Genomic DNA, 144,179 nt, shown 5'->3' on the forward strand with positions numbered 1-144,179 from the left:
GGTTAAAATTTTCTTCATTCATCCTTATATAATTTAAAAATGATGGTGTATAATTCGATTTAAGTTCTTTTGTCAAGAAAGTGAAGAATCCGATGCCAGATCTATATTTTCTTTCCATATTTTAATTCAATTCCTTTTTTTCCTTTGCTTGGAAATTTTGAAAGAATCCTCTTCCACCTGATGAAATGAGAACAACAAATGAAAGAGAAGTGTCAAAAATACGCAACCGAGAAACATCCGAGTGTAATGATGCGAGATTGACGGGATGAGTGTTCAAAAGAAAATATGCGAAACACACAGCATACAGAAAGTCTTAGTGTAATAACACACTTATGTGTGGCTTATGCGTTTGCTATATTAACAGCTGATATAGTTTCCGAAGTTTCATACCACGAAAGGTGATTATCACTTTTCTTTTAAGCATTATTCACATGAGCACGACCAACGAATGAACGAATATTCGTCGATTTTGACATTTCTTTCGCATGAGAGTTTTTAATTCGTCGCGAATAAAGTTTGACTTTGACCACCGAAACCAAAACAAGAATGATTTTTTTAGGTTAAGTACGTGCGATTATTTTATTCGTTGCGAGTGTGGATAATGTGGAACGCGAATAAAGTTTGACAGTTCGTATCAACTTCAATTTTTTTCGCGACGAATAAATTTGTTTTCTTAAATATATTAATATATTGCTATCGTTTTGTAAAGAATTTGTGTGGAAATATGTCTTCAAACGTATATAAACTCACATTTTATAAGTCATTCGTCGTTTGTTGGTCGCGCTCATGTGAATGCTGCTTTATAGCTTGTTGCTGACACCTACACCTAAAGGTGTCACTTTCATACATTTTCATAGTTTTTTGAGAAAGATATATTGTGTTTTTTTATTAATTGAAAATAAATAGAAAAAAACTGAAAAATTTAGCAAATTTAAAAGCAAATAAAAATGTATACCTTACTACACTTTCTTTTCGAACCAAACTCATAATTTGGAACTTCCTAACCGAATATATCTAACACTAGACTTTTTATGAATATTTATTACTTACTTACTTTCAACAAATGGCTTAAAGTGACTTTTAGACAACATTGATGGTGTTTATGTTATGAGGCCTTTTATTATCGTTACTTAAATGTAAAAATTAAGTATAGGTAGCTGGTTTCTCTATCTAGAGCTACTTAGGTTCTTTTAAGTTACAATGGCTTTAAAAATTCTTTATAGATAAGGAAAGAATAAGGAAAACTTGATTTTAAGTTATCAAACAGGTGTAAATGTCATTTCCATCAGCTGTTATCTTCTGAATAGTTTTCAAATGTTTTGATTTTACAAGAAAAATATACCATGAAAATTAAAAATTTGAAGTTTTTTAAGAATCTAAAATATATACTTTATTAATGAATTGTCATCTTTTTTATTATGTTTTTATACAAGTTTTATTTTAATAAGTAATGAAAATAACTAACATAATTATTCAATAATTATAATACATGAGGTAAAGAAGAATCTAAGCAAGAACTAGTATGTTAGGATGAGAATGCAAAATTATGGAATGTCCGTGATTTTATGTTCCCGCCAGAATCTGTCCCTTCCCAATGACCCTCTGCGTCCAGGGTTGGTACGTGAGGTCTTCTGTCATTCCTGAGGTCAGGGATGTCGTACCCTTAGGGTGGTAACACCTCCCCTTTTAGCTGGTGGTGAGGGAGGAGAATATCTCTTTGTTGCTCTACGCTTTCTATTCGATCGTCTCTGGATAGACGGTGGAGTGATGATTGCTTCTCGCTGATCCGAACCACTTGGATTGTTGTCCCCAAGCTCCCAATCAAGTCTTCTGCTATGTTGTGGACATTCCTCTGAGGCAACTGCTACAGGCTGTGAACTTTGGCTGGCGGCTATCTCCGGACTTTGGAGTTTTGGAATTGGTTTCATGTTGAAATCTTGCAAAAGTGTTGAAAGAGGTATTTGCGCTGTTGGGGTCGATGACGTCTGTGTGGATGATCTCGGTCTAATTTGATTTGTGTGAGACCGCACTAATATATCTCTTGTGTTGACGCGAACAATATAGTTGACTGCTCCAACTCTCTCCAGTATTTCACCTGGAATCCACCTGCTTTTGTTTGAACGATACAGCTTGACGAAAACTGCATCTCCTACAGCGAATGATCTGTGTTTTGCTCCATACTGTCGATTGAAACTCAGGTTTTGTTTTTCATTGATGACTGGCTGGTTCAACTTTGGTTGAATTAGAAGATCCAACGATGTTCTGATTTTTCTGTTATACATTGCTTCAGCTGGTGACGTATTGTTCGGCGTGTTGCGGTTTGGAGTTGTCCTGTACATGAATAAGAACTGTTGCAGAGCTTCCTGCATGGTTACCTCCCCTTTAAGTTTTTGAAGAGATCGTTTGAGCGTATCGACAAATCTTTCGGCTTGCCCGTTCGATTGGGGATGAAACGGTGCAGTTTTCATGTGAAGAATACCTGCTGACTCACAGAAATTTTTGAACTGGTGGCTGCAAAACTGAGTTCCATTATCCGATACCAAGGTTTTCGGATATCCATGTCTGGAAAAAATTTCTCGCAAGATGTTGATTGTAGCTGTAGAGGTTGTAGATGACGTTTCTATGATTTCAGGCCATTTGGAATGAGCGTCTATTACTACCAAGTAATATACATTCTGAATTGGGCCTGCGTAATCAATATGAATACGTTGCCAGGGCTCCGTTGCGAGAGGCCATGACTGAAGTGTTGTTTTTATTGGTGACTTTGCTGCTGATTGACAACTCGAGCATTCCTTCACAAAATTTTCGATATCTTTATCAATCTGTGGCCAGTAAATGTAGCCTCTAGCTATCGCCTTCATGTTTTGGATACCTGGATGACCTCTGTGTACTTGGCGAAGTATTTTGGTACGGTAACATTCGGGAATAACTAGTCTATCTCCAAACATGATGCAGTTATTAACGAGTGTCAATGCTTCGCGTCTATTAAAGTACTGAAGCTCGGTTGAAGATAGATTGTTTTTGTTTGGCCACTTTGATTTGATGAAGTTAGCTATTCGATTCAGTTCTGAATTGTTCAACGTAGCTTTTTGTACCATGTCGAATGTAAGTGGTAGTAGCTGAATGGTGTGTTTCAAATCAGCGCAAGCTTCTTCTTCCACAGTGGTAGTAGCTATGACGTACTCTTCAGAATTGGGCCTTGGATGTTGGCTTATCAACCGTGACAAAATGTCCGCGTTTCCGAAGTCACTAGTGGAAATGAATTGAATCGAAAAATCATACCTTAGCAAAGTAATCGCCCACCGCTGCAACCTGTTGGCAGTATACACTGGAACTCCCTTCTTTGAGCCAAAAATTGACAGAAGTGGTTTGTGGTCTGTCTGAAGGGTGAAGTGACGTCCAAGTAACATACGGTGAAACTTCTTTACTGCAAATGTAAGAGCGAGACCTTCTTTTTCTACCTGGCTGTAGTTCTGTTCTGTTGATGTGAGTGTCCGGGATGCATGATAAACAGGTTTGATGGTGCCATCTTCGAAACGGTGAGAAATACATGCTCCTATTCCCATGTTAGATGCGTCCGCTGCAACGATGATTGGTAGTTGTGGATCGTAATGCGCTAAACCCAGGTCTGACGAAAGGATGTTCTTGAAGTTTGTAAAAGCATCTTGACATGCTTTTGTCCATACCCATTTGCTGTCTTTTTTCAGTAGCGCGTGCAACGGCCCACTTAATTTACTGATGTCGGGTATAAACTTGCCATAATAGTTTATGGCCCCCAAGAAAGACCTCAACTGTGACAAATTTTGCGGTGGTGGCATCGAGACAATGGCGGCAGACTTATCTGGGTCCGGTTTGAGTCCGTTAGAGGTGATAACATGACCCAAATATTTGAGTGAGGTCTGGAAAAATGAACATTTTTCTATTTTTATATGAAACCCATACTCACGTAGTCTGGTAAGAACTGCCTTCAGTCTCTGAATGTGTTCTTCCACAGTTTTCCCGGATACCAGAAGATCATCAATAAACGCTGAGACTCCTTCAAGCTGACAAAGCATTGTATCCATGACTTGTTGGAAACTTCCTGGTGCTGCTTTGACACCAGGAGGAAGTCTGTTGAACTTGTACAGGCCTCTGTGGGTGTTGATTGTGAGGAACTGCTTGCTTTCTTCTTCGACTTCAACTTGAAGGTATGCGTCCGACAAGTCAATGTGTGTGAAAAACTTGCCATCAGCATGTTTTACGAAAATCTCTTCAGGAAGTGGAAGTGGATGTTGGTGGGGCTGAAGAGCATCATTCAAGCCTGTTGAGTAGTCGGGGCATATCCTTACATTGCCATTGGCTTTACGAACGGCAACTATGGGTGCTGCCCACTCCGAAAAATCTATCGGCGTTATAACACCCAATCGTTCCAGTCGGTTCAATTCTTCTTCGACTTGCTGAAGTGCTGCATACGGAACTGGTCGTTTCGCTCGATATATTGGTGTAGCATTCTCTCTCAGGTATAATTTTGGCCTGAATTTAGTGCAATGACCCAGGGCTTCAGTGAAAATGTCTGCAAATTCTTTTTTTATCTTCTGTATATGAACGTCTACAGAAATTGTTGATGTTGATGTTAAACGGATTATTTTGGATATGTTACTGAATGGCTGATCCCATAGACGAAATTCGTCTATCCAATTTATTCCAAAAAGATTTAAATTTGGAAGGTCAGCTACACGACAAGACAGTTTTGCTATTTTATCACCCAGTTTAACATCTGCAATGAAAGAACCAAGCATGGTAATTATTCTACCCTGAGCATCAATTACCGATTCTGAGTTGTTGTCCAAAAAGAGCTTAGGGCTCCCCAACTGCTCCCAATTATTCTTCGATAGAATTGTGACGTCAGCTCCAGTGTCTAATTGAAGATTGAGTGCTAATCCATTTATATGAACTTCTATAAATTTGCGATTTGCTTTTTGAAGTGTGTTGACTGCAACTACATTTGATTTTCGTTGTCTTTTGTTGGATTTGCCTTTGGGTCTTGATGATTGTTGATTGGTGTATGCTTTGGCAAAGCAAGAACAATAACCCTCTTTGTGACCAGTACGCTTGCATGATGAGCATTGGTGGTTCTTGAATGAGCAGTCTGCAGCAAAATGCATACCACCACATCCCCAGCATGGTGTACGCGGCAATGTCTTGGTAGATGTGGAACAGCCTGATGCGGGATGACTGATGGGTAGAGCATTGTTGTTCGGCTGTTTCTTTCTGCCATAAGAAACTGCATTTGCTTTGAGTGGTGCAGTTTCGAGCAATTGAGAATCTTGCTTTAGTGTTGCAATTCTCTGACATTCCAATAGCAAGTTCGAAAGCGTAATTTTTGTTTCGTCTCCTGATTGCAGCAATGCAAGTAATCTTGTTCTGACATCTGAGTCACATGAAGCATGCAACCCTTTGACAAAAATTAAGCACTTAAATTGCTCACTTGTCAGCTTCCCAAGTTGAAATTGCTCACAGCTCTTATTGACTCTACTAGTGTAAGCTGTGTAGTCTTCACAACTGCTTTTTGTGATTTGTAAGCAGTGGAAGCGCGTGTTAAAGATCGACTCCGATTGTCCAAATATTTTGCTAAGTTTTTCGATTGTAGTACTAAAATCGAAACTAGCAGGTGTATTGGGTAAAATTAAATTCACATATCGGGAGTACTCTGATGCACCCAACTTTCTTAAAAGTAGTCGAACTTTAGCATCCTCTGTTAACGCTCTTGCATCTTCTTCAAACGTGGTCGCGAAACGTTCGAACCACTGTGCAAATGTGACTCCGTTTTCTTCATCGTAATGAAAATCTTGGATGTTTTTTGCTAGCACCTCCATCGTATATTCTGCGGTCGATCTTTCCTTCTTCATATTAAATATATTCTCCGAGAGGCGCTCCATGAGGGCAGATTGATTAGTCATCATCACTTGGAAGAACGATATGAAATCTTGAGGAATCTGCGGCGGTGGTGGTGGCATTTGGAGGTTAGGTTGAAGTGGATTTTGTGGCGCAATTTGTTGTGGAGGTGGCTGCTGTTGCTGAAGACGTTGTTGCATAGGAGGCTGTTGCTGTAACTGCTGCTGTTGTTGTGGTGGAAGCTGGTTTGGAGGAGGCTGATGTGGCCGTTGATTTGATTCTGGCATGATGGTTCTTTAATTTTATTCAACGAATCCTCGTCGCCACTATTATGTTTTTATACAAGTTTTATTTTAATAAGTAATGAAAATAACTAACATAATTATTCAATAATTATAATACATGAGGTAAAGAAGAATCTAAGCAAGAACTAGTATGTTAGGATGAGAATGCAAAATTATGGAATGTCCGTGATTTTATGTTCCCGCCAGAATCTGTCCCTTCCCAATGACCCTCTGCGTCCAGGGTTGGTACGTGAGGTCTTCTGTCATTCCTGAGGTCAGGGATGTCGTACCCTTAGGGTGGTAACATTTTTAATTTTAAAGTTTGAGATCATGAAATTATTTTCTTTATGTAGTAATAAAATGAAAATGGAATTTAATTCGGTTTTATTTATAAACCACTTAAGTGTAGTCAATACATTACGCACCAATACAATAAGTTCACACAAATTTATACATATTATACAACATATCCTTTTTTTTAGATGCAAGATAAAAGGGCGGATGTGAATTTGTTTAGTCAATCTACTCTCTGTGCGATATACTTAGAGCCAAATTAATAATCGTGGAATAACTAAGGGCACAATACAAAAGAAAATCCTTGGTGTGTTTACAAATTATCGCAATTTGCTGTGAAAAGAATTACTCTTGGAGGAACTGTCAATTTTTCGCAAGAAGCAGTACACGTGGAAAAAACTTTAGATGGAACCGGCAGGGATTGAACCAAGACCTTTGGCATGACAGTCGAACGCCCTTACCTTTATGTCACGGGTACTACCCAAGCGGCTGTCAAAACCAAAACGCAAAAAATCAAGTCTTAAATCACAGCTTAACTCTTATTTCTTGATTAGTAAACTCAAGCAATATAATTAGAAAAGGCGTCTTTTATTAATTAAGCTGACCGAAATGACATTTATGCATGTTTAATAACTTCAAATATAGGACAAGCTTCCCAAACAAAACGGTCAACAAAATTTGACCGTCGATTTTATAACTCAAGAACGGTTGTACCGATTTGGCTGAAAATTGGTGTGTAGGTATCTTAGAGCCAGTAGACAGACATAGGATACTGTTTATGATGTTCCACAAAGTTTCGCATATTGACTAGATTGTGTAAGTATACCTACGCAATTCACTAGATATACCTGGAGTGCCACCACATAATCTTCGATTAAAGATTGGTTCACCTATTATAGTTTGAATTCACCTTAATTATGCAATGGTTCACGTTTGGTCATCAAAGAGATCACCGGAAATATTCTTGAAGTCAACCAGATTGATCATATTGCAATCGACGCTAGACACCCTTCCAGCATCACAGATGTCCGAACTTTCCGAGGAACTAACATCGACTTGGACTACTACCTCGTTGCTGCCAAATAAGCACTTCGGGTTTCCAGACCCAAGGCAAAAGAGGCAGATGCTGGGAGAAGGTACAACGTCGCACGGCTACAATCACAAGAGATCGCCGAATCGTTTTCCGACCAAGTTGAAAGTGGCCTCTTGACGTTCTCTGCCGCCAACACAATGTATCGAGAACGAGTGGCAACATTGCCAAGATGCAATCAGAGAAGCCGCCTCTGACATGCGGGGTTTCAACCACCAACAAGAAACCCCTGGTCTGATGAGGACGGCAGGCAAATGCAGTCAAACAACAGGCACGCAAAGCGGCGCTGCATAAAAGTTCGAGAGCTGCTCATGAGCTCTATGAACAGAAGGAAAAAGAGAGGGTGAGAGAGGTGAAACGAAATTCACAGGTACATAAACCTAGAACCGAAGTCTTCTAAGACGAAAAAGGAAACATCATAGTGGAAACGCAGTCAATGCTGAGGATATGGAAGGACTACTTCGGCAGACTGTATAATGGCGACGACGAACCGAGGCAGGATGATCCATTCAACAGAGACGACGAAAACCAACAATCTCCTCCTCCAATGGGCTTCTGTGAGTATTGAAGCAGAGGTGGCAAAAATGGGTTTAACGGTTAATGAGGGCAAAAGAAAGTGCATGCTGTCGTCAAAAAGAGACCTACAACGCCGACGTCTTGGTCAAAACGTCACCATCGACAGACGTTACTTTGAGCTAGTCAAGGACTCCCTCAACATCTGCTGTAAACGCAGAAAACAAAACCAGCGCTGAGATCAAACGATAAATAACTCTTGCTAACCGCTGTTTTTTGGGCTAGAGCCCCAACTATAACTATAGACTATAGACTTAACCGTAAGTAAGCTAATGTCAAAACCGAACGAAAAGTTATCGCCAAACAAAAAGTAACCATAATGTGTTCAAGTAACTTAAGGAAATGTCAAACGAAATGCGTTTCAATTTTGACATTTGCTTAAACTCGAGCCATTTAAATGGCTCTAGAGTAATTTCGCGAAAGTTAGCGAAATTTAACGAAACTGAGCAGAACGTCTATTATGGTTAGTGACATATAAGGCAGCGTATTGGTTGGTTCCCTTAAACTGGCTTAAGCTCGGTTAAGTCTATTATAGTTGGGCCTTAAGAAAGCAATTGAGTGGCAAAGTCCTCTTTGAAAGGACCAAAGTGTCGCTATATAAGACCCTTATCATCCCCGTCCTGCTATGCGGTGCAGAAGCATAAACCATGACAAAAGCACCTTGATTCGTTTCGAGAGAAAAGTTCTTCGTGTGATCTAAGTTTTATTTAATTTTAAATTTAATTCTTTTGTATTGATTTTTGATTGTACGAACCAAAGACACTCCATATAAAGACTGGAATCTTTCGTACGTTTCACCCTCCCACTCTCATTTGTTTACACTGTTGTTTTTGTAATTTTGAGGATTTTGGATTTTTTTAATTGAAGTGATGTCACAATTTAAGCAAAATACAACAAACTTTTCAGCCCACCCGATTTAATTTATTATCTCTATATTCTGCATTAGATTTAATATATTTTTCCTTATCAACCAATGTTACAACAAAATTGTGCATTTAAGGGTAGGTAAGCACTATACAATTTATTCTTCGTATTTTCTCATCAATTCTTGATGAATTTGACTTTCGCAGTGTAGAATTTACTATAGCAGTGGTGAATTCAGTCAATCAAGTCAAACCAATGTTATTGTGACTAGTCGAACAGTTAAATGAACCTTATTCCGACCAGAGACATATTTACAAACATTTCAAACTGCGATTCAGCACAACATAATTGAACTTATAAACAACCAACGGGAACGACACCGGCCGGCAGGGGCAGTGATGTTGATGTTGATGTCCGTACGCTGAGTGCTGACTTGGTTGTTATCCCCACCTCACATTCCTCTGCTGAATGCTGACACTGACTTGACAGGTGAAACTAGGCTGCAACCTACAACTCAACTGTTGCACATTTCATTCCAATAAAAGTTCTTCTGGTTTATGTTTTGTATTTTAACACTACATTTTTAAAATAATATTTATTCTGTGTGTTTAATATTCATTGATTATAATATTTATTTTACAAAACAATTGTGATTAAATAAAAAGTTACAAAGAGTAGAAAATTCGTTTACTATGCAAATATTTCGAAACCTTTTTACTGTCGTCAACTCGTTCTTAATTTGTAATTTAAATCCTGATTGAACGAATTTATAAGTGTTACAAAATCTCTACACTACTGTCTTTAAACTTCAATGTGCATTTATCAAAAACCTTGATACATTTCAAAAATAACTAGAACACTAAGACCAATTATAAGTCGGCAATTGTGATACTCAAAATGTATTTATGTGCAGGGAATGCATTTCCAATAACTTCATAATGATAATTTGTGTTGTAAATTACACTAATTGGAATTCTATGCCATGTCGCTCGTGATCGGCTTTATAAAATGGCAAGTTTGCAAGTTTTTTGTTAATACTTTGTGAACTCATCGGAATGCGACGACGAGACCCTCCCGATCCAGTATTTAATTAATCGGAAATTGAACACATTAAGTATGCTCAGGTGATAGCCACAAATATTAGAATATGAAGGTACTTTGAACATGAAACATAAAAGGTCTAATTTGTAAAGTTGGATAAATCCATACCAAGAAAAGTATTCATAAATATGCAACACTACGCGATTTATTTGCAAGCATTTAATTATACAATCCAAATTGTTGTACTCGTGGTGTGAAAGAAAAGAACACGTCTCCAATTGTATTTTTAAATGTTTGCTTTTATTTCGCAATGATGTTACCACGTTGGATGTCTAAGCCAGAAGAAGAATATTGCGTCATATTAAATAAGTACATCACTTTTATTGCTAAAGACAAGTGCTAACAAACAGATAACACATTTTAATAATCTTTAAGGCTATAACAATTTTCTCTCTTCAAGTGAAACAAATTCTTCGTTATACATCCAAATGGTATTATTTTAACTGAACATATTTCAAAATCATAATTCAACAAATTTAAAAATTTACTTACAAATCTAAATGAGATAATTTCAAATTTAAATACAAGTAACAGCAAAACTTAGTTCTAATTTATAAGTCTTTATGATTATCCTTAATTAAATTATTTCACGATTCATTTTGATTATTTCAAATCATCATAATATGTCAGCCTATCCACATGTTTCCGAATTCTATTACTTTTTCGTGGTATAAATGGTAGTTTGTTTTCGGAAACGTTTTTTTCTTTATCAATTTCTTGATTTACTGGTACCGGAAGTTGTTGTTGCTCCTCCGAACTTTCACTCGGGAACTGGGGATTACCATCAACGACCTGGCTGCCTGCATTTTTTATTTGATCGACGTGCCGGAACGCATCTTTACCGTTATCTAGTTTAATATTTTAATGCAATAAACCAGTTTTTTCATTAACTTCTCCAAAATTCCATTTTTCCTTGCCAATGTAATTTCTAATAGCCACTCTTTCTCCCTTTGAAAAACTTCTACTATTAATATCTTCATTGAATGGTTGAACATTATCTTTTTTCTCTGGCAATAATAACGAAAATTTATTTCGAACAGGATAATTAAATAATACTTCATTTTTGAAATTTATTTGGGATAACGACCCGCAAACCTCGCATTATACAACCACTTTGTATAGAAAATTCATTTTGGTCAACGCCAAATCGTACGTGAGCTTGAAGTTGAGTCCCCGTTTGAATCCCTTTCAATAATTTACTCAGTAACAAATCTCTAGAAGTTTCCTCTGCAATCTGTTTTGCCGTAATTGGTAATGTTTCTATCTGATTTATTTCAAATAAATCAGATTCTTCAAGCTTAAAAGAATCATTGGATGAAATCGGCAGTCTTGACATGGCGTCAGCATTACCATATTGATCTGAACGTTTGTACTTTATTGTATAATTAAATGCTTGCAAATAAATCGCGTAGTGTTGCATACGTGTAGCAGACATATGTGGCTTATGGTCTGTAAATAGAATAAAATGACGACCGAAAAGGAATTGATAAAATTTCTTAAGACCGTATATAATAGCGTAGGCCTCTTTGTCTATTTGAGACCATTTACGTTGCGAAATTGACAACGTTTGTGAAGCAAACTGGATGGGTCTATCAGTGCCATCTGGATATATGTGGGACAATACTGCCCCCACACCCACTGGCGAAGCATCTGTCGACAAACACAACGGCTTATCTTTTGCGTAATGCACCAACAAATTATCTGAAATTATTTCTTTTTTTATTGCTTTAAAAGCACTTTCACATTCTGATGTCCATTTAAATTTATTATTTTTCCTAATCAATACATGCAATGGCTCAAGAATCTATGACAGATTATGAAAAAATCGTCCATAATAATTTACTAAACCTAGCAAAGATCGTACCTCAGATACATTTGTTGCTCAAGGGGCTTTAACAATCGCTTCTGTTTTACTTGCGGTCTTATGAATTCCGTCTTTATCAATTTTAAAACCACAGTACTCAATCGAGTCTTGAAAATAATGTGATTTTTCAGAATTTACACGTAATCCAAATGAAAACAACCGCGAAAATACTGTTTCTAACCTTGCGAGATGTGTCTCATTATCCGTACCAGTGATACAAATGTCGTCAATAAAAACTCCCACACCCTCGATCCCAGCAAGTATTTCTTCCATTTTTTTCTGCCATTTTACAGGTGCACAACTAAGACCATACCACAATCGCGTACATGTAAACAGACCTAAAAACGTAGACAAAGTTAATTTTTCCTGATCCTCCTCCCTCACCTTCCACTGTAAATAAGCACGGCGAAGGTCAACCTTCGAAAATTTGTCACCGCCATTCATTGCATTAAAAAGCTCGTCTATTGTGGGGAGAGGATGTTCAGTCGCGATCATATATTTGTTTAAAGTAATTTTAAAATCTCCGCAGAGGCGTATTTTTCCATTTGCCTTTACTATCGGCACAATTGGAGTTGCCCAATCACTGTGGTCAACACGAATAAGAATACCCTGAGCAACTAAATTATTTATTTCTTCCGCGATAGAGTCCCTAAGCGCGAACGGTACCGGTCTATGCTTAACAAACACAGGTTTCGAATTTGGCGTTAATTCAATTGAAACCGGTTGTCCCTTAATTTCGCCTACATCTTCGCCAAATATCGCACTGTATTTTTGAATTAATATTGAAAGTTCCGGTGGTAAATATAAAACTTTGGAGTTGTTTTGAACATTAAAATTTTTTTCATTTACCTGGTAAACCATTAAATGCATACAGCCACTCTCTTCCAAATAGCGCGTTTTTATTTGAGTCAACAACATACAACTGCAAACTCTTTTCAATTTTCAAGTTCTGCGGAGCAACAACACCTAAAACATTAAGAGAATAATTATTATATGTATTTAACTTAGTGTTAGTACTTTTAATCGGAATATCACTAAAGTTCTTACTAAATTCATTATAACTAATAACCGTTACGTCGGCCCCACTATCAATTTCCATTTTAATTAATTTATTTTCAATATACACGTTAATCCACATTTTTTTTGTCCAATCATTACTCTCACATATTGTGTTAATTTAAACTATTGGTTCTTCACTGATCAATTCGCAATCATCTTCTAAGTGGTTAACTGTACTGTTTTTCTTATTCTTTTTTTGTTTTTTTAAAACACACTTTTGACAGATGTCCGCGAATCTTGCATAAGTTACAAATAGTATTTATGTGGTTTCAGGTACTGCTGGGGAGATTCCATCACAAAGTAAATCGAAAGTATTTGGCCCAATATAATGTAGCAAGTAATTGAGTCTCATCACAGAATCTTTGACATTGAAGATTGTAAACGCTCCTTCAAGACGTTGCAACCAGCGTTCAAATTTACTTTTAGTCTCGTCAAAGAATTCTATGGAGAAATTAGGCGGCACTCCGCCGACGTACGTAGGTGCAGCAACAGCAGAAAGACCACCCGCAGCAACATCAGCAGCACCCGCAGCAACACCACCACCAGCAACACCACCATTCATATTTATGATTATGTACTCAATCGATGAAATTAAAATTTGTATCAATTTTCTTTCAATTCGAATCCTCGTCGCCAAATTGTTGTACTCGTGGTGTGAAAGAAAAGAACACGTCTCCAATTGTATTTTTAAATGGTTGCTTTTATCTCGCAATGATGTTACCACGTTGGATTTCTAAGCCAGAAGAGGGATATTGCGTCATATTAAATAAGTACATCACTTTTATTGCTAAAGACAAGTGCTACCAAATAGCTAACACATTTTAATAATCCTTAAGGCTATAACAGTCCCACACAGCATACAAACAACTAAACCACCATGAAGTACATAAGTCCAGTGTGTAGTGGAATGTTCACACCGAATCAAATAACACAAAAACTAGCACAGTGTACAGGACATCAAACTTATGTAGCGAAAATAAAAGAATTGTGGTGGCTCTACGACAAAGTAACAACATTTTATAAAACAAATAAGAATATTACAAATAAAAGATAAAGACAAATAACTGAGAAATGTATCTTAAACATTTTTTAAATAATAATGGAGACTCCTTTCCTATACCTGTGTGAATTTAATCATCAAAATTCAAATTGATTGGAAAGTGTACAAAAAAAATCATTAAAAGACAAGGAATTGTGTAAATTAAGGTGAGTTTTGCACTTAAATGTATAGAAGAGTTATTTTTATTTGTATATTTCATCGTGTAGGTTTATCGGAGGAGTTAAGTGCACCGAACTTTCTGCCGTCTGCAAGCTTGCAACAATAAACTCGTATTAGGTGAAATAATGCGCTTGCATTAGCAGTATTCCTATTCAACATTCAAGACACGTCAAAAGAGAACTCTGAGAGAATCTTACAATAAAGGTAAATTTTCACAAAAATGTGTAGTCGAGCCTAAAGTCTGTTACTAAATTCCAAGACCTTGTTGCTCCAGACTTTTATTTAATATGAAATGGTTTATATAATTTTTCTAAATATTCAAATTAGTAAGCAATGAGTTAATTCTAATTTGGTTTCAGTTTTCTTATATATCCGACCATATACTATACAGTGGTGGACACGAATTTAGCACTTGTACTCTTACAAGTATTTTTCTACTTTCAATTGTTGTTACTATGACTATTTTATATGGTAATAAAAATGTGTAAATGATTGAAAAGTAAAATACCGTTTTGCGAAAAATGGAGATTGTTTGTGATTTGCATTGTTTTTAGCTGGACATAAATTTAGCCCGTTTTGCAAACAAAGAGTGTATTTTTAAATTTAATTTTTTTTTTTAAGAAAATAATAATTTTTGAGGTAATTAAATATTCCTTTAAGGATCTATATTAAAAAATAATTAGTCATGTCAAAAAAAAAAATGGCGCTCAAAGGAAAAAGAAGTCTGATCTTGAAAATGAAGTCAAAAGGGCGGACGGTAACAGACATTTCTAAGTTGTAAGAATGCTCCAGGAAGCTGAAATATAATGCCCTTCGTCATTTCATTTTGGAGTGATTAAAAACGTTAAAAAACCCCCGAGCCAGAAACACAACTACAAATGAAGATAGAATTATTTATAGGTTATCGACCAAGTGCCATTCGAAGTGAACTTTCAACGAACTATACAGTAAATGTTTCCTCAAGGACTATAAGACGCCGATTAAATGAAAACAATCTATGTGGGTGCGTTGTTCAGAGAAAACCGCTTGTATCTAAAAAAATCTGAAATCTAGAATACAGTTTGCCAAAGCTCAATTAGACTAACCAATTAGTTTTTGGAAAAACGTGTTCTGGGGCGATGAATCCAAATTCTGCCGGTTCGGAACGGATATGAACAAATATTTATGGCGTCCAAAAAACGGAATATGAAACAAGGTACACCATTAAGATGGTGAAACACGGTAGACGCAACGTTATGGTCTGGGTTGCTTTTTCATGGCACCGGCGTTGGTCCCATCGTAAAAATTGACACCAAAATGGACTAGAACGTGTACAGATATATCCTGTTGCATCATGTGATACCCTACGCACAAGACAATTCGCCATTATTATGGCTCTTTATGGACGACAACGACCCTTAACACACTTCAAAGTTAGTGAAATGTGCCTTAGAGGTGAATAAAATCGACGTTTTGAAGTGGCCAGCACAATCACCCGATCTTAACCCGATCGAGAATTTGTGGAATGATGTTGAACATCCCATTGAGCAAAAAAAAGCAACAAATTTAATACAATTGTGGAAGGAGATCCAAAATGCTTGGTATGCAATTCCAAAGTTACGATGTGAGGCTTTGGTTTAAAGTTTGCCAAGAAGAGTTGCTTCTGTACTGCAAAATAAAGGGTTTCCTACCAAATACTAAGAAAAACTAAGAATTGATAACGGTAATTAAAATTTTATCAAGAAACTGTTGAATGTGCTAAATTCATGTCCAGGCGAAAAATTGATGTTTCAACATTCCATACTTTTTTCTTCTTACAGATGTTAAACATACTTGATAAAGTACATAAAATATAACTAATTTCATAATAATAAAACAAATTGAAAATTAATGGTTTCTTTAACAATTGTACTAAATTCTTGTCCACCACTGTATGTATATTCGTCCGTGCGCTACCCATATTTGTATGCTTATGTGAATTACTTGTTCATACCTCGATTCTAAAAAGTTATTTTGAAAAAAAAGTCAAACGGGTCAGTGCCCAGTGGCGATTCCTGCTCATAATTTAAGAGTTAGCTACTTTCTGATAGAAGTTGAAGATAAGTTTTTAAGAATAATAATTAATTTTTTTCCAAATTTTCTGCAGTCCGCCTTGAGCTCACATCGTTAAATGCAGCAAATGTTTCATGATTTTTTTTTATTTATATTATTTAATTAATAACAATAGATATTTGGGACTTTATATAAATGTCAAGCAAAGCTTTAAACTCTGGCTGTCTGATTCTATTAGAAATGTGATCATCATTTTGGATAGTCATTAAATAACTTAAAAAACTGTTTCCGTTTCAAGGTGTTGCAATAAATTTGAATCATATTGTTTCATTGAGTAGTTCAATACAATCGACCTGCTTCCAAATGAACTTGATTCATTGTGGCCTCTAAACGACAACGCCTGCTTTCCAAGAAAGCATGTTACATTTAATAGACATTTTAACACCGCACGATTTTTTTTAATATTATGTTGAAAACCTAAAGCTAGTCTGAGCAATGATAGCTTATTATCTATTTATTTATTTATTTATTTATTTATGTCATGAATTGATCGAAGATCTGCTGATTACAAAATTACTACAAAATAATAAAGCTAATGAGATATATACTCGTACATATTTACAAGGAATTTTAGATTAAATTCAATTAATTAATCAGTTACATATTTCATATTTCGGTCCCTAGCTAGATGTCTCTAGTTTCTCGTTCCAAGTTGGGTGAGGTCACTTTCCACTTGATCCGCGGTCTTCCTCTACTGCGCTGTCCTGTGGGTGCGGATTCAAAGACTCCGCGCCGGAGCATTGGTTTCCATGCGCTCTACGTGACCCAGCCATCTTAGTCGTTGGACTTTTACCCTTTTGGATAAGTCAACGTCGCTGTACAGCCCGTACAGGTTGTCGTTCCTTCTTCTCCTCCACTCCCCTTCGATGCATACGGGACCGTAGATCACACGAAGAACTTTTCTCTCGAATCCACCCAAGGTGCTTTCATCCGCTTTTGTCATAGTCCATGCTTCCACAACGTATAGCAGGACGGGGGTCTTATATAGCAACACTTTGGTCCCTCAAAAGACAGCACTTTACCACTCAATTGCTTTCTTAGTCCAAAAAAACAGCGGTTAGCAAGAGTTATTCTGGTTTGATCTCAGCGCTGGTGTTGTTTTCTGCGTTTACAGCGGAGCCTAGGTAGACCAAGTCCTTGACTTCCTCAAAGTTACGTCTGTCGATGGTGACGTTTTGACCAAGACGTCGGTGTTGTATGTCCTTTCTTGGAGACAGTATATACTTTGTTTTGCCCTAATTAACCGTTAAACAAATTTTTGCCCCCTCTGCCTCAATACTCACAAAAGCCCCATTGACATTACTCTGAGTTCTTCCGGTAATGTCAATGTCATCACCATATGCTATTAATTGGACAGACTTTTGAAAGATAGTGCCTCCATGGTCATCCTGCACACGGACGAGTTTGGCAGGCATGCCAAAACTAGACATGGATCTATACAGCTCGTCCCTGTAGATACTGTCATATGCGGCCTTGAAATCGATGAAAAGATGGTGGGTGTCGATTTGGTGTTCTTGGGTTTTTTCCAGGATCTGCCGTAATATGAATATTTGATCGACTGTGGTCTTTCCTGGTCTAAAACCACACTGATAAGGATTTATCAGGTTATTGACGATTGAGTTTAGGCATTCACATATTACGGCAGAGAAGATTTTATAGGTGATGTTAATGTCTCCTTTTTTCAGGATACATTCATGGGGCATGCTTTCTTCCGACCATATCTTATAGATAAATTGGTGCATGCTCCTAACCAACTTATCTCCAGCTGCTTTAGAGAGCTCTGCATTCAAGCCATCCGCTCCAGCAGCTTTATTAGACTTCAGCTTAGATATAGCAATCCTTACTTCGTCTAAGTCGGGAGGACGGGATTGTTGGTTTTCGTCATCTATGTTGAATGGATGTATGTACTTGTGAATTTCGTTTCACCTGTTCATAAAACTTTCGAACTTCATTCTTGCTTTTAAACATCTCAACATCTTCGACCTTCTCATGCTCTCTTTTTTTCCTTCTGAGAAGTCGGTGTCGGTGTTCCTTTCGCCTCTTCTGCTCATAAAGCTCATGACCAGCTCTCGTCCTTTTATGCAGCGCCTTTTGCGTGCCTGTTTATTTGGGTGCATTTGCCTGCCGACATTCCTCACCAAACAAGGGGTTCTTTGTTGGTGGTTGCTTGAAACCTAGCACGTCAGAGGCGGCTTCTCTGATTGCATCTTCGCAATGTTGTCACTGGTTTTCGATACATTGTGTTGGCAGCAGAGAACGTCGAGAGAAATTACCTATTACTCGATCGGAGAAGGATTTGGCGATCCCTTGTGGATTGTAGCCGTTCGTCGTTGTATCTTTTCCCAGCATCTTCCTGTTTTGCCTTGGGTTTTGGAAACCCGAACCGTGGCTACAATGAGGTAGTGGGCCGAGTCGATGTTAGCACCTCGGAAAGTTCGGACATTCATGATGCTGGAACCGTGGTAGCGTCGATCGCAGTATGGTCAATCTGAATCTGGTTGACGGCTGATTAATCTGGATAACTTTAAGTTCCCTTGTGGATGTTGAGGTGTGGAAAACCCGTACTGGCTACCATGATGTTTCCCCCGCAGCAAAGCCGATGAACCTGAATCCGTTATCGGAAGTGTTGTCGTGCAAGCTGTTTTTCCCGATTATTCCACTAAAGATGTTTTCCCTTCCTGGCATTAAAATCGCCCAGGACAATTTTAATATCGTAGCTAGGACACTGTTCATATGTTTTGTTTAAATGCTCGAAGAAAGGAAAAGAAGAAAGGTGTTGTCATCCTTCTCTTGTGTAGGGGAGTGTGCGCATATCAGGCCAATGTTGACCTTGACGCGGATGGTCATTAAGCGCTCGTTGATGCACCCTTAGCTCAAGACGAAAAAGCCGCATCCAAGTCTTTGTTTTCTAAGTAGCAGTCACCATAGTAAATATCGCTCGTTTTTATCCTCTTTTCGCCCGGCCCGTCCCATTGTATTTCCTAGATGGCAGAGATGTTTGCTTTATAGCAGCCTAGGGCCTCTTCAGCACATTATCGGTAGCATATTATAAGCTCATAAATTCTGAACTTGACAGCGACATCCAATAAGGAATTCAAAATCGTGTAGAATTTAATGCTCCCAAACCTCAATGCTGTCTACTGCTGACTACCGAAATACCACTATCCATGGGTGGTACTTGCATCGAGAAAACTGAACAGCTTTCAGTTCTAGGGATGTGCATCACAAGCTACTTGTTGTGGAGTGATTATATATTTAACAACGCCAAAAATGATGCAAGTATTTAGCCTTTTTTCCGACGATGCAAAAAGTTTTTTACCGCTTCTGATTTGGCTATAATCTACACAGCTTTTATTCGTCCAAAACTCGAGTATAATTCTTATATGTGGGCTGGTACCCCAATAACGTACTTGAGTCTTTTGGATGGTATTGAAAAGAGAGTTCTTAAAATGATAGGAGATCGCTTCTTTGAACACTGCCGCAGCGTGTCATATTTATAAAAATCAATGACACTTTTCGTTGTAATGTTATAACTCAACAATGCCTTTACCGTTTTGGCTAATTTTGGTCTTGAATTATTCGTGGAAGTCCAGAGAAGGTTGTATCATTGATTTTAGCGACTATTCGATCGGAACAGAAAATTGCATTGGCACTTGCATCTGCGGGAATTGCTGCTACATTATTAGAAGTTGGTCGGACAGCACACTCTGCATTAAAATTGCCATTTTTTGAAACTCCAACTTGCAATATTTCGAGAAATTTTTCTATGGCAAAAATTCTGCGATTCACTTCAATTATTTTATGGGATGAATGCACAATGGCGAATAAAATATCAATAGAAGCATTTAATCGAACAATGCAAGATTTACGCGGTAAGCAACAGCTTTTTGATGGTGCCCTAATTTATCTGTCAGGGGACTTTCGTCATTGCCCGTCATTCCTCGATCAACTCCTGCTGATGAAATAAACGCCTGTTTGAAGTCATCAGTTCTTTGGAGATAAGTACAAAAATTGACACTGAACATTAATATGTGTATTCACCTACATAATGATGCAACTGCCCATGAGTTTTCAAAACAATTGTTAGGAATTGGTGATGGTAAAATACCAATCGCAGTACCAACTGATTGATCACTTTACCGAAAACTTTTTGTACAATTGGGCAATCTATAAATGAGTTGATTAAATGTTTTTTTTTTCTGAATATTCTTCAGAATTACAGAAATCATGATTGGTTGAGAGAACGCGCCATTTTAGCACCGAAGAATATTAATTTTAATGCCATTAGTTTTCAAATTCAAGCGAAACTGCCGGGTGTAGTCACGGCCTATAATTCTATTGTTATGAATCAAGATTACGCAATGAATTATTCAATTGAATTTTTAAATTCATTGGAACCGGCTGATATACCACCGCATTGCTTGAATCTGAAAATTTCTTCCTTGATTATATGTTTGATTTAAGAACAATTAAAGTGGTGATTCTCAGCGGCTTTGTTGATCTTTTTGATGATTAAATGAAAACAGTTTTCATCAGATTTTTCCCAACGTTTCGACGGTGATTGCCGTCTTCTTCAGGGGATGTCTTTATTCACAAAAATGATAAAAGTGATTATTTAATACATACGAATATTATGTAAAGCGTACAAGTATGACTTACATTGATTTAAATATTACAAAAACATTAAAAAAAAAAACAATTTAAACAATAAAAACAAATAAAATTTAAAGACTTGTCACTGTTAAATGTAAACTGTTGAATTGTTTGTGTCTGAAACTAAGGAACAGTAAACGGCGGATATGTTGTGAGTGTCTTGTTTGCGGTTCATATTATTTTTGTTATTTATTATGTGAAGTGTTTCTAATGTATAGCGTTTGGATGTATGTTTTTCCGTTGCAAGAATTTGGACTCCTTCAAAATCTGGTTGATGTCCTGTTTCGATGGTGTGGCATGCTAGTGTTGTCTTTTCCGGTTTTTTTTGGCGAATGTCTGATTTATGGTTAGCCATTCTTTGTTGAAGGAGTTGTTTAGTTGTGCCAATGTAACAGAGATTGCATGGTTCGTCCGGTTTTCCTTTGCAGTTTATTTTGTAAACTACGTCTGAGCGGCGATCCTTGTCCGTTTTCGTCTTTAGGCATGTAAATAAAGATGCAACTGTCTGGTTTGACTTATATGCTAAGTTCACTGCAGGGTTGTTTTTGGCGACAACTTCTTTGAAATTTTCTTTTATAAACACCTTTCTTCTCTTCCAACTTATTGTTGCAATTTATTTTCTTTTTAAAATTTAAAAAAAATAATGAAATTAACCTAAAATCAAACCCGCGCGAAATATTAAAGAACGAGAAATAAATTATGCCGAACTGTCAAACAACAGCGGCGAATAAGCGAAGAGGCAAAATTGCAACAAGCAGCAAATTAAGTGCTGCCACCACGACGAGCTCAGTGAGGGGTGGGTTCAGCAATTAACAATCAATCGATGAATCGATTGATAAAGTTGCGTGGAAATGTGATATCACTTTGATATCAAAATTATTACTTTTATTATAAATTGCCACAGGGGCGGTCTTACGTTTCGTAAGAAAAAGGGCGCCAGCAATTTTTTTTGTTCCTGAAATAAAAGAAAAGGAAATTGCAAACCTTTTTTTTTTTTTTTTTTAAACACACACCAAGAGAAAAGCACAGTACAACCAAGAAAAGAAAACAAAATGGGTATCTTTTAGGACACTTTATTTATACGATGTGCCTGAGAAACCTTGCAAAAGCAGGATAAAAACTCAGGATCTTTTCAAAAACAACAACAAGTTCTATGGACTATGGACCGTTAAGGTCTTAATTCCCACAAATAAAATTGGGATAAAAGAATTACAACAAGTTAAACGGAAATACACAAAATTTTACTTATCTTTTTTTTTCTCTGCAGAACCCCAAATAGATATTTCTCCTTTCCTTTCCTTCCTTTCTTTTTTTTCCTTTTTCACTTTTTCCCTTTTTTTTTTTTATTAAAACGACACTATTAATTTTTCTGGATTATTCTTAATTTTTTTTTTTTCTGTCTAAGTCCGAAAGTTATCTTCACGGTTTCAAAGCTCAAAAAGAATTGACGGCCAGATTCCAAGATCTGTCCTATCTCTTCCTTTCCATCTCCCAACATTGTAGCTTTCAGCCAATATGGAGTGGCGGATTTCAATCACTTCATCAACAGCCAATCGGAGATCGGCTTGTTGATCTCAACTTGTGATGAAATTCTCGCGATCCCGCTTACTCGCTCTTCTCTCACAGCTAAATGCAAGTCATCCTGGAATTCGCCGTCCGCTGGATTCACTTCCAGGTAACTTCGATTCCAGGAGCTGCATTCAGCCACCCCCACTTTCTTTTTCGATATCGGACAAAGACCGAGAAATTAAAAATCGAGAAAAACCTTTAAAGTAATCAACTAAACTTTAATTTTGACTTTAAGACCGCGCGAAAGGAAGGGAAAAATAACTATACTTTAAAATCTGTTACTCTACCCCCGAGTTAAGTTGCCCGCAACTTAACCGTCCATAAGTCCATAAAACTTGTCCCGTATTACATTATTTTCAAAATGATTACAATTTATCGAGAAACAAAAGAAATTAACTATATAAAGACAAGAATTTTACCAAAAAAATTACAAAATTTACAATTTTAAGAATTTATGTTGGGCCGTGGGCCATTCTCCAGTTGGAGTAACTTCTGATGAAACTTTACGTATCAACCAGACCGTCCATCTGGTTTGGTTTCACTTCCATGGAAACCATCCTTCTTTTGAAACCTGAAACGAGACTTGGTATTTTTTTCCTCACGAAAATGACAGAGAGAACCATGGTCAGAAGGACTATGGCCGTCCCGCTCTCTCTCATCCTCGTGTAGAAGGAATATGACAAGTGTCAAATCGAATATTGTAAACAAAACAAGTGGGAAAGTGGATGCAAAATGCATCATTTTTTTTTTAATTAAAATTAAATGTGGAAATAAATTGTTGCGTTCATTTATAACGCAACAAATCCCACCCTTTCTTCCTTGAAAAGGTGTTTGTTCATAACACAAACAAGATTACAAAAAAAACTCTTTCGTTTAAAAATCACGAGATGGAAAGACTACTTACAAAGGGACTTCCAATATTCATTCATTCTCCAACAACGACGTAAACGGCTTCAGATCTTTAATGTGCCAAGTGCCACGATCTTTACCGGTGTCATCTACCAGAACATAAGTCCAGGGAGATAACTTTCTAGATATTTTAAAAGGGCCGACAAATTTTGGTGCCAATTTAGCTGCGTAGTAATTTGCAGCATCGGACAACACAAAATTTCTTCGCCATACGAGGTCATTCGGGAGATATTGAGTATCTCTCCTCCTGAGATTGTATGTCTCGGCGGATTTCTTAACCGCTACTTTTAATTTTGCAGCTATCTCTTTTCTCAGTTTCTTGAACCGTTCTTCAATGGTTCCTCCTTCGACTCTCCTATTCCCTTCAATACTCTCACTCCTAATACCTTCGTAATTCCCACTCGTTGACATCTCTTTCCCAAAGTTCGCATAGTACGGACTAACACCTAGAACTTCATGTTGGGAAGTGCGTATAGCACAAGCTACCTTAGCTAACTGAGAATCCCAGACTCGGTGATTCTCTGAAACATACGCTCTTAATGTTGTTTTGATAATTTGGTTAATCCTTTCGGCAGGATTAGCCTGTGGATGGTAATGCGGAGTAAACCTAATTTTCGACGAGTAACCTTCACAAAGTGTCTTCAACTCCCTACTCTTGAACTGCGGACCATTGTCACAAATGACAATTTTGGGAACTCCAAATAACAGAAAAACATTATCTTCTAACTCTTTACATACCGCCTTTGCGGTGGCTGTCCTAAGTGGGAACAATAAGGGAAATTTGGTAAGATAATCTACTACTGTTAAAATATACATAAATCCTCTGTTGGACTTAGGTAAGGGCCCTACTAAATCTACGCTAATCATCTCCCAAGGAGATGATGCTCCTACTCTCTCAGTCATAAGACCGGCTGGCTTGTCATTGATCGGTTTCACTTGTTGGCATATACTACATTTCCTAACATATTTGGTGACGTCTACTCTCATCTTAGGCCAATAATATTTAGCTCCTACTCTCGCGAACGTTTTTCTAACCCCCATGTGCCCTGCTAGTGGACTATCGTGACACTCTTTCAACACTCCTAACCTATCTTTCTTTCCGACTACTAACTTCCACTCTTCGTTATTGTCGTGCACGATCACATGATTTGACTTTACAAATTTGTATAACCTGCCATTGTCTACTCTCCAATTCGGAAAAGCTAACGGATTAGACTCAACTGACGAAACCATCTTAGCCACCCAAGGGTCCTTATCCTCATCTGAAATCCCAGCTAACTCTGGAACTCCCCGAGATAACATGTCTGGTACTACATGTTCTTTCCCTTTCCTATGAATGATTTCAAAATCAAACTGTTGGAGCCGAACTGCCCAACGTGCAAGTCTACCTTGTGGATCTTTGAGATTGCTCAACCAAATCAAAGAATAGTGATCCGTTACGACCGTGAACCGAACTCCTTCGATATAAGGTCGTAACTTCTCGACCGCCCATAAAACTGCCAAACATTCCTTTTCCGTAGTGGAATAATTTCTTTCACTCCTATTGAGTGACCTACTTAAGTAACAAATTACTTTTTCCCCCTCTTCAAATGTTTGGGTGAGTACGGCCCCGATGCCGTAGTCGGATGCATCTGTCTGAACGACAAATGAAAGCTTGAAATCTGGACATGTCAAAATTGGAGCCGTGATTAAGCATTCCTTTGCTTTACGAAAACTATCTTCACATTCCTGTGACCAAACGAATTTCCTACTCTTTTTCAACAAATCTGTTAAAGGCCTAACTAGTGTTGCGAAATTCGGTACGAAGCGTCTGTACCATGAAACTGTCCCTATGAAACTCCTAACTTGTTTCACATTTTTAGGTGCTGGTATTTTGATCATACCATCAACTTTTTCGGGGTCTACGTGTAACCCGTTTTTGTCGACTACATAACCTAAGAATTTAAGAGAAGGTCTACAAAAATTACATTTGTCGCGGCCTACTTTCAGCCCCGCCTCTCGTAATCTCCTAAGAACCTCACCTAAAATCTCTAAATGTTTTTCAAATGTACCTGTGACGATAATGATATCATCCAGATACACGAAAACGAATGGCTCCAACTCAGGCCCTAACACACTATCGATAAAACGCTGCCATGTTGCAGGCGCATTGTGTAATCCAAAAGGCATTCTTTTGAATTGAAATAGACCCCTACCAGGTACCGTAAAGGCAGTGTATTTCCGCGATTCCATTGCCATTGGAATCTGCCAGTAAGCGGACTTAATGTCCAATGATGTTAAAAATTTGGCATTCCTAAGTTTATCTAAAATAGCCGAAATTATCGGCAACGGATACGCATCCCTTTCTGTCACCTGGTTAACCTTCCTAAAGTCGACACAAAACCTAAAACTATCATCCTTTTTCCTAATGAGAACAATTGGGGAAGCCCATGGACTATTTGATTTCTCAATGACGTCCTCTTCCAACATCTCCTGAAGTGATCTATCTATATGTTCCTGCATTGCCGGTGAAACCGGATAATACCTTTGTTTAATCGGCTCAGACGAAGTTTTAATGACATGTTCTACCATTGTTGTTACCCCTAATCCCTCTGGCATATTCTTGAAAGCATTCTCGACTAAATGTTTAAGTTTCCCTTTCTGATCCTCGTCTAATTCAGACTCCTCTGTGATAGACGTAGTATCTATCGAAGCCACTATCTCCTGGTTCGAAAAACTCCACATGTTTGAACGTAAATCCGGGACTATACCCGATAATGCCCAAAAATCGGCACCCAAAATCAAAGCATGCGGTAGGTTGGGAATGACTAAGCATTCAATCAAAATTGACCTACTCTCTACAACAATGGGTATTTTAACTATTCCTAAAACTCCTATACCTGCACCATCTGCTAAATGAACTTCCCTAATATTTGAACTATCTAATTGTAATCCTAAATCTTTTAAAACATGCCATGCGTCCCTACAAATAATCGTTCGCGATGCTCCAGAATCTAGTAATCCTAAAAACCTAAAACCATAAATATTAACTCCTAAAAACGGACGTCTATCTGTACCGCTTGAATCTAACGTGAAACCTAACCTAACTTTGTAAGCCAACTGGTCGCCAGCAGGCAACCTTCCTAACTCTGACGCCGGCACTCTTGTCCTGCTGGCCCAAGAGTCCGTTGCCCGTTTCCCGACGAGCAGCGTCTACAATTTTGTCTTGTGGTCCCTACAGTACCACAACCAAAGCAGCGCCTAGGAGCGGAACAGGAATTAGCGAAATGGCCTTCCCGGTTACACTTAAAACAACGATTATTTCTATTCGGAGGGGGATCAGGATTAACCGCAACTCGAGTATCCGATACCGAGGCGATATAAGCAACATCCGGCTCCAAAGCCGACCTGTTGCGATAAGAGGGTGGAGGAACGAACGACTCGACATTTGCCCTAATGGTTTCCAGCCTTCTGCCCAAGGCCACCAAATCGTTGACTGACTTAATGTCAGCTAAACCTAGCTGTGTCTGGTAAAATGGAGCGATATTCTTCATGAGAATAGCCAACTTCCTATTCTCACTCAGAGGCTCCGAAAAACGTTTGAAAAGAGTCTGCATGAGCGCAACGTACATGCCTATTGACTCTTCCTTACCCTGGGTTCGACGCCTGACCTCATCCAACAAGAGATCATCATAGTTGGAGGGCAAAAACTCCAACTTCAATTCCCTAACCAACTCTTTCCATGTTGAAGCCGTGTCCCTAATCGCCCTAAACCAGAGGAGCGCCTTCCCAGTAAACAAATCAACCGCTGACCTGTAAATTGCTTCTTCCGAAACACCGCGAGCCTCCCTCAATTCTTCGATTCTTTCGATAAACGAGTTCACTGATGAACCACACCGTTCACCAGAAAACTGCACGTTCCACTTGTATGGTCGCTCGGGGTTCCGGTCACGGGGTGTATCACCCTGTATTTGAAACCCACTAGAGCTCGTTCGTTGGCCGACTGACGCAGCTGGCGCTTCCAAATCTGCTGTCGACATTGTTGATTGATTATTATTATCGTTATTATTATTAAAATTTTTAGGAGGTTCCATCACCTCCTCTACCTCAGACAATTTCGCCATCAAAAGCAAAATTTCCCCCCTTAAATCAGCTACCTCGTTAACCTCATCCGAAGATTCGGCCTTAGACCTAGAAATCCTACCCAACGACCACTCAATTTTGGTCAACACTTTCTGATAATCCGACGACTTCGGATTTTTCGATACATTCGGAAGCAAATCCCTAATTTCCAAAACCTTCGCCCTAACCGCCTTTGAATCCTCTTCAAATGAATATGGATAGTGAGGACTATCCGAAGAAATTGAACCAGTCCGTTCCAGCATACGACTAGCCCTGAGAGTCATCCTCATCTCATCCACCTTAGACCCTTCCTTCAGGCCCCTAGCCCGCAACTCATAAACGAGTTCTTCTTTAGAAAGCCTATTAATGTCCATCCTGACCAAGAAAGTATAAAGAAAACTACAAAAACAATTTTTTAATTTAAGACCGTTGATAACAAAAAAAATCACGACGACTATTATGCCCAATCAAAATAATAAAACGATCGATGTTTAAAACCAAGAAAATCTCAACCTCAACTTGAACCAATAAAAAAAATAGCAGTAGAAAAAAAATATGGTAACACCAATAAATTAAATTCAAATAAATGTTCGGATATCCAACAAAAGTAATATGGTAACACCCAAAAAGGTAATGTTGAAATTAATTTTAAAGAATCAAAAAAAAATTAATATGGTCACACCACTAAAAGATCAACTAAATTTTAATAAAACCCAAAATGAAATCAATATGGTAACAATAGCAAAACCAATTCTTTTTTAAAATTAATTTAAAGAAACGAAATAAAACTCAATATGTTAACACCAAGAAAGATCAAATAAATTTAAAAAAACGTATGTAAAAAAAATTCAATATTATGGTAATAAAAGCAGAAGAAAAAAAAATTATATTAAAATTTATTTCAAGAAAATAAAAAAAGTTAGTATGGTAACACCAATAAAAATCCACTAAATTTTAAGAGGAACTATAAAAAATCAATATAGCAGCAAAGAAAAATTATTTTAAAATTAATTTCAAGAAAACGAAATAAATGTTAATGTGGTAACACCGATAGAAATCAAATAAATTTTACGAAAACCAAAAATAAGAATCCGTATGGCAAATAGCAACGAAAATGATTTTAAATTTAATTTTGAAGAAGACAAGTAAATTTGATATGGTAACACCAATATAAATTATATTAAAATTATATTAAAATTAAAACAAATTCAAAACCGCACTAAAAGAGAAGAACCGCCAAAAAAAATAAACTTGAAATTATTAACACGCAAAAAATTCTAATTGAATTGTACGACTATATGTATATATAGGTAGGTAGAAGGTCACCTTCAAAATGTACCCCCAAGTCTCGACTATCACGATTATAGAATATATATATATATACGTTTAGTATAATTAGTTTTTTAATTTTTATCAAAGAGAAAAAAAATAAAAAAACTCACTCATTAAAACACCGAAAACCTTTCCAACCAAATGAACAATTTCCACCGCTGCTTCCACTCCCAGTCAAACAAGTTTTTCCGTAATTTATCTTCACAAAAATCCTGTATAAAAAGGAAAAAAAATTAGCAGTACCAATTGCAAATAAAAGAACAAGGAAATCACAAACTTATCTAAAAAAAACAGACACCACGACACAGCACAAAATTTCCAACTCAAAGGGAACAATTTTCTTTTTACAAGCCCCACGTTGGGCGCCAATTTGTTGCAATTTATTTTCTTTTTAAAATTTAAAAAAAATAATGAAATTAACCTAAAATCAAACCCGCGCGAAATATTAAAGAACGAGAAATAAATTATGCCGAACTGTCAAACAACAGCGGCGAATAAGCGAAGAGGCAAAATTGCAACAAGCAGCAAATTAAGTGCTGCCACCACGACGAGCTCAGTGAGGGGTGGGTTCAGCAATTAACAATCAATCGATGAATCGATTGATAAAGTTGCGTGGAAATGTGATATCACTTTGATATCAAAATTATTACTTTTATTATAAATTGCCACAGGGGCGGTCTTACGTTTCGTAAGAAAAAGGGCGCCAGCAATTTTTTTTGTTCCTGAAATAAAAGAAAAGGAAATTGCAAACCTTTTTTTTTTTTTTTTTTAAACACACACCAAGAGAAAAGCACAGTACAACCAAGAAAAGAAAACAAAATGGGTATCTTTTAGGACACTTTATTTATACGATGTGCCTGAGAAACCTTGCAAAAGCAGGATAAAAACTCAGGATCTTTTCAAAAACAACAACAAGTTCTATGGACTATGGACCGTTAAGGTCTTAATTCCCACAAATAAAATTGGGATAAAAGAATTACAACAAGTTAAACGGAAATACACAAAATTTTACTTATCTTTTTTTTTCTCTGCAGAACCCCAAATAGATATTTCTCCTTTCCTTTCCTTCCTTTCTTTTTTTTCCTTTTTCACTTTTTCCCTTTTTTTTTTTTTATTAAAACGACACTATTAATTTTTCTGGATTATTCTTAATTTTTTTTTTTTCTGTCTAAGTCCGAAAGTGATCTTCACGGTTTCAAAGCTCAAAAAGAATTGACGGCCAGATTCCAAGATCTGTCCTATCTCTTCCTTTCCATCTTCCAACATTGTAGCTTTCAGCCAATATGGAGTGGCGGATTTCAATCACTTCATCAACAGCCAATCGGAGATCGGCTTGTTGATCTCAACTTGTGATGAAATTCTCGCGATCCCGCTTACTCGCTCTTCTCTCACAGCTAAATGCAAGTCATCCTGGAATTCGCCGTCCGCTGGATTCACTTCCAGGTAACTTCGATTCCAGGAGCTGCATTCAGCCACCCCCACTTTCTTTTTCGATATCGGACAAAGACCGAGAAATTAAAAATCGAGAAAAACCTTTAAAGTAATCAACTAAACTTTAATTTTGACTTTAAGACCGCGCGAAAGGAAGGGAAAAATAACTATACTTTAAAATCTGTTACTCTACCCCCGAGTTAAGTTGCCCGCAACTTAACCGTCCATAAGTCCATAAAACTTGTCCCGTATTACATTATTTTCAAAATGATTACAATTTATCGAGAAACAAAAGAAATTAACTATATAAAGACAAGAATTTTACCAAAAAAATTACAAAATTTACAATTTTAAGAATTTATGTTGGGCCGTGGGCCATTCTCCAGTTGGAGTAACTTCTGATGAAACTTTACGTATCAACCAGACCGTCCATCTGGTTTGGTTTCACTTCCATGGAAACCATCCTTCTTTTGAAACCTGAAACGAGACTTGGTATTTTTTTCCTCACGAAAATGACAGAGAGAACCATGGTCAGAAGGACTATGGCCGTCCCGCTCTCTCTCATCCTCGTGTAGAAGGAATATGACAAGTGTCAAATCGAATATTGTAAACAAAACAAGTGGGAAAGTGGATGCAAAATGCATCATTTTTTTTTTAATTAAAATTAAATGTGGAAATAAATTGTTGCGTTCATTTATAACGCAACATTATTTCCGGAAGAAACTTGATGTTTTTGACGAAGTATCAAGTTTCTTATGATTTTTATCGGAGGGCTATTGTCAATGAGTATTTGTGTTACTTTTTTCTCATTGTCGGAGTGGGATTTTGAGTCACTTAACGCAAAGACTTTATTTATGAGATTGGAGGCTGTGTTCATACGTATGTATGTGTTTGGCTTGATTAGATCGGAAATTGACAAGTCTTCCAGATGCCGTATCCTTCTGATACCAGTCGAAAGATAGACGGTCGTTTTCCCGATAGATTTTAACGTCTAAGAATGCTATTGACTCACTTTCTTCCTTCTCTACGGTAAATTGGATCTTTTCGTTGAATTGGTTGAGGCATCGTAGCACATTATCAATTTCTTCTCTTTTAACAATCGCGAAAACATCATCAACGTACTTTGCTATAAACTTAGGTCTGTAGTTTAGTTTAAGACATTCTTCAAGCAAATAGTCTAAAACCAAGTACGCAATTCTCGGGGAAAGAGGATTTCCCATTGGCATACCATGTATTTGTTTGCACAAATTGTCTTTAAACTGTAAGTAGTTATTGTCCTTTATGCAAAAATTAAACAATTCGAGAAATTTGCTTTGGCTTAACCTTGTGTTTTCGCTTATAATTTCCCATTTCCTTTTAATAATGTTGACTGCAGGAACATTAGTGAACAGAGAAACAGCGTCGTAAGAAACCAAAACTTCATTTTTATCGATTATTAAATCTTTCGCTTTGCACTTGAACTCTTACGAATTTCTGACTGAGTGGGAAGATTCTTTCGTGACACACTGTAATATTCTACCAAGAAACCTGGGGGGTCATTCCGTAAAACGATAATCGCTTGACGATATCGTTTCGACGATAGTCTCACTTCACGTAAGACGATAATCGTCAAAGTGATATCGTCAAAACGATAGCGTTTGCACGATAGCTAAGTTGGTATCGTCTGCTATTAATTTCCATTGACAACTAAGCAAATTGAAGCAAAAAAGTTTCGGTGTAGTTTAGTTTTGTTACAAAATGAAAATAAAACTCAAAAAATACAATGAATTATATACAAAACATTAGTTATCTCTCTTAATTGTTGTTAAATAAATAAAACACCTTGTAGTTTTGGAATTGCAAAAGAGGACTTTATAATGATATTATAAACAATATATTTGCCAGACGGTTGTCCTTCTACATACATTCAATATTAAAATTTGTTGTAACTATTAAAACTTTGGGGCGCAGTAACATTGGTATATTCGACAGGCTACGATTTTTGTATCGCTCTTGCACAAAGCACTAATCCAAATTAGTGTTGGAAACATTAAATATTTTTGAAGCCAAGTTATGTTTCCTGTGGATAAAATGAAGTCTTCACTTCCTTCCCTTTGACCAAATTGGGTTTATTACTGCAGCTGATTTACAAAAATATAAGACATTGAACAAACATTTTCATATTATTGTTTTATCTTCCGCGGCAACAACAAATGAAAACACAAAAAGTGACTGTCATGTACCTTCACAGTACTTGCTTAATAAAAGAAGTTATATTGAGAGCTAAGATGATCTTTATTTAATGAGATGACTAACCAGACTGATCTTAACATAATTACATACTTAACCTATTACATGTATTCTTGTGATTCTTCTTATAGTACGGATCTAGGGGTTATGCATATAGCACAATATAATATATATAGACATAACACTCCTTTCTCCTTAAGTTTCTTATTTACTTAGTTACAATGTTTGTATAATAATTAAATTCAGTTGTTATAAGATTAGAATATTTAAAAGGATCTTTATTATTTTATAAATAATTTTAAATTCTTTTAAAATAATAATTAATTTAAAAATAATTTAAATATTTCATTTTATTTCAAATAAATTCTTATTTTATTTATTATTTCTTACTTTAACATATCTTCCTTATAATTTTAAATTTACTTCAAATACATTATTCTCATTCTATTAATTTGTATATAATTTAATCAACTTCATAACTTCCAAATATTCAACAGTATTCAAACTTAAATGTTAGGATACCTTATGGGTTTTTTTCTGGTTCTTACACTTTTACTCAAAGCTATAGGTGTATTCGGATTACTGTCCTTTCTATTATCCTCTGCATTATATTCATATACCGAGCTTTCCTCCCTTTTTAATTGTGGATTTAGGATATCAGTTTCTGAATTATTATAACTCTGATTTCTACTAGAATCAAATGTTACCTTTCTTAAAACTCTTGGTCTCAACTGGTGACCATGAGCTTTTCGAATAGTACCATTTAATCTTACGAGATATACAACTTTTGAAATTTGGTCATATATAATTGCTGGTGTCCATCGCACAAAGTTGTTATAACTACATCGATACCAAACGGTTTGATTTTTACTGAATTCATTATTTTTGATCTGAGTTACTTTGTGTTTCTGTTGTTGTTGTTTTTGTGGCTTCTTACTTATATATTTAATTAATTTTTGGGTTTGGTTTTCGTTAGACTGGGCTCTATTACTTTTAATTAACGGTTGTTTGCTTACTTGGCTACTTATTGGTTTGATAGCATCTAAAATAGTTCGCGGATTATATCTAAAAATTAAATTAGCTGGTGTATTGTTTGTTGTAGTTGAAGGAACATTTCGGTATTTAAATAAAAAAATTTCAACATGGTTCTCTATAGGTAAATTTTTGATCTTATGATCATGAATTTTTTTAAACTTGATTTCAAAGTTTGAACTGCTCTCTCAGCACTGCCGTTTGATTGAGGGTTATATGGTGGAGTCTTAGTCAAAATAATGTTGTTTGCCTTACAAAAATTTTGAAGTTCCACCGACGAAAATGGTGGACCATTGTCAGATACGATTTCCTTTGGTAAGCCAAAAATACAAAAAACTTTTCTAAACACTGATATCACATTAACTGCTGTTGTTTTGTTCATAATATGGACATCAATCCATCGTGAAAAAGTGTCTACCATTAGTAAAAATGTTTTGTTTTTAAAATATAGAAAATCAATATGTATTCTCTCGAAAAGAAATGAAGTAACTGGCCAAGATGACAACGGAACAAATCCAGGTCTTTTACTTTCCTGCTGACACGCATCACACGTTCGGACATAGTGCTCAATGTCACGATCTAAATTTAACCACCACATTGTACCTCGGGAGAGCTCTTTCATGCGGACAACACCCAAGTGTCCTTCATGTAAGAGTTCTAGCATTTTTCCTTTCAATGAATTTGGAATAACTACTCGACAACCTAACAATAAACATCCCTCATCCGAAATAGAAAATTCTAATTTTCTACTACTTAGTTTTTGCAACAACTTATTTTCAAAATAAGCTGGCCATTCTGAATTCATAAAAGAAATAACTTTGCTCAAAGTATCGTCTTTCGATGTTTCTTTTGCAGTGTCATTTGCATTCAAGGGTAAATTACCCGCTATATTAAAAAAATTTATCATGCAACTAGACACATCAGTTGGCTCGCTCACGGGCAAACGTGATAAAGCATCAGCGTTATTCATAGCGCTTCCTTTTCTATAAACTATCTTATAATCGTACTGTGATAGTATCAGAGCCCATCGTTGCAATCTTGCGGCAGCTATGGCATTATTCTTTTTGTCACCAAAAATGTTCTCAAGGGCCTTATGGTCACTATAAATTGTAATTTTACGCCCGTATATATATTTGTGAAAACGTTTCACACTGAAAATCACCGCGAGAGCTTCACGCTCTATTTGAGAATAATTTTTCTCAGCATTCGATAAAGTGCTAGACACGAACATTATAGGACGTTCTTCACCATTTGTCTCTATGTGAAATAATACCCCACCAACACCATATGAGCTGGCGTCACAAACAATACCGAGAGCTTTATCTGGGGAGTAGTGCACTAACATATTATTATCATATAACCAACATTTACTCTCGTTAAAAACCTTTTCGCAATCTTGATTCCAATCAAAAGATTTCTCTTTCTTTAAGAGATCATACAAGGGTGCTAATCGAGCAGAAAGATTCGGAATGAATTTATTATAAAAATTTAACAAACCCAAGTATGCTTTTAACGAAGAAACATCAACGGGAGCAGGAGCGTTGACTATTGCCTTCATCATATTAGCCTTTGGATGAATTCCATCGCCATTAATCTCATGGCCCAGATACTCGACCGATGATTTAAAAAATTGACACTTGTCGATACGCACTTTAACGTTTAACTGATTGAACCTTCGTAAAACCTCAATCAGATTTGCCTTACAATCATCTAGCGTGCTACCACCTATGATGATGTCATCGATATACCCTCTCACATATTTCAGACCTTTTAAAATGTCATCTATCACACACTGAAAAATGGAGGGTGCACTTTTAATTCCAAATGGAAGCCAAGTGTATTGAAACAAACCCTTATCAGTGTTGATTGTAACATACTTTTGCGACTGTTCTGATAGTGCAACTTGCTGGAACGCCCCAGCTAAATCAAGTATGCAAAAGAAGGAACAACCTCCAAAACAAGACAATATGTCGTCGATTCGCGGAATCGGGTAATGATCAGACCTAACATACCTGTTTATGGTCGACTTACAATCCAAACAGATTCGTATGGTTCCATCTTTTTTTTCTACAACCACAATTGGTGTGGCCCACTCGCTGAACCTAACTGGTTTCAAGATGCCTACTTCCACAAGCCTTCCCAGCTCTTTCTCAACCTTTTCACGTAATCCATATGGAACCGTATATGGTTTATGAAAAATAGGTGATGCATTAACATCAAGCACAATCTCTGCAACGTGATCCCTAATTATTCCATAATAATTGTTATCGAAAACTTGTGGAAAAGCTTTCAAAATTTCGTTTTTGACCTCATCACGAGATGGACTAATGCTATTTACCTTAAAATGATTCCTCCATTTTGTAAAAAGGGTGTTTAGCCAATTTTTACCCAAAAGAGGAGTAAAATCCTTCTCGGTTCTAACCACAACCAAATCCAGGCAGTATATTTTATCATCAAACAAACCATTTAAAGCAACCTCAACAGCTCCAACAACAACAACATTTTCACCTGTAATGACATTAAGAGTTTTATCAAAGGGCTTTAATCTGCAATTTTTAAACAACTTCAAGTACATGCGTTCAGAGAGTATAGAAAGACAGGCACCAGAATCAACCTCCATATTTATATTAATATTGTTTACTTTTAATGAAATAATAAGTGGTTCTAAATATTCGGAACTTAAGGAATTTATTGTAACATTGCCTAAAGTTAAATTCGATAACATTTGTTGTTCACCATCAACGTGATTGACTTTTTTATAATTTTTATTTCTATATCTATTGTTAGTATTTGAATGCCTTACTCTATTGTTACCACAGTCATATGCGTAATGCCCTTCTTTTTGACATCGAAAGCACGTGACTTTCTCGTTGGACCTTCTTGGTCGTGATGATGCACGATTACCATCTTGATCGTGGTTTCTTGCTTTGCTTCTCGAGGCGATGCGTCGATGGTTAGAATTTCCCATTCTAAATTTGCTTCTCCCAATCCAATTCTGGTCACCATGTATATTCATAGACGGAAGAGTCGACTGAATATCTTTCACATCCTTCTGAGTTGATTCCATTGTTTGTGCAGACTCAAATATTTCATTAAATGTTTTATTTAATGGTTTATTGAGAAGTTTTCGCTGAATATCGGAACTTCTTTGAGACCAAATGAACTTGTCAGACAGTGCCTGATCCAAAAAGGCACCATATTCGCAGTTTTCGGCAATAGACTTCAGCTCCACTACAAAGTCTTGTAAAGTTTCACCGTCTTTTAGTCTCCGAGACATGAATTTGAAACGCTCGGCTCTCACGTTCAATTTTGGTTTAAAGTACTGCTTCATTATTTTAATTAGCTCGTCATAGGAGAAATCCCACTCTGATTTTGGGGCAATCAATGTCCGGAGGATTTTGTATAAATCAGCTCCCACAAAAGACACAAAAATTGACACTTTTTGCTTCTCCTCTGCCACAGATTCGCCAATAGCATTTAACACAAAAATATGCTTTAATCGATCTGCATATTGTTCAAAATCGTCTTTATCGATTATAAATGGATCAATATTTCCACGGAAATTTCCCACACTCATTTTACTAGCAATGCTAGATAAAGTTTTATTGTCTGTTGTCATTTTATCGTTTTCTTAATTTTTTTACAATTAATACAATTATATGCTGACTTGCAAACTGTTTCACACACGGCGTGATCGTATCACATGATCTTTGATACGGGTTCTTCTATTATTTTTTCGGCTTATAGTTAATGATCATTAAATACTACTCGTATATAACCGCACAATCCTCGTCGCCAAAAATGTCATGTACCTTCACAGTACTTGCTTAATAAAAGAAGTTATATTGAGAGCTAAGATGATCTTTATTTAATGAGATGACTAACCAGACTGATCTTAACATAATTACATACTTAACCTATTACATGTATTCTTGTGATTCTTCTTATAGTACGGATCTAGGGGTTATGCATATAGCACAATATAATATATATAGACATAACAGTGACAATAACAACAAACATCACAAAATAATTGGTATGTTTATTAACAATAGGTTTTTTGCAAATTTTCAAGATTTCCCATAGAGAAAAACCAAGTTTAATAACATTTTCAAGTTATTGAACAAGCATTATCCTTCGTTGAGTTCATTTGACATTTGGAATATATTCAACGAACTTATACTGAAAACGATTGAACGAGACGATAGTGATAAAGTTACGTGAAGCAAATTATTGACAATATCGTTAATGATAATCGTTTTGACGATTATCTTTTCGGAAATTACGGAATGACTCACCAGATTTTGAAGGAGTCAAAATTCTTGCAACGGAGAAACATACATCCAAACGCTATGCATTAGAAACACTTCACATAATAAATAACAAAAATAATATGAACCGCAAACAAGACACTCACAACATATCCGCCGTTTACTGTTCCTTAGTTTCAGACACAAACAATTCAACAGTTTACATTTAACAGTGACAAGTCTTCAAAGTCGGAAGCGCTTTAAATTTTATTTGTTTTTATTGTTTAAATTGTTTTTTTTTTTTAATGTTTTTGTAATATTTAAATCAATGTAAATCATACTTGTACGCTTTACATAATATTCTTGTGTACATTTGAATTACCGGGGCGGAACTCATCACCTGCGCACGTTTGATTTTATACATATTGACTTCCATAGAACTAACTATGGCAAGAATGAAGCTTTAAGTCGAATGAGCATTTTATATAACTTAAACTGTTCATCGATAGATTTAAATTTAAATAAGGTGGGATTAAAATCATTGTTTAGAACCAGTGCTCCACTATCGTAATTTTTTGTTCTGTAATAGTTAAATGCTAATTTTGTTTTGTATTTTGTGCGTGTGTTAGGCTATATTTGTATTATTTTTTACTAACAACTAACACATGCACTTATGATGAGCCTCTGATCGTAGTTTGACGCTTGCTATAAGCTTACTACTTTCTGAAATTCTGAAGTGTAAAAAGTATGTATTAAATAAATATTTTTATCATTTTTGTGAATAAAGACATCCCCTGAAGAAGACGGCAATCACCGATGAAACGTTGGGAAAAATCAGATGAAAACTGTTTTCATTTAATCATCAAAAAGATCAACAAAGCCGATGAGAATCACCACTTTAATTGTCCTCAAATCAAACAAAAACATCAACTTGGTCAAAATTATAAATCTTTTTTTTGATTATATTATTTCGAAATATTAATCCACCAAAACTGTGTAATGGTACCAGAATGGCAGTGAAAAAGTTATTGCCAAATTTGATTGAAGCTACAATCTTAACTGGTAAATCAAAAGGAGAAATGTGTTTGATACCGCGTATTCCTATGATTCCAACTGATATACCATTTGAGTTCAAAAGATTACAATTTCATTTGCGATGTCCATAAATAAGGCCCAATTCAATTTGGAGGAATCATGTTTTTCACATAGCCAACTTTATGTTGCCTGTTCCAGAGTCGGTACCCCCAACTGTTTATTTATTCATGCTCAAAATGAAAAAAAAAACTAAAAATATTGTTTATCTAACTGTTTTAGACTAACCCATAGTTAGAGTACCCAATTCTTCTTTATTTTTTAGTTTTTACTCTTAGCTGATAAATATAATAAAGGGTGATTTTTTTGAGGTTAGGATTTTCATGCATTAGTATTTGACAGATCACGCGGGATTTCAGACATGGTGTCAAAGAGAAAGATGCTCAGTATGCTTTGACATTTCATCATGAATAGACTACTAACGAGCAACGCTTGCAAATCATTGAATTTTATTACCAAAATCAGTGTTCGGTTCGAAATGTGTTTCGCGCTTTACGTCCGATTTATGGTCTACATAATCGACCAAGTGAGCAAACAATTAATGCGATTGTGACCAAGTTTCGCACTCAGTTTACTTTATTGGACATTAAACCAACCACACGAATGCGTACAGTTCGTCAGAAGAGAATATTGCGTCTGTTTCTGAGAGTGTTGCTGAAGGCCGTGAAATGTCGATTCGTCGCCGTTCGCAGCAATTGGGTTTGTGTTATTCGACCACATGGAAGATTTTACGCAAAGATCCTGGTGTAAAACCGTATAAAATACAGCTCGTGCAAGAACTGAAGCCGAACGATCTGCCACAACGTCGAATTTTCAGTGAATGGACCCTAGAAAAGTTGGCAGAAAATCCGCTTTTTTATCGACAAATTTTGTTCAGCGATGAGGCTCATTTCTGGTTGAATGGCTACGTAAATAAGCAAAATTGCCGCATTTGGAGTGAAGAGCAACCAGAAGCCGTTCAAGAACTGCCCATGCATCCCGAAAAATGCACTGTTTGGTGTGGTTTGTACGCTGGTGGAATCATTGGACCGTATTTTTTCAAAGAACTGAACTTGGTTGCCATGTGGTTTCAACAATGTGGCGCTACATGCCACACAGCTCTCGATTCTATGGCCATTTTGAGGGAAAACTTCGGAGAACAATTCATCTCAAGGAATGGACCGGTAAGTTGGCCACCAAGATCATGCGATTTGACGCATTTAGACTATTTTTTGTGGGGCTACGTCAAGTCTAAAGCAAATAAGCCAGCAACTATTCCAGCTTTGGAAGACAACATTTCCGAAGAAATTCGGGCTATTCCGGCCGAAATGCTCGAAAAAGTTACCCAAAATTGGACTTTCCGAATGGACCACCTAAGACGCAGCCGCGGTCAACATTTAAATGAAATTATCTTCAAAAAGTAAATGTCATGGACCAATCTATTTTTTCAAATAAAGAATCGATGAGATTTTGCAAATTTTATGCGTTTTTTTTTTTTTTAAAGTTCTCAAGCTCTTAAAAAATCACCGTTTATAAACAATATATCATTTGGGTCATTTGGACTTTTAAATAGCTAGTAATTTAAAATATTTTTTTTGTTTGAATAAATTAACTTAATTATCAATTTTTTTATTACTTACTTACTTATATGTAGCGAAGGACGTACCGGGCCGCTAGTTAATTATAAAATATTAAAATTATAAAATATTAACCCATAAAATTAATAAAAGACATTTTTTGTATTTCAGACAAAACCGCAAAACAAATTGGGAGTCGAAAAACATTAAAGGACTTTCTATGGAGAAGAAAACAATAATTAAAATACAATCTTGACCACCTATAAACTATTGAAAGGTATAAATATTTTAAGCAATTTGTATTGTTAGCTTTTGTTTAAATTAAGAATGCAACTATAGAAAATTTAAAAAAATATTTAAAAACTAAAATTCAATTATAAATCGGCCTTATCACAGGCATCTCGTCGGAGATACAAACAGAATACACATTTGTTAATAAAAATAATTGTCAAAGAATTTTAAGTTCCTATGAACTGAGTATAAACCTCAAAATTCCGAATTATGTGTCAATATTCAAGTAATAACAATAGATAAAGCGAGTACAAAATTAAAACAGCAACAACTCGATCAACAGCAAACAGCGCGCTGCCAAGATAATATTTTTCAAACACATAATCAACAGTAGCGAAAAAGCTATCGATGGTAACACAAAGTATAGAATTTAGACCTAACGACTCTGTAGGCATTGCTGTTCCTATTCTTATAAGAAGTCAAAAATTGTAATACATTGGTTGTAAAACAAGGGCAACCGCTGTTGCTTTTTTAATATTTGTCTTGCTTTGCACTGTTTTTTTCCAATTTGTAGTACGAATTTTCTCCGACGGGTCTGTGATGAGGCCGAATAACTATTACCTGCATTAACTTAAGAGACATATCAGTCGAATATAGTTACAAATTAAAGTTAAATTTTAATAAATAATAATTAATTTTACCTAAAAAGTCTTATTAAAATAAGTTTAAATTTGTACGTGCGATTTCATATTTTATAAATAATAAATTAAATATAATAATAATATAAATAGCATTAAAATAAATTGATAGCAAGTTCTGTTAAGTATTGGAAATCGTGAATCTAATTTAAATCATAATTAGGAAGAAGGGTGTTGAATTCAGTGACGTGCCGTGGTGATTTCAGTAAGGTGTTCACTATTATTATTTTTACAAATAATTTGCTTTTTTTAGTTTTAATCCAGGATCACGACGGGGACGTAAAAGACAAGATCCCATTTTTGTTTTATTCATATTTATTTAGTAGTATATAGTCCGGTCAATTTAGACATTTGACCCACGACAAATTCAGGGGAAGCTGAAAATTCTTAAAATTGTTTAAATTATAATTATAAACATTGTCTTAAAAGTCCCAACCGATCCCATGTAAGGAAAAAATTTTAGCGGGGTAATAAGGTCCGCTCGCAATTTTTTGCATCGTTATATCTCAGAAGCGGTGGCTTTTAGGGAAAAAATTATTGATACCTTTTTTATAGGAAATTCCCTGATCCACAAATTATGTCTGGGGTAATTTTGCGATAAAACTTACCGTTTTCAAGAAAATCGCGAAAAACTCATTTTTTGGACCTTATTACCCCGCTAAAATTTTTTCCTTACATGGGATCGGTTGGGACTTTTAAGACAATGTTTATAATTATAATTTAAACAATTTTAAGAATTTTCAGCTTCCCCTGAATTTGTCGTGGGTTTACTGATTTTTTGGTCTAATTTGACCGGACTAATAGTTAAATTTACTTGTAGATAAGTTCGATTCGACGGGATTTCTTCAAAAAAGAACTTGTAGAACGTCATCATAAAAAATATTGTTTGCTTTTATTTCCTTAAGAAATGATTTTTCAATTGAAATAATTGCCAGTTTTGACAACCTGTTCTCCAGCATTTTATTTCTGGCATATGATTTTATGCGTTTAAGTGCAGAAAAAGATCGCTCGACAGAGCTACTTGACACTGGAATAGTCAAAATTAGTGAGCTTAATTTAAAAATTTCAGAAAAAGTTTCATATTATCGAGGAGTTTTGGAATATCCTTAACGAAAATATTTTTGAATTGTGACTGTGCAAATTTAAAAAAACACAGTAAGTTCATTCTTAAGCTTCACAAAATCAAAAAACCGACCATATGAACTTTAAAGCCATTCGATGGCTTCAGTTGGATTTTTTTTTTTTTCATTTTCAGCAAATTTTTTTACAGAAAGTTATTCTAAAAATTTAAATTTTTTTGATGACTCGAACCTGCTTTCCATTTGTAACGACAATGTGTCGATTATTTCAAAAAATAATTGCCAATACCTAAGTTTAAATGTATCCAGACTTTCGCTACGTTTTAGAACAGGGTCAATTATATTTTCAGCAGTTTCAAAAATGTTTTGAAATTTTGTTCGTAATGTATTGATTTCTATCTTAACTGGTTCAATTTACTTACTTAAGGTGGCGCTACAGTCCTGTGTGAACTAGGGCCTAACTGGTTCAATTTGCTCACAACAATAATTAATGTCGAATATTTTGTTTTGTAAGACATTAAACAAAATATCCGTGTGGCAAAATACATCGTTAAAAGTATTTAGCATAAAAACTGTATTAAAGCTTTTTACAAATTGAAGAAAACCTCTTGGATTGCGTCCGCCGAACAAGTATCTGGATCATCAATCATTTCATCTAATAAAACGACCAAGTCATTAAAATGTGTTTGAACAGCATTTACCAAGCGAGATGAATAATTCTATCTAGTTGGGGCAACGGTGGGTAGTCTTCTTTCAATTATTTGGTCCAAAAAATAAGTCCTTTTTGTGGATTGGGAGAAAAAAGCGGACAGACCGGACATACTTAAAAAGAAAATTTTCGCTTCCCGAAGAAAGTTCACAGATTGTGATAAAACTAAATTCAGAACATGAGCATTACAATGAATAAGTATAGCATGCTGAAACTCATTTCTTACTTGAGCTTGGGTTCTGTTTGAATTCTTCTTAATGATTCAAAACACAAGTCGATAACAAATACAAGCACTTGAACTTGATTTGTTTATTATGTGTTATATGGGTGCAAAATTAAGTTAATATTGGATGGGCACTTGAACCTGAACTGTATGTGAACTGTCGATCGAATTACTCAAAAGAAATGTTTTAAAATGATATTTATTTGTTGGCCAATGCTTCTTTTATACTTATAATTAATTGCATTAAATGCTTACAATGGATAATTAAAATAAATTATTAATTATCTGAGTCAATATGAACGCCACCGCGTTCGTTCGTTGTATCCAACTCAGAATGAAATACAGGCAGCATTATTATTGTTTATGTTGTTTAACATACTGTTTTGTTTACGGTTCGTTTTGTTAGAAAAAAAAATAAATATTATAATATATAAAAACAAAAGAAGTTTAGTTGCTTCACACGTTTATTAAACTGGGTTTTTTTATAATTTAGTTTTCTTTTTCTTAGGAAAATATCTTACAAAAAATATGGCGTCAATGGCGGTTGGCTTCTAGAATTCGAATGAATTCATCTTCGTTTTGCTGAAGTTTGCCTGAAGTTGGCTGCGGTTATTTTACTTTTACAATGAAGTTGGCTACAGTTTTATAAAGTAAGGCGTAGTTACCATCGTTAAAGTGGAGACCAAGTGTAATGGTCTTCTCACACTTGGTCTCTTCAAACTACACTACAATATTGTATTCTCTTGTGAAAATACCACCATCAAATAAAACACTAGTGATTTTTTAATAATATAAATTTATTATGAGCTTCAGATCCCTTACCACTGGTGGGGGGAAATCTTCAGCTATATGTTGGAATACTTATTAGAACTAGACTTCTAAGTGATCGAAGACACCCTTTTATACTTCATATTTGTTTACTCAGCAATATGATTGAAGATCATATGCTGCTCTTTGTTTAATAAAATTGCTGACCAAAGAATTCTATTGGAATTATTAAAGATGCTTTGTGTACACAAGTTACTGAAGGCAAAATGTGGTGATATGCAGTTTATGTTTATAATATCGGATATCGTCAATGAAATTATGAATCATTGTGTGAGCATTACATTTGGTATTTGGAAAGATACTTTGTATCTTTCTTCATTATCATAGGGTGTTTAATATTATTACAAAATTGTGTGAGGGTGTTCTGATAATGTAACCACGTGTGAGTTATCATGCAGTTTAGTGGGCTTGTTAAGCCCTGGGTGGATCAACTTCGGCTTTGGTGGATTCCTACGTACAGCTGGTGGAGCAAGAAAAGCCGTATTATCTTTTTGGTTTTGAGGTTTTCCTCGGTAGATGCGTCGGTTCTCCGGGTTTTCGTTCTCCATGGTACGGTTGGGTTGTGAGTCTAGTTTTGAAAAATAAATTCTTAAAACACACTTTATTGGGTTGTTGCGATTCTTCGCTCCTGCAAATAGAAATTGTTTCTTTTGTTTACAAATCGAACAATTATTAGATTCGTTGGTAGAAGCAAGTGATACCCTTGACGTTTTATTTAAGTCGTCTGGTTTTTTTTTTACTACCTTTGATGTCATAACTTCTAACGATTAAAATCGTTGTTCTAAGAATGACAGAAACTCGTATTTCTAGAGTATTAAAGTGTCTCTATCAAGCTTGTTAATTAGAAAGCTCATTACAAGAGGGTCCTAATTATAAGAATCAATGTTAAGACCTTTTAGACTCAGTATACATTCTTGTGTGGTATCATGTAATACCTTAATTATTGCTTTTGAATTTTCGACCTGGATTGAAGATTGAATCAAAAGTCTCTGCAAATGCGCTGTTACTATTAGCCGCTGGTTACGTGACCGGAATGCATCGTCTTTGGGGAATATATCATTATAACATAGTATGTTGACAGGTGTTCGTGTTATTACAGCATCAGGCATGTATTTTACCTTAACATTCACCGTATCACCACAAAATATCATCTTAAATGTTTCTTTAGCTGATGGTTCCATCATTGGCTCGTTCCAAAGAATTACACGTCGGTCACAGCACTCCATCAATGGGAAACTGCAATATCTATTAAAATTGCCCATCTGTCCGAATTAATAAATTAATGTATAAAAGTATCTATGAAAAAGTTTTTACCTGCATTGGGAGGAGATAAAATTAATGGTGAATTTTTTTAGGTATACGTTTATCAAGTACATTTTAATTTTCTTAATATTACAATTAAATAGATATTTAACAAATTATTCAAATGCAACACCGAATCACTAACATTATAATAATACGAATCGATATTACCAAGAGGAGCATTAAAAATCAAATAATTAGGTTGAATTTGCTTATAGAATAGATTAAAATCTGAGATATTCATCTCGTTGAATTTATTATTTACAATTCTCAAACAATTTTTAATTAAAACACTATTACAATCAAAGAATCTAAACTTACTATTTAACCATAAACTAGTCGAGAAAATATGCCTTACTAGTGATGTTGGCCGTGATAATAAAAATTCGATGATCTGGTCGCCTTTTCCTCGTTTTGGATATTGGGAGTCTTCTTGATTTGGTGTGCTACTGCTGTCAGGAGTTTCGTTACCTGCTGATCGATCGGATCCACACCCGAACTCGTGATGAAGGTTGTCCGGTAATCTGCTTCCTTCCACCAGTTGTTCTTCTGCACATTCGCAATCCTTGAGTAGCTGTAAATATCCATCTTGATTACCCGGTATCCAGACTCGCCCGGCGTGCTCCAAATACACAAGCTGTCTGGGGTCTTTTTGCAAATAGATTGACAAATCAACCCAGTGCTGGATCTCGTAACTGTAGGCGGAAACAATCCTCCTAGAGTATCGTCTTGTTGTGACTGCCTCGATCTCGATGTATTTCCTGAATGCACAGCGGCAGCTGCTGTTGCTGTATGAGCAATCGTGGACGACGTGCAAGTGGTTGTCGTGTTCACATACGGCAAGGTAGATTCCTGTTAAGGTGTCTCGTAGTTTGCCAGTATCCAGTCGCAAGTTTTGTTGTTGCGCTTTCAGGTCTTCGGCTATATTTGAAACCGCTTGCTGCATTGTATATACTGTCCTCTTCAAATCGTACTTCTTGGCCTGCATACACTTGCTTACCAGTTGTTTCAATGCCATTGGAGCCGTCATCATAAAATCGTCCGTCCATAGTATCAATATGATTTTCAGGGCTGTAAGCATACCCGTCATCGTGTTCGGTCCCCGCGACGAAAACTCCAATATCTCGTCCACTGTCGAATTCCGTGTCAAGAATTTCTTCGCACTCGTCACCGATGATTTTCCTTTTTTTGAGTGGTGATGGGCCTTCGTCGTCATCGCCGTCAAAGAATCGGATCGCTTCCGCTTCACCCGGGTCGTACCAGTCTTCTTCGTCACTGCTTTGTCTTCTTCTGCTGCTGCTGCTGTTGGTACCTCCTGTGAAAATATTACCTCGTCCATATCGGATTCCATCTTCTGACCACATGGAAGATGATCGTTGTAGTCCGACTCCTGATCCTGTTACACTTCTGAATTCACCTCTGAATTCAGCACTTGAATGTCTTCTTCCTCCTGACTGTGCTGCTGCTGCTGCCGTTGAAGTTGTTGCTGCTTTACCATTGTGACTATTTAAAATGATATAACTTATTTCACGATCACTTAACATTTGAAAATTGCACACAAAATGCACTCTATTTATACTTAAAAATCAGTGCACCGAACTAATAATTATTCAACAAGTTGTTGTTTACTACTTATTCACTTTCATTGATCACATGCCAAATGAATTTATTCAATATTGAATAATAATAATAAAGAATTAATTGAATATGCAAATTATGAATTTTACATGTGCGACATGAAATTAGCACATGTAAAATTTATAACACTCTTAACGAGGACGACAAGGAAATCTAACATGCAGCTCGCGCGATAGAGCGTAGAGCAAATTGCATTGTTAGTTAGCAAATTGCATTGTTAGTTAGATTTCCTTGTCGTCGTCGTCGTTAAGAGTGTTCTGCAAAATCCTGTGAGTAAAAATTGTTAAGTATTAAAAAATTGATCTGTCACTACTAAGTTACAAAAATTACTTACCCTTGGAGAAAATATCTGATAATTTTATAGCCGCGCTTTCAGGACTTCTGCAATATTTGAAACCGCTTGCTGCATCGTATATATTATCCTCTTCAAATTGAACTTCTTGTGATGAATACATTTGGTTACCAGTTTCCTCATTGCTATTGGCGGCTCATCATGAAATCGTCCGTCCACAAAATCAATATGATTTTCAGGCCTGTAAGCATACCCGTCGTATGGTTGGGACCCGTGGTCGAAAACTCCAATACTTCGTCCAGCGTCGAATTGCGAGTCAATTTCTTGGCCGTACTCGTCATCATTGTGGTCTGGGACTTTGTCGATTTTATTTTTTTTTTGTTGGGGGTGGGCCGTCAAAGAAGCGGATTGCTTCCGCTTCACCCGGGTCGTACCAATCTTCTTCGGTGTCGCTGCCGCCGATGCCGCTGACGCTGCCATCGATGTTGATGCTGGCGAAAACATCAACTTGTCCACTTCTAAATTCATCTGCTGACCACACGGTAGACTTTCGTGGTCGTCGTCTGAATTCACCTCTGAATTCAGAACCACCATGTCTTTTCCTTCCTGTCTGCTGCTCCGCTTGCTGCTGCTTTTGAAGTTGTTGCTGCTTGTTCATTATGAAAGTTAAAGTTAAAATAATCATCTTTAATTGAGTTTGAATGTAACTTTTCGGAATCTCAATAGCTAAAATTAGTTTTGTAATATATACCTTATCAATGCAACAAAAAAACACTGCCACGAATAAGAAAGAGACAACTCTATTATAAATTAATTTCCAATTATTGCCAAAAGGAATTATAATAAATGGAAATTAAATAATCAATATAAAAAAATGAATACAAAAATTAAGAATTCAATAAAAACTAAATCAATAAAAAAAATCAAAATCAATAAATAAAATCGAAAAAACAGAACCACCTTACTCTTTGTTTTTGTTCTTTTTGTTTCCCTTTCCCTTTGTGCCACCACACAGACGATGTCGAGCGAGCGCTTCTCTGCTCCAAAAAAGCACTTCACCTAGGAAAAAAGACTTTAGTAAAGAACTTACAAAGTAAATAAAAAAGGAACAATTTTTTTGCACAGAAACACAAAAACAACACTTCCTATAGACAGGAACAATTAAATAACTTCACTTGCACTTCTCGTAGGTATTTATTTTTTCTTCAAAGAAATCCTAACACGTTGGGCGCCAAAATTGTTGCAATATTTTCCTCCTTCAAACACAACCGAGAGAGTGAATTAAATTTTAGAATTAAATTCCAATTTATTAAGGAAACAAACGAAAAAAAAAACAATTTAAACCAAAAAAAATGTGCAACCAGCACCGCGCAAGCTAAGTTTGATTATGATTATTTTGAATTATGAATTGAAAGGCACAACAAAAATTACAATTTATAAATGGCCGTTGTATTGAAATACAACCAAGTAAAAAAGTTAAAAGTAACTACAAAAAAAATGGTTCTTTACGAAATAACCGAAAAATGAAAACGCACTACCATAGAAATATATACATATATATTTCGAAATTATGAGAATATATATATATTTCTATTTGAAATTAAATACAACAACTTAGCTTTTTTGTTTGGTATTCCTCCTTTCTGCTATCCTTATTCTTTCCTTTATTTTTCCCACCTCGAATCCTGTTTAGATTTATTAAATTTCCTTATTTATATTTTTACTAGTAACATTATCTTCCCCTTCTAAATTTATATCCTCTTTTCCTCCAAAATTCCTCGATCTTTTTTTTCAACTCTACTTTTCGCTTTCAAGGTTCTCCTAAGAAAGCCTTCCAAGCGAAACTTTCTAACTATCCGTCCTCCCTCGTCCATTCCAATCACACACACATACATACAACTCAACCAATCGTTTTCGAACCTTTGCAGATTCTCATCGAAACTTTACTCTCACACACACAAGCATGGTTTCGACAAGTTGTTGGATGTGTTTCCAAAACTTGCCGAAACGTAATAGCGAGTTCAGACCCCCCCCCTTCCAACTAAATTTTCTTTCGAGGAAAATTGAACAAAAAGAGAATCAAATCGAGAAGGAGCCTTAATTAGGCTTTTTCCTACTACTGTATTATTAACGCGGAATTCGAAGTGGGAAATCAATTAAAATAGGTTTGGATATGTAGAAAGGTATGTTATATAAACTACCATTTTTTTTTCTAAATGACAAAACTAATTCTTACTTTTAAAATTTACCGGCGTTAAAACCCATTTTGTACAATTCATAATTTAAATGAAACAAAATTATATACTACTTTAGGTGGGTTGTATGTAACACTTTTAAGAATTTTGTATGATTTTCTATCGAAATTCTTGGAAGTGTTACATACAAACTACTGTCATTTCATAACTACTCTCTTGATTGGAATGGTTCAAACGGTTCGGAGTTTTAATTTATGTCTGCTAACTGATTCCGTAAACTCTATTAAATTCAAAAAATTATTTCAAAAAATTTCCATCTAAAAATTGTTTGAACACTGGATTGCGGATGAGATTGCGGAAGAGAAGTTGGATTAGATTTTACTCTTGTGGAGCCTCAGGGTAGAAGCAAAATATAAATTTAAAAAATGTTCTAACTTACTTCAAGGGTTCTTAAACGACACCGCATTAATTGTGAGTTCTTCAGAACCAGATACTTCCGAGCTTGAAGAGGAAGAAACATTTCCTTCAACAACAACCTTACGTGGGACTAGGTATAGAACCGAATTCATAAGACATTTTTTTTCATAAATATTCTTTTTTCACAATTTTATTTGTATAAACATAACATAACAATAAATAACAAAATAATAAATAAACATAAAATCAGACTTCAAATTCATTTAAACATTTCCTTCACTCCTTGTTTTATATAACAAACAAACAGAAACTACAAAAAAAAAAATTAAGAAATAAAACTTCAAAAACAATTATAACATCGAAAAAAATAACAATGAAAAATCAAAAAAACAAAAATATTAAATGGTTATGCAGACAAGTTATTTAATAACTTTCTTTAAGGTTTCTTATCTGCATGTTCAGAAGAGATAGTTTCCTCTTTTGCACTTGTATTTTTAACCTTTCTTTTTTTTTCTTAAGTTGTAATATAGTTTTGTTATATTTTGTTTCATCTTCTATTTGCAATATCCTCTTCTGGAGCAACTCTTCTGATGAAGCAATGGTCGGAAAGGCTCTTTTCCTGTTGGCGACTGGTTTTTTCGGTGCTGTCACTTTATCCATCTTGTTTTTATCTGTATTTGTTGGTGTTTCCAGATCCCTAAAGCATTAAAGAGAAAAAATATTAATATAATTAAATAATGCAAGCGACAGATTTTTGTATCATCCTCCTAATGCTCCTCCTAACCATGGGAAATAACATAGTACTTACAATTTCTCAAACACCAAACCATCCAACGGTTTAACTTTATTTGGTGATTCGTTTTCTCTGGAAGTAATTGAAAATGCTTTAGGTAATGTTTTAAGAGTAATATTATAAATTTAATACATACATTTCCTCCTGTGCATAACCATAATCGGCATCGCAGTCGTACGCCGAAAAATCTTGCAAGAAATCTTCCTTTGCGATCTCCTCTATTTCGTAGTCCATTTCACTGGGCTCTTTGGGAGGAGATCCACCACCAGTCTGCCCTTGCGACCTTTTGAACAAAGATATTTTATTGCGGGATAGTTGTTTTTGTCGATTCCATTGATCCCTCAATTGTTTAATTGAACATTGATGCCCATTAGCCTGGAAGGTTTCTTTAATTTTGCCCCAAGCCTCACTTTTTTCCTTAATCATAGGCAGGCTGTTAAGCTTGCTGTCGATTATGTTACCGAAGGGTCTTACACATGAAACTAGGAGCTCCTTCATTTCACGTGTCCAGTTGCTGGCTCGTTTTCTTTTTATTTGTGTATTCATAGTACTTATATATATAATTTTCTTGCAACAATTTATTTTTCTCTGCACAAATTTCAGAAACAGGCACAAAATACAAAACAAACAAAAGTAGAAACTGTCAAAGTTCAGTATTGCCGTGTTCTTTTTAACATCAAGTATTTTAGTACTTGTATTATATTCAAGTACGACAATTGATTTGAAGTGTCGAAGTGACTTTTAAATTAAATTTTAATTTATAACACCATCTTTTTCACAAGGAAATATATTTCTTAAATATATAAAACGGAATCAACAAATTAGCCACGTATTTAAAGTAAAATCAACGATCGTAATACTATAACGCACTAAATATTTAAGCAAACATTACATAAGCTCTCCAAAGCCCTTTTTTAGTATTATATTCGATCATTTGAAATATATAAATTACATACTGCAGTGTAAACCCCAAATACGAAAATAAGCGAATACAATTATGTTAAATGATGCGTTTATAATTGCGTTTCGTTGCTTTTTGTTCAGTTTCAGTAGGAATAAAAAAAAGAGTATACAACATGGGTAACTTCTCCTTTTGACTGTCCCGAGAGCTTCTTTCCGATTCGCAAGATGGAGTATAAAATTTGTCTGGTGTCGTTGTCAGTTTGGAAGAAAATGTTTCAACGTTACACTTTTGCAATGATACTAGACTAATTCCATCGAATCGTGAATACCCCTAATAAATAAAGTACTTCTAAATTAAGTACTTCATTTTTACTTTAAGCCTAGAACGCAGATCGTGCTAAATTTTAGCTCCCATACAAAATTCTTTACCTACATTTTTGAGATAATTTTGTATGAAAGCTATAATTTAGCGTGATCTGCGTACTAGGCTTTAGAACAAAAATTTAAAAGTGGCATAACCTTATTTTGAAAAATTGGCTTATTTTGTCTCTCATATTTTTGTCTTAGGGAAATACATTATTTTAAACATAGTTTTATATTCTTGAATATCTAATTTTTGCAAAAAAAAAAATAACTTTACTATTTTCAAAGCTTATGTGCTTGTTTTAGTCGATTCAAACCCAATTACAAAAAGTGGGATACACCACTTTTGCATTCACAGCCTCAAATATACCATTACCAATGGAAATCGACCAAATAACTTGAGATAAGATTTAAGTATTAAATACAAATTTACGTACGATAAAACAGCACTTAGGCAACACTTTTTTTTAATGCTCGACTTTAAACATGGATTTCCGTGTATTAAATTTTGACGTTTTGCTAACGACTAAACTGGATATTAAATTCGTTATTGGTATGTGAATTTTCTAAAGTCTTGATATTTTCTTTTAACCTTAACACTAAATTTGATTATTAGTAAGGCCCAATTAGATCAAGAACATTTATAACTTTTCGGCTCGTCCGCCGGAATAAAAGAATCTGGAATGCGAGACCGCCCGTCTGCATATCAATTTCGGAATCACCCGTTCCATTTGGTCATCATGATCGCTGGAACACCTGTTTTATTGCTTATGCAACATATTGGCTTAGTACACCACTGGCTGATGGAACCATGGTTGCCCTCAACTTCACCAATATTTTGCAGCCGCAAAGAAGGTGGAATAGGGAAGTCAAGGAATCGAGGGCTAGCATTGTTGCGGTAAATTTTACCGTAACACGTTCAGATTCAATGCTCCTATTTTTGAATGTTTAAGTTAAAAAAAAACTAAGTCAGAACTCACTATTTCTTCTCAATATGCTAAAGTGTAAAATACTCTGTTTAGCAAAACCTATGTTGTCAAGAATATTGTCAATTTAGTCTTCTAGTATTTTAATTTTTAAAAGTTAAAAGGCCAAAAGGCATCCGAGTAAACTCGTATAAACCATTTGGAGTAACAAATGCAGTTTTATGAATGTCCTTGGGGCTCATTTTTATTTGGTAGTAGCCTTTGGATAAATCCAAAGTTGTAATATACTGGGCTCGCCCTAATTTGTCTAATATACTCTCTATATTAGGCAGAGGGTACTTGTCATCAAAAGTGATTTCATTTAATTTTCTATAGTCCACACAAAGCCTGAACTTCTGTTCACCTGATCTACCAATTTTTTTTAGGGACAACCACAATGCGAGAAGAGTCTTCTGTTAGATTTTCGAACAATACACTGTTTTTCCATTTCTGAAATTTGTCTACGAACTTCCTCTTCATGTTTTGGGGGTAATCTATAAACCCTAGAACACAAAAGTTTTTTAATTATTTTTCTTTTTCCGAACTGATTTTTAGTAATACGAAAAAAAAAATTATTTTGCCGACTGCGCCAGTTATATATGTTGTTCCGAATGAAAACAGTGTTGTTTGTTCTTCGGGTCGATTGCGACTGCCGAATTAGTTTTATTATTCAAATTATGAATTAATCACTTAAAGCTAAGGTCAATGCATCCACTTCCGGTTGGCCTTCCGATATTGTAATGTATCGATTGTCAGCGGAAAGTGGTGTTGAATTACATTATGGGTTGCGAAGTAACACAAATGTTCCGTCATCAAGTTTGCTGACTTGCATCTTTGTAACTCTCGCGGCCGCCCGCTTAGCTCAAGGAAAGAGTTATGGGTTGTTTTTTTTTTATTTATTAATTCAAAATGTACTTACACATATATTTATATAATTTTATTTGGTTCTTCTTTGGAGGGATTGGTGCCCGCTGCGGAAGTGCAAAGACTTGCTGAGTCCGTGGTGAGAATTTCACTGCCTAGTGGTGCTGGACCTTGTTGACTCGTCCAAATGAAGAAATGTGTTGTGCTTCTTTTGGCACTTTGTGCAACATCTGGAAAAACAATCATTTGAGGCATGTCCTGACTTAATGTAGTGTGTTTTTGAACAAGGCTTAAGCGCTGTGATGGGCTAAGTTGCAAAAATTTCTCACAGGAGTACAGCTGATGGTTGCCTTTGCAGGAGACGCATGTTGATCTTTTAGCTGTTAGTGTCGTATAGGCCTTGTCGGGTCTGGACTTTTGGCGATGCTCCTCTGAACTTTTCTTTGGCTTGGCATGCACTCTTGGGTGGTGTCATGCAACACCTTAATTGCTTTGAGCTTTCATTATGGATTGCAGGTTGCGCCAGCAATCGTTTTACATGCTCAGTTACAAGTAGACGAGGGTTGTCATACCGATCTTCAATTACTTGCCACGCTGCACTATAGTTGCTATCGGATGTTGAAAAGTGCCTTATAAGGTTCTCGGCTTCACCCATTAACGTTATTTTTAAATAAAAAAGATTCTGACAATTCGCTATGTCTTGCTTCCGTCAAATTTGGGTAAGGTTATCTTTGGAAGTTTCATAGCTTGCCTGGGACTAGGAGTCCCAACTGGGAGGAACGATGATGAGCTTTGTATCGTGGTTTCTTCAAGCTTGGTTGTCAATGCAATTACAGCTTTCGAGACTTCATCTTCTCACTTGTAGAACTCATTCATATCGTATCCATCATGGGCTGGATTTTCAGAAAGGTCGTTTATCCAGCGATGCATTTCTTCCAGATCCATCCAGTGTATTTAACTTTACTGTACATAAGGTTGAACTCCAAGTCTCTGTAGTTCTAAGACTGGACATCAACCGCTGTAGAGATTGTGCGGCTGTTTTTTGTCTTCGTACAATTCTGGCGATTTCTGATATTGGGATAACTTCTACAGGTTGTATTTTGCCAATATATGTTCTGGAGCTTGCTTGCTCTTTCAAACTAGCCGCTCCACTAGTTTTCTTTATAAGGTCGTCATCTATAGGTACAATGGATTCTAGAGTTTGTTTGATTTTAATGTACGTCTTTTTATCTTTTCGAAAGTATTACTTTGCATATAAGGCGTGTCTGCTTTACATATGCTTGTATCTGGTCACGGTTTTGTTTTTTTTTTTTAAACTCCAACCAAAGAGCTTCTAGTGCTTATAATTGTTTAGCCTTGTAATCGACTGTTTTACGGTCATGGCTGTCTTTACCAATGTTAGCCTTTAGCCGTAGCAACTCATCGGTTATGGCTTTTTGCCTAGCCACAATATTGAATACTTGCATTTCCTCCATTTCAGCTACAAAGAGTTGCTTTTGACTGGAACTCTAGGTACTTGCATCTATGGCACGGCTCCACTATGCTAAATACCGAACGCAAGTATATGAAGATTTGTACTCTGGAACACCAGAACACTGGATACCTGGAACTCTGGTTCGAATCTCTGGATACTTGCATCTCTGGTTCGGGCACCAAGTGTTTTAGCCCTTGGAACGCTTTATATCACTTACATTCAAGAGGCTGATCGTGTTCTCTATCACGTCGGGGTCACCAATGTATAAGTCGGAATTATTTTGCTCCGACTCCTGGACAGGGTACATAAACCTTGACCAGAATGAAGACATACAATAGGTACGAGCACCTTATTGTGTATCTTCATTCTGGTCAAGGGTTATGTAAGGCATTTTAAACCAAGCGATTGTCTAATCGCGTCAATGCTTAATTCATGTAGGCCATATAGAATGACTTTAAAAGACCTTACTGAAGGTAAATCATGCGTACAAAACTGCCAGTATTTTTTCTTAATTGTATCGCAAAGTTTGGCATGAGATTTAATGTCTTCACAATTCACTTTTATCCCAATTGTAAGGTTATTTCTTAATTGAAAAATATAACTAGTTTGTACTTTATTTTGGTAAAAAATAATACACGTCCGTCCTGCTTACTGGTTCACAATCGAATGTTTATTCCACATATATCAATATTCCTACCTAACCGGCAGTCTCTCATTATATATTTTTTTATTTACATTTCTCTCTTTCGTTTTCTTCGCTTGTGTGTGGAAGTGTTGCCACACAATTCAAATTTTTTGTTTACACTGTAGTGTTCTAGTTTGAATTAATTAAATCATCGGTTATAAAGCTCATTTGTGAGCCAAAATCGAGCAATGCTCTTGCTTTGACAGGTTGATTTGTTCGATTAAGTATATTTACTAGGGCTGCTCCCAATAACACATATTTTGACAGTTTTGTGTTGCTGAGATTGTTGTTGCTGGTTTTCTTACATGAAGTAGCGTATTGTGATACTTATTGCATTTTGTACAGTGTATTGCCTTACATTTTGGGGCTTGGTGTCCGAAGAGTAAGCAATTAACGCAGCAGTTAAGAGATTTAACAGTTTTAAGTCTCTCTTGTGGTAAAAGTGGAAGAAAACTTCGGACAAACGAATATGGCATGTTTTTTTTGGAAGTACTTTGGATAGAGAATTAATGAACTCTATGTTTACAGCTGAATTGTGAGGATAGGATGGAAAATTGTTTTCTATTATTCCATGCTGGAGGGCAGAGTTTTTAGACTCTGCTCGTCTATATCCTAAGTTCTTGAAACGAAGTAAGTTTCTATTCGGCTGCTGGTTGTTATATGTAGGAGAGGATACGTAAGGTCCATTTGGGCTAATCGGTTATTATAATCAATTAAGGCTGCTGCATAAGTTTGCTGACTTTGAGGATCGGCTTGGTCAGCTGGTAGAGCAGGGATAGTTGGATTCGAGAAGGATCCAAAATATCCGCTGATGCTATGAATTACCTCTACTGGAAGAGGTAGAAACTCAGGGACAAGATGTTGTCCTGTCTGGGTTTTTAAGTTTCCAAGCATGCGGAGTTGGAGTGCTATAGAGTCTGGGACCGAAAAGCTGGTGGTTTGGATCATCTGTTACTAACTCGGTAAAAACGCCGCGAGATACTTTTATCAAAGCGGGAGCACTGGGCGTAAGTGTAGTTCTATTTCCTACTTCATTTACGGTGGAGCCTTGAGCGAAGACTGAGTCATCGAAAGGACTTTTTGTTGAAACTTGCAAGTGTGAGTTATCATGCAGTTTGGTTCACATACGGCAAGGTAGCTTCCTGTAAAGGTATCTCGTAGTTTGCCAGTATCCAGTCGCATTGCTCCACCGTCAGCTCTTCTTCCGAATACATCGTGTAGTATACGGTTTTTTGTAGGCTTCTGCAGAAATCCTGTAAGCAAAAATTGTATTAGAATGAAAAAATCTATTTTGTGTATATATTTAAACAATTTTAATACAATAATTACTTACCCTTTGAGAAAATGTCTGCAAGTTTTGTTGTTGCGCTTTCAGTCTTCGGCTATATTTGAAACCGCTTGCTGCATTGTATATTTTGTCCTCTTCAAATCGTACTTCTTGGCCTTCATACATTTGGTTACCAGATGTTCCAATGCCAATGGAGCCGTCATCATAAAATCGTCCGTCCACAAAATCAATATGATTTTCAGGGCTGTAAGCATACTCGTCGTCATCTTTGATGATCTTACTTTTTTTGGTTGGTGTTGGACCGTCAAAGAATCGGATTGCTTCCGCTTCACCCGGGTCGTACCAGTCTTCTTCGTCGCTGCCGCTGCTACTGCCGTTGCCGCTGCCTTCGATGTTAAAGCTTCTGCTTCGTCTTCTGCTTAAGAAAACATTACCCCATTTTAGTTGTGTAATAACTTTTAGGTCAGCTGTGTTTTGTATTAATGACCATGTTTGTTCAATTAGCTTATAAAATTTTTGTACACATTCTTTAGTATACGTTGTATTAGGTGCTTTGTTTAAATTGTCTAGTACTTTTCTTAAATTTGCAAACCCCATATATTTTTTTTAATGCATTTAATGTTTTTAAAGCATGTTTTCTTAAATAATTTTTATAATATGTGTTTAATTTGCATAGAATGATAATTATTAAAAGAAACCAATTTAAATAGATTATTTTGTCGCCTGAAAGTGTTGTCGATGTTGGAGATCGGCTTGTTGATCTCAACTTGTGATGAAATTCTTGCTTTCCTGCTTACTCGCCTTTTCCTCTCACATCTAAATGCAAGTCACCTTGGAATTCGCCGCCCGCTGGATTCACTTCGAGGTCACGACGATTCCAGGAGTTGCAATTAGCCACCCCCACTTCCTACTTCGATATAGAACAAAGACCAAGAACATAAAATTGAGAAAAATCTTTAATTTAACTTCAGTTTAACTTAAACTTTATATAAACCGCGCGAAAGGAATATATTTGGGGTCTGTACGTTACGTTTCGTTACCTTAATATTATAATATATAAAACAAAAGAAGTTTAGTTGCTTCACACGTTTATTAAACTGGGTTTTTATAATTTAGTTTTCTTTTTCTTAGGAAAATATCTTACAAAAAATATGGTGTCAATGGCGGTTGGCTTCTAGAATTCGAATGAATTCATCTTCGTTTTTTTGCCTGAAGTTGGCTGCGGTTATTTAACTTTTACAATGTAGTTGGCTACAGTTTTATAAAGAAAGGCGTAGTTGCCATCGTTGAAGTGGAGACCAAGTGTAATGGTCTTCTCACACTTGGTCTCTTCAAACTATACTACAATATCGAACTAAGTTGCCCGAAACTTAACCGCCTATACGTTCATGAAATCTGTTTAAAGTATTACAATCATTTCAAAATTTATCCAAACACCGTTAAAAAAAAGTTAACAATGTAAACAAAGAAGTAAAATTATGTACAATATGAATTTACAATTATTCAAACTTTTTGTTGGGCCATAGGCCATTCTCCATTTGGAGTAACTTTACGTGTTTGTTCAGGCTAAAAAGTTCACCTTCTCCAGACCGTCCATCTGGGTTGGTTTCACATACATGGAAACCCTCCATCTATTGAAACCTGAAACCAAACTTTTTTTTTCCCCATGAAAATGACAGAGAGAACCATGGTCAGAAGGACTATGGCCGTCCCACTCTGTCTAGTTCTCGTGTAGAAGGGTGTGACATTTGTCAAATCATTTCCAACGGAAATGATAATTGATAATGAATTATATGACTCCCTCGCGTGTTTGAGTTCACTAAGAGTTTCTACAGGCATTTTGATTACATATATTTTTATTTTCTCGAATGTTCACGATGTTCACGACGGAAAGTACACAAAATAAATAAACCAAATGACAGGTCGAGTAAGGGACAACGATAAAACTATATTTTGCTTTTCTGATGGTCGATTATCAAGAGAAAGAGACAGATGTCACGATTAAAATGTTACATAGAAAAGGTAAAACAGATAATGCTCTTTCGGAAAGAGAACAAAAAAGTCACTTGGTAACACAACTCGTCCGATAGAGAACACGATAGTCTCTTCCAGATATCGATGATAGCGAAGCATTTTTAATTGTATAAAAATAATATTATCAAAATGAGATTGAACAAACACTCTCAGTTCGATTTGAAAAATTGATGAAGGTCAGGAGCATTTTTAAATTTCTTCTTTTTTTTTTAAATGTTTTCCGTTTTAACATCATTATAAAGAAACTAAGTTGCTGCGATAGCTTAAAGTTGTTCGAGTTTTGTTTTACATAAACTTAGCTTACTAATCATTTTCATAACAAGCGTGTTGAGTTCTTCCATTGAAAATAGCTCACCATGAGAAACTAAAGAAGACGAAGCTGGTTGATTTGTATTCACCACAGGTTTTGAATTTGATGCGGCTAGCTTTTTAGCCGAATATTAGAGCAAAGAAAAATGCGAAGTGAACCAAACAAAAAATGAAAAGCGATAAAATTGCAATTTTAATTTACTTTATTCTTTATTTAATTAACGCGGAGATGATATCTCTATAAACACTGATGATGGACCGTGTCCTAGGCCCACACAGTATAGGCTTTTATACCTTATTTCGAGTTCCATTTACATAATTTTAGGTACAAAAAACAGTGGTTGAATGGAAAACGGAATCCGAAAAATGTCTCAATGTAAGTGGGTTCCCCCATTGTATAGAGGCTTTTGACGGCAAGCACGTCTAAATAAAGAAACTATAAGAAAACATTTAGCATAGTCCTGATAGCTGTTGTCAATGCAAATAGTGAATTCTTAATGGTTGACGTTTTGAAAAAATGGACGAATTTCCGGTGGTGAAGTTTTTTCATACACGAAATTTGCAGAAATGTTGGAGACCGATTCCCTTAACATTCCAATTGCGGAAGAGGTAATGGCAGATGGAGAAAAGTTGCCTCATGTTTTTGTAGCGGATGACGCTTTCCCATTGAAGGAATACATAATGAAGCCATATTCATGAATGCAAATATCTTCACAGGAATTAAATTTCAATAGATCCTCACCACAATTGTTTACAAGCTTCAGCTGCCGTCGCCGTCGTAGGATATTTTGAAATTTGTAATTTTATTTTTTAATTGTTGAAGAGTTCCATCGAGTTTCATTTCTATTTTATTGAACTTCTCCAGCAATACATTCCAAGCTTGACTTTTTTTTAGTTAATTTTTGTATTCATTGCTTTTTATCTTCCAAAGCGTGGGATGTTGCTGGAGAAGTTCAAATAATTCCTTCCAACATTTTTTATTGTTTCAGTCATTTTTAATTTATTTTTTTAAGAACAAAAACCAATCAAAGCACACCGAAACCAGAGACTAGACAGCAGACATGACCACAGAGATAATTCTATTGAGATTATTCACGTCTCTGTTTTTTATCTCACTTTAATTTCTTGGTAAGAAAGAGATGAAATGCGTTTGATTTGACAGTTAATCAAATGACTTGAATACACACACCTCAACACAGTTAAAAACATTCGCATCAACTTGAACAAATTCCGATCTTCCATTAGTATTTTATTTTTTTTTCTTCTTTATTAAATTTTTACATTTACTCTGATTTGTGACTAATTTTTGAAGCTTTTCATCTCGTAAAATCCTAACACCTAAGAACACGCCGACATCAATAAAAATCATGGATATGACATAAATGGATGAAAAACTTCGTCAACAAAGCGAGTTTATTGTTTCACTTCTGTCGAAAAAACTCGAAGAGTCAGAAAAAAAAATAACTGAAGAACTCGGCAGTGAAATTAATAAAATCAAAACTAGTGTCCAGGAAATAAATAATCGTGTTGTGATATTAGAAACCTCCAAAACCGAAATTAAATCAGATATCAACTGTTATTTTTTCAGATCGTAAAAATAATACCAAATCACGAGACAAATAGTAACTTACTGCTTGAAGGTTTAACGGAAACTAAACTTTATTTCTCAAAAAAGTATACAGAGCAAAATAAAGAAAGAACAAAAAATGCAACTATGCAATAATATGCAAGCGTGAGCATTAATGAAAAAATATTAATACACAAAGTGAACACGAGAACCGTGAACTACATGCAACCATCAATTCCACAAGCTTTTTGGAGGTATCAGCGGTTCTTTCCGTGTTGGCGGAGGCAGGTGCGGCCAACTGAGTGGCGCTTGATAACATTCCATCGGTCATTTAGGTTCATCTTCAAAAATATTTGACACTGATCGACTGCCTTGCAATTAGATGTGCAAAGCAAGCACTTTCTGAAGTTTTGTTGCGATTGTATCTCTGTATCTTGATGAACGTTAACTGATGCCGCTCTAGTACCACTTCTTCGGTGACTGGTGGTTTGTAAATGAAGCTCATCAAGTGGGTTAACAACTAATGCAGAGTGTGCTATTCCTTCTAGCCATGAACTATAAGGTGAGAGGTTAACAACACTTAATTTTTTTCTATAGCTGCCCCATTCAAGACGAATAGGTGGTGGCAATTTGTTTGTCAACTCCCGTAATAGAGATGGGTTCTCTAAATGCCCATGTAAACCAGTAGCTTCCATCACACCACATATGTTTTGGACTGCTAAAGAAAACTTTATAATCGTTTGCAACTTATCTTGTCGAGGTGGTGGTTCTTTACGAATCCTTTCCACAAGGTTATCAATTATAACTTCTGGCTGTCCAAAATGAATTTGAAGAGTCTTCAGAACACCTGGAACTTGGTCAGGAATAAGGAGTCTGTTCCTGACAGCATCTAAAGCTTCACCCTTGAGGCAGTTTTGAAGTCGACGTAGATTGTCCGTATTCGTAAATTCACAAGAAGTTGTAGTGTTGTTAAACCAACTTATAAACAGTGGCCATTCTTCCGGGCGTCCACTGAATGTCACTTGGTCCTTAGCCATTACTTGTCTGGCTGTCATTTGCTGCTTATTCAGTGCCGACGTTTCTATTGATGTGCCGTTCAAGAATTGGTATGCTGTTGGTAGTTTGACAGAAGATGCGTTGTGGCTGGAGGTGACTGCAATGGGTGGTTGCGAACTTTGCGGTTTTAAAGTTGTTGTGAAGGTTTTAACTTGTGTTGCATTTCGCTGTACAGGGGTTGAATTATTCTTCGATAGATCCTATGCAAGTTTTTTCTGAGTTTGATTAGGGTTATTTTCAAGTTCAGTGTTTTTTTCATCGCTTTGACCATCATATGAGTCTGATAATAACTCTTGAAGCATTGCGTACTTCTTTTTAAGGAATTCCATGTCACTTCGTTCTTTCATCTCCTTTTCTTCCTGCAGTTGCTGTAATTTTAGCTAACGTTGTTTCGCTCTTGATGCTTTTGCTGCTTGCTTTGTTGCGGAGGCGTTTATGTTCTGCAAGTGACCATGAAGAGTCCTCTGTGGTTGTGTCAAAGTACCATTTCTGCCTGCAGCTTCTTGGTCACTTGGGTGGCTGTTGCGGTTTTCGGTAGTTGCTGGTGTTGGATCTTTTGTATGTTGGCACTTGGAACAATTCCACTCTTTGTTTTGAAGGTCGATAGTTACTCCAATCTTTGTGATGCGTGGATGAGACGTATAAGATGAATGATAAGCCGCGATGATCGTGAGTCTGATGAAGATGATCCTGATCTGCCGTTGTACGGTGAACGATGACAATGGCGATGAGATTGAAGTGTAAAGATAATGATACGATGCGATGATGAAGATGATTATTATGATGATTTTGCAATTAAAGAAATGAAATTTTCCAACAAAGGAAATTAAAGTTTTATTTCTCCAAGCAAATTCAAATCTTTAGCCTAGAAATGAAAGAATTTTCTGTATAGTTTTTTATAAAGAGGCTTTAATTTCCTATAGTAATAAGTTCATTGTAATACAGTTTTAGTTTAATTTACAGTTCTTACTTTTGGTTTTATTTAGAGTATCTTAGCTATATATATTTAGTTTTAATTTTTAATTTGGATTTAGTTTTCTGGAAAAGTCAAGGGCAAAATGGCCGATGACAGCTTCCTTTCCGTAAAATTTTGTCATTGGTAGAGTGGTGCCAAGCTACATTTATGTTAATGATAGTGTCGGTAACAACACGCATGCTGCTTGCCAAGACATTGTTATTACTAATTTTAATTTATGGTTGTGAATTATATTGCTGTTGTTGTTATGAAAGTAAACTTAAACTTAATGTCACTTTTAACAATATTGTACGCTATGTCTTTGGCTTACGATATGACATTTGATAACTACCTTAAACTTCGTAGTTTGTTGCTATTCGCTGATGTACTGCTTACACACCAACCACAATACTGTTCTGACAAGATAAATTTCCCTACCTCTATTAGATCTCGTCAAATCTACAACGAGTAGCTAAATAAGGCGCAGAAGTAGTTCCATAGGTTACTGTATTTAACTGGTATACCTTTAACGAATCCGTACGCTTAGTTCTCCTGATATTACATTGGTATTTACGGTCGTTTTTATCAATTACGATCTGCTGGTACATTTTGGATATGTCAGCTGTTAGTGCGAATTTGTAGCAACGAAAACGTAAAATAATTGAATACAGATAATCTTGCATTATCGGACTGACTTTTTCAGATCCTTTCTTAATTTGTCAATATGTTTGTCCCATAGAAAATTGCAGTCTATTACCACTCCAAGATATTTGTAACTTTCAACTATGTCAATGCACTCCTTCGAAGCATCATTTCTGAAGTAAATCTGCTTTTCTGTTTGTTGCAATTTATTTTGCCTTATATTTATAAACAAAAAAAAAGAAATTAAACTTAAACAAAACACCCGAGCGAAATATTAAATTGTAAGAAGTAAATTATGCCAGAATGTCAAACAGCAGCGGCGAATAAGTGACGAGGAAAAATTGCAACAAGCATCAAATTAAGTGCTGCCACCACGACAAGCTCATTGAGGAGTGCGTTCAGCAACTAATGATTGTTCGATTGATTAAGTTGCATGAAAATGTGATATCACGTTGATATCAAAATTATTACTTGAATTAATAATTACCACAGGGGCGGTCTTACGTTTCGTAAGAAAAAGGGGCGCCAACAATTTAAATAAATAAAAAAATAATATAAAAAATAAAAAAAAGGAAATTGCAAACCTTTCCTGAAAAACAAGAAGAGAAAAGCACCAACGAAACAGTACAACCAAAAAAAAACAAAATGGATATCTTTTAGGACAACTTTATTTATTAGGATATGCCTGAGAAACCTTGCAAAAGCAGGATAAAAACTCATGATCTTTTCAAAATTAACGACAGGTTTTATGGACTATGGACCGTTAAGGTCTTAATTCCCACAAACAAAATTGGGGTAAAAGAATTAAAACAAGTTAACCGAAAATAAACAAATTTGTACTTATCTTTTTCCTGCAGAGCCCCAAATACATAGGTATTTTCCTTTCCTTCTTTTTTTCTTTTCACTTTTTTTTTTAATAAAAAAAACGACACTACTAACTTCTCTTAGCTATTCTCAATTTTCACTCGGTCTCGGTACGAAAATTATCTTTATTTTTTTTGTCTTTATCTTCACGCTTTCAATGGTCGAAAAGAATTGACGGCCAGATTCCAAGATCTGTCCTATCTCTTCCTTTCCATCTCCCGCCATTTTAGCTTTCAGCCAATATGGAGTGGCGGATTTCAATCACTTCATCAACAGCCAATCAGAGATCGGCTTGTTGATCTCTTGTGATGAAATTCTAGCGATCCCGCTTACTCGCTCTTCTCTCACAGCAAAATGCAAGTCATCCTGGAATTCGCTACGTCGATTCCAGAAACTGCATTCAGCCACCCCCACTTTCTACTTCGATATCGAACAAAGACCGAGAAATTTAAAATTGAGAAAAACCTTTAAAGTAATCAACTAAACTTTAACTTAGACTTAATGACCGCTCGAAAGGAAATTAAAAATAGCTATACTTCAGGATCTGTTACTCTACCACCGATTTAAGTTGCCCGAAACTTAACCGCCTATAAGTTAATAAAACTTATCTCCCGTATTACATTCTTTTCAAAATTAATACAATTAACGACACAAAACAAATTAACAATATAAACAAAAAAAAATAACCAAAAGAATTACAAAATTTACAATTATTAGACTTTATGTTGGGCCGTGGGCCATTCTCCAGTTGGAGTAACTTCCCTTGTTTCCGCTTAAAGTTCACCTTCCCCAGACCGTCCATCTGGTTTGGTTTCACTTACATGGAAAACATTCCTCTTTGGTAACCTGAAACGAAACTTGGTTCTTTTTTTCCTCACGAAAATGACAGAGAGAACCATGGTCAGAAGGACTGTGGCCGTCCCGCTCTCTCTCGTTCTCGTGTAGAAGGATTGTGACATTTGTCAAATCGAATAAATTAAATATTAAAAGAACTTGTTGCGTTTATTTAAAACGCAAATGTTTTCATGGCTTCGGATATCCATCATTTTTGTTTTTGAAGTATTTATCACTAATCCGTTGTCATGACATCATCTAACAGCCGCATTGAATTCATCTTGCATCACCATTGTCGGCGTGTCCAGGGACCTATGACGAAGAACAATCGCAGTATCGTCAGCAAAAGCGACGATTTGTAGATCGGCCTTACTACAGAAGTCTTTAGAGGTTTTGGTATTTTTGATTGAGTGATGCTCAGCAAAAGATTGGAGAACAAATATCGGCATGCCTTCTAGGTAAATATTGAGTTTTCTACAAAATGATTAGCGTTATTTGATGTTATGGCACTACATTTGTTTATTATGGTCGCTGTTTGTGATGAGAAAAACCCAGCAAATTCATTGGAAAGTGAATTAATTTCTGTTTTGAAGTTTTTTGACACTGTTTCGTGTATACTCGGTTTTTTTCTTCCTAGTATTTCATTTATTAGTGATCAATTAATGACTTTGGTCCATTTTTACACCGAAAAAAAAAACGTTGGTGATATCAATCAATATTCTTGTTTAATTTGGCATCAACCAAGAATCATTCTTGATTTCACTATGGTCGCGTGATTAATACTTTTATCAAAACTTTACAATGAACGGTGTTGATTTCGTATTCGATGTATCATCCCTTATAGTTTTTTGACAATATTTGTGTTACACTGAGTATTTTCGTACTCAAATGATCATGGCTGTTGTGCTTCTGAAAAATTATTTTTGAGTATGACCGTGATGAATAAACTACCATTCTGATAGTTTAACCATGTACGTTGTTGAATGAATATGTTTTTTTAGAAACACGTTCATAGTAAAATGACAATGTTCAGGCTTAAACTAAAATGTCTCCGTTATTCCTTAACTACGTTTATTGTACACCTACTACAACTGTGATTGCTTAACAACGCTTATTTCGTTGTCAAATGACAATGTTCATGGCTTAAACTATAATGTTTCCATTATTCTTTAACTACGTTAAACTGCAACTGTGATTGCTTGACAACGCTTTATCTTCAGAGGTTTTTTGATTTCTACTACTTACTACTACTTACTACTATGAACTCTTAAAAGGTAAAATAAAAAGTTGATTTTCATTAATTTAACTGTTTTTTTTATTGTTTTATTGTTATGTTTTGTTTTTTTTTCTTGAATTTTAAACAATGTTTTTAAAGAATAAAATAAAAAATAGACACATTATTCAAAAAAAACTTTAAAATTATAAAATTTTTACCACTAGGGTTTGAAAGCAAAGACACTGGAGGCCCATGAAATTCATTAATATTATTTTTTTTAAATTTTAATTGTTATGCACAAACACTGATGCTAACTGACGATGACCTTTTTCAAGTTCTTCCTTGGAATTGTAGATATTATTGCAGATTCTAAGCAGAATGAAATATGTTGAAATCTTTTGTAATTTTTCTGAAAATAAATATTTATTCTCATTAAGTGATGAAAAAAAATACAAAAGTAATTGTTTTGAAACTACAAATTAATGATTAACGTTTTCGACTTACCTTTTTTCCACTTTGTTAAATATAATTATTAAACGTTTCGTTCAATGTCCAAACACCAACTGGAACTGACGACGACGACTACGAGCCGATGCTGAAACTTAAACAGTGGAAAAATTATTCCGTTATCGATGAAGCGCGTCCTAATGATCACGTACGTTGTTGACCGCACTGTAATCATTGTCAATTGTAACAATATTCATGTTCACTGCACTATTATGGGTATATTAAGCTACTCTTACACTTCAACAAATAATTTAATAAAAACAAATGAGGTTCACATTTGGAAAATGATAATTACAAAGCTTGTTAAAATATTGTCAAGATTTCTAACAAGGTTTCAATGGACTGTTTTTTTCATAAATATTATGCATATATTTTATTTTTCAATTTACAAATATTGTATGATTTCTTTTAGGCTACAACAGTTTTTAAAGTGAGTTTTCTTCTCTCTTTTTAGTTGTTTAAAGTGAGTTTTCTTCTCTCTTTTTAGTTGTAGACGGGCTTTAACAATTCGGTTTTTAATGGCATAGACAAATCTTTAGATATTTCTTTCTCAATTTGTGTGTACAACAATATGACAAAAAACGTTTTAATTTTTAATCCACTTTCCCACTAGGAAAATAATGGCCCAGAAAATTATTTTAGATTATTTTAATTTTTTTGTAACACATACAGTTAAGCTGCTTCATTCAAAAGAAAAATAAAAAAAAACATGTTTTAAAAAAAAATTAGAAAAGCTATCATAAAACATATCGAACTAATAAACAAAATTTCTGCTTTAATATATTGGGTATATCTTCTAATATCAACCCAAATAAATAATGTAAAAGCAGTGCATGATTTTGACACTGATTATGAATGATATATGAATGATAGCACGAATTAATTTAAAATTAAATCAAATTTTTAAGCGAATTATGATATTTTAATTCACTGTCAGTTCTGGTTACAATGATTAAAAAAGAATTAATTCTCAAAAAAAAAAAACAATGATTTCTACAAAGAAAAAAAAATCCATTTTCTTAAAATTATCCTTTTTTACGTATATGAAAACATCCACTTAAGAATTACATATATTATTTTTTTTATAAATGAAATAAGATATTCGATATTTTTTGACTTAGTCGTTACAGGGCCTAAACACATTTTAAAAACTAAAACAGAAACTACCAAACTTTTCACATTGGAATGAGCAAAAGACGTTTTGTGTGTCGATTATGTCCGATAACCTAGCACAATTTTCGTAATATGATTCTTCTATTTCAACTCTATATCGTGTTTCTGAGGGAAGGTCCGCTTCCTCACCGAGCCGCGTTTCAATTAAATTTTGAACTCTTTCAAACTCAAGCATATAATGTTCTAATCTGGCTTTCAATGCCTTTGCCTTTGATACCTGCAGGGCATCCGATTGACATAAGGCAATTTGTCCCCTTAAAGCACCCCGTTGACGTTTAAGCGATTCTAAATTGACCTCTTCCATTTTCGATTTAATAAACGAGCAAAGAACTTATTTTTTCACATACGGCAACGCTAAACTCAGCAATAATTAGTTTCGTTGTTTTTTCTTTTTAGCGAAATGAAACGAACACGAACTGTCATGCAACACACATGCACATTTAGATAATTTTTCTCTTTGCTTTGAACTCTCTTTTTTACGATGAGTAGTAGGTACTCTCGGTTAAAATTATGTATATAAGTTGTATCTCACTAACCAACGACGAACGATGATATAGAAGTACCGGTGGAGGAGAAATAACGGACTTTTGCTATTCGCATGCATGTATATACAAGTTAACACGACACCTTGCACCTTATCGCCCACCTATTCCCAATCCAATTCCAAGAATTGTTGAAAGCAAAATATTATTTCTATTTTTGTTAATTAAGCAATTACCTCTATTTTGTTAACTTAAAATAATATTACTAATCAATTATTGTATTATAATTTTGTCAATTTAGCAAATATAAAACCAATAAGTAAAATACTTTACATTTCTTGGAAACCAAGAAATTATTTGTTTTTTGTTAATTAAGCAATAATTTATATTTTGTTAATTAAGCAATTATTGGAAATATTGTATTATTAGAGAAATAAAATAAAGCTTCACTTTTTAGTCAACCACGAAACAAATTGTGTTTTTTTTTAAATCGTGTGGCAGTACACGCGATAACTGGCGCCCGAGCAACCAATACCCGAATTAAAGTGCTAAGATTCCTGATTAATAGTGACTGTGAAAATAAGGTGCAACACAAGAACCACCTACGGTTAAAAAGTGATTTTTAAGAAATTACTATAAAGTTAATTTGAAAGGAATCAGTGAAAGGTGCAATATTCAAATTGACCTACAAATTAGTGCTTCGCGTAAAAACTTAATTTTTGTGAAAGGTGTAAACTTAAGAACCACCTAACAAACTGTATTTTTACGCAATAATTACAAATAACTCTGTGAAAGGTGTAAACGTAAGAACCGCCGTACAGAAAATTATAATTAAATCAGTGTAAGCGCAACATTAAAACTGCCGGAAAACTACAAACCTAGTGCTTCGCGCAAGAACTTAAATTTTGTGAAAGGTGCTAACTTAAGAACCACCTAACAAACTGTATTTTTACAAAGAACTCTGTGAAAAGTGTAAACATAAGAAACACCATTCAGAAACTTTTAAAAACAGCCCGAAAACTACAAAATTAGTTCGTGTCTCTTACACAAAGAAGGAAGATTTAAAGAAACTTTCCAAGATTGCATCAAACAGTGGAAGAACCCGTTCCCGAGTATCCAACGAAAAAAGGACTAAACGGAATCCCGGCGATGCTGCTATTTTTGTAAGGAATTAAAAATATTTCCTATATTTTATAAAAAATATATTATCATACTATATTATATTTTATAATAATTTTATCATTTATAAACTCCAAACAAATTAAAACAAATATACTTTATACAAAAACTATATTATATTTCATAATAATTATATCATTATATTTTATATAAACTTCAAACAAATTAAAAAACAAAAAATATACTTTATAAAAAAAAGAAAAATTTAAAATAAAAAAATCATATCGAATTCTTTAAAGCTATTAGGCAAATAGATATTTGTGCCAAAATCAAAAACAAAAAAAGTCATTTAAACGAAAAAATATAAATTAAAATTGTGTAGGATCACATATCTGTCATCTTTTCCCATTCCCACATTCCTCCAACTATCATGTCTGAAATTGAACATTTAAATGAACTTGTTAGGCAACTAACAGGGGCTGTTAATGCCCAAATCGAACAAATTAAATTAATAAATAATAGACTGAGTCAAGTGGAGAGTAGGGTAACACCACCTCAAAACTTAAACAATAACCTTTCTCTTCCAAGAACGGAACAAGACCTTATCGAAATAAGGAAACTTCCGGACTGCGTTAGGGATCTCCAAGTCTTTGATGGCAATGCCGTCCAATATATTTCATGGGTCCACAGTGTGGAGTCCATATTAAAAGACTATGAGATTGTAAAAACAAAACCAATATATAGAGCCATCTTACAACACATACGACATAAAATAAGAGGTCCAGCCGATGCTGCCCTCGTTTCGTATAATATTTTTGATGAAGATTGGGCAACAATAAAAAAATGTTTGTCACTGCACTATGCAGACAAACGTGACGTTCGCACCTTGGAGCACGAGCTCAATTTGCTAACACAAGGCCGCAGAACAATTGACGAATTTTACGCCAGGGTTAACCATCAATTATCCCTTTTAATTAATAAAATTAAAGCTAAAGATTATTGCCAAGAGACGGTAAACGCTTTGACGGCAAATTACCGAAACAGAGCCTTAGATATATTTGTAAGAGGTCTCAACGGAGATGTCTCCAAAATGTTAATGATTCAGAAACCTCAAACACTACCAGAGGCTTATACCTCTTGTTTGGAGTTTCAAAATCTTAATTTTAGAAATTTTCAAATTCACAATAGGAATCTAAATAATAGAATCACTTCTCCAAATAACCAGATGTTCCCTCCAACACATCAAGCAAAATACATATCTCCTCAATTAACACCAGCAGAAAAATCCCAGCTATATAATCAACGATCCATAGATCAAAAAGCACGGTTGGCAAATCCACCACCTCCTAGGCCATCCAACCCAAAGCCTCCGCAACCAATGGAGATTGATCAGTCAATTCAATCGCGTAGAATAAACTACATGAATCGACCGACCAGCAACGAAGATCAAAACAAGAGAACAAACGGATCTGACAACTTACCCAGGAAGCAACAACGTATTTTCGCTACCAACACAATAGAAGATCAAGAAGATTCAGAAGAACTCTTACAGGACTATTTCTATTCTAAAGAAGGCGAAAACTATGAGGACAACGATGAAACTGATTACACAGAACTAAATTTTACGACGGGAGCCTCTCTAGCGTACCATACCTAGAGTATGTTACAAGAGATGGCGAAGTGTTAAAATTCTTAATAGATACTGGAGCAAACAAAAACTTCATATCTGAAAGAATTGCGCTTAATACTAAACCAGTCTCTAAGCCATTTAAAATCCAATCTGCAACTGGACAGTTAGAAATAACTGAAAAAATCAGAGCCCCATTTTTCAAACCCATAAACAACAATACCCTCCTCGATTTTTTTGTTCTTCCCGGTCTAACCTCTTTTGATGGTATCATAGGTGATGATACGCTGAAAGAGTTAGAAGCTATAATAGATAGGAAAAATAATACTCTTACAATTTCAAACATTAAAATTGACCTTAAAGAAAAAGTTTCTAAACAAGTGAACAATATCCAAACCAATTCTGATGAACAAGACAAAATTGAGAACCTATTAAGAAAACATGAATCACTATTTGGACCGATTTCTGACAGTGGTACTGTAGACACAAGTGTTCGTGCAGAAATAAGAACCACTACTTCCGATCCAATTTATACCAGATCATACCCTTATCCAGCTAACCTTCGAACCGAAGTCGAATCCCAAATTAATAAAATGCTAGCCGATGGTGTTATAAGACCATCTAAAAGCCCTTATAATTCCCCTCTTTGGATTGTTCCAAAAAAAAACAAATGCAGCAGGTGAAAAACAATACAGGCTAGTAATCGACTTTAAAAGATTGAACGCAATAACCATCCCAGACGCCTATCCCATTCCTGACATAACCAACACTTTAGCAAGCTTAGGTGAATCCAAATTGTTCACAACACTTGACCTGACATCTGGCTTTCACCAGATAAAAATGAAAGATAGCGATATTCCCAAAACCGCCTTTTCAACAGCTAATGGTAAATATGAGTTCACTCGATTACCATTCGGTCTGAAAAATGCGCCCGCTATATTTCAGCGGATGATAAACGATGTCTTGAGCCCTCTAATTGGTAAAACTTGTTATGTCGATGACGATATCATCGTCTTTGGGAAAAACGAATTTGACCACTTAAAGAATCTCGACGAAGTTTTATCATATTTGAAAAGAGCAAATTTAAAGGTAAATCTAGAAAAGTCGAAGTTTTTGAAAACCCAAGTTGACTTTTTAGGATACATCATTATCCAAGAAGGAATTCGCGCTGATCCCGCAAAAATAGCTGCAATTCAAAAAATTCCACCACCAACGAATCTGAAAGAACTCAAAAGCTTTCTTGGTCTTGCATCGTACTATCGGAAATTCATCAAAGATTTTGCAAAAGTAGCAAACCCACTGACGAATCTCACAAGAGGTGCAAATGCACAAATAAAAGCAAACCAGTCAAAAAAGGTTGTAGTTAATCTTGACGACCAAGCTTTAAAAGCTTTTAAAGATCTTAAAGATATGCTTATTTCTTCTGATATTTTAATATTTCCCGATTTTGAAAAGCCGTTCATTTTGACAACAGATGCAACGGACTGGGATACTATTGTTTCTTAAAATAACAAACTAGCTAACAACAGCAATAAGCAGTACCACTTAAATCAATATTTAAGTGAAGTAACTGATACTCTTATTGATAAATATAATAAAATAATTGACAAAATTAATGTGAATCATACCGAGAAATACGAACAAATTGTCTATAACAAACTTAGCCTTCTAAAAGATGAAGTAGGAGAAATAGTTTTGGCAGCGCAATTTGCAAAAAAAGGAATTGTAAATTCGAATTTATTCAACAAAGTCGAAATTGCAGATATTCTTTCGAAAATAGAGACACTTCCATTTAAAAATGAGCTTCAGGCTATAGAATATGCTGAACCTATGATGCTTGTTAAAAATTCTATTCTACTTTACGTTATTTGCTTGCCTCAAACTGAAGATACAATTTTTAATAACATTATTGTTAGACCAACAGTAAAAAATAATAAAAAGGTACATCTTAGTTTTTTAAATCTATTCATTTCACAACATCTTAAATATGGTATAACAGGAAAGTGCAAAGAAATCGAAGAAACCACGCTTTGCAGTAGATCTCAACTTCAAAAATTAGCTTCAGACGATTGTGGACTAAAACTCTTTAATGGTGAACAAGCAAAATGCGATGTTAACTTTGAAAATAGACCAATAATAGAATTAATTAATGAAAGTACATTATTTCTTACTAATTTTATTGGCAACATTACATACAGTCGAAATTTTCGAAACCTCAACGGTACTTATATAATTAATTTCTTTAACGAATCTATAGAAGTAAATAATGTTAAATATATAAATAGGGAAAATAAAGTATACCACATAATTCCTCCACTGCTTCAAGATAACCTTACGGAAGGTCAAATAAGACTCGACCTTCAATATTTGCATAAGCTACATTTAGATAATGTAGAGAAACTTTCGTATATATCTTCAAACACTGGATTATTCTTGGGTTCAGATTTAACTATTCTTTTTATCAGTGTGGTAATTAACTTAGTTTTGTTCATTTTCATAAGACGACAATTAAAACATAAGAAAAAACTCATTATTCCTCAATTTAATCCAGTAAAACTCAATTTTGACTCACTCAATTCAATTTCCACCCAAATTCCAACACTAGAACCAGTTAAAAATTAAAACCTAATCTGCGAGACGCAGATACTTAAGAAAGGGGGAGTTAACACGACACCTTGCACCTTATCGCCCACCTATTCCCAATCCAATTCCAAGAATTGTTGAAAGCAAAATATTATTTCTATTTTTGTTAATTAAGCAATTACCTCTATTTTGTTAACTTAAAATAATATTACTAATCAATTATTGTATTATAATTTTGTCAATTTAGCAAATATAAAACCAATAAGTAAAATACTTTACATTTCTTGGAAACCAAGAAATTATTTGTTTTTTGTTAATTAAGCAATAATTTATATTTTGTTAATTAAGCAATTATTGGAAATATTGTATTATTAGAGAAATAAAATAAAGCTTCACTTTTTAGTCAACCACGAAACAAATTGTGTTTTTTTTTAAATCGTGTGGCAGTACACGCGATAACTTACATTATGTACAACGACGAAAATGTAGAACGGCTGATGGAAAAAATAACGGCCACGAAAAATCGAATGTTAGAACACATACAAATTGGAAATTATGCAAAAAAAATGGAAACACGTGCTGCAAATGGCTATTTTTTTTTTTAACTTTTGTGGGTTTTGCACAAATATTTATGAAGCTATTGCACATTAATTTAGTATATAGGTAATTGCACGTGCGTCGGCGTAGGTGCGACGATGGAGGGGTATGTTTGACCGGAATAATGAACTGACAACATCATTTTTCGCCATAAAAGTGCTAACTTTATGTTAGTTAATTCTTCTTTAATGACGTCAAGTTTATATTTTAAATCTAATATGTATTGATTTTTAAGTACAGTGTTTGATCTTAGTAGGTTCATTACTTTGTTCGTAACGTTAGTTAATTTATTTATTCTTTTCGTATAAGCTTGGTTGATAACAATTTGTTTATTACTATTTTTCACTAACCTATGTGACTGGGACTTTAGAATTTGAAAGTCGTCGTGGTCAGGGCTACCAGCAAGTCATTTCCACGCACTTCCTAAAAAATTAAGGGATCTAGGATTTCTATTTATTCCTAGTTTAAGGATATTGAGTTGATTGGAATTAGAATAATCCAAAATCTGAACTTCTGCGAAACTTTTGGATAGAAGTGACAGAACAATTATGATGAATTTCGTCATCTGGACTTCTGACTGAATTCTGGAGCGGCTGGCAGCGGTACTGTCTCCTTTTTGCATTAGCAGCTACTAAGGATATTTACTTCACTGCACTTGATTCTTGGCTTACTCGGTTTTACGAGATGTTTTATATTTTTTTATATTTCCCGTATTAACGAGATGGTTTTTCTTCACTTTTTATTTATAGTTATCACTTGCTGGATATTAGCGAAATGGTTTTCTTTTTTATTTCTTTTCTACTCGGTATTAACGAGATGGTTTTTTTTTACTTTTTTCATAGTTATCACTTGTTTGGTATTAGCGAAATAGTTGTTCACTATTTCGTACTTTAGTTCGAATAAGTAGAACACGAATTAGCTCGGGTATAATAACACAAATTAGCTCGGGCGCCAGTTAGTTATTTTATATGCGCGTGGAAATAAAAAAATATTCTTCTGCTGTGCAACCGCACAGTTCAAGCACTTTATTGAAACTCAAAAACTTAAATCTATTTTACATTAAGGTAACCTATGGGTAATACCAACAAGTGCCGATGTTGCAGTCATTCGGTTGCTAACCTTTTTCAGTTTCCAAGAATTCGACGCTTGCATCCGCACTGACCTGTAGTAAGGAAATGTGTCAGCATATTTGACGGCACATGTATCCACCACCTATAGACACTGTGGGAACATGTGTCAGCGTATTTAGTGCTAACTTATATATGTTCGTCTCAGGGACTTCTTCTTCCTCTCGAATTCATGCACTGCAAATATGAGTTCATAAATTTAACACTTAAAAGAATTTACCACAATCTTTTTCAATGCAATCATACGGATTGAAAACCCATCCGTATGATTGATTGCCAGAATCAATTTGTTGAAACTTTTATGTTTTGAATGTAATAAATTAACATTCAAATTTTGTATTGTATTGAATTTTATGTTGGGAATATCTAAATGTTCCCGGGTTTCGGCACCACTGTTTTTCGTGATAGTTTCCACGAATTATTTGTAATTATAATGTTTCGAAATAAAAAAGCAAAAGTTTAACTTAAATACAAATTCAATTTTTTTTAATTGCCAACTTAAAATTTCAAGAGTGGATCGAGTAATAATGAATTTTTCTTAACCTAAATTTGAAACATGATCTCTGTACATGAGGATATGCAAGAAAAGAGAAAGAATGAACTTAAACAAAATGTCAAAAAAGAAAAAGTTTTGTGTACGTTCAAGGCTAGAATAAATTGTAGCATGTTTACATTTTGTTATAATTAATTTTACTTTTTATATTCCTTAACATACAATGAAACACAAACCTTTAATAACATAATCTTCAATCAGCTTATTTATCAATATTTTAATATGTGGCTCTCTAACCAATCGACGCTCTAAGCACAACAGACGATTGTATGCATAAGTTTCACTCTTAGGTAATTTTAAGTTATCATTTCTCCAAAGCAATGGAACCTCGAATTTATCTTTAGTTCTTTTGGAATGAGTGTCGAGTATTTTTTGTGCTCTATCCTCTTTAGGCGACATAAGTAGAACTTTTTTTGTTCCCACATTTTCCATTGCAAGGTAATCTTTCAGAGAATCATTCAAAAACAAGTCATCACCAGTGCGGCATGGACAAATATCCAATTGAAAATTAAGGCTAAGATTCTTGACGGAAGTTATGTCACATGGGCCAAACGCCACCCAACCCAACCGCGTTTTGGTGGCAACAGGTTCGTTTGTATTTCCTTCTTTAGTTCGAAGCGGTATTCCCAAATTCCAATGCTTTAAACCTATTCAAATACGAGGTTTTGCATCAACAAATGACATAAGTGGAACACCCTTTAGAAATACATACCGTTCACATAAATCTTTTGCATTAATTGTTTGCTGTGGCAAATCCAAATCTTCCACTGTGCGCACACCATGAATTGAAAACTTATTCTGCATGTCTGCGCCAGAAATATCCAAATCGACCTTTCTTGAATGTGCTTCTTCTCGTACTACATTTGATGTCCACTTTAAGTGCAGCGGTAAATTTTCCCCTTCCAATTGCAAATCATCAGCCAACTGCGATTTCAACAACGAAGTATACGACCCGTGTCGTCAAGAAATGCAAATGTTTCTACCTTTCTCTCTTTTCCGTACAAGGTGACAGGCAATACTCTGAAGAGAATTGCATTCTCTTTTGGGTGAGTGTGACAATTCGATGGTGTTTGGGTCGTGAGGGATGTTGATGGTGTTGGTTGTGCGATTGAATTCGAAGCCGTTGAAATTTGTAAATTTTGTGTTGCTTGACTTGCATTGGCGAGGGGAATTGGAACTGTGTTGTTTATTTTTTTGTTTGAATCATCAAAGGGATTTGCAAGTGTGTTGGTGGAGGGGTTGGAACTCGGAGTTTCGGCAACAGTAGTCTTTTTTTTATGAGTGTGATTTTTCGATGTCATATTTAGGTGCATTCGTTTGATTATATGAATAATTGTGAAGGAGCTTATGATGACGATAGGCACAGTTATTTTCTCCGCACAGCTGTTTGGATTGACATTTGTTGTTATGACTACGAAGACAAGTTCGGCACAGATGTTTTTCTTTTACAATCGACCATCGTTGCTGTAATGAGTAGCCGAGGAACGTCTGACATTTAGCCAATGAAATGCAATTTTTTTTCGCAAATTTTAAATTTTTTGGATGTTACTACTTCGTTGTGAATATTTAGATGTGATCGCTCTTGTCGTGATTTTTGCTCTGGCCATGAAATACCTGAAAATATCACATCGTTTGCGGCTCGACCAACTTCAAATAACCAAAAGCTAAATTGAGAAATGTTAATTATGGAAAGTGTTTGTTTATATATGGACCAGTTGAGGCGAAGAGTTGGAGGTAGTCTCTCTACCAACTCCTGGAGCAATATAGGGTTGTTTAAATGCGATGAATAACCAGAAACTTCCATTGTGGCACAAATACTTTCAACCTCCAGTGAATATTTTAGGATAGATTCTAATGTATCTGCTTTAGGAAGCAGTTTACTAAGCAATGTGTTTATTATGATTTCAGGACGGCCGAACATCATTTGCAATGTGCTTATAATTCTGTCAACTTGACCGGGTTGTGGCAAGCGGCTGCGAACTGCATCGAGTGCTTTCCCTCTCAAGCTTGCCCGAAGGTGTAAAAGATTTTCTTCTGACGAGAAACCGCAGATCCTGGTGCTGCTCTCGAAGCAGCTGATGAATAAAGCCCAGTCCTCAGGATCTCCATTAAACCGTGGTAGATCTTTTGGTGTCGAATGTCTTGCAGCAAATTGTCGCCGTGTTAACGTGGGATTATCTTAGAAATCATTTAAGGTTTCTTGTGGAATCTGATTATTGTTGTTCGTTGATTGTGGAAAAGTTTGTCTTTCATCATTATTTGGGTTCAATAAAGTGTTATCATTGTTTTGATTGACGTTAAGGCCTAGCCAGTTTTTATTTAATGTGCTATTATTAGGTAGATCGGCATTAAAAGTTACCTTTCCATGCTTGGTTTGCATTTTCAACCAGTTTTCCACATTTTTTGAGGATGTAGGAGGGCCATCAGCGTTGTCGTTGCCGTTGAGGTCATCTTCAACATCGTCCTCGTCTTCAGAAATGTTGTCCTCAAGAATATAATTTTTTTTCGACAAGTACCTTTCTTGCAGCAGCCGTTCTTGTTCTAACCGTTTGAGTTGAAGGGATGCTCGCCTGCATGATGAGGCTTTGGATACTGTTGACATCGATTTTGAAGTCATCGGATTCATTCCGATTTATATTAAAAATAAAAAGGCAAAATTCACTTTAATTTAGTTCACAATAGTTTAAGTGCAGTTTTAATTCACAATAATTGATTAATGAAGGTATAAATGTGCGCCATCTATTTCTCAACTGCTCCGGTGTTGCCGTGATTCTCATCAGATTGTATACTCTCCGAAGCTCGTTGTCTGACAATTTATAATTAAAAATCAAGGTAGAGAAGGATCTGGAAAAAGAGAGTATACTACATTTTTCAACAGAAAAGGTCATTTAAAATACACCAATGATAAAAATTATTTAGTCACTCTGTAATTGAGAAAAATCTACAAGAGATTTAATAACTCTATATATTATTACGTTATCAGCAAAAATTAGACATGAAGAAAACGAAATATGGCTAGGCAAATCGTTGATAAACAGTAAGAACAACAATGGGCCTAAATGACTACCTTGGGGAACTCCCGAGACATTTAAAACCATCTTTGATACTTCTGGAACGATTTTCACATCTTGAATGCGATTAGTTAAATAACTCTCGATCAATTTCAATATTTTAGCATGAAAACCTAATGATTAAAGTTTTGTAAGAGTATTGTGTGGTTGACTCTATCGAACGCTTTCGAAAAGTCAGTGTAGACAACATCTACTTGACTTCCATTTTCAACTGCATTCACACAGAAATTCGTTAATAATGTCAGATTTGTTGCAGTAGATTTCCCACTGACAAACCCATGTCGAAACGGCGATATAAAATCTTTAACGGCTTCATCGGCTTCCATTTGGTGCAAGTAAAGTCTCAACTCCGCACCCAGTACCAGGGTAAAACGTACGCTCTCCAGTCGACATACAGGCGAGAAGGTTTCGCCATAGCAACAAGATAGCTTTGAACCGTTTTTCCTCGGCATCTGCACCTCGTTTCACGCTGAAAACCCATTTACAGCCAATTGCTCGCTGATTTCTTGGTAAATCTGCGAATGTCCAGGTCTGATTCACAATCAAAGCATCAAATTCGATTGATACGACTTACCTGAGTTTCTCAATCTTTTTGCGTTATTCTTTTTCCAGTACTTTGGATTAGTTCTGCGCTTTGGTGTTTGTTGAGATGAAACTTCTGTGACTAGGCCTTCACCTCGATTTTCCTTCCCTCATTATTTCTTATTCTTGAGTGAAAACTGCTGATGCTAAGTTGGGACTTGAGTTATCCGAGTCATCGAAGTTGGGGTCAGCATCAATATCGTCATCTGAAAAATCGCCAGATTCCCTGGAGGACGCAGTTCGAGAAGTGGACGCAACAGGTAAATTTTCGATCCAAAAATCCCGAGCACAACACGATTATATTACTCTTTTTCACATAAAAAACACGTGCGGTCACCGCGAACAACTAAGATAAACTAAATTCTGTCTGTATTGATCATAAACAAACAATGAAAAGGAAACATGTGATATTTGGAACAAACTCCATCTAGCGGAATTGTAAAGTGATACAGTCATGCCAGTTTGACACACCCAATACAATGTACGAATATTTCAGTGCCTAAATATGACTCATTGTCTGTCATTCAGAGGAGGAACTTATCCAGCCGTTCATGAACCGCAACCCTGACTCGTAAATGCCTACACGGGCCTCTGTCTCTGCCCAGCATTAGTCTGTTGTCTGTTCCTAACATGGGAAATATGCAAATTCGGCTCGAAGGACCAAAATGTTCTGAGTTAATAAAAAAGTAAGTTGAACTTTGAATTACAATTCTAAAAGGAAAAAATGAAAAATGAATATAAATGAAACACACTCTTTCAACGTTATAATAGAAGTAATAATTCTTTTATTCGTGACCTTTTGTCACCTTCAACTTCTTAACAATTTTTATAACACATATACATATAATTCAATTACATAAAATATTTAACGAAAGACGACATCGGGTAGCGTTCTGAGCTAATCGTGGCGGCATGGCCGCGGCAGCATCCAAAAGAAAGATAGAGATTTTTTTTTAGTTGATAATCATCATCGAGATTTTTGAGTTATGCCGGATTTCTTAAACAGTGACGATATGACGTCATAACAACAATCGACTACAGCAGAATAAAAACTTCCAAGCTTCGATCTCATTCCCCCTACATTATGGTAGTATACAGACAGCGCATTGGAAATATCTTCCACGGCATCAGCAGCAACACGAGCATTGGGAACATTAGATACAACAGCAACATCATCAGCATCAAGAGCATTTGGAACATTATCTACAACAGCAACAGCAGCATCAATAGAAACATCATCAGAAACATTTACGAAAGCTTCGTTATCGTGTTATACGAGGTTGATTTTGTAAGAGCAGCAGCAGTAGTATTTATTAGCGATTAGTTTTTTAAAGAGAATTTATTAGCCCCCAATAAATTCATTCATTGATAACATTCGCTCTTCGTTTTTTGGAATGTGAATAAAATCTCTTACTTGAACTCCGGTTGGCCAAATTGAAGCTAGCATTAATAGATCGATGTAATTTTCCGGATCTGCAACTTTGAAGTTTAGATAACAGAGTTGCGATATATCCTGATCTTTCTAGTAAGCATAATACACTTAATCACATTTGGGGCAATTTTAAGTAAATCGGCTATAAATTAATATGTTCTATTATAGAGCGTATACATGTAAGAAAGGTCTGCAATTTCTGAACTACCCTTGTGTCGGTAACTCCAACGAATTTCGGGGATCCCTTGGGAGATTTTCAGAAGTTTTTCGAAACCCAAAAACATTTTGGTTGATAATTTCGGAAATCGTAAAAACAATGTAAACATTTTAATTTCCAACCACTATTGAATTTGTGGTTAAGGACAGGGTAGGTTAGGATGACGCTTCTGAAGTGGAGTATTCTTCAGGGTCTTAAAGTGCAAATTGACACGCCAACCTACCGGCTGCGCCAATGTTGTGTAATGTGGATTTTGGGAAATTTAAGGGGTCTCCTTGGCTTTAAGGGCTCGCCAAGGTAAGCCAGAGTTCTAGGCGTTGGGCAAGTTTGCTTCATTTTGTATTCTTCACAAGAGTAAAACAATATACAAATACTTTTTGTTTATGCTTTGTTGTTGGTTTAGAATATGTTGATTTCTAAAGGTTTGGAGAGTTATGTATGGATGCTACTCATAATGAGGGCATAAAATGTTTGAAATGACCTATGACGTAACAGTATTGCTTTTCCAAAGGACGTTTCGTGGAAAGGCAATGGGTTTACGATTGTTGACATTGAATGTTTGAGTCCTCAAGACTATTACAGACGTGATCAAATTTCTTGGAGAGATTAGAAATTTGATCTTGGCAAACGAAATGTTCGTTAGACAGGGATTCTTTTAGACATTGAATTGCAATCATAATTTCCGACACTGATATTTTATTGCATTCATCGCAATAAAACGCAAAATTGCGTAGATAGTCTTTTAGGTATACATTCGCCTTTCTGGCCAAGCCAGCACAAGAGTGGTGTTAGTATTTCCCACAAAGGCCACTGCACTTTAATAGTTCCGCGTTTGAGTCAACGATGACACACATTTTATTGGCGCACGACATAATTAAGCAAAGAAAGAAAAAATATGGTTTTTTGTTAAGGTCTTGTGATTTCTTTGTTTTTCAGTTGTTTTTAATTTGTTCTATGCTTGTTAGTACACAAGAAGAAAAAAATGCTGGTGTAATGGGAAACGGCGATGGGCAATGAAGTAGGTCGGGTAAGAATATCACGCGCGAGTTAAGTTTGTCGCGAACCGGGAGCTTAAAAAAAACCAACTTTCTTCATTGACAGACAAACTTCAATAATTAAATACAATGTTACAAATACGAATTGTTTAGCTAGGCAAAAATACATAAGTCTTTATAATTCTTAGAAACAATAATGCATTGACCTTTGAGGGAAATGCTTACTTATTAAAAATACAAATTCATTATAAGTTAAAATATTTAAAAGCAAGAATTGCTTATTTAACGAAAAGTAATATAATGTTAAAGTAAAAATATTTAAAAGCAAGAATTGCTTATTTAGCGAAAAGTAAAATAGTCAGGTCATCGGTTATGGTGTGGGGGCAGCTTGGTTGCACATGTAACTCCTCCCCCCTTGGAATAGAGCGACGGCCACAATGACGTAATTGGGGATGGAGAGAAAGACATCAGTGTTGGTTGTTGATCTTCGTTGCGATGGGGTTTTCTTCTTGTGATGATAACGGCTATGATGATGACTATGATGGTGAGTATTGTATATAGTGCTGTAGATGCTGATATGAGGTGCAGGACTTCTGTTTTTGCATAGAATTTTGCAAAGTTGGAGTTAGTGATGAAGTTGTACTCCTTTAGCTTTTCCAGATTAAGGTCTTCTTTGATGACTGTAGCATTTATATGGCTGCTTGGGGGTGGTGGAATGTGGATTTCGTCCCAAAAGGTGTTAGGACTATCTTCATATGTGAGACCATTTATCTCGATGCTGCAGTTCTGGAAATGAATAAGTGCTGTGCCTTCTAGCATAGAAGTTTTTGTACTGCAAGTAGAGTTAATTATCAATTTTGGTGTATTTAATAGCAAAATATAATTTTTCTCTGGTTGTAAAATTTCTGATGTTTTGCCTTTGTCGGTGAAAGGGCAATTAGCTGCTTCGTTCTTCATAAGTTTTCCCATGCATTTGGAGTCATTGATGTCTTCTTCGTGATGTGCATTCGTGCAGTAAAATGTACCTTCTATCTTGGGGCAAGGTGTTGTAAAGTGCTGTATTTTGTTTTTGTTAATATTTATATAAGGTTCAATTGTAATAAATTTTGTTTGATTTATTGGAAGAGGAAAAACACATGCACCCAAGAAGGATTATCCTTTTTTCCATTTTTTTTGTATGTGGTAGGTTCTTTGGTGAGGTGATGAAGGGTCAAAACCCAATAGTTCGATTTAATTAAAATACACTGTTCGTAAGCGTTTATAATAACACTGCTTTTTATTGTTTTTTTTTTTTTTTTTGCTTTATTATGATTTTCACATCGACTTAGCTGTTCACCGCGGACTAACGACTGCGCCAGTTAAGTTTGTCGCGAACCGGGAGCTTAAAAAAAACCAACTTTCTTCATTGACAGACAAACTTTAATTGAGAATTCAAATCAATAATTAAATACAATGTTACAAATACGAATTGTTTAGCTAGGCAAAAATACATAAGTCTTTATAATTCTTAGAAACAATAATGCATTGACCTTTGAGGGAAATGCTTACTTATTAAAAATACAAATTCATTATAAGTTAAAATATTTAAAAGCAAGAATTGCTTATTTAACGAAAAGTAATATAATGTTAAAGTAAAAATATTTAAAAGCAAGAACTGTAACTCGCGCTGCGATTATAGTGATATTTTTTTTATTTGTATTTGTATGATAATTGTTTATTTGGTGTCGTCGGTGAAAAGGTGGCAAAGGGCAACTGCGGAGAGAAAAGAAAATGCGACTGCACTTGACGAAGGTTGAAGGTTGCAACAAGATGATTTGAGATAAGGAGACCCAGATTGTATGCGATATCGCAGTACGTTTTGATTACGCTTTGTCTGGCGAAAATCTTGCCGTAACGCACAATATTCAATGCAAAGCCTTGAGGCCTTAATTGCTTTTGCAATCCTGGTCAATTTGTAAGTTTTGTGTTAAATTCCGTGTCTTTATCGATCACTTTTTGGCGCAGTAAAGAAAAAATTAGTCTTTCAAATGCTATTTCAGAAATATCAGTGGATTGGATGATACATTCATAATATCGGTTAAAGACAATAAGCAATTATTAAACTTTGCGACTATTTTATTTTTAGAAACAGACTCCTTGACGTCAACCGTAAAAAAGCGTCCATCCAAAAAACTGTTTTTTCTTGTAATCTTTTAGCAGATTTGTTTCTTCTAAATTTAAAATATTCCTATTATCACCACTACCACTAGATCTATAAGAAGTTTCCCCTTAGGCTTGGGGCTTGAGAACCAGAACTTTCTTCCTGAAGGCATATTTCACGGAATCTTCACTTGTTGCCATTGTTCCGCACCATTATAAAGTCCGATCGAAATGAAAAACGGTAACTTTTTCTGTGAGAAAAAGTATAGAAAAAAACCCACTTTTATTCTCCTGAACCCGGTGTGAACAAACCTCTCTTCCCTAATGGTCGAGGGTGACTGACTTATTCTTATTCTACTTGTACAATATGAATGTGTTAGTTAAAAAGAACTACACTTATGGCCAGTGTTGCCATACGTAAGAGCCATCATCAAAAAATTGTATGTTATATTTTTTTCAAAAACTAGTTTATGAACTATAAAAATAATATTCTTTTGATCGTGGTTGCCCCATTTTTTTAATTCTGCAATCAATTTGGTTTTTTGAAGATCTGTCGGTGGTTATTGCTTTAATCTTATGTAGTTCTGCTCGCATCTGTCGTGCCTTTACTGCTTTCCCTGATCTAGGTCCCCTAGTCTTTTTTGGCGCTTCTTTATATGGTTCAATTTCAAGTGAAATCTTTTTCTTGTTGTGCCTTCTATTGTATTCCTCTATCGTCAGAGGTTTCGGGCCTGCTGTTTTAGGTGTTGCCTTGTATATTGGTGTGTCTGCACTAGAAGCTTCCGGGATGTATGTTGCAAGAGGTTTTTCCAGCTTCTCAAAAAGAGTATCCAGTTGTTCCTTGTTCTACGGCATCTATTTGGTCCGTTTTGCCTGTTGGTTACTTTTATATATATATTTTTTTTGTACCCTAACAAGTTTAGTATGATCGCCATGTGGTATAATTCCTAGTCTGGGAATGTGCATGTTATGCCGTGGAAATAAAAGATTAGTCGAGTTTGATTTTAATAAAATAAAGTGGTATCTTTATTGGTTCGAGTTTTACTTAGGACTAACTTACAAAAATTGAATGTGGAAATATCAACCACAGATTTTCTCTTATTCTTACAATTATTGTTTCTTCGATTCATGAAAATAACAAGTTCACAATCATCATTCGTAACGCTATTTTTAAATTCTAATTGATTGCATATAAAATAATTATCAATTTTCTTACAACCTTTTGAAAGTTCGTTACTCAAAAAGTATTCTTCTTTGTTGTCTTTAATTACAAAGATTTTATGTTTTTGTTCAATTGTAAGCGTGTAGATTTTCTTTACTTCAGTTGTTTACTAATTTTGGTGGGTATGGCTACACTGATTATACGTAGCAGGTAGCAGCAGTTCTCGTTTACTCAAAACGCAACTCTCACTCTCTCTCTCTCTCTTTCGTGTCTCTACTTCTTTGTTTGGTTCTATGCCGCGCTTATGCTGTCAAAAGAGACCGCAGTAAACGTTGAGCATGCAACTGAACAAAGGGGAAAAAATATCAATCTCTGTTGTTCTCTCAGCGTTTATGCTGTGTATAGATCGCGCTTTGCAATCCAACAATACAAAGAGTATCAACCAACAACAACGTAGTGGAATGTTAAGAGAAAAAAAAATGTTGTTGTATTTTATAAAAATAAATGAAACAATTTTATTAAATGATAGAGGAACTTAAAAGTAGTACAAAGAAAAGTGGAATTTCAAAATTGAATGAAAAAAAAGTATTATAGGCAACCATGAACTGCGTTGAGTGTTCTTTGTAATATTTTATGCGATCAGGGGGAACGGCAGTAAAATAAGCCAACAAAACTAAACGCTATGTAGCAAAATCTCAAACCTCTGGTGTATTATTTTTTTGGGACGGTATCGAGAAGAAACCTTCGCTTAGTGAAATAACAAACAAGAGTGGCTTTTTTCGCAATTTCGCATCGTGTTCTTTCTTTTATACGCTCCGAAAGAAGCTTTTCCTTAGTAAAGCTTTTAATAGCTGTTTGAGCTCAAAAGTCATTTTATAGTAGCGCAGTTTGTGGTGCCAAATTATTTATTATTTAAGTTTGCTTACACATGTAAGTTTTTTCTGTTTTATAAAAATAAAGTTAAATTTACAAAAAAAATTAATTCACAAAATAAGTAAAATACATAAACATAAATGAAAATTGAATGAATGTATGAATTTATGAAATGTAAATATTATTTAATAAATGGGTGTCTTATAAATATAAAAATTTAATTTCCAACCACTATTGAATTTGTGGTTAAGGAAAGGGTAGGTTAGGATGACGCTCCCGAAGTGAAGTATTCTCCAGGGTCTTAAAGTGCAAATTGACACGCCATCCTAACGGCTGCGTCAATATTGTGTAATGTGGATTTTGGGAAATTTAAGGGGTTTCCTTGGCTTTAAGGGCTGGCCAGAGTTCTAGGCGCTGGGCGCCGATTTATAAATTGAAATCAATAAAAAACAACAATTACCTTTTTGGTTTGTAATCCTTTAGTGGTATATGTGTTATTTGTATAACTTACTTCAATCTCTTTACTATTCTTCTTCAATCTATTTACAATTGTTCGACTGCCCTACTGAATTCGTCGTGTTGACAAACTTTCTGATGACGCTTTTAATAACTTCATCGAGAATCCAAAGCATTGCTTTGGCCGTTTATTAAGTTCAGAACTGCTTTGAACCAATGATTGTGTCGATCAGCAAGTTTGCCTCATTTTGTATTCTCCACAAAAGTAAAACAATATACAAATAGTTTTTGTTTATAGTTTGTTGTGGGTTTAGAATATGTTGCTTTCTAAGGGTTTGGAGAGTTATGTATGGATGCTACTCATAATGAGGGCATAAAATATTTGAAATGACCTATGACGTAACAGTATTGTTTTTCCAAAGGACGTATCGTGGAAAGGCAATTGGTTTACGATTGTTGACATTGGATGTTAGAGTCCTCAACACTATTACAGACGTGATCAAATTTCTTGGAGAGATTAGAAATTTGATCTTGGCAAACGAAATGTTCGTTAGACAGGGATTCTTTTAGACATTGAATTGCAATCATAATATCCGACACTGATATTTTATTTGCTTTCATCGCAATAAAACGCAAAATAGCGTAGATAGTCTTTCAGGTGTACACTCGCCTTTCTGGCCGAGCCAGTACAAGAGTGGTGTTAGTATTTCCCACAAAGGCCACTGCACTTCAATAGTTCCGCGTTTGAGTCAACGATGACACTCATTTTATTGGCGCACGACATAATTAAGCAAAGAAAGAAAAAATATGGTTTTTTGTTAAGGTCTTGTGATTTGTTTTTTTTTTACAGTTGGTTTTAATTTTGTATATGCTTGTTAGTACACAAGAAGAAAAAAAATGCTGGTGTAATGGGGAACGCCGATGGGCAATAAACTGGGTCGGGTAAGAATATCACATGATAATTGTTAATTTGGGGTCGGTCGGTAAAAAGGTGGCAAAGGGCAACTGCGGAGAGAAAAGAAAATGCGACTGCACTTGACGAAGGTTGAAGGTTGCAACAAGATGATTTGAGATAAGGAGACCCAGATTTTATTTTGGTACTTCTCCGCACAAAACCCTAACGTTCGTTGGTTTTGGCATGACGTATAGCCATGAATTCTTACTCATTAGATTGAACCAAACTTCTTGTTCAAGGGCAAATATTTTTGTTTCACAATTAGCGTAGTTTTGATATTAGTATTATTGATGTTAAAGAGGAATATCCATTTTGTGAGAGACTTTCTATTTTTCGCTTTCAATTGTTGTACGCATCATCCCGTTGTTGTATTAAGACTCGTATGTTACTCGTAAACCATGGCTTATTATTTGGTTTTAAAATTTTAGTTTTTAATGGTACGTGAGTGTCATTTGTTCATTTGAAGATGGCATATAAAAAATACGATCCCAACTTACGGCCCTAGTGTGCTCTTCTTAAAGCTGACCATTTACGTTGTTAAAATCACGAAAAGTGATTTTTTATGAAAGCATATCTCGCGATAATTCTATTTTCGTAAGCGTTTAAAGTGATTTTAAGTTTGTTTATTTCAACGACGGTATGATCAAAGTTATTATTTGCACTATTAATTTGAGCGGATTTTTCGGTTAATGAAGCTTTAGTGGTCATGCATTCAGAAGTTACATTGGCAAGTGATGTTTTGAGATTTTCTATTTCAGTGTTGAGTGAAACAATATTAGATTGTATATCGGTGTTCGAGGATTCTAATTGAACAACTCGACTATTTAAATCACTTATACTGTTTTTAATGTCTTTTATTTCAAGGCCTAGCTCTTCTGTAATTTTCTTTTCCGACTCTTCTACTTTTATTGACAAAAGGGACACAATAAACTCACTTTGTTCGCGAAGCTTTTCATCCATCCAAGTTTTATCCATGATTTTAGAAGGTGTATTTTTAGTTGAAGGTGTATTACGAAGGGTTTGGTATTTTAGAAAAGTTTTGTATGAATTTTCTGTAATATCCTGCTAAACCAAGAAAAGATTTAATGTCTTTCTGGGTTTTGGGGTTCTCTATATTTTGAATAGCCGAGATCTTTTCTGGATCAGGTCTTACTCCTGTTTCTGAAATAACATGACCTAAATACATGACTTCTTTTTCTAAAAACTTACGCTTCTCTAACTGAACTTTTAGATTGTATTTATCTAAAGCTTGAAGTACTTCAGTTAAGTTTTTGTTATGGTCCCTTAAATTCATTCCATATATCATTATATCGTCAAGGTACACTACACATTTTATACCTTGTAGGCCAGTAAGAAATTTATTCATCAACCGCTGAAATGTGGGAGGGGCATTACGTAAACCGAATGGCATTCTGTTCAACTCGAAATGTCCGTTTGGTGTACTAAATGCTGTTTTTCTTTGTCCTCCTCATTAACTTCAATTTGATGAAATCCACTGGCTAGGTCCAGTGTTGTGAAATACTTCGAATCACCTAATTGTCCGAGAATATCTTATCTTTTTTATATATATTATTTTTTTCCCAATTTTCCAAATTTTCGAACACAACTGGTAACTTTTATTTCAATTATCGATTTATTGATACACCCAAAGATTTTAGGGTTGTATTTCGACTGACATGTTTTTTTTTAGTTCTTTCACGATTTATTAACTCACTCAGAGGAATTTAGAGTGGAGTTTCGAGTATGAGCTATGTTATTTTAATCTACTTTCTTTTTATTTATTTAACTTTTCTTTCATTTGTTTAAACAAAAACACCACTCATTTACTTTCATTTGTATATTTTTACTTTTAATTTATTTCAATAACACTCCTTAAGTAATCAACAACCTTATCTATTCACAACTACTTTTCGAATGCCTTACAATATTCTTATATCTAACCGGCAGTCTCTCATTTTTTGTGTGCTCTCTCTCTCGTTTACATTATCTCTCTTTTGATTTAATTTTTTACTCTTACAATTCGGCCCTCCTGACCCTCAATCGTCCCGATTGCCTTTGACCGACTACTTTTTTTCCAAAATAAGTCTTTAAATTTGCCACCTCCCATACTACACTATATCCAGCTTATTCGCCAAAATACATTTTTCATAGAAATAGTTTTGGAAGGTTTTACTCGTCTGCCACACACGATATTCCAGCGCTCTTTTTAATGTCAAAATACTCTCTTTTTCAGCAAACATCTCACCCAGTTCTCTCATTAGTCAATTGGTATCATCGCCAAGTCGCTTTTAGAATGAAACCACTTCAGCGCATTACCAGTGAGGCGGCATGAAATCAAGATACGAGCGTTGTTGTCGTTCAACTCGTATGCCTCGATGATGTTCCTCAGCTGTTGTTGCCACTACTGGAAACATTTCCCGTCAAACTCTGGCAACAATTCCTTAAGCGCCAAAATTGTTGCGCAACCATTGATGTTGCTGGTTCCCTGTACATTTATTTTAAGAGATTCTGACTCGCCCACGAAAAGCTCTTTTTCCCGCATCAGTAATTCAACTTCCCTCTTTAGTAGCTCGATCTCTTTTTTTGTTGGTTGATGGTGGTGGTGGTTTTCTCGTCGTCGTCGTCGTCATCACTCATTAGCTGTCGCTCTTTATTTAAGTGGTCTCTCGTTTTTCGTTGCCTGTCGACTCTTGTACTCTCCCTATCCAACTTGATGGCTTCGGCGTCGCTGCTTACCTGCTCGCTCTGGTCGACGTCATGGGTATTATTTACTTTGCCAGCATCTGCGTGTGCCCCTGGTGTGTACATGGCACGTTGTTCATTTGGTACAGTCAGCAATCTCAAAATTAGTTCTGCCTTTGTGCCTGTTGTCTCTTTTCTTAATTCCGCAAGTCAGTTACGCAGCTGCGCAGCGGTATATTTTTTATATGTTTCGACCGATGATGTCTCGTCGTTATTTATTTTGTTTTTTTTTTTTTTCGTTTTGTTTTAATTCTTTTTTTTTAAATATATAAGTTATGTTATTTCTCGCTTTAGAAATAAAAAAAAAACACAATTTCAATTTCTAGTGCGACGTGTCGCGTTTATTGATCAAAGAAGACTCAACTTAAAATTATCTTACACTGATATTTATAATGATATAATGTCTTCCTAAGCATACCTATTCAAGTTGTCGGTGTGGAACTTGTATTTCCATATTCCTGGAAATATAATGCTGGTGGAAATTGTATTTTCATATTTCTGGAAATATAATGCTGAACAGAACGACGACCGTGGGAGTGCAAGTCAGCATTAAGCAAGTGCAGCTTATGGGAACATTTATTGTTTGGCCTTGATTTCGTTTGTTGGCCTGGGCATGTGGTGTTATTGAATATTTCAATATTCGTTGTGTTAACACTTCCCTCCTCAAATTCGAGTGTCCTCACTCGACCGGTAAAATATCGGAATTGGTGATGATGTTGTTGGTTCATCTTGATTTAAGTCCGGAAGTTTTGGTGATAATTCATCTAGAGTTTTGCTTTTTATGACTATTTCTTTTCTTGTGGGAATCATTACTTTTACTATGATCGCTATTATTATGAGTATTAGCATGGATGAGAGGCTGTAGTTTCAATATTCGTTGTGTTAACACTTCCCTCCTCAAATTCGAGTGTCCTCACTCGACCGGTAAAATATCGGAATTGGTGATGATGTTGTTGGTTCATCTTGATTTAAGTCCGGAAGTTTTGGTGATAATTCATCTAGAGTTTTGCTTTTTATGACTATTTCTTTTCTTGTGGGAATCATTACTTTTACTATGATCGCTATTATTATGAGTATTAGCATGGATGAGAGGCTGTAGTTTGCTATTTTATGCACCTTTACTTGTTCCTCAATTTCTGTTATTTGTTCTGTATTGTTTATATGAAGTTCCTTAAGCATTTCCATCGTTAAGAGTTCCTTGTAGGTTTTGACTGATGAACTTGAGTATAGAATCGCTGGTAAGGGTTTTGCTATGGGAATTTCCTTAGAGTAGTATTCTTGACCGTCTATGAAGATCGAAGTATTGTGGTATTGGAGAATGAATGAGCCAGTTAAATTTATGTTGTTGTTTTCTAGCAGTATGGTTCCGTTGAACTGATTTAGAAGAATAGTTCCAGGGTTGATTTCCTCTATGGATGGGATATGTTGATTGTTGACTTCTTCACAACTTGATGGGTTACTTTTAATAAGATTCTGTATACAATTATCTGAGTTTAAGTTTATAATTTCTTTTTTCTTACAAATAGTTAATTCATTATATGTATTACAATAGTTTTTTATTCCAAATATTTGGTCATTACAATGAAGTACATTTTCGAATGGAAGTTTAATTGCTTTTTTCATATACTTAATTGGTTTTATTAATATCTTTTTGCAAATATCAGTTCCTGTTGTAGGAATTGTTATAATATAAAGTAAAATTGACTTATTCGAGGCGATTCTTATGTCTGAGAATTCTAATGCCTCTTCTAAATTTATGAATGGAATTTTATTATTTTCGAATCGTTCTTTTACAATTTTTATTTCTGTGTTAGAAAGGATGAAAGAGTTTACAATTTTGTTTTTGGCCCAAAGTAGGGCGTATTCTATATTAAGTAATTCTTCTTTTATGATATCCAATTTATATTTTACATCTAAGATAAGTTCATTTTTTGGAATTTGGTTTATTTTAGCAATTTCTATTAAATTATTTGTTATGTTGCTTATTTCATTTACTCTTTTGGCCAAGGCATTGTTTATTATAATTTGTTTCTCATTGTTCTTTAGAATTTTGTGGGTATGGGCTTTAAGGATTTGGAAGTCGTCGTGGTCTGGGCTTCCGGCGAGCCATTTCCATGCGCTTCCGATAAAGTTAAGGGATCTGGGATTTCTGGTTTTTGGCTTGAGGGTAACTAGGATTTTGGAAATTTGGGATATCTGATGGGATATATATGGGAGATTTGTATCGGTTTCGTCAATGTGACGTTTGATGTCGGTTTGGATGTTGTTTAATAATTCCTGATACATGTTTAAATCTATAACATGTATAATCTTGAATGTACCAATTTGGATTTTTGCCGTGCCCATGTGGGTTGTAATGATTTTTGCATTGGAGTAGTCCAATATTTGAACTTCTCCGAATCCTTGTAGGATGGGAAATCTGTAAGAGGTTAATTTCTTATGTTATTTTTATGTATTATTTTTCCTGATTTTGTAAGAATTGTAGTTGATCTATTTTCTTTGACAGTTTCTTTCTTAAACCTAGGGGAAAGTTTAGTTCCTAACCTTCTATTGATTTTGACGTAAATAGTTTCACCAGGTGAATATTCCTTTACTTCTTGTCTGGATTTGTTATGATTTTCCACGTCTTTATGCTGTTTAATTCTTAATTTCTCAATATTTTCCTGTCTAGCTGCTTCATATTGATCTGGATTTGTGCTGACGATTCTGCCGAAGAAGGTTTCTATTGGCTTTTTATTTGTTACTGAGTAAATATAGTAATTGTATTCATATACTGCGCAGTCTAGAAGTTGGTCGAATGTCATGCGTGGCGTGTAGCCTTTAAGCATCTCATAATTTCTGATAGTGTCGAGTGGAATCTTTCCACTTGACCGTTAACTGAACTGCTATATGGGGGGGTTGTAAAAATTTCGATTCCCAATTGATCTTTCAACATGAAGCAAATTGTTGCTGAGTGAAACGATTTTTCGTTATTAAAGATTACTTGTTTTGGAACGCCGAAGGAAAATATGAGCTTCCTCAATGGTTCCATTACATCATGAATTGCTCTAGACTTTATGATTTGTGTTTGCGCATATTTTGAAAATTTGTCTATTCCGGTAAGGATTAGTTTTGAGTCTGTTGAGTAGATGTCGAAATGGACTATTTGACCGGGAAACTGTGGGATTGGGGTTTCTTGAATTTTGGGTTTATTCGGATGGCGTTCGTATTTCTGTTCCTTGCAAATCCTACATTGTTTAATTATTTCAGAAATACGAGCGTTCATTTTTGGGAAGTAAAATTTATATAAAAGCTGGATTTTATTTTCTTTGCAGCTCCTGTGAGCTCTGTTGTGTTCTTTCAGAATTTCTTCACATTGATCGGTAAGGTTTGTGAGATCGGTGACCTTGGTTTGGGTGAACCGTATTCTGAAAGACTGATAATGGAGTGGGTAAAATTCTTGAACTTTTCCCATAATAGATTCTTGGGTATAAAGTCCGTTGATAACACTTGGGTTTAGGACCTTTTTAAATATTGAGATTAATTGGTCCGTCGAGTAACTTGGTTGAGTGAAAATATGCCGATGGTAGGTTGGAAACGGAATCTTGAATTCATATTTTGTATTTTCGCCGATAAGAAGTAGGATTTGGTTTTTGAAAACGTTGATAGGACTTTCCACGCTTGGAATAAGATTGTGAGCTGAGCTTTGATCACTGTGTTGGGAGGCGGTTAGAGAGTTAATTTGAGAAGCTTGTGGAACGCGGGAAAGTGCGTCAGCAACGACGTTGATTTTACCTGGCTTGTATTTAATTTCGTAATCGTACTCCTCGAGAATGGATTTCCAACGCTTCATCTTCGCGTTATTATTTTTGTTGCTCATTGCATATGTGAGGGGCTTGTGATCTGTAAATATTTTAACGTGGACTGTCCCATATAAATAATTCCTAAAGCTGTTGAGTGCCCAGATTATGGCGAGCATCTCTTTTTCGTTTACCGCGAAGTGTTCTTCTGACTTGCTTAAGGCTCGTGAGATGAACATGACGGGTCTCTCGTTTTGAGAAAGCACTGCACCGATTGCATATTCCGATGCATCGGTCGTGAGTTCAAAACTTTTTTTGAAATCGGGATAAGCGAGGAGTAAGTCTTTGGATATAAGGGATTTCTTGAGCTTGTTGAAAGCTTCTATTGCTTCAGTTGATAAGGAAATTGGGGTCTTGTTTGACTTATTCTTAGAATACGACCTTCTTCACCACGAAGCATTGTTGTTAATGGCTTCGCCAATTTCGCATAGTCTCTTACAAACCGTCTGTAGTATCCAGACAGTCCTAAAAATGACCTTAGCTCTTTAAGTGTTTTGGGAATGGGAAAGTCTACTATAGCTTGAACTTTATTTGGATTTGTTGTTAAACCGTTGTGTGATACAATAAAGCCTAAAAACTCTACTTCTTTTTTAAAGAAGTGGCATTTATCAATTTGTATCTTCATGTTTGCTTCACAAAGGGTTTGTAGGATTTTGTCTACATGCAACGCGTGGTCTTGTTCATTTTCGCTAAATATAATTATGTCGTCGATGTAGACATAACATATTTTGCTGATATATTTGTGTAATATATCGTCAACTGCACGTTGAAATATCGATGGGGCATTTTTCAGACCAAAAGGGAGTCTAGTAAACTCATATTTTCCTCCATTTATGGAGAATGCGGTTTTCTCCCTGTCAGAAGGTTTGAGAGGGATTTGGTGGAACCCGCTTTTTAAATCCAAAACGGAAAAATATTTACTTTTTCCTAGCTGGGCAAGAACCTCGTTGATCTCTGGGATCGGATATCTATCAGAGATGGTTACGGAATTTAATTTCCTATAATCTATCACAAGCCTGAATTGTTTTTCTCCCGAAGAATTTGATTTCTTTGGGACGATCCACACAGGGGAATTGTATGGAGAGCGTGATGGTACAACGATATTATTGTCAAGAAGCTCTTTGACTTGTTTTGTGACTTCATCTCTGAGTGAGGCCGGGTAGGGATAGAATTTTGAATACACCGGAGTATCTGTATTCGTTCGGATTTCACCTATAACTGCTGTTGAGTAGGTAAGTTTTTCATTTGGTTGGGACAGTAAGGATGGAAATTTTCGGACTATATTTTCTATGGACTCTACTTGAGATTTCGTCATATGATCTGTATTTATATTGATTGCGTTTACGGAATGGGATTCTAATTGTTTAATCCTTACTTTTACCTTATTCATGATTGTCATGAGATTTATTTTGTATAAATGACGGCATTCAAATCCTTTAGCGTATCATTGCCTAATATGCCATGGAACGATTTCAAAGTAGGAAGAAGGAAAAATTTTAATTTTTTATCTGTTTGGCCGAAGAGATTCAGAAAGGTATGATGTGTCACTCGCACATCTCCAGCAATGGATTTTGCTAAAAATTCTTTTTCATTTGGGATAGGTGATCTTATTAAATTGCTTTGTATATAGTTTTTACTGGATCCTGTATCAATGAGAAAATTAAAAATATGCCCATTCTTCGTTTTATTATATCGTAGAAAGCGTATACATCATTTGGTGAAATATAGTTACTTGGTTGTAAAACAGGGTCACTAACGATCTCATCCTTAGGGCAGAGGTTGGTTGAAGGCTCTGGGTTGTTAATGTCTATGTGAAAGTTCCTTTGTATTTTGTGTGGAACTTGGTTCTGGAAAGATGTATTTTGCTGTCTTTTTCCCGCATATTTAGGAGGTTGCGGTCGGTTTTGGTAATTCACATGAGCGGATCCTATTGTCGATGTTTCCATCGGTTCAGGCTTGGGTTGTGGCTTAGGTGCCATAGGACGGAGTGGCGGGTGATTATACTAATGGTAATTTTGATAAGGACGAGGTGGGGTGGGATATAAATTTTGTTGTGGGAAGTGAGCAATTTCAGGATAAAAATTTTGTTTCACTGGTAGTTGACGGATTTGAGGTCTCATTAGTGGTATATTCCTCTGTGGTTGCTGAGGTACAGGATGTTGCCACGCATTGTTTTGAAATGTATTATGTATCTGATTTGCATGAGTTGCTCGGAATGTTTGATTCTCGAGTTTAAGGCATAAATTTAATGCCTGTGGCAAGTCCGTTGGCTCACGGATGCCCAACAGTCTTGGTAAATCGCCGTTTAGGCCACGCACAAAGGTATCTAGAGCTTTATCTCTATACGTACGTGTAAGTAGGGAAAGTGATTCTGGACCTACGTCCATGCAGGATATTTTATTGAGTATGAGGGATAGGTGATTGTAAACTATTTGGTAAAATTGTTGGGTTGTTTTATTCCCTTGTACAAGTGAAGTCATCTGGTACTCGAGAGTACCGAGGTCTCTCTGATCTGCGGAATGCAGAGCTAGACATTTACAGATTGCTTTCCAATCTAAAGGTGTATTGTAGGCTTCCAATACAGCATCGGCATTTCCTGTTATTTTGTTTCGGATAACATTAAGGAGGCCGTAATGTTTAGGTGAACCTGCTGTAGGTTCATATATCGTGAGAATGCGTTCAACGCTCTTACGCCATGAACTAAACTCACCCTCTTTGCCTGAGAATTCTCTCAGACTTCGAACGATATCCGGTATTTTATCGAGTTCGGATAAGTTGTTTCGATACTCAGGATTAATGGCTTGGTCCCTTACAAATTGTTCGGAATCTCCTCTAAGGACGTTCCTTACAATATTTGTTACGACGGCAGTGAGGTCAGCTGCTGTCACTATAGGTCGCTGGTTAATTACAGGGGGAGGTGGTTGTTGGTTAATTTGTTGAGGTTGTTGATTTGTTTGAGGAGCTTGGACTAGGGGTGGGTTTTCAAGTATTGGGGGTCTTGCGAGGTTATTATTATTAGCCATTATGATAGATTTTTGTGTTAAAAAATTTTTCTTATTCAATACAGGGAAATTTGATTTTTTGTATTGTTTTGATTAACTTGAATTCTATTACTAATCTATTAGATTTGATTTAATTTTTCTTTCTTAAATTTAATTTTTGCAATTTTACTATATTTTTTTTCAATCTAGTATCGTTTTAATTTTCTATGTAATTTCTTTTTTTGTTTTTACACTATTATACTAATTATTAATTAATATTTTTTTTCTTAAAATACGTACAAAACTGCAACAAATAACTGCTTTAGCATGTTGCTTTCCTGGAACGGCTGACGGAATCTCGTCTCCTGTTTGCTGGTGCAGCTACTTAGGGGCCCTTAATTTTTTTCCAGGGGAGTTTTAACTTCTTCGATACAGTCACTTTAAGCTCAGATGTGATTTTTGAGCTTGATCACGACACTTTTTATTTAAAAGTTTGAGTACGAAGCTTTTTTATTTGAGCTTGAGCACAACACTTTTTATTTATGGCCGGTTACGAAACTATTTTTTATGCTCGAGTACGACACTTTTTTTCTTTTTTCCTTTTATGCTCGGACACGACACTTTTTTTCTTTTATGCTCGGGTACGACACGTTTTTTTTTTCTTTTATGCTCGGGTACGACACGTTTCTTTTCTTATGCTCGGGTACTTTTATTTATGCTCGGGTACTTTATGCTCGGGCACTTTTTATTTATGCGCGGGTACTTTATGCTCGGGTACTTTTATTTATGCTTGGGTACTTTATGCTCGGGCGCCAGTTATGTTATTTCTCGCTTTAGAAATAAAAAAAAACACAATTTCAATTTCTAGTGCGACGTGTCGCGTTTATTGATCAAAGAAGACTCAACTTAAAATTATCTTACACTGATATTTATAATGATATAATGTCTTCCTAAGCATACCCATTCAAGTTGTCGGTGTGGAACTTGTATTTCCATATTCCTGGAAATATAATGCTGGTGGAAATTGTATTTTAATATTTCTGGAAATATAATGCTGAACAGAACGACGACCGTGGGAGTGCAAGTCAGCATTAAGCAAGTGCAGCTTATGGGAACATTTATTGTTTGGCCTTGATTTCGTTTGTTGGCCTGGGCATGTGGTGTTATTGAATATTTCAATATTCGTTGTGTTAACATACATAAAAACTGTTTTCGATGGTACAAAAGTAGATGTTATTTGTGTGAGTGAGACCTGGTTTGATCCTGAAATTCCTGACCACGTTCGTAATTTAAGTAACGAATGATAGGGTAACTTCTACAACGGGCGGTGGTGTTGCAATTTATTGTAGATAGAGTCTAAAATGTAAAATATTATCCAGGTCAGATAATAATGGCATAGAATTCATTATAGTAGAAATCGATTCGAATACAAAATGTTTGCTAGCATGTGTCTACAACTCTAAAAGAACCTGTTCATTCACTCCTTTCTTCACAGCACTAGAAACTTTCATTATATCATATGAACACATAATTGTCTGTGGTGACTTCAATGTTGATCTACTTAAAAGGGATTCTACTTCATTTCAACTTCTTGACGCTATTGCTGGTTCAGGTCTTAATGTTATCAATAAATACCCAACTAGATACGCTCCAAATTGTTCCCCAAGCCTACTTGACCTCATTATTGTATCTGAACCAACAAACATTATTCTCAATGATCAATTATGTTTTGATGGAATATCAGACCACGACTTAGTTTTTTGTACTTATGGTATTGATTTCTCTCATTCCCAAGTTCCTTCCAAATTTACTTTTAGAAATTTTAAAGCCCTCGATGTAGAAGCTTTTTATATTGATGCCAGCAGCGTGGCCTGGAGTGATTGTTACAATTTAGTGCATGTAGATAACAAACTAAACTTCATGTACCTCTAAAAACGGTAAGAATTCAAAACGAGAAATGTCCATGGTACAACTTTGAAGTAAAGAATGCGATTAAAATACTACCTCAAGTGGCGGCTTTCTCCAAATCCTACAACTTGGCTACAATACTGCTACTTTCGTAATCAAGCAACTCTCATTACCCGTTGCGCCAAACGTAACTTTTTCGCCTCGAAACTGAATACAAATCTTTCTTCTAAACAGCTCTGGAAAAATCTTCGTGACATTGGTATTGGTAAAAAGCCAATTTCTAAGTGTGAACTTGATCCTAATGACCTCAACAATCAGTTTACTCAAACAAATCAATTAGCTACTAGCTTTGAGCCCAAGGCTGGCTTACTTTATGATGGAGTTAACGATTTTTGCTTTGAGACGGTAACTGAAGACGAAATTATACGAACTTTTAAATCCTTGAGGTCCGAAGCTATAGGCGAAGACGGTATTCCGCTAAGTTTAATCACTGTATTGTCACTTCTACGTTTACTATTGCGTAGAAAGCAGCCAGGATAACTGCTGTTCCGAAAAGGCGCACACCTTCCGAACTCGCCGACTAGCGGCCAGTAAGCATTTTACCTTGCATGTCCAAAGTTCTCGAAAAAATCCTTACTAAACAAATTATTGACCATTTTACGTCCAAATGATTGCTGTCTTCATACCAATCTGGATTTAGAGCTAACCATTACTGCTCTACAGCAATGGTAAAGATATTAGAGGATATAAGACTCGAATACGATAAAGACAATATCTCAGTACTGTGCCTATTGGACTTCTCGAAGGCTTTTGACAAAGTTGATCATCGAGTTCTTTGTCAAAAACTTGAGCACTACTTTGGTTTTTCGAATTCAGCTGTCCGTTCATTGGTAGTTATTTGTGTAACAGAACTCAGCGTGTATGTGTTGGAAACAATTTTTCAGCACATACGTACTTGAAAATAGGCGTGCCACAAGGCTCTATTCTGGGTCCAATTTTGTTTTGTGCCTTTATCAACGATTTGCCTTCGGTTTGTGAGCACGTCTCTTTTCATCTATATGCAGATGATATACAAATTTATCTCTTTCGTAGAATCGGTTGGTTTAAAGTTAAAGTTGTTTAGGATTGTCCTTCTCAAACTGTTGCTCTTGTTGAAGTGACCCTTGTTGAAACTCGTTGTTTATTAGCTCTTATTGAAGTGACCCTTGTTGAAATTCCTTGTTTATTTGCTCTTGTTGAAGTGATCCTTGCTGAGATTCGTTGTTTATTCCTCACTTTTTTTTTTGTTGTTAAAAAGCTTTTCTTGTTAGAAATTGTATCTAGTATTCGTTGCAATATACACGCACTATTGCTTTTATCTTTAAATAGCAATATACTGTTATCTGTAATTTAATGTTTTTTCTTTTTGTTCGCGGTTAAAACTTTAAAACGCACTATTGTATTTTTCTTTAAATATCAATATACCGCTATTCTACCGACTGCGCCAGTTATGTGTTATGTGTCTTCGTGATTTAAAAAAAAACAATCTTTATTTCTTTAACTGAAGTTCACTTTATTGTGTCTTTCTTAAGACTAAATTTACATTCTGTTTAAATATATAACGATACCTATTGCAAATGTGCTTGTCAGCACTTATGGTTGTGGAAACTTTTTATTATAGGTATTTTTCTTTATAAATTAATATGTTTAAATTCTAGGAAAATAAATAATAAAATTGATTCGTTGCACTTTACGAGTGCAACATACATACATACATATATTATCTTTTGTGACATGTGTTTCGAATAAAAAGAATATTTCAAAGTTTTTAACATAACTAAAGAAATCTACAAATAAGAGTTTATTGTTTAGACCTGAAATATTGTAAGCTAAGATTTTATAAGATATAAATTTAATTTGGCTGACGGCATCTAAATTTCAATTTTTCATAAATCTACTACAATTCGGTTTTTCATGTGCCATCCCTGGTGTATCTGCTACATCTGATCTACTCCATCCACTTTGACGTTTACTTGACATTGCTGTCATTCCATCACTGACATTTCCAAAGTTTAGATCGCCAAACATATTTTGTAATTCAGCTTCTCCGCTATCTCCGAATAATAAAGTGTTGTTTTTAATCATGACAGCTTCTGTTGGTTTTTTTGTTTTGATCGCCTTGCGATAGCCAAGAAGTATGCTGCGTTTTAGTTGTGATTGTTTACTTAGATCGCGTTGGATGTATGCACCTGTGCCTTTCAACTTAGAGGCATTTCTTAACATTTGTGTTGCAATTTCGTTTGATCCTGTGTTGAGTTTTAGTTTGATCATGTTGTTGTTTTCGCTAATTTTCTCGCCTGTGGCATTTGTGGTAATTGGTTGTCCAACAAGAGCTTGGAAATATCTTGAACTCGATCTTGGGGCTCACTACCATCCTTTGGGATCGTAAAAATGATGTTTTTGCCTTTAATTTCGTGACTTTGTAGCTCCAGTTCATCTTCAAGCAATCTACAGCGGTTTTCAAAGTGTTGAACCCTATCCGCCAACTCTAGATTCTGCTGCCGGAGATGACTCAACTCTTTGTTTACGGCTAAAGTAAGCTCTTTGTGAAGTGATTCATCGATTATAGATTTAATTTGTTGGAAATCCGATTGCGAAATAGACATTGTTTTGTTATATTTAAAAACCTTCGATGTTCTGTTGTTTTTAGAGAGTGGGTGTATATTTCCTTCGGGCGAAGTTTGGCCAACTTTTCTTTTGTTGCCAGTCATGTGACAAAAAGTACGGCTTTCGAATTATTTTTTCGGCTTAAAAGCTAATTACCTGTCATTATATATAATAGAAACATTCCACTCGAGAATGATTTCTTGAAGTTTTTCAGTTATGTACGCCGATGTGTGACATTCTGTCAACTTAAAAACCCCTAATGTTTAACTGAGATGCCTACAATTATCTAAAAAGTGTATTGTAACACCTACAAATGACTTTTTTTGCATGGTTTCAGTCCATACATCATAAGTGATGCAATAATGCTCAGATTTGTCAATATATACTTTGAAAATACTAATCATTGCTTCGTACTTGGAATCAATTCTTGATTTTATTGTCTCTCGACATGGAAATTTGTATAGAGAACAGAGTTCCTTCATTAGCTGAAGAAAACTTTTGCCCTCTACCATTGAAAACGGTTTGTTGCCGCCCATGACAAAAAAATTTGCTATGACCTCAGATATTTTCCTGGATTTAGCTCCATCCGGCGTGATTATTGTTGAATATTGCAAGATGATAATAAATAAAACAACTTCTCAGTTTTCGAATCAGAGTGACCGAACTTCTTCAGTTCAACCACGCATTCTATTTCCATTCGCTTGACACCGTTTGTTTGTTTCACCAATTACAATCCAATAATGCAACATCAACATATGTCACAATTGACATAGTTGCTACGATGGGTCAATATTGCAATATGATCCCTTATTGTATGTATTGTGTTTATTTAGCAGACATAGTTCGGTTGTCGTTCCTATGATTGGATAACAATATACATGAAGGACAAGCAACAACAGTGACATCAGAAGCAATGTCAATATTTTTAGATCCACTTGCAGTTGGAGGTGTGAATTCAGCATCACTTCTCACCTTCTTGCTCGGTGTCGTTACTTGCTGGGAATGAACTTTCTCCAAATAACAGTCGTGTTGCATGAAGTTTTTAGATTTTTGTTGCAAATCTTGCACGTCGATGTTTTGAAAAACATCGATGTATCGTTCCATCCCTAGGAGCTATAGTAATTCTTTCGTTGATGATTTAAATTAGAGTGACTCAAACTCTACTCATTATTTTCTTCGTTACCTATTCCGAAACCTAGATCATCACTTCTTTCGAATCAACCAAGCATTCTACTTTACTTCACTTGCCTTGACACATATTGTTTATTTAAACAACGAGTGCACCATATGTTGTAATTGACATACTTGCACTCCGTGGGTCAGTATTGTTTATGTTTGCAATATGACCCATGTCGTTGTTTTGTTGTTTGGTTGACATAGTTCGATTGCTGTTACTTTCAAAGTGTAACGTATGACGAGGAACCTTAAGTAATAATCGAACTATTTCATGTGTCTTGCAAGCGATTCTTTGGAATTGCGTGTGGTCTCCAGTACTCAAGTTAAATGGCACAACAATGGGATTTGGTTTCTGTTTGTTAGACTTAATTAAATGATTACTGGTACTCATTCTGGAAAACCGCATTTGACCAAGTCGTAAATATCCTCTTTGCTGATGAAACATCCAGCGGTATTTCAAGAGAATCAGGATCTTGAGTTTTCTTCCAGACAGTTGACGACATTCGCGTTGTACACTGATATTCTTTTATATTAGACTACTTACGATGTAGGAAACAATTGATATAAGTGCGGATAAAACCCGAGAAAACATACATCGCAAACACAAAAAAAACTTTGTTGAAGCATGTGAATACTTTCTGTAGATTTGGCTTCTTATACAGTTTCCAGTTCACCCACATGGCCCTTGCTGTAGTGCAATAGAGATGGTGGTGCCATTGCTGTGACAATTATTTTCTAAGCTTAACTGTCCCCACGTTTCCATGCCTTCACAGCAACATCTAAATCTTCTTAATATTAATTGACCCCCCCCCCCACAACTGGATAAGTACTTTCCCCATCAATATATTTGAGCAAGTCACTGGCGTTTAGCAGAATCTTAACTTAGAACTTCCATAGACTCCACTGCTCCTGGCAAGCCAACTTCTTAATTTTATATTCACTGTCAGCCATTTTGTAAAGCACTCCCTAATCTCCCTGCACGATATTTATCAGATCAAAGTATTAATATGGCTTAAATTTACCTTTTGAAATTTTCCGTGCAAGATTAGAAAAGCATTAACAATTTAATAACAACGACCAATCGCTCCGAGTGCTTTACAATGACTAAAAGCTTCATTAAAAGAAGCAAATATTCAAAAGGTACAAGTTTAACAGTTTGGAAAATAAGAATGAGTGTAGAATGAAGTAATATTATAAAATGCTCAACATGTTTTCAATTTCATTAAATAGTCTAACGTTAGTAAAATCACTCAATTGATTGGAAGAGGGAGAGAGCCGGGATGATGAACTTGGAAAAAAGCAATTGATATCAGATTTTAGTTTGTTGAACTGACCAGACAAGTTTTTTTTCAGTTCGTTTGCCGAACAATCCTTAAATTTTTTAGTCAAAGTTTGAACGGAGAGAATTGAACCCACCGATAACGTCACAGTATTGTTTTTTAAGTGAGCGTATCGTTCACAGTCACTGGTTGGAAGACTGTTGAGATTTTATATTAGAGTGGGATGTTGCTGGAGAAGTTCAACCAATTCCTTCCAACATTTTTTATTTGCTGTTTGAGTCATTTTTAATTTATTTTTTTAAGAACAAATACCAATCAAAGCACATCGAATCCAGAGACGGGATATCAGATAATTCTATTGATATGATTCACGTCTCTGTTTTTGTATCTCACTTTAATTTCTTGGTAAGAAAGAGATGGAATGCGTTTGTTTTGGCAGTAAATCAAATGACTTGCCTACACACACCATTCAACCATGTTCCCCATCTTGTAATTACAGGTTGAGCGGGAAGAGGAATGCCTGGATTTTTGTCTTTAAAAGTATCTACACGTGTTGGTGCCTTAAGAAATATTTTTGTTTCTATTTGACACCAATGTATCAACGTCTTTAAAATTGCTTCTTATTTCTTCTGCAACGCGATGGAGTGCGTGAGCTAGGCATGTTACATGAATCATTTTAGGATAAAAAAGTTTTAACCCACGAGCAGCTTTTACCATGTAAGGGGCTGCATCCGTCAAAAATAAAAGTATTTTACTTTTATCAATGTCTCCAAGTAAATTTATCGAGTCATCAAAAGCCCGAGCGATGGTAGCATTGTTTGCTTTTTCGAGCTCAACTTCATTAACTAAATACTTCTTCTTACTGACTTCCTCATTTTGATGCAAAATACCAACAATGACATTTGCAACATACCGTCCTTGTATATCTATAGTTTCGTCTATCGAAACCCATACAAAATGATCCTTTAAATTAGTTTTAATCTCATTTACAATAGATGTATAAATGTGGTTCACATAATATTTCCGTATTGTTGTTTCACTTGGTAAACCTTCGTTGGTGAATTTCTTAAGAAAATATTTTTAAAGAAGGATTATTTAATTTATGTAGAGGGATATCAGCAACGAGAAAAGCTTCACACAAATCTGTGCAAAATGCATTATCTGTGCTGGGAAATTGAATTAGCCGTTGCGATGAAACTCCAGAGCTTCGTGCACAAAGTTGCGTATGCATTTGACTCTTCAAATGCTGATCTACTTGTGATTTTTTTTCGTAAGTAATACCTTTGTTGCACACTTTACAAAATAAAACTTTTCCGTCTGTTTTAAATAAATTTGCATTATCCCAAAAATATTTGTGTAACAGACCAGCCACAGACGTCTTTACTTTCAGCATTTTATCTACTAAAATATATTAAATTAAAAGAATTGTAAACAAAATATCTGTTGAAATAAATTCTTACTTAATGCAAACAGAATTTGATATAAAGTTTACCGTTTCTCATTGCAAGTAATTTCGAATGAAATTCGAAAACATGACAACTGGAATATTGTTTAGTGCTGCCAAGTTGGCACTTCTATGAAACATGGAAGTTGTAATTAAAAGTGTTAAGGTGCCCACGCAATTTTGTAAAAGTAAAAACTAAGTTTTTTGAGTATTTCGATTATATTCACTTAATTAAATGCATTTATTTTAAAAATATGTGCAATAAACCGAAAAATGCTCTTTTATGCATTTATAGTAAAATATGCAAAAATATGCTTAACGATTTGATGCCATTTTTAAGGAAATTTACTGATTCTATGTGAACCCAAAAAAAATATGTTTCAACATAGAAAAACTTGCCCTGGGAATCAGCAATAAAGTTTCTATAATATCCAGTGCTACCTAAAAATCCTTGTAATTGTTTAATTGTCTGAGGCAAAGGATATTTCTGGATTACTTCTATTTTGTTGGGGTTAGGTTTCAATCCCTCTGCAGTAAGTATGTGGCCTAAGTATTCTGTATTTTTCTTAAGAAAAGAGCATTTACTTAATTGTATCTTATGATTGTACTCAGCTAATTTTTGAAAAATTTTGTCCAGTGATGTTATGTGCTCTTCTAATGAGGTCGAACAAATTAGTATGTCATCAAGATAAACCTATGCACTCTCTCAATATTTCATTCATTAGACGTTGAAATGTCGCTGGGGCGTTTTTTAGCCCAAAGGGCATTCTGGTATATTCATATAGACCATTTGGTGTTATAAATGCAGTTTTATGTATATCATCAGGATGTACCTTTATTTGATGATATTCCTTGGCTAAATCAAGGGTTGAGAAGTACTGAGACCTACCTAAACTATCGAGAATACTTTCGATATTTGGTAATGGGTATTTGTCGTCTACAGTTATATCATTGAGAGCTCGATAATCGACGCATACTCTGTATTTAACTTTTCCTTCGATATCGGGTTTTTTAGCGACCACTACGATTGGTGAAGCATATCGACTATTCGATTTTCGTATTATGCCCTGCCTTTCCATATCATTAACTTGGATTCTTACCTCTTCTTCACGTTTAATTTGTTGGTCTGTGGATAATTTTATTTCATGGAATATACTTTCGCAGTTAGTAAGCTGATCTCCATCTCTATATAAGAGATTTTTGTATTTTTGAAGCAAATCTTGTATTTCTTGTCTCTCGAATACTTTTAAATCGTCTAGATTTACCTCAGTACTACCTTCTAACTCATAGCATTGTAAAGATGGTTCTATTTCTATTGTCATTGGAAGTATAGTTTTATTTTGTAGAACCACTTCCTTTTTTACAACATTTATACTTTCAACCATGTTACTAAGAACAACCATTCCTAACAAAAGACTATATGCTTTGTCGCCTAGTGATTGTCCATATGACAAAACACTTATTCTTTTTTTTAGTTCCCGGCAAATCGTGTTTGATATTTTATCGGGTGAAGTTGGGGACGTGGACGGTTAACAAAACATGCACTGTAAACAAAATATTTGTTAACTGATTTGTAATTCATTTTTTTTTGTCTGCGTTTGCTTTCCATATCGACTGTGCCAGTTAAAGAAATAGAGTTTTTTTAGTTTTGTGCTTTAGTTCTTTTTATTGCGGCGGCATATCCACGACTGAGTTTCTAGATGTACATTTTGTAGGTTGTTCGATCAGATATATTTCACATTTATTTTTAATATGCTGATCGAACAATTTACTTAATATATTATTTCACAATTTGATATTTTAATAATTGTGAATTTGACATTTATATTGAGCTGATTGCATATCCGTTTGGGGTTGTTGGACTATAATGGTGACGAAGGTCACCATACAAATATGGAACTCGCATGACATTATTTTTGATTCAGCAACAAAAGAAAAGGTAACAATCTAATTTAACGTCTTGGAATCCATGTTCTCTTAGCCATGTTATAGTGTACGATTTTCCTTGACTCGTTTTGCAAATAGATTGAATTTTGAGCAATTACTACTTTCGGGGCGTAAAGAAAACGCTTCGAACATTTTCGCCTTTCGGCAGAGAGAGTTCAAAAACTTATGACGAAATGGAATATATCAGAAATTCTTTCGTCCAAATTATCTTCAGTTTTGTGTTTATCACTATTACTACCAAGAAGTAACTCCCTGTGGTTTCGTGGCCTCTTCTTTTATACTTCTTGGTTTGGAAAGTGTGAAATAGAGTGCTGATAAGATTTCTTTGTTGCTTTTTCTGTAAAAATGGTTCTGTGTCAACAGAAAAAAACGTAAGCTTTTATTTTGTATCTTCTATTTACACGACGGGCTGCTTCGAATATCAGTAACGAACTAAACATTTTATGAAGAGGAAATTAAATTGAGGTTATATTTGACCGAAAGAAATGGAATGAAGGAAAGGTATGTATGGGTGCATACAACTTATTTTACTTCACCTCCAGAATGAGTTTTTAAAATATAATACTTTATTTATGTCACTTATAAACAATACAATACATCAATACATCAGCTATCGTTACTAAAAAACTGAACTGCATATCTGATTTATTTGGAGTATTTATACTCTAGGAAAAGAGACTTGAACAAAGAGCATTTGGTTTCAAGATGATTCATTTAAATCTGTTTTCTAAGAATGGAACTTTATAGCTTATTACTAATTTAGGTTTGGAAACAATACTCATATTTTGGGCCTAGAGTTTAATTACAAGTACGTGTTATTCATGAATCTTAACTTACATGTGTTTCTTTGCGTGTATGAATATATTATATATGTATTTTCACGCGAAGTATAACTGAACTAGTTCATGATAAAAAAAGAAGTAAGCCCCTGTCAAGAGTAAGCCTGTGGCTGTGGCACCCTGGCTTCCTCTTTTATATAGACTTATTGGGTTTTAAAGTATATAGTACTGGTAAAATTTCTTTGTTAACTGTTCATGAGAAATTTGCGTGATCGTCTAATACGTGATATATTTGTTTTTCATGTTTATTTTAGATTGGTATGGACTGGTATTTTGTATCAGCGAGGTTTTGTCTATCTGGTATAGATATTAGGTTTTGTGGTATATTTTCTTTTTTATTAAAAATGTAACTTTTGTGGTATATAATTTCTTTATTAAAATATAACTCTTATTTAAAGACTACAAATCTAATTCGACTGGCTTGGGCGCGTCCGTTGAAAAGAATAGTCGTTAGAATACAAATTTTTATGAGAGCGAGCCAAACAACCTTTTGTCTCGCTTCTATGTCTCAGGTTTCAGAGTTTCGCGCTCAGCGTGCGACATCTAGCTACGAAACTCTGAAACCTAAACATAAGGGGAATTACACATTATTAATGATAGTTGCCTTAATTTTATACTACAACTCGGCCAATCTGACAATTTGATCGCCCACGATTAAATTAAACAAACAAGTCTTAAGTTATAATCATGAGATGGTAGGTGTCGCCCTTAATCAACCGAACCTTCAGAGTCTCGATTCTTCCAAAGTCGAATATTTCGAGACTCGACAATGCCATCATATGGCAGCTGTGTGATTTGACAACCTTCGATATCGCGTATTACGTATCTATCATTAGGTAGAATTTTGTAAACAACGTATGGGCCTCTGAACTTTGGAACCAATTTCTTATTTACACCGGTTGTTGTATCTACATTTTTTATTACTACATAATCACCCTCATCGTATATACGTGCCGGGTTATTATGCTCATTAAAATATTTAATATTATATTCCTGAATCTTAGTGATTGCTTCTGAAGCCTTTTCTCTTGACAATTCAAGATTTCTTTCCAGTTGACTTAATTGTTTATCATCAAGAAATTCTGTTAATTTGTCGATTACTACTCCCCTTTGGTTAATACCAAATAACAATTGACTTGGTGTATTTTGAATAGCGCGATGTATAGTGTTATTTAGTCCGAATTCTATTTGTGTTAAAGTAACAACCCAATCTGAGTGCTCGATTGGTTCCGAAAGCTTAGCAAGCATGCCAGTTAATACCCTATTGACTCGCTCTACTTGACCATTGGCCTGTGGCGAATGAACTGCCACCTTAACATGATCTATATTCTGGTCTATAACAAATGAACTAAACTCTAGTGATGTAAAGCAGGTTCCCCTATCAGTAATTACTCTTGATGGCCTACTGTAATACTCAAAATATTTTCTTAGTGCTGCACATACTTCTTTTGAGCTTGTAGATACAACTGGGTATAATTTAGTGAACTTTGTAAATGCATCTATTACCACTAATATATGTTTTCTCTTTGACTTTATTGAAGGGAGAGGACCAAGATGATCCAAGTGTATTGTATGGAATGGAATGGGCTCCTTAGGAATATTGAACAAATTGCGTATATTAGATCGAACTGGTGCTGAGTGCATTATGCAACGGATACAATTTTTAATGTATTTTTCAACTTTTTCCTGAACATTCGGAAACCAATAGTGACGGCCAATTTGATCAGAGCTTTTTGTTACACCTAAATGCCCAATTTTCTCATGGATCATTCTTATAACATTAGTTTCCATTTCAGATGGGACATAGAATCGAAGTTTACCATTTTTATTTTTTTTGAAGACAATACCATCCTGAACTAAAAACGAATTATTATCTTTTAAATATAGTTTGTTTTTCATTTCCAAAATCTTTACATCTCGATTTTGGGCTGCTCTGAGTTGGAAATCAACATCCTCAGAGTCAATAACGGATATAACATTACATCTGCTTAAGGCATCAACATGATTCATATTGGCACCACTACGATGTTTGACCTTATAATCATAATCCTCCAGCTCTAAGGCCCATCGAGCAATTCTATGATTAACATTCTTTTTGTTCAGTGTCATTGTTAAAGAACTGCAATCAGTTACGATTGTAAAAGGAATGCCTTGCAAATAAACACGGAACCGACGTAAAGCTGAAATTATGGCTAAAGTTTCCAATTCAAAACTATGGTATTTGGCCTCTTGATCAGTGGTGCTTTTAGAGAAGAATGCTACCGGATGTAATTTATCATCTTCTTGTCGTTGGAGTAGAACTGCACCATACCCTAATGAACTTGCATCGCAATGCAGTTCTGTTTCTTTCCTTGGACTATAGATTGCCAATACAGGTGGAGATGTTAACCGTTCCTTTAAAGTCTGAAAAACATCTTCGCATTCGGAAGTAAATCTAAAAGGAGTTTCAGCTTTTAATAAATTATAAAGAGGTCTTGCTATTCTTGAAAAGGATTCGACAAACCTGCGAAAGTATGAACAAAGTCCTAAAAATGAATGCAATTTCTTTCTGTCTTTAGGCACAGGATATTGAGCAATCGCTCGAATATGGGAATCACTAGGTTGGATGCCATGTTCCGTTACTTTAAACCCTAAGTAATCAAGTTTCGAATATGCAAAGCGACATTTTGACAAGTTGAGCTCCAACCCATTCTTCGCTACACAACATAAAATTTTAGTAAGTATCTCAAAATGTTCAGTAATAGTTTTACTAGCAATTAATATATCATCTAGGTAGACAACTATATCTCCTCTGTCTATAAATTCACGAAAAATTTGAATTATGAATCTCTGAAAAACACTGGGCGCATTCTTAAGGCCGAAAGGCATTTTAAGAAATTCCCATTGACCGTTCGGGGTTACGAAAGATGTTAATTGTGTTGAATCTGCTGCTACCTTTACCTGGTAAAACCCACTCTTAAGGTCTAATAAGGTCATAACCTTCTTCCCCTCCAGGTATTCAATGCAATCGTCTATCAATGGTATTGGATGAGTATCTCTTACTGTACGTTTGTTCAATGCTCGATAGTCTATACACATTCTGGTTTCACCAGATTTTTTCTTAACTAAAACTATTGGTGCAGCATACGGAGAACTACTTGGCTGAATAATTCGTTTTTCCAATAGGTCTTTTATTATTTCACTCACAGTACCTTTTTCTGAGACTGATAGCCTTCGCGGAGCAAAACAAACAGGAATATCAGATGTAAGTCTAATGTGCATCTCAAAATCCTTTGGTGAAACCATAGTTTTATCAAAATTCAAATAATTTTGAGATACTATATTTTTAATAGTTTTTGAAATGTCTAAACTAAGATTTGAATCAATATCTATATAATCTTTTCTATCCCATATAATCTCAAAAGCATGGCAGCCAAATAAATCACTATCTACCTCAACATTATTGTATTCTCTCTTCACATCAAGATCGTCTTTAAGCTTAATCCGATCATGATCAAATGTATTCAACTTGTCTTTGAAGCAATCACTAAGTTCTTTAGGTTGTATCTTTAATTCACCGGCTAATACGCTGCTCCCAAAAACATCATTTATGTTGTTCTTATAATGACTACACTCTGAAGGTTCGGTTTTTTCATCAGAATAAGTGCACATATACAATTGGTTAGAAAGAAAAACTTTATTCGAACAAATTTCATTTTGACACTGCTCAGAAGTTATATTAACTTTATTACAGTTCATGTTAAGTTTTATATTAAAGATTTCAAGGAGATCACGACCAATAAGTAAAGGTATAGGAGTTACTTCATCTGGAATAACCATAAGGGAAACAAGATTTAAATTATCTTTTATATTAATATAACAATTAATCGTACCGTACGTAAAGAGTTTAATGTTTCCTAATCCTTTAAATCTTGAATACGTTAATGATTCTTGAACGTTAATTTCTTCAGGCAGAACAGACTTTCGTATGAAACTAATCGGACTACCGGTATCCAAAAGAGAACAACAATCGATAAATTTTGTGCACTTATTCTTATTTGTCATAAAGGCGACACTCACCATCTGAACAGCATCCAAACTCTGAGTCAGCTCCTTGGTGTCATCATGTAGGGCATCCCGGTTCACGGCTCCAACTCTGGTCTTCACAATATAAGGGCAGTTTTTGTAAGTGTGCCCCTCGTCAGCACATTTGAAACAGGATCCAGCTGGTCGTTGCTCCTTTGGACATTTTGCTGCGATGTGCCCATACTTTGAGCAATTAAAACATCTCTTGGACTGCTCGTTGTTTGATGCTGAAGTTGAGGGAACCATATTTCCTCCAGAAGTTGTTGCCCTAGCAACCATAGTCCTCGGAACTCTTCTTTTTTCGTATCGTGGCAAGAGGTTTTTGAGCTCTACTATAGTTTTGGCGGCAAAAAGAATAGAGACATTTGCTGGTGAATCCCTCAAACCATCGATAATGAATTCGATCAACTCTGCCTCATCGATTTCAGCATGTGACCCAAGTTCTTGCATACATATGACATATCGAAGAAGTGGCTCGCCCTGACGACGTACTCTCTCACTCAGTTGACGATAGACCTGCTGTCTGCTCATCTTATGGTCGAATTCTTTGATAAGTATTTGCTTCAAAGAATCCCAGTTGTCAACGTAGACCGTGCGTAACAGCATTTTCGCAGTTCCCTGCATGAGACGGCGTGCAGACAAGTACTTGCATCGGTCATCGCATCCCAGCGAGTCGGTCACATCTTCGTAGTCAACTATCCATTTAGTGATGCTGTATGGATCGTCACCGTTGAATGCAGGAACAGCATTTTCGATGTCTGAGAAGTCCACTGCACGCCATGGTGCAACCGAAGATGTTGTGGGCGCTTCCATCTGGTCCAATTCTTTCCTTAGCTCAAGGATTTTTTTCCGACGCTCAAGTCTGGCCAGCTCTTGTTCTTCTTCCAAGTCTTGGACATCAGAAGCTGTATTACTGTGCCTGTTATCAGAAGCGGCCAGTGTTTCGGAAGTATTCTCTCCATTCGGAGATGCAGAAGGTGGAGTTTCCTCGGTTAGCTCAGCAGAAGGTGGAGTTTTCTCAGTTAACTCACCAGAAGGTTGTTGGGGTGCCACTGTAACTGTACTTTCATACAATGCCCGAAGTTGAGCTAGAGAAGCCGTGTCTGGCACATCTACTCCAGCGCTCTGAAGTGCTTCAACCAATTGTGCTTTGTTGAGTTTTGTCATAGCTGGCTTTAAATCCGCAAAAAGAGGTAATATACACAATAATTTAGTTTTCTTTTGGTGTATTACCCCACATCTGACGTTGTGGTATATAATTTCTTTATTAAAATATAACTCTTATTTAAAGACTACAAATCTAATTCGACTGGCTTGGGCGCGTCCGTTGAAAAGAATAGTCGTTAGAATACAAATTTTTATGAGAGCGAGCCAAACAACCTTTTGTCTCGCTTCTATGTCTCAGGTTTCAGAGTTTCGCGCTCAGCGTGCGACATCTAGCTACGAAACTCTGAAACCTAAACATAAGGGGAATTACACATTATTAATGATAGTTGCCTTAATTTTATACTACACTTTACAATAATCTACTTAGCTTGGGCGCGCCAGACAATAGAAATGGCTGTTCCATTCAAATTTTTTACAAGAGCGAGCCAAACAACTCTTTGTCTCGCTATTATGTCTCAGGTTTCAGTACTTTTCGCTCAGCGTGCGACATCTAGCCACGAAGCCCTGAAACCCAAACATAAAGGGAATAACACATTAACAACAATCGCATTCATTTTATACTACAGTTTGGATTTGGGTTTAAATGTAATGATAACACATTTACTCAAGTTTATGTTAGAGCCTTGCGCTAAAGGGTATTGCTATAAATTAATCTTTTTTGTATTTGAAAGGTTTTTAAAAAATGATCTTTATTCCATAACTGATCAACTTAAACTAACTTACAATTCTAAAACTGAACTAAAGAAAAAAAAATAAAAATAAAAAAAAAAAAATAATTAAAAAAATGTTTATAGCTTGTCTCTGTCACAAACGCTGTATCAGCAAAAACAGGGATCGTATGTGCACTGCTAACCCAATTAGGTTAGGAAGAATTGCTGTTCTACCTTTTTGTGTTTTCAGCTAATTTTTCGTTAACTTATATAACATCTTATATTAAATTTGCCTTGGGAAGTTAAAATGATTTACTGTTAGCACGATTCTAATGCTTAGCAACTTCTACATTTTCCACTTGCGATTTTTTGAAGTCAGTCAGTATTAAAATTATACTTTTTTATTTAATATTAACATTTGGATTCATAAAATATTTATACAAATATGAAATCAGCACAAATACTTTAAAGTTTATAATAAATATAAAATGTCAATAAACTAAACTTAAGGACTATTGTTTTTTAAAGCACACATATTGTCAAAAAGTAAACATTTTATTATTATAGCAGACATTATATTAAAATTTAAGAAGATATGTATCAATTTTATGAGCAAACTTATTTTAAGAATTTTTAAAGCTTTGTAAAATATATTTTTTTTAATGAAATTCAAATAAATAAATATCAATTTGTAATCGGTGTTGTGTTTTTAGTTATTACTTTAGCTTTATTTATAGCCAAATACGACCGGTCCTGAGGATTCAATTCATGAATTGATGAAAGAAAAGGAAATGCGTCTGTCTTACCGTCAAACGTCAGTTGAATAAAAAGAAATACGATCAGTAGTTCTTTGAATCATCATATATATTAACAATATTGCCTTACTGAAGTCTTATCTATTCTGAACCTGTCAAATGTCAATCTAATTTAATGTAACTACATAAAGTGCACAATGAAAATACTGCGAACAACTTGGTTTTACTAGCAAAAGACGCTGGCACTCATACTTAGTTCTAAAAATAAGAAGCTCCGCTTTCTATTATTGACAGATATCAAACTGATTATGAATTGGTTAGTCTAATCTGACGTTTAAGTCGACCATCAAATTGATAGCTGAATCAGTCAGCAGACGATTGAAATGAACTCGAACAATATTCGAGTGTAAAGGATCCCCATAGATGGAAAAAACGTAATATTAAATAAAAATCGGAATGGCTGCTGACGGAGTATTTAAAATGCAATGCCTTCTCTTTAAAACCTCTTTTAGTGTACACTTCACACACACTTTAAACCAACTCCTAAGTCCAGCTTAAGCTTATAGGCAAAACAAGATGGATGCCGCCGATTTATATCGTCATGTTCGTATTTTGGTTGTAGTTTTGACATAAGCTATGTTTTATTATCGTTTTGTTATTTTACAACAATTAAATTAAATTACAACAATGTGGGATTCTAGTTTTTATCTGGATAATTTCAGCACAAACCATCATGCCAACGCATTTTCCATATACATTGTTTTAATAGGGCCTACACAAGGTCAACTGCCAAGTTTTATTGACGCCTTTTTCTTTTAAGTATCCTTGATGAAAATTATTCACCACACGTATCCATTAACCTTGACAATGGTACTGCATTAAGTACTAATTTTAATTGTATAAATCGATGAATTTCTTTTAAAAAAATCCTGTAAACATTGCCAAAAATGAGACTTCGGGCCAAAATAAGTTCCATTTCCCAAATGTATACATAAACATTGATGTACCCACAACTTACCACACCATAATATTACTGTCAAGTACATTTTAAGAAACTCAACATTCTGTTGATTCCCATCGAAGTGTAAATTTTAATTATGGATAACATTGATGGCCATACCAATATCAATATTACTTGAATCGAGAGTAAGTGAAATAATATTTGAAAAGTAGTTGTATCGGTTTTTGGCTTCAATTATTTAAGGAAAATACATATCTCACCTCATTGAAAATTGTGCTTTATATTGCATTTGCTGCTTTGGCATCCAAATTCTATGGTTTTTATGAAAATTTTCACCTAGAATAGAAAAAATAAAACAAAACGTATTCACGAACTGTAGAGTTGCAATGCAAACGTGACTTAATTTGAATTGGCCCGGTTTTGACAGCTTTTAAAATGTGGATCCAGAGGATTTTTCTAATTTCAGTAGGGATTCCCTCTAATTCAAAACTTATCGTATTGCGTTTAACAATTTACTAGGTATCAATTTACTGGATATTTAGCAAATTAATAAGGGAATCTAAAACCTTTACTGACTTGTAAATTGCTCATTGCCTTTTATTAAAAACTAGCGGCCCGTCCCGGCTTCGCACGGATAGACATAAATAGGTACAGATATTTAAGTTATAAGCAAGCTAGTTAAAACGACCATGAATCACTAAATTAGAAAAAAATGTTATGCTTATCTTAAAGCCTCCTTGTACACTACGTAGTACCGGTGGCATGGTGGTTAGTGCGTTGGACTGTCATGCAAGGGGTCTTGGGTTCAATCCCTGCCTGTGCCACCTTAATTTAAAAAAAAAATAATTTTCGAGGGTACTCTTGCGAGGAATTGACAAATCCTTCAAGAGTAATTCTTGTCATGAAAAAGTGCTTTCTCAAACTAGCCGTTCGGATTCGGCCTAAAATTGTAGGTCCCCTCCATTCCTGACAACAGTACTCGCACACAGGAATGGTTGAGAGTTGTAAGTCACTAGGCCCTGGTTCACAACGGACTGTTGCGCCACCCCATTTGATTTTTGTACACTACGTTGGCTATGTATTTGTTGGAGGCAACAAAACGTATTGATTTTTAGGAGATCCTACTCGAGAAAGTGCCACATATTATTGGCCGTGGGAATAGCACTTTTTCCTTAAGTCGATACCAAAAATTTGTCCCTGCGACAAATATTATTTGAACGGCCGGTACATAAGTACCGTTGTTCTATCATTAATACTCTTTAAAGCGTATGCGATAGAAGACATTTTATGGCTAATTTTGTTTAACCTTCGGTTGGTTCTAAAGATTTCTATAGTAATCTAGTACTAAATATAGCCTATGTTACTCAGTGATATTGTCGCTTTCTAATGGAAAAAGAACTATTAAAATCGGTCCAGTACTTTTTGAGTTAATTCGTTTCATAGGTTAGGTTAGGTTACAGTGGCTGCGAATACAGAATCCACGTACTTAGGCCAAAAGAAAAGGCCCATTGTGATACCACACGAATCTAGAGAATTACTTCTTACTAGTCCAACCATTTTGAGCTTTTTATAAAGCGAAGAAGATATTTTATATCCTTTTTAGCTAGTTCACTAGGATTAACAAAAAGGAAGTCTCCCAGATGAAGTTTGCATCTTAGTGAAAGACTAGGACAAGTGCAGAGAAGGTGAGAGATTTTTTCCTCTTCTTCCTCGCCCTTACAGCTCCTGCAGAAGTCAATTGATTCGGGTCTGCTTATTAGTCAGTGTTCCGTAAGGACAGCTATTAGGGAGCTAATATGAAATCTGTTTTGAGATAACAAGTCCTTAGAGCGCTTTAGGTCCAGTGAAGGCCACATGAGTTCTGTGGCCTCGCATGTTGGTAAATTGTGCCACCTACAGTTTGTTATCGCAAAAGCAGAAGTTTACATGTAGCTATCAGTATAGCTACCTTCTCCCTTTCAGGGGAAATATGTATGACGGTTCCATTTTTAGCGAGTTCATCGGCTCTACAATTTCCTGTGATGTCTCTTTGGCCCGGCCCAAACATAGGTGTGTTAAATTGCTGCGCCATCTCCATAAGAGACGATCGACAATCGAGGGCCGTTTGAGATTTGGTTGAGATACTGTCAAGAAATTTAATAGCAACCTGACTGTCAGAGAAGATGCGGATATCAGAAGTTGATATCGCGTTTTCTCTTAGGAGAGGACCTCTATGATCGTTAAAATTTCCGCTTGGAAGACGCTACAATGATTAGGAAGACGAAATGAGATGCTTAAGATTTTCTAAGTACACTATAATCCCAACTTCCACATTTGTCTTGCATCCATCTGTATAAAAATGAATGCTTTTGTCATCCAGGAGTTTTTTGTTTTCTCATTCAATCTGGATGGAATGGAAACCTGGAAGTTTCTTCCAAATTGGGGTTTTGGAATAGTTTAGTCTATGTACTTTGGTTCTATACCATAGGGGTTCAAAATGATGGAGTGCCCCACATTGTTGTTGGTCCATTGAGATGAGGCGTCGAGTCTTATCGCTGTACTCGCTGCCACTTGTTTACTGAAGATGTAGAGGGGTGTCAGATAGAGGAGAGTGTATAACGCTGCTGAGGGTGTGGTTCTCAATGTCCCGCTTATGTAGAGACCTACAATACGTTGGACTCTGTATAGCTGTATTTGTATAGCTCAGAAAAATATATAACTCTTGCGATTACAAGAAATCATACACGAAAACATGGCTAGATTCTAGAGAACAGATGCAAATTATGTAAGGTAACGAAATACAATAAATTAAGCTGGTCATACGCGTCCGAAGCAATTGGCTCTGTCACTGTCCAAATTTGCCCTCCATACAGGACTGAGCGAAAATCTACCTTGACATATTGATTATTTTTTTATTTCGAGCACCAACAAAAATATTTTTATTTTTATACAAGTTTTTTTTTTATATATCTTATGGCCGAAAATATTAACCCCTATATACTAAAAGAGACATTAAGGTTTTGGCTAAGTTCATTAATGTAAAAATACAGCATTGCGTTCATAAAATATGTAAATTCACTGCATTACTGCAGTCGGTAACTCTGTTCAAAAAACGGTCTGACAGCTGAAATGCGATAAAACCTGCAGTCATTTTATTTTTGTTGCCACTCTGCAGAAAAATGTCAGAATAGGATGAGTAGGTAAAATAATTGAATATTTATAAAATGTTTGCCAAAAAATAATAATGATCTGTTATTAAAAAGTTGAAATGAATGAATTTGTTCCATTTAAAATAAGTTCTTAAAATTTTTATTGACATTTTGAATGAATTTTGTTAAGACACTAAAAAAAAACCCGCATAACTGAAAGAAAAAACTTAATTATTTCTATCATACTTTTTTATAGACGACTACTTCAATGACATTTATGAACTGGTTTTTTTATATTGTATATCTGACGAATTCTTGCTCTGCTCATAAATGCATTGCATAAATTTTGTCGACATGACTTGTGCTACTAGCATTTTTGAACTTAGCGTTTGTTTCCTTAAAGTATAAGATAGAATGAGATACTTAAATAGTTGTTAGATGGCGAGACAAGATTGTGTAAACAGACAGAGCTACCTGGATTGTTTATTCTTCATATACGTCAGAGCCGAGCCCTGGTTCGGACTTGTTGATTTTTGATTACCTGAAAATTCAACTGGGATTTTCAAACGCTAGCCAAACCTATCCGCATCACTCATTGTCGATTTTAAAACTGCTCCGGTTCATTCGGATGTATGGCTAGCTTTTATTTTATATAAATATTACTTTGCATTTGTATGTTAGGTAATTACTCTATGATATAAGTCACCCAAGAACATTTTAGTTGCCACTTAACTTATAACTAATTCAAGTGAAAACAGGGTGTAAGCTCGAATATCTGTAATTTCACCTCACTTACTAGTGCCATCTTTATTTCAGATTATATTTTTTGGTAGATTTTCATTATTTGGCATATGTAGACGTCAGTTCTTGCCGTTTTATAATTTTATATGCCGTCCCTTTCATCAGCATTTGTGATTTAAGTGATTTCGATGACTGTTTTGTATGGTTACTTCACTTCAAAGCTGTCAATTTTGTTTAGGACTTCAGTTGAAATTTGAAATGAAACGAGATCTAAATAAATAAGACTTGTCCAACTCTTAAATTATTATGTTTGCAAATTATCATTTATCTTTAAATCAACAGAAATTATTCAGATTTGAAGACAGAATTTAATAATTGAAAACATTCAAATTTCAGTAAATTGTTTTGTTCGCTTAATTCCAAACAATTGCCGACAATAATAAGCAAATCCATATTCAACCGGTTTAAATGTCTTCTAAAATATTTCTTCAAAAACCAAAAAATCAACTTTCTGTTCCAAAATGTTTTTTTGGCAAGAAATGCAATAATTTTATACAAAATGGAATCGGATGAACATGAAGGTAAAAAGCTGCATAATCAAATAACAACTTTTTATCGGTGCAATTTAATAATGTCCTCGTTCTAATATCTTTTCAGGCGATAATCACTAACAAAACAATTCTATGCTTGAATTCTTCTACACTTAATTGTTGTGGAATGCGGAGTGTACAAGTCCAGGGAAGCCCGAATACCTATCTTTTTAATTTAAAAGTAGGTAAGTAAGAAAAAATTAAGCTTTCTGAGGAGGAAATTTATTATTATTTTTCAGATAGGTTTGTGAATACAAAGATATACAGTGTATCAATTTCATATTCCTATCACTTCAAGAAATTTTTCCTCATCAAAAAAGGCTGCATACAAAAGTAATAACAAAGTGCAATTTAAGTAAGGTCATGGCTAATATATTTTATAGAATTTTTGTAGTTGGTAAAATTAATTTTTCTTGAAAAATGCAATTAAAAGAAAAAACTGCAGCAATACTGGGTCACTTTCGTATTCGTACCCTGTTTTAATAAGTCAACAAACTTGGCTTAAATAATTATGTGGCATGGCCTTTAGAAGCAATTACAGATTTCAATCGTCTATTGACTTTACCAATTTTCCAGTTGTTTCCAATGTTAATTGTGTCCATTCATAGAGAATTTTCTGCTTAAGGTCGTTTTTGTTCTTAATGGTGCATTTGCAGATTCTGCGGCCCAGTTCATCCAATAAATTCCTAACGGATTAATGTCTGGTGATTATTGGGGGTTTCCAAAACTTTCTGGAAATTTGATTTGATTTAATTTTGTACAATCTCTACCTTAAAACTAATTTAAGGAAAAAAAAAACAAATATTTTTAATTAAATATAATATCATTTTTCTTTTAAAAAGAATACAATTATTTTCTGAAAGTCGAAAGGTGAGTTATTAAATAATTTAAAACCTTCTTGATAAAAAATTTGCAACTAAACAAAATGTGTTTAGAAAATCAAACAAACAAAATTCTTTATTTAGTTTTCTAAACTTTTGATATTACTTTTTGTTGGAAAAAAATTAACACTTCACTTAAACACAAAATAAATAACTTAATTCTTTCATAGTTGGTAAAATTGCTGAGCAAATTTCAAACTATTTTCTTACTTCAAGGTAAGGAAATGTTAATGTTTAATGTCATACCCTTTATATTTGTAAAGGCTGGGGTGGAATCGCGTAAGGTGATTGTTGATTGTTGACCATCAAAATTGATGATTTTGCTCCACGTAAGGTGATTATCAAATTGACTATCACTTTTTTACTATGGTTTGTTGGTGACAGCTATTTAGGTGTCACTTTCATATATTTTGATTAATTTTTTGTGAGAATGATAATTTGTGTGAACTTCAGCTCCACTTTAAATTTAAAATTTAGTGAAAAAATTAAAATATATGAAAGTTAAAATAAAAATAAGTGAACAGTAATGTATACTTCAATGCAAATGTACTATTAGAGCACCAGAACGAGAAATAACTACAGAAAAGTTTAATTGCTGAGAATCAACTTAAGGAATAAAGCAACTTGGAAGTTCCTAACCCAATTTTACTATGTAACTTTCTATGAATATTTATAGATAAGTTATTTACATTATGTATGTACATACATATATAAATTATTTATTTCAGATTCTTGAAAAATGTTCGATTGAACAAAGAAACGTTTGTGTATGTTTTGCGGTTGCTCCCATCCTTCAACTGGCTGCAACTTTAAATCTTCTTGGGGGTGTTTATCAACGACTTTGCTGTCAGTAATATGCCCACTTTTCATTAAAATTGAGCCTTAGATTCAACAAAAGAATATTTTTTTTTGAGAAATATAACAAATATTTTTATTAATTTATAACTAGTATTAAGTATTTTTAGCAGAAACAATACTGAGCTGATTGAATTGACATTTATCCCTGTTGCAATTTGTACACAGCTTCCCAAACTTGGGTAAGTGCTGCCAGCAAATAGTAAAGATTTAGCGATCACTTTACACAGAACAAAGAAAGGTTGATAATCAAAATTGACTATCAAAACAGTGACAATCAACTATCGCCTTACGCGATTCCACCCCTGTATATCTTCTAGGCATTGAAGCTATAGGGTTAGTAATAACGATGTTAGGTATGTAATTTTAATGCCTCTCAATTTCAGCGAAAAGATCACTTTCAGAGTTTCCTACAGGTTCTCTATTCGGTTTAGGTCTAGAAATTGGGCTGGCCTGGTAAAACCTCAATCTTTTTTTTGCAATCCACTTTGTGGCCAACTTCGACTTGTGCTTGGGATCATTGTCGTGTTGGACCGTCCATTTCCTAATGGGCATAAGGCAGCATGGTGTTACAAAGGATTTCTTCATAGTCTTCAGACTGCATTATGCCCTCCACTTGTCGAATTGGCCCGATTCCTTGGCCAAAGAAGCAGTCCAAGACAAAATTTTGAGCCACCTCTATGTTTGACCTTGCCTTTAGTGTATTTCGGATTTAGCCTCTTACCTGTTGGCCTTCTGACACGTTGTTTTCCACCCGATCCGTGCATATTGAACTTTGATTCGTCAGAAAACATGACCGTTTCCCATTTTTGTGGAATTCAATTGAGATGAGTTTTTGGAAAAGCCAAACGAGCTTTCACATTTTTTTTAAATAAATGTCTCTTTTGCTATTTGAAAACAACGCAATACGGCCTGCAGTCTACGGCGTCTGATAGTTGATGGGTCAATGGGTAACCTAAGTCAAATTTTTTCCTGAATGATTCCGAGGGTTTTCTTCGGAAGAAATTTGTTATTTTTCAATTATATTTTTTTAAATTTATTTATTTATTCAATTTACGATAATTACATCAACAGATTTATGCTTACAAACTAGTTATAAAATTAAGTATTAGTTTTTTTGTATCAATAAAAATTACAATTTAATAAAAGAGCTTTAAAATGTATTCTAGGCAAAAAGGTATCTAAATCATCATAATATATATTAAATAATTAACAACAGTGAGATATTGGTTCCCGCTGTACATAGTTAGTAGAATAAGGAACTGCAAAAATAAAATGCCTCATCCTTAGTTGCCGACTAGGTGTGTAAATATTTATATATGATGTTAAATCTTCACAAATTATATCACTACACGAAATATCCCGAATAAACATTACACTGTACATGTTGCGCCTCGATTCAAGAGTATGCATTCCAAGCAAAAGGCATCTGCTTTTATAATTCAAATTTAAATTACCAGACATTTGAAATTTTTTCAATGCAAATCTCAAAAAGTTTTTGTTGAATACTTTCAATTCTATCAGATAGTTTTTTTACTGTAGGATTCCAGATAATACAATTGTATTCAAGTAACGGACGGACAATCGAACAAAACAAGGCTTTAAGAGTATAAGGGTCTTTAAAATCCAAAGAGTTGCGTTTTAGAAAACCAAGCATAAAATTTGCTTTCGAAACAATATGCATCACATGCGGTTTAAAACTTAATTTACTATCAAAAATTATACCTTAATCATTAAATTCAGTTACCCTGGACAATTTCTTGCCACTAAGAGAATAATCAAACAAAACACTACTTAACTTATGAGTAAAAGTTAAAATTGAGCATTTGGTAAGATAAAGTATTAAGTCATTTTTATTACACCATAAGTCAAAATCATTTAAGTCGTTTTGAAAGGTAAGACAATCATTTATATTTTTTATAAGTTTAGATATTTTTAAGTCATCAGCAAACATAAGACACTCTGATGTACAAAACACAGATGGAACATCATTTATAAAGAGATCAAAAAGGGGAGGACCCAAATGACTTCCTTCTGGAACCCCCGGAAAAACTAATATCAGAAACGATTCAAAATCGCCTATTTTTACTATTTGTTTCCTGTTACTGACATAAGATGAAAACCGTCAAAACCGTATGCTTTTTAATTAAAACCTGGTGATTGACTCTGCTAAACGCTTTAACAAAATCCGTGTAAACTACATCCATTTGGCATTGTTTTTCTACTGTGTCAAAACACAATTTAGAAAAACAAGACAAATTATTTTAAAGTTAAAGTTGTTCGGCCACTAAAAAATCCATGTTGACGATTTGAAATATGTTTTTTATAATTCTATAAAATTGAATTTTTACAATCTTATCAAGCAATTTGGGAATGAAAGCAGATTTAGTTATAGGTCGATAGTTTATGATGTTCATTTTATTACCTGACTTATAAACGGGATTGACATAAGAAGTTTTCCAGTCATCCAAAAACTCACCACTTCCTAAAGATTGGTTAAATAAAAACTTTAAATGTAAACTTAGAGTTTCAGAGCAGCTTTTCAAGACAATTAAGAAAACTCCATGACAACCCGGACTAGTAGATGGCTCTAATTCACGAAGAGCATTTATCACCTCATCATCATCAACATACATGGAACAACAGTCAGTTATTGGCGATAAACTACTAGCATCAAAGTTATTTCCCACAAGTAGATTTGAAGATTTATAAATGCTTTGAAAATTATCGGCGAACCAATCAACAATTACTTTAGGATCACTGGATGAAGTGTCCTTATAGTTCATTTTAGTTGGAAAACCCGCAGATTTCTTCTTAAATTTTATCAAGTTCAAAAAAGTTTCAAAATCAAATGAGGTGGCGCAACAGTCCGTTGTGAACCAGGGCCTAGTGACTTACAACTCTCAACCATTCCTGTGTGCGAGTACTGTTGTCAGGAATCAAAGGGACCTACAACTTAGCTACTGAAACAGAACTGTGACAAAAATACATACTCTTTACGAAGGCGAGAATACAAAGAGAAATCTAACTGAGTTTTTGTTAGTTGATATCTTTTAAAAATCTTATTTTTATAATTTTTTAACTTTCGCAACCTAGCATTTGACCAAGGAGGAGGATGTGAACTTTGTTTGATTAACGATCGAGGAACAGCGGAATCCAAAACTCTTAAAATTATTTATAAATATATAAAAGTTATTTTTTAAACTAAAATTAACATTCATTTGCCAATTCAAATCACGAAATTGATTATTCACAACATTCAAGTTTTGTGCATTAAATTTATATTTAAATTTATCAATCTTATTAAAATTTCTAAAATTTTTGAAACAAATAGATTTAAAAAGAATTAAAAGAGCAACATGGTGAATGGAATTAGAAAACAAAGGTATACACTCCGAAACTTCAGTTTCAATATCATCACTTACGAAAACTAAGTCAAGTAATCTATGTAAGGAGTTATGAACAAAACTTAATTGATTTAAATTTAAAGCAAATAGAGAATCAATGAGCTCAAACCCTTTATCAGAAGAAAGAACAAATGGTAAAACTTTGTTTTTACTTTGCATCCACCGAATATCACCCAAATTAAAATCTCCTATTACACAAACAGAATTCAAATCATTAGACAAATTGAATACTACGTTTTCAATATTTTTTAAATGCTACAAATAAGTTGAAAGTGAAGATTCCGGTGGAATATAACTTAAAAATATCAAAAATTTGCATTCATTATCTCTTACAATACATACACATTATTGTTCAATATCGAAGTCTTCATCAAAATTGATGAAATAAGCAAGCAAAGGTTGTCGAACTGCAATTAAAACACCACCACCACGTTTGGATCCAGTATTATGGCGATCACGACGAAATATTGAAAATTCATTTGAGCAAAAAGCAAAAATATCATACTCTGAGAGGTCAACTAAATTAATAAGGCTTTTGAGTTTACTTCTTCCTCCACCCATGTTTTGATAATACATGGTCATATTAGTTTTGTGTTTATAGTTCAGTTTATTGCTTCCTGTGCTGGATCTGAATTCACAGATCCCAGTAGTTTGGTATTCATCTCGTTTTTTGAATTGTTTTTCGGGATAAATTCCCTAACAATTGTATTTTTAGGCCAATTAGAGTCAATGAATGCTAATTTAAAGCTGTTAGTTGGGATTCCAACTTTAAAATTAACATATTTCAAATCAATTGCATCTACAGTTTAAAGCACTTAACATCTCGGTTCCACATATTAGTAATAGTAATATGTTTGCTGTGGTGCTTGGAGGCCTTCCTCCTCTATGATGTCATAACACCTTTCCACTTTTGATGATTCTAGTTGATTTTTTAATGGTATATTTCTTTGAAATTGTGATGCTCTTTTTTTGAAAGCACTGTAAATTCTGGATTTTTTTATATTTGTTTCCCGCCATTTTTAAAACAAAATCTTTTTTTATATTTAAAAAGAATCTATCTTAAAAACCCGTTTTATCGATCAAAGTCCCTGCTAAAACTAACTAAACAAATCAAGCTACACGTATAAACTTACCAACCTCAAAATAAATCAGATTAACCGTTATCAAAATGAGACTAAATGAGAATTGACCACTAGTTGCAAATGTTTTGCACAGCTGAAATCATTACTGTTTTTGTAAAAGCAGTGTATTTGTAGAATTTTCCTGTGGATCAGTGCTTGAAGATTAGGAATAGTAAGGTGACACATAAAAAAGAGCAAGACAAATAATTTGATTGGAATAACTTTAATATACACAAATATTCGATTTTTTGATTTGTGGTGATAGCTGCACAGTTTTGCACAGTAATGGAAATTGTTAATATGATTAATTATAAAAGCTTTTGTTTTGAAGTGTTAATCTTTAATTTATTCATTTTGAAATAAGATTCAATGTTTTTTTAAATCAGCATTCAGTTGATCGATACACTCCTCCGCAGATCTTCCAGACACATATAACAAGGTATCATCCGGAAACAGCCTAGCCTTCGCATGTCTTTATACATGTCGTTTATGTAAATTATGAAAAGAACAACACGTCTCCTTGAGGTACGCCCAGCGTTACAACCAAAACTTCTAATAATTTACTTGAAACTTTGGTTCTCTGAGTTCTGTTTGATAAATAGCTTAAAAACCATTGTAGTTCCACTCCTTCAATACCATATCGCTTCAATTTTTCAGCATTATATCTCGATCAATTGTCTCAAATGCCCTTTGTAGATCCAGGAAAACCGCAACAATAAATTTCTTGTCGTGAACTTCGGTTTTACATTGCGTAGTTACCAGTTTAAGTAATGCTTCACAACTGTGATTTTGTCTAAATCCAGACTGCAGCCTTCTGCAGCTGATTATGTACAACTTTTTCAAGTCTAAATTCAGCCTGATTAACTGTCCCCTTAACTTTTTCTATTTGCACTACGATTGATTCTTTCCAGGAACTAGGAAAAACACCACTAAGAAGAGATTCGTTTATCATACTCAAAAAACAAGGTCCAATAATGTCCATAGTACACAACATCATTTTAGTTGACAAGCCATTGAAGTCCCTTTTATTGTTCATGTTTTTCATTATTTGTGTTAAATGACTCATATTAATACCCGTGGCTTGATAGTTAGTTCGTTGGACTGTCATGCCAGAGGTCTTGGGTTCGATCCCTGCCTATGCCATCTAAAGCCTTTTCACGGGTGCTGCCTCTTGCAAGGAATTGACAAACTCTCCAAGAGTAACTCTTGTCATAAAAAAGAGCTTTCTCATATTAGCCATTCGGATTCGGCATATAAACTGTAGGCCCCCTCCATTCCTGACAACATTACTCGTACACAGGAAAGGTTGATAGCTGTAAGTCACTAGGCCCTAGTTCTTAACGGACTGTTGCGCCACCCAATTTATTTATTTATTTGACTCATATTAGTTCGCTTAAATTTAAAACTTATATATTTACTACATTTGTGTAATGTTCAATTGGTATTTTGTCATTTAATTCCAATACACTCTTAAAAATGTATTCAGCCTATTACCTATAACAGACTTATTCTTAATCACTTCACTACCACAAATTATTTGTTCTATTTCACTATTCTCTTGATTAAGGACTAGATTTTTTATTGTTCTCTACATGGTTTTTTGATCCATCGATCAATCGTTCTAGCAATGAACTTTTTTTTCCATTCGAAGTCCAGCCTCGTACCTGTTTCTATAGAGTCTATACATACTCCAGTCACCGGTGTTATTTGTCCAAACAGCTCTTTGATGCTGTTGGATTTATTTAATTTAGCCGAGTTTTTAGTTATTCTTATTGGTTTAGTCACTATTTGTTTAAATGAGATGTCCGATATACTTTCGAAAATTCTTTTTCTGTAAGTCCAAACTAACCTAAGAAAGCAAAACCTTCCAAATGGCTTCAAAAAAATTGTCAGTAGCTGCGACTGAGGTGACATTTTCACCTGCCAAAACCCGTTCTTCGTGTCCAATTTAGTGAAAAATTTAGCACCAGCTAACTGGGCTAGGGTGTGATCTGCGCTTGGCATGGGATGCACTTCACATTCTATGCACTCTTTGAGTCGGTGTATGTCAACACAAAGTCGTATATCTCCATCGGGTTTGGGTACTATGACAAGTGGAGCACACTACTCTGTTGGGTCGTCAACGAATTTGATCACTTCCAGCCTTACCATATCGTCCAATTTTGACTTTAATTTCCCTATCAATGGGATAGGCACTCTTCTTGCTGCATAAATAGCGTACGGATTGCTTTGGCTTTTTATTTTGATTTCATACTGCCCAGGAAGGCAACCTAATTCTTGAAACAATTGAGGAAACTCAATTTCAATTTACACGTTAGATCGAATATTTGCACTATTTATATCGATAGCATTTAATCTCTGCAATAATTTTAGCTGTTCACATGCGTTTAGACACAATAATGGAGCTTTTAAGTATTCTATGATATACATCGTGGAATGTAAAAATCTACCTTTGCATTCTAATTTTGCTTCGAATGAACCGATAATTTGTAGGTTTTCTCCAACTGGTCCTACAAGATTGCGGCCACTGACTTCTAGAACAGTTGTCGAATAAAATTTAGAGCAAACTAACAAAGGGATAACATTGACGGGAGCACCACTATCAAGAACAAAATTCACTTTGACACCATTAACGGCAATGTCTTCGGTCAACTGGTCGCGGTTGCCAGTTGCCTTGGTGTGAAAAGTACCAATAAATGTGTCAAGATGATAAGCGTTTGGTGTGTGCTCAGCAATAGAGTTAATATTTTTCGAAGACTTAACTTAATTTTTAGAAGTGCTAATTATATTCATAGTTTTATTTTTAATTTATATTAATTAATATAACTAATATTAAATTGTTTTCCTATTTTTCTTGAGTGAGTAAACTTTATTGCATTTGTATCTAATTGAAATAACTAAAATCATTTGTATATTTTTTGTGTTAATAACGTTCCCCTGAAGAAGGCAGCAACCCCTGCCGAAACGTTGGGAAAGTTAATGTAACTTAATTATTTCATTGCGAAAATTACAGTGACCGGAAAGAGTATATGTATTTTCTATTAAAATCACTTTTTCATCGTATGTATACACATTATACCTGTATGTATACATAGGTGTTACGAACAACCTCATAACTAAAATCCAAAACGTATAAGAGCCTGACTGTTAACAACACATTAATAACAACTTCTGGTGCTTGTTCGTATGCTTGTTGCTTTTAAAATTTAACGACCAAAATAAACTGAACGTAATAACTCCATGTTTGCGCTGAAAACTTGTAGGAAAAAAGGAACGTCATTGGATTCTAGTAAGTACCTTTTACCTACTAATAACATTCCTTCATTATCATCATAAACATGGCTGAGCACACCAATGAACTATTCTTTTTTCTTTTTAGACACCTGCCTAACTACACAACCAATAGACAACATGTTCTTCGTCTTTCTTTTCTTTAGATAATTTACTTTCCATCCTGGTTCTTCTAATATTAAACTAAAATAAAGCTATCCAAATAAAAAAGCTTAGGACGAACTAGTTGAATACACAAACAATATTCTTTTTGTTAAGTATGCTTACAAGTATTTTTCATTTCCGGGATGAGTTGTCCTAGGATGAGCTGTGTCTTGGAATGAATCGCGCCGTTTTTTTGACAAGTCAAATGCCATTTATATCTTTGAAGACAAAATTATTTAAGATATATATATATATATTTGAATCTTATAAAGTTACTTTAAACAGGCTCTTTGCATACAGGAGCAAGTTCGTGCGACCCAGTCGTGCATTTTATTTGCTCTGGTTTTCACGTTGAATACTAATGTATTTAAGGGTCAACGTTTTTATGACTAAGTTATTGCAACAATTTCAAATAACGCACTTAGTTGCTTTAAAAAAGGATGTTCTGTTATTGAAAGTATATTTTTAAAAAATAACGTTTTGAGATAAGTTCAAAACAGAGATATGCATAACTAAATATTTTTTTTTTATTTTTTTCAAAAAGTGACACTTTTTAATGGTGGGGTTAGGATCTTTGTATTCCCTAAAACTCTTCAGTTTCTCTGTATCTTCTGTAAATCTTTTTTAACACAAAATTATTTAAGACGAGTCAAAGAGGATGTTTCCTAATCACAGTGGAATTTAAATTAAGCATTTTATAAAAGCGCAGTATTAATTTACTGTACTTCAAACATAAACACATTAGACATTCATTAAAAAAAAAAACATTTGTATTTCTTTTATTTCAGAAACCATTAAAAAACATGAAATGAAACAAAAGAATCACAATATCTGGATCTTGACACAAAAAATCCATATTTATCAAGCTCCGCGAACCTGCCACTCTGTTACCAAAATACAAAAACATTGCACTTCAAACATTCAGCAAGTCGTAAGTAGTTAACTTAAGCTTATGTACGTTTAAGAATAATCGAGTCCCCTAACTTGGTACATGAAGTTTAAAAAAAACAAAAATAAAACCAGTTAAAAATTAAAAAACGTAAATGCAACTAGTTTTTGTAAGAAAATGTTAAAAAAGAAAAACTATGGAAAGTTAATATTTAATTTATGTAATTTTCAATTTGTTTATTTAAGAATAATTTTTTAGTTATAAGTTAACGCAGTTTAAAATTTGTTAAAAAAAATACATATTTAAATTTAAGAGTTTAACTTTAAGTTGAAAATTAAGGTAGTTAGTCTTTTTTGTAATTAAAACAAAAAAAAAACAATTTACATTCAAATGTAAATTTAATAACAAGATTTCGGAAAGCCCCATACAAAATATTTTTTAAAATTCTTTAGATATTTAAGTATCAACAAAAAAAAATCAAATTTGAACATGTAAATACAATTCAAAATCATTTTAATTCCTTTTTGAAACACATTATTTTTTACTAATCTACTATCAGTTAAAAATAGGACTCTGTCCACAAAACAAGTTGCTAAGAAAAATATTAATTGAGAGATCCCGAACATTGTTAGGTACTTCTGATACCATTTTCTTTAATCGATCTTGAAATCATAAGTTATGCCGGTCAATGGGATCACACTGAAATCTTCAGTTTTTGCTGCAAATTAATCTTGATGTTCTCTTTGTCTTCTTCTGTACTCCTCAATTGTCAGCAGTGGTTGAGATTCGGCACTCTTGAAAGTAGGGATGTATTTTAGGGCTTCTGACAGTTTGCGTTTATGGTATGGACTGTTCAAAGATTTAAACAGCTGAGTGTGATTTTTTTGGAGTTCTTGTGGCCCGTTTGCCTGTTGGTAGCTTTTACTTGTAAATAGATATTACTTAGGTGAATAGTGATGGTCGTGAAATGAATACCCACTTATCAGGTTGCGACTGTAGGAACGTAGGTAGGTAAAAATTTATAAGAGGCGAGAACCTTTTTATTTGCTTGCCTTAATTCAACTAATTAAGATTTTCTTAAAACTATCTAACCTAAATGCCACTACGCTGCTAGTGGATGTTCCCACAGGTGGTGTTGTTTTTACTTCTATGTTAAACCGCTGAAATATAGTGTTGATTTGTTATCAGATGCCGCGTCAGCTAAATTAAGTGTGGGAATAAATCATTCTTCACAATTGCACACGTTAACTTACATCTTTTTTTTTGCAAATTTTAAATTTTCTTTATGTTCGTGAATTGAATTGAAATCACTTTTCAATTTCACATGAAATGAAATTGCATGTTCTTCAATTCGATCGATTTCTAAGACTTCGCAAAGACGGTTTTTTATATGTTCTAAGGGAAATAGAACCTTTTATAATATCTTCATCGATTCCTTCAATTCGAAAACTTGCTGCAACCCTCCGATCCCTAGCAGAAGGAAACTATCAAGCACTATCAGTGCTGGCTGTAGTCGCCGACTACGTTGACTGACTTCAAGGCGACTCATAATTGTATAGACGAAGTGGACAAAAATCAATTTTTTTAAAGTAATGTATATAAGCAAAAAAATGTGCGAACGAAAACCTGATTGAACATCGACTAAAAGGTTGTTGCGACTGACGAAGTTGCTTAATTGTTTTTGCATTATCCTTTCACAGACCTTAGACAGAAATGGAAGTATTGAAATTGATCTAAATTCATAAAAAAGCGAGTTTTTGGGGATGGGAATTATTTTTGCTTTTTTCCATTGATGTGGGAAAATGCCAGTGGTAAGGATTGAATTTATTACATGTGTAAAATAGGGTAGAAGCAAAGGAAGAATAGAATCATCAGCACCAGTGGCATTGGACTTTATACTTATGCAACTTTCAACTATGTCTAAGGCGTTCACACATCGAAATTGAACAAAGTGTCTGTAGAAGGTGGAGGTATGGTATTAAGAGATACATCGTCTCTTAGAGTTATTATAGGTGTAGAAACAAATTTACTGTTTAGCTCATTAATATTCAATTCAGCTGGAATTTTTTTCTTTGTTTGCCTATTCCTAGCTTGCGGAGGTTGTTCCATATTTTACGACTATCCGATTTTAGATCTAGACGGTTAGAGTAGAACTGTACTTTTTCGTGTCTTACCTCTTGAACTACTTTATTTCGCAACGATTTATACAACTCACCGAGCTCGTAAACACGCGTCGGTATACTAGATCACGCTGATTTATAAGTTCTTTAATCCTACTAGTAAACCATTGTTTATTTTCGACGATTCTAGTTTGTGCTTTCAATGGAACGTGTCGATCAAATAAAATATTAATATTTGTGTTTAGAAACTCGATTTGGTCATTTGGTGAAGGCATAAGGAAGATGTCATTCCATGCTATCATGTTTATATCATTTTCCAGATGTGTTTTATTGATATTCTTGAAATCTCTAAACTGAATTCTAGAAATCACTTGGTTTACACTTGAATTAAAATCATATGTCAAAAAAATAGTTTTAGTTTTAGTTTTAGTTTTAGTTTTATTTCATCAATCAGATTACAATCTTTATAGACTAGATACTAAATAATACAATTGTTGGGGGCTGTATGCTTATATAAATAAATAAATTAAATAAATATTACTATAAGTTATACATTATTATTCGTAATTTTACAATTAATAAATATAAGTTTATGAAAAAAAAAGATCAATTCTTTAAATTTATTAGGAAATTACAGTTTAATATTATTTAACAAATATTTTTTAAATAAATCTCTCGAAACATCAATATTAAAATCAATCCTATTGCAAATTAAATTCACTTCTCTAGTGCAACGCGCGATTGGTTCATTACGGCCATAATTTGTGCGATGAAACTGCTCATAAAATTGAAACCGATAGCGTGTAGTTCTAGAGGGTACGTTAACACAATTAACTAATGTTAATAAAGGAGGGCAATTTATATGAAATGTAACTATATCTCTCATAAACATAACTGAAAAATAAACCCGACGATCATAAAGAGAATGCATACCAAACAATAAACACCTACTATAATAAGAAGGCCTTGCAATCCGCCAATTAAGCTTATAAAACGCATATCTTGTAAAATTCTTTTGAACTTTTTCAATTCTGTCAATTGAATTATTATAATAAGGGTTCCAAACAATGCTACAATATTCAAGAACTGATCTTACTAGAGAATTGTAAAGGGATTTTAAAGTATATGAATCTGAGAATTCTTTTGTGTTTCTTTTGAGAAAACCAAGCATTTGATTTGCTTTGTTTATAATAAAATCATAATGCGGTAAAAAAGAAAGGTTTGTATCTAGAATTACCCCTAGATCTTTCTTCCTAGTTACACGTTCTAAATTTGTGTAGTTGATATTATAGTCAAACACTATAGGATTAGAATTTCGGAAACACGACAAAACTTGACACTTGGAAACATTTAAGAGAAGGTGATTTTGCTTACACCAATTGTCAAGCTTGGACAGATCTTCCAAAAGAAGAAAACAATCAGTTTGACAAGAAATCTTACGGTATAGTTTGAGGTCATCTGCGAAAAGAAGGCAGTTTGAATTTTGAAATAGATCAGGTATATCGTTTACAAATAACAAAAAAAGTAATGGACCCAAATGGCTTCCTTGCGGAACACCAGATGGAACAGAAACAAATTTTGAGAGCGAATTACCAACTTTTACTATTTGAACTCTACCAGCTAAATATGACTCAACCCATTTTAATAGAAAAGAGTTAATACCTAGAGAAGTTAATTTATTTAACAAGATTTTGTGGTTGACTCTGTCAAATGCCTTAGCAAAATCAGTAAAAATAACATCAGTTTGGAAACCATTTTCCATATTTGTTATGATGTTATTGCTTAATAATGCTAAGTTTGTTGCCGTTGATTTCCCTGCTACAAACCCATGTTGAAAAATTGAAATATGATTATGAAATAGCTCGGTCAACTTATTACAGACAAGTTTTTCAAATACTTTTGGAATACAAGAAATTTTACATATGGGTCTATAATTGGTGATATCCTGTTTTGAGCCCGATTTAAAAATTGGTGATAAATAAGAAACCTTCCAGCAATCCAAGAATAGCCCTTTGGCTAATGAAAGATTAAAAATCCACGAAAGTGGTTGAGCTAATGCAATACAACATTTCCTTAACAAAATAGCAGGAATCCCATCAGGTCCTTCACTCTTATTAATATCCAATTTAGATAAAACCTCTTTAATTTCAAATGGACTAAAAACTAAAGAACCGATATTGACAACTCTACTTATATAAGGTAACCTCTGGATAGGGGGAGTATCTGAAGAGTAAACTGATTGGAAATAGTCAGCAAATAAATTACAAATTGTAGGTATATCACTTGTGATTGTATCCTGATACTTCATACTACTAGGAAATCCACTAGATTTACGCTTTGAGTTTATGAAATTCCAAAAACGCTTGGTATTTAATTTGAGGTCACTTTCGACAGAAAACAAGTAATTACGATATAAGAATTTATTGAGACAATCGAATTCTCGTTGACAATTTAGATAGTTTAAACGCAGTTCAGAATTATTTTTGTCAGATTTATACAATTTGTATGCCTTATTTTTTCTGTTTTTAAGATTGGTCAACCTTTTATTATACCAGATAGGGCAAGTATTATTTTTAGAAAGCTTTTTAGGTACAAATTCGTCAACTGCCCCCATCAAAACACTTAAAAAACAAGAATACACGCTATCTAATTCAGATGAACAAAAAACGTTATCCCACGAAATAGACAAAAGATAATCAACCATACCGTCATAATTAGCTTTTCGAAAATCATAAAAAATATTTTGGTCGTTAGATACCTTTTTTAAATAATGATAGAAATGAATATTTCCATCAATGGCTATATGATGAATTGAATTTGCAATAACTGGAAAGTTACATTTATCAAGACAAATAAGAAAATCATTATCAACAAAAATCAAATCAAGAATTCGATTAAGAACGTTGTAATGAGAATTGATTTGGATTAAATTATATTGACCAAAAAAGTCTATAACTACACATTCTATTTCAGATGAAACGTTAAAAGGGACTAAACATTTGTCCTCGGTGTCAAATATCCATTCAATATGACTAAGATTAAAATCTCCTGTAAATAATACATGTTGTGAATATTTTAAATTTTCTAAAATGGATTTTGAGTTATTTAAATGAATTTTATAATAATCCAAATCGCTCTTTGGAGGAATATAGCTTACAAATACAAATAATTCAGATTCACCCATTTTAACACTTACAATAAGCTGATCAATATCAAGGTCAGAAATAGTGGAGTTTGATTCCAATTCAATTTGCCTACATGCCAAAGTGGCACGGACCGCAATTAGTACTCCACCACCTCTTTCCATGCATGTCTTAAAATAACATCTGTCTTTTCTAAAAACAGTATAATGATTTGAAAAACATTCAGTTGTTAAGTGATTATCAGATAACCAAGTTTCAGTTAAAATTATTATATCATAAGTTAAAGAGGAAAATGAAAGTAAAATATGATCTAGTCTTGTTCTTAGCCCACCAACATTTTGGTAATAATAAGATAAACTATCTATACTTTTACTTAGCGTTCTTTGATAATCAGGTGAAACAGCATCATCAGGAACAATGTTAACAGGAACAACACCAGCAGCAGCAATTACATCATCGGCAGGGACAGCGTAATTTGGAATTTGAACTTTGTTTAAAGATAATTCAGCAACATAAACGGCGTCCAATGTTATGTTAAACTGGGCGATTGGCGAGAAATTTCGTTTTTTGACAAGTTTATAAATTGCTTTACTTTAACAGATCTAGGCCATATATCTGCATCACTCAATAATTGTTTAAAACAGTCTGCAGGGACCCTTAATTTGAAATTAACAAATTTTAAATCAGATACTTGAGAACCTTTTTTAATAAGCTTATAGCACTTGAACACATTAGCAGGTATTTTAGAATTTTCGGAGACATGTTTGACTAAATCCTCCGGAAGAGTTTCAGGATGAAACTTTGAAACATGCAGCCACTTCGTAGGCATCAAAGCGTTAAGAGAACTTGCACCTGTTCCAATAAGCTGTTGTTGTTGTTGTTTTTGTTTTAATTTTTTCCGATGGGTCGAATTTGGTTTTTTGTTTACAAATTCAAGCGATTTGTTTACTTCTCTATTCTGGTTAGAAATAGAGACATCAGCAGGAAACAGCAAAGCGGAATCAATGTGAACAATTTCTCTTTCACACCCATCAACAGCAGCAAAAGAAGAAACATCTCCATTCTCATCGATGACCACATCAGCGGCAGCAGCAGCAACAGCAGCAACAGCGTTGTTGTTATCATCATCACCGACGTCATCAGTTAAATTAGTTTTTATTTTTCCATCATCATCATAATCACAGACCAACCCAACAGTGCTTAATTTAGTCGATGCAGCAGAAGAGTCATCATTGTTGTTATTGCTTGCAATAACAATATGAGAGGGAGCAGCATCGTTGCACAAAACCGGTTTATGTATACCTAGTAAGCTCTCAGTATTGTCTATACTACTTGTAGACATTACAAGAGGATGGGCAGGTGACGGTATGGAGGAGGTAGACACTGAAGTTAATGTTTTGGTCGCGATTACAGAAACTAGAGTATCACTAGACGAAAGGTTGGGCAAAGGTAGAGAGAAAGAAGGTGGACAAAGCAAATTATTTTGCATGGAAGATGACGAACTATTTTCGGGTTTCTTTATTTTTTGTTGTTTAACAACAGAACACTTTTTGGGTAGAATGACGGTAGGTTCAATGACCTTTTCTTTATTTTGGCTTCGCGTCACAATTCCTTTAGTGTTATTGTTGTTTATAGAAAATAAACTAGGGAATTCATTTCTTAGACAATTTAAGTTCAAGGTTAAACCACCAATGAAATTTTCAATGTTTTTAATATAACTAGATAAGTTAATTGTAGAACAACTTTCACACTTAATAAAAAAGTAATTTTTGGATTTTATTATATTAAAATCAGATTTTTTGATTTTAGCACAACTTAAGTGCATTGACGAATTGCAGATCGCACACGAAACAGATTCGATAGGCTCCGCTTTATTACAGATTATACAAATCATAATGATAGAAAATAGGGCAATAGAGAAAAAACAACGTCCGTCGCGATTGAAAGCTCAACTGAATAAGATCATGTCTAGAAAAAACTGGTGTTTCAAGCTGATCATACAACAGTACTCTAACTTTTTCACTTACATAGTAGTGATCTAGAAGCGAACAGGAAGACTCGGAAAAGTGGGTAGGTTGAGTATTGTTCACTAAGTACAAATCGAAGGATCTCATGTTTTCAATTAACCTTTTGTCAGTTAAATGGTCACAGTTAAAGTCACCGCATATAATAACATTTGAAGAGATAACAGTAATTTCATCAATAACTCTATAGATGTGTTCCAAATCGATATACCTATTAGGTCTATAGATAGTTCCGAAGAGAAGATTACCTTCACTGCATTTAACCTCCAAAAACAAATACTCACAAGAAGAGCTGGGGTGCCAGCACGTAACTTGATACAACCGAGTTTAGTCGATACAATCGAGCATTGGCAGCACACATTTTGGTTCAATCGAGTGTCCTCGATTGTTTCGCCAGATGCGGCAGCACACAAACTTCAAACTAACGTTTGAAACAAAAGTTTTCACTCGACAGAAAATAGTTATCGTCAGGAGTAATTTTTGTGTTAGAAATATGCAAAAACAAAATAATGTCAATAAATAAAAAACAGACTGAGATTTTAACCAATTTTATGAGTTCTCACGTTGGTTTAGGGAGGAAAAATATAAGTACCTACTATCAACGCAGCCCAGTATTCCTGGTAGTTTAAATTTCCTATGTACCTATAATATAATAATACTCCTTGCTGTCTCCAAACTTAGAGCTATCAAATTTATTTCATTGCGGACAATACTTATTTTCCAGGACAACCAACGTTCGGCGAAAGAACTTGGAAACTGTTGTCTGTGCCATACTTAGCAACACATTTGTTCCAACATTGGCTAGGAGATTTAATGTTGCACAAAGCTGTTGAACTGATGGAGCTTATGTTCTTTTTCTGTCTTCTGGAAGATCTAACGAGCTGAGTATCTTGTGAAAACATTCCTTATTGACTCTAAACTGTAAAATGTTTTACAAATGTTATACCTACATGATCTTTCTTTTATTTTTGAATATATGCTCATTTTTACTCAATTCGAATGGGTTGCTATTATCTCTCAAATATCTTCTTTTGATTTAAGTACTGGACACTTCATCGCCTTCACTTTCACTCTCCGAATCAATGAAAAACATTTCGGAAAGGACTTAAAATTGAAAGTAGAATGAAATAATTTCAAAATAAACTCATTTGACATTTCATTTTATAATTCACAATGACTTTTTTAAGTAAAAGTCACAATGGAACTCGTCTCAAATTACGTGCTGTCAAAAATAATTTGTTTCGAGTTGATCGACGATCGACAATCCTCGATTGTATCAAGTTACGTGCTGGCGCCCCTGGGCAACATATATAGCAACACCTCCTCCGCGGTTGCACCTATCAGACCGGAAGATCCTATATCCACTAAGAGAGTATGTTGCATCTTTCACATGTGCAGAGAACCACGTTTCTGAAACACAGATCGCGTCGATATGTGAATCTTCAAAAAGTAATCTAAATTCATCAATCTTTTTCATCAAACTCTGAGCATTGATATGAACAACCTTGAAACCGTCACGTCGTCGCCAACTCAAAATTTTTAACATAGTTCGCAATATAACATCACTGGTGTATCCTATGGAGTTCACTCAACTCTGAAGCGAGTGGTTATAAAGCGAGATCTAAGTAACATACATATAATATGATGGGGAAGAAAGCAACAACTTTTACAAAAGGGTTTCCATATGGTAGCAATAATAAATATACATTGGTGAAAAAGGAAAATAAGATAGAGCATAATATGAGGAAAAATAGAAAGAGTGAATAGTAATAATAGTAAAAGAAATAATATTTCATACAATACAAATTGGTTCATCATGTTGAGTGCTGGTGAAATTCTTCTTCTTCTTGACTGCCTGTCACAGCAGAGGCAGCGAGTATAGTTTTCAATGTTGTATCGTTGTTGATGTGTATTGTCTCTCCTTCTTCGCTCTCTTTAACGTAAACAGAACCAGAGCGTGTATACACTTTAGTGAGAACACCGTGTTTTCTTATCGCCAGTTAACTTCAATTTATATTTCCAATTGATAAAAAATGAAAACTCAATTTCTTTTAAACTTCGTTATAATTACTTTAGTTCTCAAAAATTATTCATATATATTTTACAAAATGGTATCGGGTTGAATCGAATAAGAATCAGAATAATAATTGACCTTCCTTTTATTCAAGAAGGTTAAAAGATAACTTTTATAATTATAACATTAATAATTAGTTTGACAAGAAATGACATTGGGCTAATATCATATTGGATAGTTCACAATAGTAGGTAATTTTTATTTAAAATGTTATGCATATTTGATTTATTTTGTTTTAATCGTTTCTTTAAAATAATGTAAATATAAATCTATAACATATGTCAAACATTCTCCGCCCGGTGAACGATGTTCACAAATTGGCACCTTTATGTAAGTGTACAATCCGGCCCTGTCATATTTTTGTTCGATGCATAAGTACCTCCCAAATTGTTGCTAACTTTCTTTGGTAAGAAAATGCAAAGAGAAAAAATTATTAGAGTAACATAAAACAAGACAAACAAGTTCAAGGTTAACAACAAAAAATAACAGTTTATGTTAGTGCATAACACCTGCACTCATAGTTTTCCTTATTGATTTCATTCAATGAGCTTTTACAACCGTTGCCCATTCAAGGTTACTGTACGATGTTCTTGTTGTTGTTTTCTCTTTACCAATGCACATTATTGAATTCGCCGTGGTCTATTGACGATCGTCTTTAAACGTAAATCGATTTTCATTGATGTCGGGTCGCGGTCGATCGTTATGTTTATTGTGCGTAGTGTTTAAATTATATTGCGCATTGCTTGCTGGAGGAAAAATCGGTTTTTATGTGTTAAGCTTGCATGCAGGTAGAATTTATTTGTTTTTTTTCCTTGCAAATTTATTCCCATGTCGTCAAGATGCAGTGTTCTTTTGTGTGTTTTGTGAAAGAGAGCAACAGATTTTAGTACCAAGTTCCTCGTGTGGCGAACTATATTTAAGTATGATCGGAGCGTCGTGGATGTTATTATTTTTACGTTGCAGTCGGAAAGCAGCTTTTGCAGTGGGAGGTACACAGTCAACCGCATGGCAGATGCGGTTTAAGACACATTGAAAGTCTTCGTTTGGCAGTTGAGGTAAACCGAGAAGAACAGCATCAGTGGCAACCTCCTTCCTTTCAGACAAGTCACATCGCTGTTGTAGATTAGCTAAGTCATCTTTAAGTTCATTTACAACAGCCAAATGATGGGATTCCATTCTCTCAATTCTCAATTAGGTGGTGTAACGAGCCGCTTTGCCTGTTTGGGGTCGTGACTGGCTTAATAGAACCCGTAGCTCAGCGGTTTCGAAGGTTCTTCGACCCAGGACTCATCACAAAAAATAATGCCAGTCTAGCATCCCGGTGGTAGTGATGCGCGAGATATTTATCCTAAACCCTCCCTACCTGATTGTCTTCCTCGCTAAGAACAACCCCATTCCTCGGCTTCTTTTCCTTAACACTTCTTCCCCATTTTCCCCTTACTCTCTCATCCCTTTAGAAACAAAACTTATGCCATCATCTTCATGATTTTAGGCTTCATAAAAATTCCATAGCTTTCTTTTTAAATAACAAATTATTTTGTTTAGATATTTAAATTTTAAAAGGCTTTAATCTATAAACTGTTTATATATATGTATATGCATGTAGCAAAATTTAAATTTATATTTTACACAAAAATTAATTTATTACTTTAAATCTTGTATTTAATTTTACATAACAAAATAAATTAAGTGGCAATCATACGCCAATCAAACAAAATCTATCATTGATTCGACAAGAATCGTCTTCGATTTTATTACAAAAATTGGATCTTCAAGATCTCTTTTACTTCTTGTTCCTTCAAACTCTATTTCAACTCCCCTTTATGCGGAACCCCCCCTTTGTTTGAAGTTATATATAGGAACGTATATCTTCTTTTTTTTTTTTTTTTTAATTCGTATATATGTAAAAAAGGAAACATAACCGACCTACCCCGTTCTTCTGCTGTAGTGGCCACTGCTGCTGGAAGGCTGGGTCGACGAATGGTAATTAAGGTGCATATATGTACGTATATATATTGTTCACTTTTATTAACTTCAAACTAAATTTTATATTACGTTTCGCGGAACGTATCAAATCAAAAGATTTTCGTAATTGATTAATGATAATGATGTTTTTACCACAAATTTAATTTACTCGTTAAGAAAATTTTTTAATTTTAAAACAAAAAAAAATTTAACTTTAAAAAAAAAACACTATATGTATTATATTAATCGGCTTCGAACTGCGTTTAGTTTAACGGTGGGGTTTTTGTCGGCGCCTAGACACTCTAGGCTACCGGGCTTCTATAGCTTGGGGGTGCTGAATGCATTTATATAGGTATCTTATCCTTCAGGATACCTTTTGGGAGCTTGATAAAAAAAAATGAATACTTTTAAATCTAAGCACAAAGAACAGAATCTTATATGTATATAGTTCTATATATGCATCTACGTGCATACCTATATTACATACATATATATCTAATTGCAAATAAAATCGACATTTTACCTTGGTGGTTGGATAATTATTTCCTTTTCAGTTTCTCGCACACTAAATGTAATTTAAAAAAAAATAAACGTACAGAACAATTGCCTTTTTTTTGTTTTTTTTTTTTGGCAAAGATAATTGGAATATTTAATAATTAATAATTGGAATATTTAAATTGTTCGGATTTACTTTAAGTCATATGACTGAGGGCTTTTTATAAGAGGAGTTTCCTCTCCGGCTATTATATTTGGAAAAGGTCTAGGCTTCCTAGCCAACCTGCGACTACCCATTTTCATATAATAGAGAAAAGCTCCTATCCCGTTGATGGTTCTCCACTTCACCAACACACGAATCCCAGTTTTT

General features: G+C 34.8%; 6 protein-coding genes and 2 long non-coding RNA genes across 13 annotated transcripts; 2 read left to right on the forward strand and 6 right to left on the reverse strand.

Annotated features, from left to right (window-relative positions):
• Nucleotides 1-1,458: 1,458 nt before the first annotated feature.
• Nucleotides 1,459-5,030, reverse strand: LOC129943048 (uncharacterized protein K02A2.6-like). The gene has a single exon (XM_056052259.1). The coding sequence runs from the start codon at nt 4,776-4,778 to the stop codon at nt 1,647-1,649; it is 3,132 nt and encodes a 1,043-aa protein (XP_055908234.1). The 5' UTR covers nt 4,779-5,030; the 3' UTR covers nt 1,459-1,646.
• Nucleotides 4,784-6,161, reverse strand: LOC129951261 (uncharacterized protein K02A2.6-like). The gene is made up of 2 exons (XM_056063379.1): nt 4,852-6,161; nt 4,784-4,793 (listed from the first exon to the last, which is right to left on the reverse strand). The coding sequence occupies exons 1-2, from the start codon at nt 6,159-6,161 to the stop codon at nt 4,784-4,786; spliced, it is 1,320 nt and encodes a 439-aa protein (XP_055919354.1).
• A 2,919-nt stretch (nt 6,162-9,080) lies between these two features.
• On the forward strand, nt 9,081-41,681 carry LOC129941485 (uncharacterized). 5 transcript variants are annotated; one of them, XR_008780868.1, is made up of 5 exons: nt 9,493-10,132; nt 13,277-13,773; nt 13,840-14,209; nt 14,270-14,426; nt 40,639-41,681. It is a non-coding gene; the product is annotated as an uncharacterized LOC129941485 (long non-coding RNA). The 5 variants fall into 5 exon arrangements; XR_008780869.1 differs by lacking the exon at nt 9,493-10,132 and adding an exon at nt 9,081-9,468 and having other exon boundaries at nt 13,277-14,209; XR_008780867.1 differs by having other exon boundaries at nt 13,277-14,209.
• An 8,139-nt stretch (nt 41,682-49,820) lies between these two features.
• Nucleotides 49,821-51,856, reverse strand: LOC129941484 (uncharacterized). Its single transcript, XM_056050123.1, has 3 exons — nt 51,009-51,856; nt 50,888-50,944; nt 49,821-50,776 (listed from the first exon to the last, which is right to left on the reverse strand). The coding sequence occupies exons 1-3, from the start codon at nt 51,416-51,418 to the stop codon at nt 50,503-50,505; spliced, it is 741 nt and encodes a 246-aa protein (XP_055906098.1). The 5' UTR covers nt 51,419-51,856; the 3' UTR covers nt 49,821-50,502.
• Nucleotides 51,857-61,581: 9,725 nt separating this feature from the next.
• LOC129951349 (uncharacterized) lies at nt 61,582-62,361 on the reverse strand. The gene has a single exon (XM_056063489.1). It carries the CDS (start codon nt 62,359-62,361, stop codon nt 61,582-61,584), a length of 780 nt encoding a protein of 259 aa, XP_055919464.1.
• A 16,477-nt stretch (nt 62,362-78,838) lies between these two features.
• Nucleotides 78,839-79,285, reverse strand: LOC129951431 (putative uncharacterized protein DDB_G0292330). The gene has a single exon (XM_056063604.1). The coding sequence runs from the start codon at nt 79,283-79,285 to the stop codon at nt 78,839-78,841; it is 447 nt and encodes a 148-aa protein (XP_055919579.1).
• A 30,421-nt stretch (nt 79,286-109,706) lies between these two features.
• LOC129943170 (uncharacterized) lies at nt 109,707-112,369 on the forward strand. 2 transcript variants are annotated; one of them, XR_008781178.1, is made up of 3 exons: nt 109,773-110,813; nt 110,885-112,059; nt 112,116-112,369. It is a non-coding gene; the product is annotated as an uncharacterized LOC129943170 (long non-coding RNA). The 2 variants fall into 2 exon arrangements; XR_008781177.1 differs by lacking the exon at nt 112,116-112,369 and having other exon boundaries at nt 109,707-110,813; nt 110,885-111,225.
• Nucleotides 112,370-112,687: 318 nt separating this feature from the next.
• Nucleotides 112,688-113,586, reverse strand: LOC129951666 (uncharacterized). Its single transcript, XM_056063960.1, has 4 exons — nt 113,403-113,586; nt 113,216-113,325; nt 112,769-113,149; nt 112,688-112,692 (listed from the first exon to the last, which is right to left on the reverse strand). Exons 1-4 carry the CDS (start codon nt 113,414-113,416, stop codon nt 112,688-112,690), a joined length of 510 nt encoding a protein of 169 aa, XP_055919935.1. The 5' UTR covers nt 113,417-113,586.
• Between the last annotated feature and the right edge of the window lie 30,593 nt (nt 113,587-144,179).

Source organism: Eupeodes corollae, chromosome 1, assembly GCF_945859685.1.
Source record: "Eupeodes corollae chromosome 1, idEupCoro1.1, whole genome shotgun sequence".
Lineage (NCBI taxonomy): Eukaryota > Metazoa > Arthropoda > Insecta > Diptera > Syrphidae > Eupeodes > Eupeodes corollae.

Bases quoted from the DNA above. Each gene is read 5' to 3' on its own strand.
- LOC129943048 (XM_056052259.1), bottom strand. From the start codon at position 4,778: ATGCTTGGTTCTTTCATTGCAGATGTTAAACTGGGTGATAAAATAGCA.
- LOC129951431 (XM_056063604.1), bottom strand. From the start codon at position 79,285: ATGAATCCGATGACTTCAAAATCGATGTCAACAGTATCCAAAGCCTCA.
- LOC129951261 (XM_056063379.1), bottom strand. From the start codon at position 6,161: ATGCCAGAATCAAATCAACGGCCACATCAGCCTCCTCCAAACCAGCTT.
- LOC129951666 (XM_056063960.1), bottom strand. The intron at 113,150-113,215 runs GTACGATTAATT...TGGTTATTCCAG, and splicing joins CATTAAACTCTTTACGTACG to ATGAAGTAACTCCTATACCT.
- LOC129951349 (XM_056063489.1), bottom strand. From the start codon at position 62,361: ATGGCTAAGGACCAAGTGACATTCAGTGGACGCCCGGAAGAATGGCCA.
- LOC129941484 (XM_056050123.1), bottom strand. From the start codon at position 51,418: ATGAATACACAAATAAAAAGAAAACGAGCCAGCAACTGGACACGTGAA. The intron at 50,945-51,008 runs GTATGTATTAAA...AATTACTTCCAG, and splicing joins GGTTATGCACAGGAGGAAAT to AGAAAACGAATCACCAAATA. The intron at 50,777-50,887 runs GTAAGTACTATG...TTAATGCTTTAG, and splicing joins GGTTTGGTGTTTGAGAAATT to GGATCTGGAAACACCAACAA.